We start from the raw sequence: 121,175 nt of genomic DNA on the forward strand, positions 1-121,175 counted from the left end.
ACAGTTCTATACATTAACATACCACAGGCGAACTCAGTTTCTTTTCTTCCCACAGCCATGGACGTAGCAGAGTCTACCCCCAATGAGCCCCTGCTCACAGGCAAAAGTGGGCAAGATCTCCAGGAGATGCTGAGAGAAGTAGGATTGGAAGTTGAGTATTGGTTGCCCAAGCTGCAGGAACACCTGGGTGTGACCTCTGCCCACGCCTTAAAATATCTAGGAAAAAAAGACCTCCAGAAGCTGAAATCCCAGGCACAACATCCCTGGGAGAAACGAGCCCTGAAGAACCTGCTTAACCTGTCACACTCAAACACTCTTTCAAAGCTACAGGAGTCTCCAGTGGAAACAATGAAGAAAAGGCAGAAGCAGGCAGGACAGTCACTGCAGGAACTAAGAAAGATGCTGTCAGAAGGGAGGCAGCGACAGGAAGAGGCAGTGAGGGAAAAGGAAGCAGAGCTGAGGCAGGCAATGGAGATCCCCAAAGAGTTCTGGCCACCTCCCAAAAAGTCCCTGAGAGAAGTCATGGAAAACATGCAGAGACAGCTCAACCTCATGGAGGGGACTCTGTCTCACAAGACAAACCTCCCAGATAGAGAGCTACTGAGACATGCATCTGGAGGACTAGCCCTACAGGGAATTTATAAAACCAGTAACTGTAGCGGTCTGATAGAGAAGAAAGAGGAGCTACTCAGTGTCCCCAAGGAGTTCTCACTCTGTGGCCCTGAGCAGGGTACACGAATGGAAACAAAGCAATTTACATCTTCTCAAGAAGAATCCATATTCACCCAGACAGTAGAGAAGCTGGGCTTCAGTGTATCTGCCTCAGCAATGGGTAGAGGTTGGGGAGTTAGCCTGGAAGCTGCTATGAATCAGAGCAAGCATTTAGAATCCAAGGAATCCCAAGAGTCACGTTCTAAGCATTCTTAATTCTGTACAACCAAGTTCAGCTACGTCCCACTGGCCTCCTGCCACTTTCCCATTGACCAGCTCCAGCTCTCCAAGGCTGCTGTCCAGGAATTGAAATGCATTGAAGACCTTTTGGGTCAGCCAGAAGACCCTAACAAATGTCCCTTGCTGAGGCGTAGGGCTGAAGCCTTCTTCAACAGGTTTGGCTCTCATGCTAACCAGGGTCCTCTGCACCTGGGAGGAATCTACTGGTGGAAAGCTATTTCAGAGGGTTTCCAAAGTGAGCAGCTGGCAGAAGTGAAACAGCAGTCAGCAGAGGCCCTGGATATTTACATAAGGGGCAGCTACAGTGGCTTTGTAGTGCAAGTTGCTGCAGGTGTGGATGTGTCAGCCGCTCATTCAGAAATAGCCTCAGAGAACAACCTTCCAAAATTGCCAAACCAAAGTCCAATTATCTGTGGCCCAGACAGGTGGCCCACCAGAAGCAAATGACTTTTCACAGTGGAAAGCTGGCCTAGTTGCCAGTAATCAAACCTGGTGTGTCATTGACCGAGGACTTCAGCTGGTGCCTATTTGGGACATCATCCTCTCCAGCCACAGAAGTGATTTTAAGGATCCTTGTTGGGTAGCTCAGTGCCTGAAAGAGAGTTTTACTGCTCTGACTGGACTCACTGCCCAGATCCAGGAGGGAGAAGAATGACTGACTGTTGAGAAGGAGGCTAGGATTTTCCTAGAGATGTGAAATCCTGGGAGGTATCTGATCCTGAAGAGCAGCTTCAAAAGCTGAGAAATTTCATGCAAAGATTGAGTCAAAAAACTGAAAGTTATAACACCTGGACTAATATATGCCTCAAAGATTGGGGTCTGCAGAATTTCCTGGTAAACACTGTCAACTTTTGCAAAAAGTCTTCCATTTATGAAACTAAATTTATTAAATCTCAGTTGTGCTTCCTTTTGGATCCTCACATCTACGAAGTAACAAACTTTCCTCAAGCTCATTCCATTAAGCAGTGGATATTTCAGTCAGAACAACAGGAAGGAGATGTAAATATCACCCAGTTTTCTGAATTAATTAAAATCTTTAAAAAAGCCAAGAATGACCTTATGGAAGAGACGGGCATATCTGAGTCCCCAGAGTCTGTGGAAGAAACTCAAAGTAAGGCCACTAATGAGGTCAGCTTCTCTCTTGGCTGCTTCCTGAAATACCTCCAAGAAACAGGGCAACCCGACACATATGTCTTGCTACTTTCCATTGCAGCTGGTGCAGGATATCATGTGGTAAAGCATACATTTCAATACCTCCTGGGGTGTGATGAGTTAGATTTCCTTCTGGATAAAATGCAAACTGCCCAAGATAAATACCAAGAGCTCAAAAATATTTGTGACTACAGGGCTCAGGCATTCCTGGTGCTCACAGGTCTGACAGCTACAGTTGGCATCAAAGCTGTTTCTCCAGAAGAGAAAACAGAACGCTTGGCATTAATAAGACATCACATGGGACAATCTTTATCTAAAGAAGTTGTACATGTCCTCACCAAAGTGGGAGCAGATCATGATTGGGAAAACCTAAAAAAGACTTGAGATTGCTCATTGATGGGGATTATGAGGCCACCATCTCTTCATTGCAAATGGAGGAGGTGACAAACAATTGAAAAGTCTTTTCCATGGGAAGAAAGAACCCCATGAAGCACATGATAATGAAAATATCAACTGGGAGGTGATAGAAAATGGAGCCTTCCTAGAATTACGCCAGCGTCTAGGCCTGGAACATTACTACCCAAAGAAGACGAGCAGAGCTAACTTCCATCTGATCTACAAGACGTCTGTGTACAACACCCAGCCCTGCTCTGAAAGAGAGCTTCCCTTCTATTTCCTGCAGAAGCTACTGATGCTGGATTATGGGCTGAGATACCTGATCATCAAAGATAATGAAAACACAGAGAAGCAAGTCTATCCAAGCTCCTCAAATCAAGAAAAAGAGGTTTCTGATCCATATGAAGATCTATTTGAAGACAGTAATAGCCCCACTAGTCCTTCAGCAGCCACTAATGCCAGGCCCTACATTCACCCTATGGATATTCAGATGGCAATTCTTCACTGTGCAGATGATTTTGCCAGGCAATATATTTTGGCCAAACTTGCCATTTGTCAGTTTGCCCTCCCCCTTCTCATACCTAATCCTTGCAATGCTCAGATTGAATTCTCTCTCTGGTCTCTCAGACAAATTAGAAGGAGCTGGCAGCAAGCTGGAAAATCAGCAAAAGAGGAGAAGGACAATTACAAGAATCAGCAGATGTGTCGTGTCTCTACACCCATTGTGTCCTTTATCAGAGTTGGAAATGGCTTCTCTGCCTCCAAATCTCAGATCATGAACTCTCTTCTCAGTAACCGGAAACACAATGTCTTTTTTCACCGACATTGCAAAGGGAGCAGCAGAGACTGTCTCTTGATGGGAGGAATGGTGGAAGTCTCCTGGTTCTGTCCTGTGGGGGAAGATGAGGACAGACTTGACAACTGTTTGACCTTCACCAACCTTCATGGAGATGCCAGGGAACATGAGAAGCAACTCGCATTTTTGCAGGAGGTCTCTTCCCTCATTGTGGACCTCATGTCAACTTCTGATGACAATAAACAAAACCCCAAAATTGTCCGTGACCTGTGGCAGTCATCAAAACCTTTGATCTGTTTGCTTGATGATAAAGAAAAAACCATGACCAGGAATTCTGGCCCAAAGGTGAGAATTGGGATCAGCAACAGAAATGAGGCAGAATTAATAGAGGAGCTCACAACTGTAATCAGACGTTTGCTACAGCTCTCTGACACTGCGCTCAGCTTGGAGAACTGTGCCCAAGTTGCTTGTAAGCAAGGATTGCTTATTGATGAAGACCAGAGAGATTGCAAGGAAGCCAAAGAAAAGGCAGAGATTCTAATGGTCCTACTGCGAGAAATGAAAATATCTCAGATAAAGGAAAAGTTACTACCCCTTCAGGGAAAACTGTGGCAACATTGGTGTAAAAAGGACAAAGAACTCTATCATCTGAGAGAAAAAGGGAATCGGAGCATTGAGCAACACAAGAGTGAGACTGAGACAGAGAAACAAATAATACGATGTCAACAGTTGAGAAAAGCCTTTCCTCTCAATGATTTAATGCGTTCTGTCCTTGAAATTCTCCAAAATCCCTCAGAAACTCACACCAAACTTTACTTCTTGCAATGGCTGAGTGTGTTTTTAGATGACCTGACTGCAGGACACTTGGAAAAACTAAATGAGGAGAAAAAGGCATTGTGGGCACTAGTCCACAAAGAAAAGCAAGAGGCACCAAAGAGCAGCTCCCTGAAAGGCTGGCAAAATGAGATAGAAGCTGTCTCCAGAGAGATTAGCAACTGTACCTTGGGAATTGAGCAACCTCTCAGAGAAGCTGGCCAGATCTATGAAGCTCTCGAAGAAGCTTCCTCCATGCAAGATACCCTATATCTCTCCTTTCCCCACACTGCTGCAGAGTTGATGCTATCTGGAGTTCCCATTGAGCTAATGGATGGGGATGCTTCATATGTGCCCCTGAGGTGGGTGGCAGCTGTTTTTGACAAGGTTGCTGAGAAACTTGGAAACAAAAGGCTCTTTGTTCTCTCTGTCCTTGGCCTGCAGAGCTCAGGGAAGTCCACCCTGCTGAATGCCCTTTTTGGGCTGCAGTTCACTGTCAGTGCTGGGAGGTGTACCTGGGGGGCCTACATGCAGCTTCTGAAAGTGGACGAGACATTCACAGAGGAACTTGGCTTTGACTTTGTGCTTGTTGTGGACACAGAAAGACTACGGGCCCCAAAACTCAGCAACAAGTCCCAGATTCATGACAATGAGTTGGCAACCTTTGTCATCGGACTTGGAAACTTGACTCTGATCAATATTTTTGGGGAAAATCCATCAGAAATGCAAGATATTCTACAAATCGTTGTCCAAGCTTTTCTGAGGATGAAGCACGTAAAAATTTCACCTAGTTGCCTCTTTGTCCATCAGAATGTGGGGGAAGTTACAGTGAAAGACCAAACCATGGAAGGAAGACGGCGGCTAGAGCAGAGACTGGATGAAATGGCAGCAACAGCAGCTGAAGAAGAGCAGTGCTCAGATATAACTCGCTTTAGCGATGTTATTAACTTTGATGTCAATACCCACGTCTACTATTTTGCTCACCTCTGGGATGGCAATCCTCCAATGGCCCCTCCCAATCCTCGCTACAGCCACAATGTCCAGGAGCTGAAAAGCAGAATTCTTGTGACTGCCCAACAGGAATCTAGGGGAAGCATCATGAAGATATCAGATGTAAAATTCCGAGTTCAAGATTTGTGGAGAGCCCTACTGAATGAAAACTTTATTTTCAGTTTCAGGAACACCCGCGAGGTCATGGCCATGAGCAAGCTGGAAACCATGTATAACTACTGGACATGGGAGCTGAGGAGTCATGTGCTGAGCTTACAGGACCAGCTGATGAACCAGATTCAGAATGGAAAAATCCAGATACTCAAAACAAACACACTTGAGGCTCCAGTTACAGAGAAATATGAAGCCATCAGGCAAGAACTCAAAAGATATTTTAACGAAGACCCAGATAGTGATGTGCTGGTACAGTGGAAAGGAAATTTTGAAAATAAGCTAAGAATCCTTAAAGAGGCACTAATGTTAGACAGCCAAAGAAAAGCCAAAGAACTTATTTGTTTTAAAATAAATCAAGAAAAACTGGATAACAAAAAATCAGATCATGAAAAGGAATTACTGGAAAAATGTCAAAAATTAGCTTTAACTATGAAGGGCACAGAATTGAGTGAGGAGGAGCTACATGAGAAATTCAACCCACTTTGGGAAAAATGGGTCTATGACGTGTCCTCAACTCACCCTCCAGCCTCAGGGCCGGAAATTGAAGTAGATTCTGAAAACATCCTTTTGGATTATTTCAAACAGGACAGAAAGATGGTGGACAAATTGAAGAAAGATTGGGGAGGTGAATTTGACATCAAATATGACAAACATGTCCAAATGAAAACAAAATACTTGAACTGTATTACAATGACATTAGAGGTCCAGGATAAAGAGTCCATAAATATGACTACTGACCACATTATTTCAAAATTTACTGAAACTGTTAACAACATTTGTAGGCAAAACTGTGATTACAATCCAAGTTATTTCTATGAAATCCTGAGAATAATAGATGAGGAGGTGAAATCTGCACCCACTCAGCAAAGGTACTCATTTACAAGAGAATATGAAAGAGACTTTGTTTTTATTCCAAAGAGCATCAGTGAATTTCAAGGAGATGCACAAGGCATTCAAGAGAGCCAATGATCCTGTAAACTATCTGGAAAGCAAGAAAGATGACTTCTTCATGAGTTTTAAGATCGCTTGTCAAGGAGCAACTGCAATCAAAACATTTGTTGATTTTCTGTGGCACAAACTCTCCCCTGCTGTCTCTACCACCATAAGGAAAAACCTGGCCCCCAAAATTGCTGGGGACATGAGAGCCACCTACCTAGCATTCAATAGAAACAGGGCTAACCTGGAGAAACACATCCTCATCTCTCTGGCAGAAGAGGAAAATTTTGATAATTACTGGCAGTACCTTCATCATTCAGAATCATTTTTTAAGAATTACATTGAAAACCATATTAAAAGATATTGTTCTGACATAGGAAGTGAAAAAATGAGGACTTTTTTCAAAATGAGTTTAGATGACATCAAGAATGCCATCCTCTCAGCTATTCGTGCATCCACAGAAATAGCTAAAGATAAAAGCAGCACTGTGTCTGAGTGGTTGGATTTGTTCTGTGATCACCTGGGGAATAACTTGATATTTCCACGCAGAGATCTGATGAGCACTGAACACCAGGAGATCAAAGATATTGAGTTTCTCAAAGAAGCCATGAACAAAGCATTGGATCCTGAAATGGAGAGAATAGAAGAGAACTGTTTGCATATGCTTGTAGAAGAAATGGTTCCTGAAATCCAGAAAATGCTCTATGAACATCTCTGTGGCTGCTGGAAACAGTGTCCCTTCTGTAGAGCAATTTGTACAAACACAATCCCTACCCATGATGGAGACCACAGTGTTCCCTTCCACTGTCCAGAGGCTGTCGGTGGAATGTTGTGGTACCAAACAGACCACTTTGTCATTAATTACTGTACCAGTTTGGTAGCAAGTGATTATTGCTTTGTTTTGGAAGATGGCAGGAAAATCCCATATAAGAACTATTGACAGGCAGGAGGGGAATGTGCCACGTGGAGTATCACTCCAGACACATCTGCACAGCCATACTGGAAATGGTTTGTGTGTCACTTCAGATCAAAGCTGGAAGAAAAATATCACAAAAAATTTATACGTAAAGGTGAAATTCCTCATGCATGGAACAAAATCACAAAGCAGGATGTGCTTGATGACTTGGAAAAAAATTAATAGTCAATAACCACCAAAGAGCCCCAGTATCTGAACTAAAGAGGCACATTAACTGAACTTGACTAAAATACCACCTCCTCACAATGAAACTTTCATTGTATCAATTTTTCAAGTGAAACATCTAAAACTAAATCAATCAATAGTAAGAGCTGAGATTTGCTCTGAAAGGGTTTCATTTTCTTTGTCTCAATTCCTTCTGGTTTAAAAACAAATTACTAAAATATATAAACACAGGATAATATCAAATACAATCCATTTAAAATACCTACTTCATATTTTAAAGTATCATGAGACTTTTTTTTGGGGGGGGGGGGGGGACACCAAGTTCAATCATCTGTTTTTATACACATATCCCCGTATTCCCTCCCTTCCTTGACTCATGAGACTTTTTTATTTTTAAATGTATAATGTTATATAAAATATCAAGAAAGTCATTTTTATAGAGGGAAGTTAACATTACAGACTGGGCTTCCTAGGTGACACAGTGGTTAAGAATCCACCTGCCAATGCAGGGGACATGCGTTAGATCCCTGCTCCAGGAAGATCCCACATGCTGCGGAGCAACTAAGCCCGTGTGCCACAGCTGTTGAGCCTGCGCTTTAGAGCCCGTGAGCCACAACTATTGAGCCCATGTGCTGCAACTACTGAAGCCCATGTGCCTAGAGCCTGTGCTCCACAACAAGAGAAGCCACGGCAATGAGGAGCCCACACACCACAACGAAGAGTAGCCCACACACCACAACGAAGAGTAGCCCCCACTCACCGCAACCAAAAGAAAGCCCGCGCACAGCAAAAAAGACCCAACACAGCCAATTAAATAAATAAATAAATAAATAAATAAATAAATTTATTAAGAAAAAAAATTATAGGTTGCCTTAAATTCTATAGAATAACTATATGAATATTTCAACCAATATACAGTTCTGGACTGGAAGCTACTAATGGTCTTCATTTCTAAGTGTCTTTTTTTTCACCCTCTGAAATCGGGTAGAAGAGTTATTAATGCTTGAATGCAAAAACATCCATGGAAAGTTCAAGATTCCCAATTCCCAAATACAGTTGATATTTAGGCATATTCTGTTCTAGGAAAGGAAAAACAGAAACTTGATCAGAAAAGAGCCTGCCCGTATCAGTTCAGGAAACATCAAGCAAATATAGGAAATAGAAATCAAATAACAGTTTTTCTCATCTAACCATAACTCTCTTCTCCCCTGGCACCCTGACATTTCCTTGCCTGTGCTTTTTTAAAAAGGAAAGAAGAGAAAACAAAAGAAATATTCACAAAAGCTTAGGTATTCAAAGCCTCAGGCTATGCACAAGTCTGGAAAGGATTGGCTTGTGGAATAAGATTTAGGACCAGGTAAAAAGGTCCTTTTAATCAAGGTTGTGGACAAATTCAAATTTGATTAAGCCATTAATTATTATAAAAACTATTTCTTCAAGATTAAAATATCAAAAAATATATAGTTTTTACATGGTGATATTTCAATGAGAAATGCTTTTTATGTATTGAAGTGTAAGAAAATGCTTATCTCCAAATCAGGCACCCATGTGACTTTTCACACTATTTGAACCATAGGGTCATGATCAGAAATAAAAATGAAAAACATGCTGAAGCCAACCAAGGGCCTGAGAGAGGAAAGAAATCACCGTTCTGCAAACCTATACCTTATGCTAGGTTCTCAAAGCTGGTGATCTAAAAAATCCTGACAAAGAAGAAAATCTCTTTATACCTAACATAAGGACATCCATTGGCTTTCACTTAGGGTACACTCTCTACCCCTCCATAGCCAGTCAAAATAGACAGTCCAGGGAACAACAGTCAATGGACTTGGATATTCAGTACTGGAAAACAGAAGTGCCAACTTTGCTGTCTTTGTACCATCAAGGACTTTGAGCCTATTCTCAGTTTCAGGTCAAATGACCATGTATCCAGAAAAAATCCTGCAACAGAAAATAAGAGAAACAGATGTTCTTGAACAGTAGGGTTTTCTTTTTGATCTATAAAAAACAGTATCAGTGAGAGTTGGAAGCATCTCCTAAGAGGATAAAATTGAAGTAGTGATGTAAACAGAACTCACCATAACATAGCACCCGTCTCTGACATCACGGCATCCTTGAAAACTGTGCAATGTTAACACTGCTGAATGCTTTTCATATGTGTTTAATGAATCCATAAAAACCTTTAACTAAGAATATTATATATATCAAGTTTGATTTTCAAGCCAAAATTACTGTGTATAAATAACAGTATTTTGGATAAATTCCTCAGACATTTAAGCAGTGATTATTAAATGAAATTCAGAGGCTGCGGTCAAGAATTTCCCCACCAAAAAAAAAAAAAATGGCAAGAACTAAGTTGGGATACAGAGAAGATGGCTGTGTAGAAATGGGGTTTTCTGTGATAGCAGTGGAGAAAGTAAAGCTGCCATCAACATGGGCTCAAGATTAAGGGAATACAGGGTCAGCGGGTTGGAATCACTGAGGGAGATCTCAGGAACAGTGTAGTGGGGGGAATGGAGTCAGTAGGGATGAGAATCATATGATTATCAAGAGTAGGAGAAACTAGGGGGGAGGTAAGACATCAAGATGGTGGAGTAGATGGATGCAGAACTCACCTCTCCACCACAAACACATCAGAAAAACATCTACATATAGGGCAATTCTCATTGAAAGCTAACTGGAGGCTTGGAAGAAGGACTCTTGTTCAACCAAGGCTATAAGAAAGATCCACATGCAATCAAGTAGGAAGGGAAGAGAAGCAATCAGGTCAGGACCTCTGCCCTGGGAGAACACTCAGGAGAGGAGGGGTATTACAGACCCACACTGAAAGCCTGCACCAGCTCCTCCTGCTCCAGTACTGCTTCCCTCTGGGATAGGGTGCTGGTGCTGAGACAGGGAAGAGCACACTCTTAAAGGGAATGGAGCCAGCTAGGACCTAACACTCAGGGCTTCTGTTCCAGAAATTTGGAACATGACCCTGCCCCCAACAGAGTAGTTCTGGCCACTGAGCAGAGGAGAAGCCACAGCTCACACCTGGATCTGGCCCTAGTCCCTCCATCTCCAGCCCCACCTACCACCAAGGTAATAGCTGCCAGCACAACCTGCAGAAAGACATGACTCATGCTCATGTCACATCCAGCTCTCCCACCAAATCCACTGGGCACAGGTAGACTGAATAGGGACACGCTCACACAAGGACAACACTTCAGGACCACAACAGGTAACTGTATTCACCTAATTTCATAAAGACAGTTACACAAAATGAGAAGACAGAGGAATTTGTTTCAATTGAAAGAACCTTGAAAAAAACAACTAGTAAAACAAATAATTTACCAGATAAAGGGATAAAACCATTAGTAATAAAAATGCTAACTGAATTCGTGAAAACAATAGATAAACACAGTGAGAATTTTAACAATAAATTAGAAAATAGAAAAAAGAACCAATCAGGGGACCTCCCTGGTGGTCCAGTGGTTAAGAATCTGCCTTCCAATGCAGGGGACATGGGTTCCATCCCTGGTAGGGGGAACTAAGATCCCACAAGGCGCGGGGCAACTAAGCCTATGCACTGCAGCTACTGAGCCCATGTGCTCTGGAGCCTGTGCACCACAACTAGAGAGCCCGCATGTCACAACTAGAGAGAAGCCCGCACACTGCAATGAAGAGCCTGCTCACTGCAATGAAGATCCCATGTGCCACAACTAAGACCCAACGCAAGCAAATAAATAAATAAATAAATATTAGAAAAAAAAAAAACAGAACTGAAGAATACAATAACTGAAATGAAAAACATACTGGAAGGAATCAGCAGCAGACTAAGTGATACAGAAAAACGCGTAAGTGATCTGGAAGATAGAATAATGGAAATCATCCAATCGGAAGAGCAAAAAGAAAAACAAACAAAAAATGAAAATAGTTTGAGGGATCTCTGGGACAAAATCAAGCGTACCAACTTTCACATTATAGGGGTCGCAGAAGAAGAGAGAGAGAAAAGGATCAAGAATATATTTGATGAAATTATGTCTGAAAATTTCCTGAACCTAAAGAAGGAAACAGATATCCAGATACAGGAAACACAGAGGGTCCCAAACAGGATGGACACAAACAGACCCACAGCAAGACATATCATAATTAAAACGGCAAAAGTTAAAGATAAAAAGGGATTTCTAAAGGTAGAAAGAGAAAAACAAAGAATCATATACAAGGGAACTGCCATAAGGCTATCTGTTGATTTTTCTGCAGAAACTTTGCAGGACAGAAGGGAGTGGCATGATAAATACAATGTGCTCAAAGGAAAAAACCTGCAACCTAGGAAACTCTACCCATCAAGAATATCATTTAGAATTGAGGGAGAGATAAAGAGCTTCTCAGACAAGCAAAAACTAAAAATTTTCATCAGCACTAAACTACTCCAAAAGAAATGTTAAAAAGTCTTCCCTAAGTAGAAAAAAAAAAAAAAAAGGCTATAACAAGAAGTAAGTGGGCTTCCTTGGTGGTACGGTGGTTAAGAATCCACCTGCCAATGCAGGGGACATGGGTTCAAGCCCAGGTCTGGGAAGATCCCACATGCCTCGGAGCAGCTAAGCCCGTGTGCCACAACTACTGAGCCTGCACTCTAGAGCCCACGAGCCACAACTACTAAGCCCATGCACCGCAACTACTGAAGCCTATGCACCTAGAGCCCGTGCTCCGCAACAAGAGAAGCCACCACAATAAGAAGCCCATGCACTACAACAAAGAGTAGCCCCCGCTCGCCACAACTAGAGAAAGCCTGCACACAGCAACGAAGACCCAACACAGCCAATAAATAAATAAATAAATAAATTTAAAAAAATAAAAAAGAAGTATCTATAGGAGAGAAAAAAATCCCACTAATAGCAGCATATATACAGGAAAGGCTGTGAATCAACCATTTAAATAAGCTAATAGGGATACAAAGATTAAAAGACAAAAATTGTAAAAACAACTATAACTACAACAATCAGTAAAGGGATAAACATGAAGATATAAAAAAGAACAACAAAAACACAAAATGTGGGATCAGAGAGTAAAAAATTAGATCCTTTAAAACAAATCTGAACTTAAAGGACTACCTGTTTAAAAACATGTAGATACAGTTATAAGTCAACATATATGAACCTCATGGTGACCACAAATGAAAAAAGTCTGCAATATATACACAAAAACGAGAGAGAAAGGAAAAAATGCATATTACTAAAGAAAATCATCAGGGACTTCCTTGGTGGTGCAGTGGTTAAGAATCCACCTGCCAATGCAGGGGACAGGGGGTCAAGCCCTGGTCTGGGAAGACCCCACATGCTGCAGAGCAACTAAGCCCGAGTGCCACAACTACTGAAGCCCCCGTGCCTAGAGTCCATGCTTCACAACAAGAGAAGCCACTGCACTGAGAAGCCTGTGCACCACAACGAGGAGTAGCCCCCACTCGCCACAACTAGAGAAAGCCCACACACAGCAACGAAGACCCAAAGCAGCCAAAAATTAAAAAAAAAAAAAAAAATCAAATTACAATGGAAGAAACTAAAAGAAGAAGAAAATAACAGAGAACTAAAAAAAAAAACAAAACAAAACAGAAAACAAGTAACAAAATGGCAATAAATACTTACCTATCAATAATTTTACTTTAAATGTCAATGGACTAAAAAGAATGGAAGACACTGGCCCCAGGTGTAGGTCACAGGATTAAATGTGGCCAGTGTTTGACCACATTAAATGTGATCAACAGAGGTAAGGTTCACATGCTTAGTGGGACATGACTCTCTCAGAGTCACTGAAAGTGGGGATCATGAAAACAGGGATTGGGGTCACCACATCAACAGACTCAGGGGATTTCTGGAGTAAGTTAAGCAAAAGAGGACAAGGCCTGTAAGGATAGGCCCAGGAGGGTGATGGATTCTAAGACAAGACCAAATAACATGAATAAGATGTGAGTTACTTAAATGAAGATGGAAATTTGCACAAAGAAGATTTTCACTTAGGTCTCTCTCCCTCTCTTTCTCTCAGAGAGAGGATATAAATATGGGAAAGTCAATTGAATGAGGTATGTTATGGATGAAATATTTCTGTCATTCCTAAATTCATATGTTGAAGCCCTAATTCCCAGTGTGATTTTAGAGGGGGCCTTGGGAGGTAATTAGAGTGAGATGGTTTCATGAGGGAAGGGTCCTCATGGCAGCATTAATGCCCTTATAAGAAGAGACACCAGATATCTCTCTCCCTACCACCCCCCTCTCTCTCTCCATGAGCATGAACCAAGGAAAGGCCTTGTGAGCACACTGCAAGAAGGCAAGCCAGGAAGAGAGCTCTCATCAGGAAGCAAATCAGCCAGCACCTTCATCTTATGTGCTCTAGAACTGAAAGAAATAAATCTCTGTTTTCTAAGACACCCAGTCTATGATGTTTTGTTATGGCAGCCCAAGTTGACTAAGGCAAGGTGTGTCTAAAAAATTGACACCCCCCAAGGTTTAGGATGCTTTTCCCTTGGACTATGGAAAAAGACATAATAAACATACATTTTTAAATTTGTTCCCCTTCCTCCAAAGTTGTAATTCCCTTTAATCATTCTAACCTTTTAGGAAGGTCTGAAAAAAGCCATTTAGCCCTTTATGGTAGTACTGTGGCACACAAGTGAACAAAATAGTAAAGCAAAATGTGAGCACTACCACTGATAGTATCATGATAATTACTAATGCTGATATATTTGCAGTAGTACTGCCTGTGAAATCTTGGGCATGTAAATTAAACTCTGTGCTCAACTGCCCTACCTGTAAAAGAGTACATTTCTCATGCTGTTGTTGGAAAGAATAAATGCTACATATAAAGCATTTAGGACAGAGCATATACAGAGTATGTACTTTATAAGTGTAAGTAAGGGCCCAAATTTAAAAAAAAAAATCAGTAATGAAGAAAAAGTTCAACCAACATCATAGATATACAAAGTATCATAAGAGATTACTACAAACAATTATGTGCCAACAAATTGGACAGCACAGAAAAATGGATACATTCCTAGAAATATAAAATCTCCCAAGACTGAATCAGGAAGAAATAGAAACTCTGAATAGACCAATTACTAGTAATGAAATTAAATCAGTGATCAAAAAACTCCCAACAAACAAAATTCCAGGACCAGACAAGCGAATTCTATCAAAAATTTAAAGAAGATTCAAACCTCTCCTTCTGAAGCTAGTCCAAAAAAACTGAAGAGCAAGGCATGCTCCCAAATCATTCTAGGAAGTCCACATCACCCTGATACCAAAACCAGACAAAGACACCATACAAAAAAGAAAAATTTTTTTCTTTCCAATATCACTAATGAACATACATGAAAAAACTCAACAAAATATTAGCAAACTGAACCCAACAATACATTAAAAGGATCATGCACAATTGTTAGGGAACCACTGATTGAAACCACCTGCCTTGGCCAGGCACTACAATAACTACTTACAAGAGTTGTCTCACAACAGGAGCTCCCAATAAGAAATATGGCACTGGATAGACCTAGAGTCTGTCATACAGAGTGAAGCAAGTCAGAAAGAGAAAGACAAATATTGTATGCTAACTCACATATACGGAATCTAAAAATGGTACTGATGAACTCAGTGACAAGAACAAGGATGCAGATGCAGAGAATGGACTGGAGAACTCGAGGTTTGGAAGGGGACGGGGGGTGAAGGGGAAGCTGAGACGAAGCAAGAGAGTAACACAGACATATATATAGTACCAACTGTAAAATAGCCAGTGGGAAGTTGTTGTATAACAAAGGGAGTTCAACTCGAGGATGGAAGACGCCTTAGAGGACTGGGATGGGGCGGGGGGGGGGACTCGAGGGAGGGTGGGGGGAGAATTGAGGGAGGGAGGGAATACGGGGATATGTGTATAAAAACAGATGATTGAACTTGGTGTATCCCCCAAAAAATAATAAATAAATAAAATTAATAAAAATTAAAAAAAAAGAAATATGGCACTGCTGTCAAAAACTAACCAGGAGAATTTGGGAGGGGCCTAAAAGAGGGAGGAGATGCCAAACCAACCTCCCAGAATCCTTCGCAATGGAATCCACCTTGGCTGACAGATACGTGCACCATCAGGAAGGACCCTGAGTCAGACCACATATGGGCCAAGCAAGATGACTGGTCACAGACAACCTGGTTACCCCATTACCATAAAACCTGAGACTGCAAGCCACGTGGCAGAGCAGTTCTCCAGGGCTCCCTTTCCCTGTTGCTCTCTTCCAAGGTACCCCTTCCCAATAAAGTCTTTTACTTTGTCAGTACGTGTCTCTCCTTGAACAATTCATTTCCGAGTGTTAGACAAGAGCCCAATCTCAGACCCTGGGAGGGGTCCGCCTTCCTGCAACGTCATAATCAAGTGAAATTTATACCAGGGATGCAAGGATGGTTGACTATCTGCAAATCAGTCAATGTGATACACCAATTAACAAAACAAAGGGGTCCATGAATTTGGATGAGAAAAAACATGCCTTTATTTTCACTGACCAATTACTGAAATGTCGCATTTTTTTCAATTTGTAGGTAGGCAGCAAACCCCAATAGTATTAGAAAACACAGATTTTTTCCATATCACATAACAGGTATTGTAAATACCTCAAAATATCATGTATGTTCATCATCGCCATGAAAAATTATAGTACTCATTAAACCCATAACTGGATCTTATTTAATGTATTAGTTTAAAAGCACATATTGAAACATCACCAATTTGGAGAGTTTTTAAAATATTTTGATGTGTTTCGATAAAATTGGTTCCTTTATAATACTTTTTAATTTATTTTACACATTTAAAAACATTATTTTCAGAAGAACAAGATTCATCAGTCTCAGTCAAAAGGCACAGAAAAGGTTAAGAACCCTTGGGTTGGATAATCAGAAAAGGCTCCTTTCAAATGGATCAACTGTATAGCTACTGCCTCCTCTGATGGGTCTACTGCCCAACTTTTGTCTGGTTCAAGGGTTTCTAAGGTAGTAGGTAGGGAATAAAAGAAAGATCCAGTTCCCAGTGATGAAGAAATATGTCAGCTAGGGTGAGAGACAGACCCAAAGCAAAAGCAATCAGATACATTGCAAATACTACAGTCAGTGATTTGCTAAGTTCAGGTTCACAGGAGGAAATGGGCTAGAGAAATCTTTTTAATAATTTAGACTCGGTAGCAAAAGGTCACAGAGAAAGGGATATACTGTGCAGAGGTACAATTAGTGAGATATTTGGTGTTGAGGTGTGATGAAAGGTAGCTAACAAGCAATGTACCTAGCCATATAGTAAATTCTCAACAAATATTTATCACATGAAAGAGAAAGGAGAAGACAAGCAATTGATCTAAGTAAAGGTGCAATCATCAAGGGACACAGACCAAAAAAGAAAAATTTCAGGTTCTCTTTTTTAAAAACTTGTATTGAAAGACTTTAGGGGGGAAAAAAGCACAGAACTAGGCTTGAGGTGGGGAGAGGGAGAAGAGATAGGATACATGAATCAGAGCCCTTCTTTGACCTTAAAGGACCTTATAATTTCAGCAGCAGGCAGTTCATCTCACAAATAATACAAGAAAACAAAGTAAAAAGGGGAAGAACACACATGAAGAGAGCAAGCCAAGTTGGAATTACCAATAGTTAGTCATCATTTCCAGAGGGAAATGTCACCACAGAGGGTTATGCTGATTTCTATCCAAACTCCATGTCCCTCTATAGCCCAGACCACCTTAACTTTAGTTGCATATAGATTAGTAACTTATTTTCCTAAATTCAACTGCTTACAAGGTTTCTTGTTTTCATTTAGGATGTGTTTGATTATTATCTTCAATATCCTAATGATTCAAATGTGGGAAACTCATTTTAACTGAGCCTAATATAACCACAATTCCATCTGATACCAGAGATGGGCTCTGTCTTTGTCCAATCCTTCCCAGGACACTGGATCAATCCAGAGAGGTGTTAAGATCCAGACCTGAGAGGGGGAAAAAAATCCAGAAGGAGATAGTCCCTATGATACTTCTCTACATTCAGGTTTCTAGGGACAGAAACAAAAGGTGGCTTGGGGTCCAATCGACAATTGCTTTTCACCATCATCACTAAATCCTTGATGGAACACTTGCTTGAGCTTTCTGTATAGGCTCCCAGGATATCACTTCATGAAGGCATCAGCAGAATAGGATGCAGTCATTCAGAGCAAAGGAAAAAGCTTGTTTTTCTATTTACAACATTTCTAACACCAAAGCAATTCTATTCCCCAAATCTCTCAAAGCCACTGGGTACCAAGGGTTGGGAGGTAGATGTAGCCTGGCCCAATGCAAGCATAAGGAGGTGAAATGTCTGTGATGAAGTTTAAAATAGTAATAAAACTAAATAAAAGTCAATCTGATTTTTATCACATTGCATGACTATGCTAAACAGTGTCAGTGATACAATAACCCTCAAAGAAAAAGCATTTGCTGGTCTAAGCTCTAAACAATTGATATGGCTACTGTTGTGTTAAAATAAAATACATGTAAGCTTCAAACTATCACTGTTTAAAACTAATCCACTAAAACATTTTATTCCACATGCAAGTTAATTTGGAAAACTATCAGTTACACAGATTCAGCCACATATCTTACTTTTCACTGTATTGATTAATTCATAAGAATTTGTGATCTTTCAAGCTCACTTCAGGCACATTTTGTGCCTCCAACCCTTGCAGTAGAACATAGCCCTGCTTCTAAAACTATAAATTTAAAATAAACAATCCTGGGACTTCCTAGGTGGTGCAGTGGTTAAGAATTTGCCTGCCAAAGCAGAGGACACTGGCAGTGGTTAAGAATCCCACTGCCAATGCAGAGGTCTCATCCCTGCTCCAGGAGGATCCCACATGCCATGGAGCAACTAAGCCTGTGTGCCACAACTATTGAGCCTGCGCTCCAGAGCCTGTGCTATTGAGCTAAATGTGCCACAACTATTGACCCCATGTGCCGCAACTACTGAAGCCCATGCGCCCAGAGCCCATGCTCCGCAATAAGAGAGGCCACCGTAATGAGAACCCCACGCACCACAATAAGGAGTAGCCCCCTTCTTGCTGCAACTAGAGAAAGCCTGCGTGCAGCAACAAAGACCCAACACAGCCAATAAATGAATAAATAAATAAATTTATTTAAAAAATAAAAATAATAAAATAAAATAAAATATCCTAGTTGTGTGAGATTTTTCCTGAGTTATTTTTTCTTTCAAGGTGAAGTTTCAGATGAGGTCAATCAGACACAAAAGTATCTGCAAACAGCCAGAATATGCCTTGAACAATATATAGTGAGACACCAAGGTTTAAAATTGTTCCTTGAACATCAATCCACAAAAAATTGTAGAGAAAGCCATTAACTATGCACCAACAAAATGTAAAGAAATTGACATAGACAAAAAGGATCAACGTTTGAATACTGCCAGGAGAACAAACAAGAGATGATGGTCTTGAGGCAGGAGACAGATGGGCCCCTGGGGCAAATGGTCAGAGTTTGATAATCCCAAGACAAAAATAACATGACAATTGAGAGAGAAGGCTGGGCCCTGCCAGACAGAAGATAAGAGACCACATATTTCTCATTCTTGAAGTCAGAAGACATCCCCTACTACACATGCGCAGAAGGGCTCCTTGGAGGCCAAAAGGGGAGTGATGCTAACTGAAACCAACTGATGCTCACTACCCATAGAGACCTTCGGTAGAATCCATCTTGGCTAAGAGATGCGTGCTGATACATGGGAAGATCCTGAGATACACTAATATGGACTCTGAACCAGGCAAATCAAAATGATTGGCCAAAGGAAACACAGAAGAAATGCCCCATATAAGTGATTCAAACTGCTGTGAGGGCACAATTCTCTCTCAGAGCCCACCTGTGTGTCTAGCCACACACACTGTACTTCTTTTTTTCCTAATAGATACTTCACTTGTTTCACTACTTTCTGCCTTTGTGGGAATTCTTTTTTTGCAAAGCCGTAGGGCCAGGGCCTTGTCACTGACCACTGGTCTAGTGGCCAGGATTCCACACTCTCACGGTCGCGACCCGACCTCAGTCACTGGCTGAAAACTGAAACGCTGCTTCAAGCCATGGCAGGGGAGGCCACCCGCGATCAGTCTCACACAACCAAAATAATAAATAAGGACAGTGCTTGATGCTGTACATTTTGACCAAGTGGACATTCCTTTTTTAAAGCAATGGATCAAATAACACCAGTGTCAATGTTCATTTTCTCTGACTTTTGCAAAGAAGAAAATCTTCCCAATTTTTACCAGTAGAAATTTATGATGAATTTTCTGATGATGATGTCACAGTGAAATGTGGAGATAACTGGAAGCTACAAGAATTGATCCCAAAGAAACAAGACACAGACAGTATTGTAATTTCTGGAATTTACTGTGAAATGTGGTTCATGTAAATGTCTGCCAACATATCCATATGTTTAAGACTTTTCCTATTTGCATGTATGTTGCTTCAGACAAAGGAAACTTCTCAAAATTAAAATTAACAAGAAGTGTTCTCTGGTCACCTAAGAGGAAGACCGAATGACAAACCTAAATATGCTTTCTAACAAACATGAATATGTGTCTAGGGCTTCTGTAACAAAGTGTCACAAACTGGGCAGAAATTTACTGTCTTATAGTTCTGAAGGCTAGAAGTCCAAAATCAACCCGTCAGCTAGGCCATGCACTCTCTGCAGGGTCTAGGGAAGAATCTGCTCCGTATCTTGCTCTTAGCGTCTAATGTTTGCCAGAAATCCTTGGCTTACAACTACATAACTCTGATCTCTGCCTTCCTAGTCACATGGCATTCTCCCTGTGTGTCTCTGTCCCCCCACAGGTGTTCTTTTTGTAAACACATCAGTCATTTTGGATTAGGCGCCCACCCTAGTCCAGTATGACCTCATCTTCACTAATTACATCTGCAAGGATCCTATTTCCAAATAAAGTCACATCCTGAGGTATTGGGTGAGGGATATGCAGGAGATGTAGGGGTGGGGTGGGACGCGGCATATCTTTTTTGTGGCGGGAACACATCTGAATCCACAACAAAGAGCAATTTTGACTAAGTCATTGCAAATCAGCAGGCACAAACGCTCAAAGCCAGAAACTATAATGTTACTGTTCATTACTTTAACACACAAATGCATAGGCATGTTTTCCCATTTAAAAAAAAAAAAACTGATGTAATTTAAAAGTATTAACCCATTACTTTTCCTTTGAGTGCTGTAATTTTTCTTGAACCGCGATGACTGTATGTACTTTGTGAACTAAAAATGCCACCTACCGTATCAGTAAACCAAGGATGTTGCAGCCATCAGCCACTACAGCCACCCTCCCCAAGGGTAACCCTGGAGAAATTCAGGACAGAAACATAATGCCCACCAGCAAATAATCAGACACTGCAGCCACCCCCCGCCCCCCAGGAAACTTGGGATGAGATAACACGGATAGGGCCCCAAATAGCTGAGGTGCATGTCAAAATAATGATTTCAGTAAGCCCAGACTCTTGCATCTTCTCATACATAGAAAAGCGCTAAATTCCTTAACTTGAGATATCTGGTTTTCTTTTATTCACAGTAATCTTTTGATTCTCCGACTAACTGGTCTTTGTTGCAAAAACTCCTACGTATCGTGATCCCCCACCCCCAACCTCACCTTCAGAGCAGCCTCTCAGAGTTATCTCAGCTGCTGTGTCCCAGGCTTCAGTCCTCAGTTTTGTCTGCCAAATAAGACATAAATCTCAATTTTTTTTTTTGCTTTTCTTCATTCAACACCTTAAAAGAAAATGTTCACCCTCTGCGTTTCTTCCCTACCATTGTTATTCCATGCATTTCACCATTACTACTGAAAATTGTCTTTTAAAAATGACACGCTCAGGGCGTCCGACGCGCCGCGCCTCAGGCAGGGCAGGGCGGCCAGCCTGAAGAACGGGGACCCCGCCAGGCACGTTCCCCTCAGGTACTCACTCTCCCAGCCGGCACCGAGCGGAGCTCCCCAGCCCGCAAGACGACTGACGCGGCACAGCGAACGCGCACGGCCTACTCACTCCACACCAGGGGGCGCACGGCTCCCGAGCCGACACGCAGCGGTCCCCAGGGCCAACCCCCGCCAGCCTCGCCTCCTCGGGAAGAGGTCAACGCCCCTTCCCCGCCCTCCCCCAGGCTGCCAGCGAGGCAGGCTCTGATACACATGCGCACGCACCTACGTAAGGGGCCTGCGTCCTCTAAGCTCCGCCTGGGTGTTTTCAGTTCCGGCCTCACAGGGGCGGGGAGAAGCGGGGAACATGCGGCTCTCGGTGGCCGCGGCCATCTCCCACGGCCGCGTATACCGCCGCCTGGGCCTTGGTCCCGAGTCCCGCATCCACCTGTTGCGGAACTTGCTTACGGGATTGGTGCGACACGAACGCATCGAGGCGTCGTGGGCACGCGTGGACGAGCTGAGGGGCTACGCGGAGAAGGTGAGCGGCGGAACCCTCTTGTCCCTCGCGCAGGTCTGGCCTGAGGAGGCGGGATCCGGCTGGAATTGGGGAAGAATTGGGGCCGCCCTGGTAAGCTGTGCCCGAAGTCTGACTCCCCCAATACCGTGAGCTGAACCTACTCCTCCGGCCGCTCAAATGGAAGACTGGTTAGGGCTGCGGAGTAAAGGTGGCCTGAAATAGTGAGATGCCTTGCTGGTGTAGGGAATAAATGGGTCGCAGTCCGACATTAGAGGAGTAAGATTGACGGCCTCCTTTCTTGCTCGGGTTGGGTCAGTGATGTTCTGTCCTCACAGCTCATCGACTATGGGAAGCTGGGAAACACCAACGAACGAGCCATGCGCATGGCTGATTTCTGGCTCACGGTGAGTGCATCCTGCCTCCCACATCTCATCCTTTGCTCCCTAAGGGGGAGAGGGTTGTTAGAGGAAAGGGAACTGGGCAGAATTAAGGCACGCTCTTACGGACAAATGGGAACTGAATTAGAGATATGTGCCCTAAATTGAATTCATTGTGAATCTCAATCTGCACAACTGTCTGTAACTGATCCACTCTGTGTAATTTTAACTCTACCACATCGGAAGATAAGGGAAGGGGGGGGTGTGTGTGTGTGTGTGTGTGTGTGTGTGTGTGTGTGTGTGTGTGTGTGTGTGTGTGTGTGTGTGTGTGTGTGTGTTTGGATCCTACCTTTGGAAGTGCTGAAAATTATATGTCTCCGCGGTGGTGCCTGACTCTGCTCTCTCTTGGATAACTCTCCCCCTCTAGGAGAAAGACTTGATCCCAAAGCTGTTTCAAGTACTGGCCCCTCGGTACCAAGGTCAGAATGGGGGCTACACGAGAATGCTGCAGATCCCAAATCGGAATATGCAGGATCGGGCCAAGATGGCAGTGATCGAGTATAAAGGGAACTGTCTCCCACCCCTGCCCCTTCCTCGCAGAGACAGCAGCCTTACGCTCCTAAACCAGCTGCTTCAGGGTCTGCGGCAGGACCAGGAAGCAAGCACCCACAGCTCCCACACAGCTCAAGCACCAGAGATTTAACTGGAGCCAAAGGGTATGTGGCCCTCGTCAGTGTCAATGATCCACAGACCTTGGGAGCTCTGTTAATCTCTAGGAAGAACTGGAGTTTGAGTTGTAATAATGGACTGTCTGATTGGAGCCCAGAACCTTCTGGGAGCCAGATAGCTCTCTCTTTGCACACAGATAAAATTCATTGTATGGATATATGTAAAGTGCTTTTTTTTTTTCCTCTCTCCTTGGGATTTCTGGAGAATAAGAACTATCCACATGCTCGGTCTGTGTGGGATAATAAATTCATGGTGTGTGTTTCTGGCTTTTAAATCTGGGTTGGGTGGAGTTAGCACAGTTTTGTTTGTTTTTAATGCCAGATTATATGGGGCATATATCCTGTAATTCCAAACTAGCCCCCAAAGGTGATTGAGTTTTGATATCTAATATAGAGACTGAGTCCCTGGAATTCCTTAGAGAAGGATTACTTTCTGACAGGGGTGAGAGGGTGAACATCTAGAAATGAACTTTACATAATAATCTGGTACTCTAGGAACCTTCAAGGTTCCATTCCTGTTTCTAGACAGGATCACATATTACTTAAGTGCTCCCCTCAAGCCTTGAACGGGCCTCAGAGGAGAGGACCTGAGAACTAACATGTACCCCCACCCTGGCCAAGGGAGTGGAAGTGTTCAGCGGAAGATGTTGGCTCCAGGGTAAACTCCTTCCTCTTGAGGTGGGAGTGGAGGGGTGAAGGAGAGGGTTGAAGTGGAAGGAAGATTAGGAAGTTAAACCTGTGGGAATTTCCTGGAAGTGTTCATTGTTGTCAAATCTGGGCCCCTCTGGGAACTCGGAAAAAGGAAATCCGGCTTCAGAGTGGTCAGGGCATGTGAGAAGTAGGAAGTTCCTTTATGTGCTCTAGTTACTGTGAAGCCAGACTTGGCCCAGCCAGGCTGCCCATCCCTCACACTCAGAGGCTTGACTAGGGTGATAGTCATGAGAAGACTTGGAGCTATCCTCCCTGCATGAGCATATGATAACAGGGCCTAGCAGATCCCATATATCTAGTACAGTGGAAGAAAGAGATTTTTATCTTAGGCCAGACCTACAGAGAGTGTTTGGCCCACCAAACCCATCCATTGTCTGAGATAATAAGGGTGTGGGTGGAGGGCTCACTGGTCTAGCAGATAGATATTAGCTTCAGTGACAGAGCTATTCTGGTGCTATTTCAGTACCGCTTCCCTAATCTAAAACTCATCTGCTCCCAACAGGGGTCTCATCTCTTTTACTCTATTCCAGATGGTCTTTCACACTATTGCCAGAAAGCTCTTTCTGACATATTTTGAGTGACATATAGTAGACACTCAAAACATTTATTGAATAAACCTAAAACTCTGAATGCTTCTCAAAAAAAATTTGCCCCCTTTCTGTCTTTTTGGTACGAACATTCACCTCAGCCAGATATCTTGGAGTCATCCTTGACTCCTAGAGAAAGCACTTTCCTAAAATTAAAACCACATCTTTAAGTATTGGTAACATGTGGATTATGGCTGAACTCATAGCTTTTCCTCATGGCCCCCAGAAATATACCTCCCTTTGGGGCTTTCAGTGGTTCTCTAAGTGCTTATTCAGCATCTGCTACTACCCAGCATCATTTTCGGCACTAGGGATATACTAGTTAACAAGTGTTAGCCATATGCCAGGCCCTGGGCTAGATATTAGGGGTGTAGAAATGAAAAGAAACAGCCTTTGCCATCAAGGAGCTCACAGTCTAATGGGCTACTTCCACTGCCACAATGGTCTCAAGAGACACTGAATCCCCTTTAATATTTTGGAATACATGAGTCCTAGAACATTTACTAAAGCCTCAGGGATAACACAAGGGAAAAACAACAATGTAGCAGTTTTAGTAATCTGGCCTGTAAATGGTAACTCTTCACCTAAATTGGTGGAATATGCCCCCAAGTCCATCCAGGCATCTCTTTAATGAATTCCAAACTCCCAAGAGAGGCCCAGACACACTGAAATTCCCTCTTACTTTTAGAGGTTCTCTGTTCGGGCTCCAATTCTTCACTACAAGGTTCACAATTATGCCCATTCCCCTCAAAAGGTAACAAATTTACTCTAGCCTCGATATCAGTGACATAGTGTAAGCCCAAGATCTAGAAGAGAGACAACTCTGAAAGTCAAATACTGTTTCCTTACACTCATCTTCTGCAGTCAGATTAGCACATCATGTGGATTTTATCAAATCTGCAGACATCTCTCCCTAGTCTGAAATCCAGGACATCCCTATCCTGGATTATTGCAACAGCCTCCTAACTTGCCTCCCTCCACACTGCAGCCATAGTGATGGGAATTGGCTATCTTAATTCTCTGCTTGATGATCTCTAGCGGCTCTTCTTTTCCTGTAGCGAAAGTCCAGATTTCTTACCATGACTCCCCTCGCTGGGCAGGCATCTGCTCGTTGCTCCAGCTTCTTCCCTTGCCTCTAATTTTATGCTCCAGAGGCTTGGAAGGCCTTATTTTGACTGTTTCCCTACGCGTGGCTCTCCTTAACAACTTTTGTTCATCTGCCACCCAGAAAACCCTCCCCGTTTTACCTACCTGCCTTGTACACAAACTTGGCATCTCCTGGGTGACTGCTCTGACTGTCTCCACATCTAAGTTCATTACTTTGTGACCCTAGGTGCCACTATTGTATTTCCATATACACTTATCACATTGCATTACAATTGCCTACAGCGGGTTGATTCCCAGACATTCAAGGCAGTCATGCTACTTCCATCCCCTAGCTATTGATGGATTCAGGGATGGACAGGCCTTAAATAATTTGAGGCAATGAGAATCCAGGCTCTACTCTGCTAGATAAGAGTAAGATTGCATGCTATTCTGATAAACACAGAGAACTGGCTCTAGGCTGAAGATGATACTGAGAGTGGCAGGTCGGAACAACTAAAACATACTATATAGTATGAATCTTTAGTGATCACTCCCATTTGTGCCTGAGTTTTCTGTTAATTGCTACCAAAAGTAATCTGATATATTATTTTGTACTACTGAATCTTTGGGCTAGTGTTTCCCCCAATTTTTTTTACTATGACCCACAGATCAAAAAACATTACATCAGAACATGATATTGACATGTGTATACATATACATATATATGTATAATTGAAACAAAAGCATCACAAAACAATATTTACTTGTGCAAATATCATGTGAACTGATGTTGTCTATTCGTTTCTAGTTTACTTTTTTAAAATGATGGTCCCAATTCACTAAGTTGATTTTACAACTCACTAATGTTTTACAACCTGCTCTGAGAAACACTGATGTAAACCAGCATTACAGTGATTCACCATTACCTTTTCTGGATAAAAGCCAGGCTTCTATCATGGCACAAAGGCCTTCTATGGCCTGGTCTCAGTCACCTCTCTGGCTCACCTCCTACCATTATGTGCTCCCACCCTTCACAGGAAATTAATTTGTTATTCTCCAAATATGTCATACCTTTCTGCATGATGGTGCCTCTACCGTAGTGCTTGCCCTGTTTCAAATTACCTCCTACATGTCATTCAAATCTCTACTCAAAGTCACTTCTTTGAGGCCTTCTGCAATCTCCACATCACCCTCCAAATGGGACTAGGTACATTCCTGGGTTCAGTAATAGCCCTTGGGTCACATGGCTGTTACACTCTACTACAGTTGTCTATCTGCTTGACTGACTGCTTCACTCAGGAACTGGGACTCATTCTTCTGGATAGCTTGATCCCTATCATTGGACCTGATTCAATAAATGTTTATTAAATAAGGAGGAGTAAGCTACATGTTGTCTGTGACACAGTCAACTCTCTGGCTTAGCTTTACAAAACCATAAATATGGTACTGTGTGCAGGGACAGTGCAAACCACACTGCTAAGCATACCAAGGCTGAAGAAATGGGCTTCTTGCTCTCCAGGGACTTAAGTGTTCATAATGACAGTCAAGAATGTAAGCATGGGTTTCCCTAGTGGCGCAGTGGTTAAGAATCCACCTGCCAATGCAGGGGACACAGGTTCGTGCCCTGGTCCAGGAAGATCCCACATGCCTCGGAGCCCATATGCCACAACTATTGAGCCCATGTGCTGCAACTACTGAAGCCCACGTGCCTGGAGCTCGTGCTTTGCAACAAGAGAAGCCATGGTGCTGAGAAGCCTGTGCACCACAGCAAAGAGTAGTCCCTGCTCACCACAACTAGGGAAAGCCCACATGCATCAATGAAGACCCAACGCAGCCAAAACTAAATTTTTTTTTTAAAAAAAGCAAGCATGTGTCTAACTCATTTCCCACACGTTTCATATTTCAATTTCCTAAAATTTTTCTAACCTACTTACAGACAGAAAACACCTATGCATTTTTCCAAGACATAGCCAGAAGCTGATCTGATACCTCTTCTGAGAAGTAGTCACTGAATTCTGCAAACTAAGTTAGGGACTTTTCCAGTGGTCCAGTTTCACACAGTACATCCTTCGTTGTAGCAATGGCACAATTACATTGTTCAACACCCATCACTAACTGATTTATTCCTAAAGGGTAGGGGATATACCTAATCAACTCTTGGGCTACCCACTAGAGAACATGGGACAAAATAGGCATCTATAAATGTCTATTAACTGAATCAATGCATTGTACTAAATTCTTCAGCCTAGCTCTGCATTTTAGGTTTACTAACTCCTCCCTTCCCCAGTTTCCTCTTACTTCATCTGAAAATGAACTTCCTGCAATGCTGATTCCCCATTGTTCACTACTGGGTAATGTCTGTACCCTTAAGGTTTTCCTCTCCGTGATCTTAAATGCGGGGGCATATTGTAGCTTTCTGACTCAGGGACATGAAATCAGTAGTTAAACTTGAGACGCCCTAATAATAAAAATAGTCTGTGTGCTTACATTTTGAGGAAAGGCATTTCAATCTTTCTGACATTTTGCACTCTGTTCCACAATATATCTGTTTAATATAAAAGTAACGTTTTTAGTTCTTACAAGTTAAATATTGTACATTGCACACATATACACACAATTCTATCAAAATTGATGCTCTAAGATGAGCCTTGTTTACACTGTGACTTCACATATGCCTTGGCACACCACCGTGTAGCCCAGCATGGGAAGCACAGCATGAAAGTTTTACTGCTATTCACTTCAAGGAGATGAAAATACCACAGCTGTACCTAGAGATGTCACTGAAAACTCAATACCATTGTCCTGACTTAATTTCTAACTGCTTTTCCTTAAAATGGTCTCTGAAGCTTTCCTATAATTATCTTTTCCTTTTATCCCAAAAAGGAACAAAAGAAAGGAAAAATAGTTCAGTTTTGTGTGTGCTGAGTTTGAGATGCCTGGGAGCATGTAGAGTTTAGGGAAGAGTTCTTCCCTGGGAAAAGAGATTTGGGAGTTCTTGGCAATTAAAGCTAAGGAAATGGATGAGATGACTCAGAGTGTATACGTAGAGGGAAAGGAGACTGAGGTCAGACATTAGGGGACAGACAGGATGCAGAATCTATGAAGGAGACTGAGAAATTGCCTTTCAGAGAGGAAAGAGAAGTTGCAGAATTCATCACAGTACCCAGTACAGTGTCTTCCTTGTGCACAGGAGACACAAAAAATAATTATCAAATGAATTTAGCAAGCATAGTCCTTTTTCATTCAAAGTACTGTGCCAGTGTAGAGAATATAGGGATGACTCCTCCTGGGCCCAACAGGCCAGTTGCAGAGACAGATCATGAGTAAGTACAAGATAGTAAGACAGATAGCTGAGAAAGTGGTGTGCACAAGGCATAGTGGAGTACCAAGAAAGGAGGATGTCAATGAGGAACTTTTCAGAGGAAACAATGTGAGGGCTGAATCTTGAAGAATGAGTGGGCGTTCATCAAGCGTTGGGTAGAGAGATCCTCTGGGAGGGCATTCCAGGCAGCAAGATCTGCAGGTAGAAGTGTGCTGAATTATGAAACAGAATGGAGTGGTTGAGAAATTCCAAGCAAGTAATTTGGTACAGCCAGGGTTTAGTTTTGAGGAAGAAGTGGAGGAAATGAAGCAGGAAAGCTAGGCAAGATCAGGTTACAAAAGGCCCTGTAAGACATGATATAGTGCTTGGATTTTATCCTGAGGACCAGGGGAAGCCACTGAAGGATTTTTAAATGGAGAGAAAAGGGATCCGATTTACAATTCAGAAAGATCATTCTTGTATTAGACCGGAAGACGGGTTGGGGACAAGACTAGAAACGAGGAAACCGAACAGGAGTCTAGTTAAGGAATCCAAGGGGAGTTGAGGGAAGGCTAGACTAGACTAGAAGCAGGGGGAATGGAGAGAAGCCAACAGATCAAACAGGTATACAGGAGATAGAATAGACTAGACATCATGCATGATTACATGAGGTAGAGGAAGAAGTTGAGTCAAGCAGGATACCAGGTTTCTACTTGGGCAGTTGGGTGAAGCAATTCCATTCACAGAGAATGAGAATAGCAGAGGGGAAGCAGATCTGAGATTCTGTGATGAGCTTTGTCGTAAACGTATACATGTTACAGAGCTGTCTTGTGAACATTGTTCTGGAGCTCAGAAGATATATGTACCCTAGCAATGCAGATGTGAGAATCACACACATAGGTGGAAATGGAAGCAACTGGACTAGATAAGATTTCCCAGACAAAAAAATATAGAGTAAAAGTAAAAGAAAAAGGATAGAGCCAACATTCAAAGGCCAGACAGAAAAAAAGAAGCCCTCCCAAGAGAGGGAAACGAAGGACTACAGCTAGAACACTGGTGTCTCAAAATCCAGGGGAAGCAGAGTCAAAAACATCTCCTTCAGATTCTGATATCCTAGGGACAGACACTAGATAATTTTTGTATTCTCAGAACCTAATGTTGGCCAGGCTCCAGAATAGTGGTTTAATGAGTATCTTTGGCCGCTGGACTTCAAAATTAGGGTGCTCACTGTTGACCTCTAATGGAGCAGTCTCTTGAGAGGGGCAAAAGCAGAAACCATACAGACAACTGGAGAAGTTTGGTGACAATGAAAAGGGAAGATACTGCATCAACTTGAGAGGAAAGGAGATTTAAAAAGTAAATTTTGAAAATCAATGTATTTATTTTTTGCTATGGTCTGAATGCTTGTTCCCCCCGCCCCCCCGCAAATTCATAGGTTGAAATCTTAACACCCAATTTGATGGTATTGGGAGGTGGGGGCCTTTGGAAAGTGCTTAGATCATGAGCGTGGAAGCCTCACGAATGGGAATATAGTTCTTATGAAGGAGAACCCACAGAGACCCCTTGCTCCTTCCACTGTGAGAGGACACAGTGAGAAGCTACTGGCTATGGACCTGGACGAGGGTCCTCACCAGAACTCAGCCATGCTGGTACCTCGATCTTGGACTTTCCATCCTCCAGAACTGTGAAAAATAAATTCCTATTGTTTACAAATTACCCAGTCTCTGGTATTTTGTAATAACAGCCCAAATAGACTAAGACAATTTTATAATGAGTACTTTTGCCAGGTCTTAGTTATGGAGATAGACACTTAAGGATTCATACAGGTTTGAAGGAAAAGTCCAAAACCTTGTGCTGAGGACAAAGGGGATGGAAGAGAGCTTTCTTATTCACCACTGTGGCTTCCATGGCTCCTCCACCTTTATGTAAAGCCTCTTTTGTTTGGGGACTCAGGACATTAGTTGTACCACCTCCCCCTGATTTTCTTGGCCTTAGCTGCTACAGGATGCCTAAAGCACCTGCTGGCCCCACATACAGGAAGTCAGCTGGCAGTCCTGCAGTTTGAATGTGTCTACCTTTGAGGAGAAAAACATGCACAGTATATAGCCCAGAACTAATCACAAAATGAATTGTTAAGTTCAATCAGTCTCAGACCTGACAGGATGGGCTAGACCATGGGTCCCCAACCCCTGGGCCAGTAGCAGTCCATCACCTGTTAGGAACCAGGCTGCACAGCAGCAGATGAGTGGCGGGTGAGTGAGCGAAGCTTCATTTGCTACTCTGCATCGCTCCCCATCACTCGCATTACCACCTGAACCAACCCCCCCGCCGCCGATCCGTGGAAAAATTGTCTTCCACATAACTGGTCCCTGGTACCAAAAAGTTGGGGAGTGCTGGGCTACAGCAGACAGACAAAATATCAGGAATTCCAAACATGACTGAGAAGTCAACATGGAGCTAGCAGAGACAGAAGAAAGCACAGGAAAGTCAAAACTCTGAAAGGGTTTTTTCTTTTTGTAATTTTTGATCTTTATTTTTGACTGCGTTGGGTCTTCGTTGCTGAGCACGCTTTCCCTCGTTGTGGTGAGCAGGGACTACCCTTTGCTGCGGTGCGCAGGCTTCTCAGTGCCATGGCTTCTCTTGTTGCAAAGCATGGGCTCTAGGCACGTGGGCTTCAGTAGTTGTGGTGCGCAGGCTTAGTTGCTCCTTGGCAAATGGAATCTTCCCAGACCAGGGATCGAACCTGTTTCCCCTGCATTGGCAGGTGGATTCTTAACCACTGCACTACCAGGGAAGTCCCTCTGAAAGGGTTTTGTAACACTAAGAACCACTCCCCTACATCCATCTATTTTATAACAGGCTGGGCTATTCATGTCAGGCTGATTGGGGGTAAAGGTGGGGGAAAACAAACTCACACATTCATTCAAGTCTTAAGCCCAGAGTCTTACTCACCATCCCAGTCGGGGATGCCCCATTCAAGACTCTGGCCCCATAGTTCTTTATCGTTGTCTCCTCCTGAAGCCCATCTATCTAGCCCACTCTGTTTACCAGGCCTTTGACCCTTTCATGACCAAATCTACTTTACCCCTGAAGATTTACCCTCTAGAATCTCACTCTCTAAACCCAGCTTCTTACCTCTGGGTCTCTCATTTCCTTTGCCCACATATCAAATTTTCAACCTCTTAGGAACTCTAGCCTTCTGAACTCTGCTTTCTCCCTGTGTGCACCAGGCCTTTCTTCCTTTTCAACCCAGCCCAGATATCATGATCCAACACTTCATCTGTTCTCACAGCAGCCCCTCCTCAACCCCATGTCTTTCTCTCCCACCCACTTATTCATTACCAGTTTTCTCTACTCCTGTGCCCTCATCACTAAGAGCTCCTAGAAACAAAAAATATTACACAACCACTGACACTGGGATCAACAGAACCAGGCCCTGCACACAACTCAACAAGCCTGGATTGCTCAATCCTACAATCTCTTTGATCCCTGCAAACTTTCTCCACTTTTCTTAAACTCTTTGTATCATCTTCATTTCTTATTATAAGCACTTAATCTCACCTCCTACTTCCCAGGGGGGAAAAGAAAAGGAGGCTGTAGGCATGGTCTTCTCAATTCCCTTCCCTCCTGATCTTTATATCCAGGAACCAGGCAATTAGTTGAAAACCTATTTACTGAAGACAGTTCACCCAATGACCAAGCTCCCAAAAGTTCAATTCATCAAATTTTCCAAAGTTATCAAGTTTAAAAATTGTTGGTTTTCAGCACCAAAATCTATTTGCTAAAGTTATCAGTTCATCAAAAATTTGCTTCTATCAATAATTTATAAAATTTATAGAAATTATGTTGCATGGAACAGTTTAACAACTTTGTGGATTCCTTTTTTTTTCTTTTTTTTTAGTTTTCAATTAATTTCAGCTTGACTACTTGACTTAGTTTAGTTTTAGTTTTACCAAAGTCTTCTTATTAGGTCTGTTGTGTACCAGATTTCAATCAAACTGTTGAATGTCACTTTTGTGTGTGACACTCATCTCAGAAACTTAGGATTCAGATGCCTAAAACACACAGATAATACTCATTTGACCAAGCTGATTAAAAAAACCTAGGAATTAAGAAAAGTTAAAAACAGCACTTTTTAACTCATTCTGTGAAGCCATTATTGTCATGATACTAAAACTAGAAAAAGACATCACAAGAAAAGATCAATATCCCTTATGAATATAGATGCAAAATTGCCCAACAAAATTAGCAAACTGTATCCAACAACATAAAAAAAGAATATACACTAGGACCAAGTGAGCTTTATGCCAGAAATATGAGGTTGGTTACCATTCTGAAATCAATAAGTATACAAAAATTAAATATATTTCTACACACTAGCAAGGAATAATCAAAAAATAAAGTAAGAAAACAATTCCATTTACAGTAACATCAAAAAGAATGAAATGTTTAGGAGTAAATTTAACAAAAGAAGTACAAGACTTACACACTGAAAACTATAAAAGATTATTGAGAGGAAATGTAAAATACCTAACTAATGTAAAGATAACACATGTTCATGGATTTGAAGACTTAATATTGTTAAGATGTAAATACTCCCCAAACTTATTTAGAGATTCAACATCATCCCTATCACAGTCATGCTGCCTTTTTGGGGTTTTTTTTGGCAGAAATACTAAAATTCATATGGAAATTCAAAAGACTCAGAATAGCCACACAAAATAATCTTGAAAAAGAACAAAGAGGGAGGACTCATACCTCCTCATTTTAAAACTCCTACAAAGTAATCAAAACTGTGTGGTACTGTCATAAGGATAGACATGTAGATCAAGGGAATAGAATTGAAAGGTCAGAAAAAAAAACCTTAGATTTATAGACATTTTTTTAACAAGGATGACAAGAAAATCAAATAAGACAAGTCTTTTTAACAAATAATGATAGAACTAGCTATCTACATGTAAAAAATTAAAGTTGGACTGCTACCTTACACATTAATTTTGAATTAATACAAAAATTAATTCAAATGGATCATAGACCTAAATGTAAGAGTTAAAACTATAAAACTGTTAAAAAAAAAACTAGCAGTAAATCTTGACCTTGGTTTAGATGATGATTTCTTAGATAGGATGCCAAAAACACAGGCCATAAAAGGAAAATAAGAGGGAGAAGGGGCAACATAGGGGTGGGGAAAAAAAAGGCTTATTTAATGTGATTATATGAAATCATGTGTGTGAAACTTTTGAAAATTGTAAAGCACTACAGAATTTAAAGAATCATTCAATTAAAAAAAGTTTTTAAACAAGGAAAATAAGATAATTATTTAAGGAACAGAATATCCAAGAACTGTAGGACAATAACAAAATATACATAATGGGAATACCAGAGGAGAAGAAAGAAAGAGAGAAACAGAAGAAATATTTGAAGTAATAATCACTCAGAATTTTCTGAAATTAATGACAGACACCAAACCACAGATCCAGAAAGCTCAGAAGACATCAAAATAGACACTGAAAAAAACTACACCTAGGTGTATGAAACTGCAGAATATTTAAACTACAGAAAATATTCAAACCACAGAAAATCAAAAACAGAGAAAATCTTGAAAGAAATCAGAGAAGAAAATATAAAATGGCCCATAAATATATAAAAAGAGGCTAAGGGACTTCCCTGGTGGCCCAGTGGTTAAGAATCTGCCTGCCAATGCAGGGGACATGGGTTCGATCCCTGGTCCAGGAAGATCCCACATGCCACGGAACAACAAAGCCTGTAGGCCACAACTACCAATCCCCTGCTCTAGAGCCCATGTGCTGCAACTACTGAAGCCTGTGTGTCTAGAGCCTGTGCTCTGCAACAAGAGAAGCCACCGCAACGAGAAGCCCACACACTGCAACAAAGGGTAGCCCCAGCTTGCCACAACTTGAGAAAGCCTGCGCACAGCAACAAAGACCCAATGCAGCCAAAAATAGATAGATAGATAGATAGATAGATAGATAGATAGATAGATAGATAGATAGATAAATAAAATAAAGAACCAGATAGTAAATATTTTTAAAAAATAAAATAAATACAATAAATAAAAGAAAAACAAATAAAAGCAAAAATAAAATAAAGATAAAAGAGGATGAACATCATTAGTCATTAAAGAAATGCAAATCAAAACCACAATGAGATACCACTTCATACCGATTAAGATGATTATAATAAAAAAGATAAACAATAACAAGTGTTGGCAAGGATGTAGAGAAATTGGAACCCTCATATATTCCTAGAGAGAAAGGTAAAATGGTGAAGTTGCTGTAGAAAAGTTTGGCCATATTTCCTCAAATACTTCCTCAAAGTGGTAAACATAGATTACAATACATAGTTACAATATGTGTCATACCAGCTATTCCAATCCTAGGTACATACCCAAGGAAATTGAAAAAGTATGTCTACACAAAAACTTGTATGCAAGTGTTCACAGCAGCATTATTCATGATAGCCAAAAAGGTCAAAAAATCTAAATGTCCACCAACGGATGAGTGAATAAACAGAACGTGACGTGTCCATAGAACAGAATATTATTCTGCTATAAAAAAGAATGAAATATTGATGTATGCTACAATATAAATGAACTTCTAAAATAGGCTAAGTGAAAGAAGCCAGACACAAAAGGCTACCTATTGTATGATTCCATTTACATGAAATATCCAAAGTAAGCAAATCCACAGAAACAGAAAGTAGATTATTAGTTCCCAGGGGCTGAAGGGAGAAAGAAGGAAAAGGGAAGTAACTGCTAGTGGGTATAGGGTTTCTTTTGGAACAGTGAAAACATCCTGCAATTTGACTGTGGTTGATGGATACACAACTCTGTGAATATACTAAAAACCACTGTGAACTATACCATTTAAAAGGATGAACTTTATGGTATATAAATCGTATTTCAATAAAACTGTTACTTAAACAAATAAAAAATAAAATCAAAGTAAAAACTTTATTTAGAAGTAGTAGCAACTACATAATCAAGGATAAGGATAAGCAGAAATATTCCTAAACTACAGTCTTCCTATTGTGACATGAATGGGACCGGCAGAAATTTTACAAATTTTTCTTCGATGTCACTATGGCATGAGGTCCATTCATCAATGGTCATCACGGGATCTTAGAACAATTATCTTGAACTAATGAATTTATATAATTAACCTTATCACTTAATTTTTTTATTAACTTATTTTATTTTTATTTACTTTTTTTTTGGCTGCATCTTCATTGCTGCATGTGGGCTTTCTCTAGTTGTGGTGAGTGGGGGCTGCTCTTCATTGCAGTGCAAGGGTTTCTCATTGCAGTGGCTTCTCTTGTTGCAGAGCACAGGCTCTAGGCATGAGGACTTCAGTAGTTGCAGCACGCAGACTCAGTAATTGTGGATCACAGGCTCTAGAGCACAGGCTCAGTAGTTGTGGCACACAGGCTTAGCTGCTCTGAGGCATGTGGGATATTCCCAGACCAGGGATCAAACCCATGTCCCCTGCATTGGCAGGCAGATTCTTAACCACTGTACCACCAGGGAAGTCCCGAATACTTGCTTAAGAGTTTTTTGTTTGTTTGTTTTGGTTTTGTTTTTGTTTTTTTACATTGTCTTGGCCGCACCATGCGGCATGTGGGATCTTAGTTCCCTGACCGGGGATCAAACCCACACCCCTTGGATTGGAAGTGTGGCATCTTAACCACTGGACCACCAGGGAAGTCCCTTAGTAACTGTTAATACCATTTACCAACCGCTATGGAAATACAGTATGGCCATATTTCAGCCCATATACAGTACAGCCACATTTCAGCCCATATCTATATACCTATTAAAATTACAAATGCACCAAAAAAAGTGTTTTTAAAAAGGCAAATTACTAGATTGAAAATGTTTTGAAAGAGAGACCCCCTTCCCCAAGATTGTTTATATTTGACATTTGAGTCATTGCACAACACTTGCAGAACAAAATACACAAGAAATTCTCATTCTCAAAAGTCATAGATTCAAAGTAAGGAAAATTTTAGACTACACTGAACTTTGGCCAGCCATGGCAAAATGACTTCAGTGGAACAGTTGCAAATAAATTAAATCTAAAACTGAGCTAAACTGCACTTCAAATTAGTCAACTGATAATCTGTAGAAATCTTAAAAAGTAGTTAAAATCCATACAACCATGCAAATTGTTGTAAACTTTACACAAAATTAAAAGAAACAAAACTTCGGTAAATTGACAAAATTGGTGAATTTCAGCAAACTGATCACTCTGTGAACTGAAATTCAGAGAACTGGCTCTCCTTACTTCCTACCCCAGAGGATAGGAGTCCTTCCTCTTCTCCACATTTAATCCCTCCACCTGTGTTCTAGATTCCATCTGCTTCTGCCTTCTCTGACTCCTGCTCTGTGGGATAGAATCGAGTCTCCTTTTTTCTTCCCTAGAGTTTCTACAGGGAATTGAAATCCTTCAGAGCCTGGAAAACATACTTGCCCAAGGAAGAACCCAACTCAAGCAGTGCTGGACTCCGGCCATTTTTTTAATACTCCTGCTCACTTTCTCCAGGGCTGGGCTCTACTGAAGAGCGCTAACGACTGTGGCCTCTCATCAGCATTTGAATGGGGACACAGTCTCAGAGCAGTCTGCAACCAAGCACTGATGCTACCCAGTGCCTCCTCCCACACGAGGAAGGAACAAATGAATAACAGAGCCAGGGAGAATTGTTAGTCTCCCATCCTGTCAGTCAGGATCCTCGTTTACAAGTCGGGCCCTTTGGGTCATCTTTCCTTTCCCATTTGGTCTTCCCCACACCCGCCTGTCCTTCCTTGCCCTGGTTAATTTGCCCTTCCACTGCTTCCCAGAGTTTAGCCCTTTCCATCGTGGACTCTCCTCCCAATCTTTCCTGTTCTGAAACCCCTAAATGCTCAGCCCCATTACACACCTCTGAGTCTCCACTTCCTCTGAGAGAGCTGGCTTTGTTTAAGTACATCATTTCTTCACGTTCTTCCACATGTCCAGGGAGGAGAGGGAAGTTGTCTCCACTCTCGGGGCTCCCTAAGGCCCCAACACACACAAGTACTTCTCTACACTCCCCCCCGCTGAGCCTTGGAGAATCATACCATCTTGTTATTCAAGCCTCTACCCTCCTCAGCGTTGTCCTGAAATGACCTCTCTTTTTCATCAAAGACTTTAGTGTAGCTGTGCCTGTATCCTTTGTTCTCTCACCAGCATCCTCAACTCCATGGTCCTTCAAGCCTACAAAGCCACCAGTCATCATTCCTCTTAACAGTGCCTCCACACCTTTAACACTTTCCTCAAAATCACTAACATACTGGCTCCCTCATGCCCCATTTTTTACAAACTCCAACTCCTCTCCAGAGAGAATGGGATCACCGGGTATGATGGCCTCAAATCCCCACCCTGTCCACCCTCTTCCTGCACTGCCATCATACCCTCATGCATGCACTTATTTGCATCCTCATTCATCTTCCCTTTCAGTCTTGAAAGAAGAGGTACCTCTCTAGGTTAAAAACCAATGCCTTTCTGTAGGCATGGTTAATTCCTCAGACCCTCCTCTCTCCTCTGGGACCTTGCTCCACTAGCCATTGCCTCTCCATCAGCTCTTTACCTGCGGTGTTAAATGTGGTCCTGCTGCTTACTTTCCAGCAGCTGTTCCTCAGTCCTTCCCTACCTCACCCTCCTCTCAGTCTCCTGTTACCTATCCTTTCTCTCTTTCCTTGCTGCACTCGCTGAGTAGTAGTTCTTCATCTTCCTATCTCATTAGCATCCTTTCTTTATTCTGGAAGGAATATTTATATTCTTATATTCAGCATAAATGAATATTATTTATTCATTTGTCCATCAATGGACACTTAGGTTGTTTCCATGTCTTGGCTGCTGTGAATAATGCTACAATGGACATGAGGTGCACTTATCTCTTTGAGACAGTGATTTCATTTCCTTTGGATATACCCAGAAGCAGAATTGCTAGATCATATGGTAGTTCTATTTTTAATTTCTTGAGGAACCTCCATAATGTTTGCCACAGTGGCTGTACCAGTTTACATAGCCACAAGCAGTGTCCAAGGGTTCACTGTTTCTCCACATCCTTGCCAGAATTTTTTGTCTTTTTTTATAAATTTATTTGTTTATTTATTATTATTTTTGGCTGCATTGGGTCTTTGTTGCCGCATGCAGGCTTTCTCTAGTCGTGGCGAGCGGGGGCTACTCTTCGCTGCAGTGTGTGGGCTTCTTATTGCAGTGGCTTCTCTTGTGGTGAAGCCTGGGCTCTAGGAGCACGGGCTTCAGTAGTTGTGGCACATAGGTGCAACAGTTGTGGCTCACAGGCTCTAGAACACAGGCTCAATGGTTGTGGCGCATGGGCTTAGTCCCACGGCATGTGGGATCTTCCCAGATCAGGGCTTGAACCCATGTCCCCTGCATTGGCAGGCAGATTCTTAACCACTGAGCCACCAGGGAAGTCCCTATGTCTTATTTTTTGATAACAGCAATCCTAACAGGTATAAGGTGATATCTCATTGTAGTTTTGATTTGCATTTTCCTGATGATTAGTGATGTTGAGCACCTTTTCATGTGCCTATTAGCCATTTGTATATTTTCTTTGGAAAAAGATCTATTAAGATCCTTTGCCTATTTTTAAATTGGGTTATTTGGTTTTTTTTTACTCTTGAGTTGTATGAGTTCCTTGTATATTTTGGATATTAACCCCTTAGCTGATATGTGGTTTGCAAATATTTTCTCCCCTTCCATGGGTTGCCTTTTTATTTTGTTGATGGTCTCCTTTGATATGCAGTAGATTCTCAGTTTGAAGCGACCCCACTTGTTAATTTTTGCTTTAGTTCCCTTTGCTTTTAGTGTCAAATCCAAAAAAGTCACTGCCAAGACCAATGCCAAGCAGCTTACCTGCTATGTTGAAATTCTTCTAGGAGTTTTATTGTTCCAGATCCTAATGTTCAAATCTAATCCACTTTGAGTTGATTTTTGAGTATGGTAGATAGATAAGGGTCTGACCAGATAAGGGTCTGGTTTCATTCTTTTGCCCATGGATATTCAGTTTTCCCAGCATCATTTATCTGACACTATTGGGGACTTCCCTGGTGGCACAGTGGTTAAGGATCCTCCTGCCAATGCCCACACACCTACAGCCCATACTCTGCAACAAGAGAAGCCACTGCAATGAGGAGCATGGGCACCACAACGAGGAGTAGCCCCCGCTCGCCACAACTAGAGAAAGACTGCGCAAGGCAACGAAGATCCAACGCAGCCAAAAATAAATAAATAAATAAATAAATCTTAAAAAAAAAAAGAATCCTTCCTATGCCCACAATCCCATGCTTTCCTCTATACTACCCAGTGCCAACGTGCAACTCTGTCTTCACAGCTTACGGTGAGCTCCTTAGTTATATCCTAACTATGTATCTTAAGTATAAAGCTGGCCATTTATATGTCTTTAATAAATAGAAGAAAGTAAGAAAATTTAGGTTCTCCTATTTGAAAAACTCTCTGGCCCTGTAAAACACCCGTCCCCTATCCCTGCTATAGATCTCTCTCCTTCCCTGTAGTCAAGCCTCCTTAAGAACAAGCTCTACTTCAGGTCTTCAGTTCCCCCTACCCTTACCCAACTTCTTTACTGAGTGCTGACTAGTTTCCAACCCTACCAGTCCACCAACCCCTTTGTCCTCAAGATCACCAATGGTGTCCCTCTGGTCAAATCCAATGGATAGTTTTCAGTCCTTGCCTCCCTGGCCTCCTGTGTCATTCAACCCTGATGAACACTCTCTGCCTCGTGGCTTCCCTTGGCTTCATTGGCAGTGCCTCCTGCCCTTCTCCTCCTTCTCTGGTCACTGCTTCTCACTCTCCTTTCAAGGCTGTGCCTCCGCTCCTCAACCTTTAAGTGCTGGAGTTTTTTAGGGTCTGTCATAGCCCCCTTCTCTTCCCAGTGTACATGCTGTCCCTGAGAAATCCTATTTACTTCCTTAGCTTCATTTGTCATTTATCACACTTCCCATATAAATCAACCCAAACCTAAGGTGATTCCTCATTTTCCCAATGAAAAAATCCAAAAAGCTTTTTGACCAACCTGAAAACGTATACCTTCAGGGATGAGGGTGAAACAACAAAGTCTACTTCTATCAGTTAACAGATTTATCATATACATATTTAAATTCATATATCATCATGAAATATAAATATTTATAAATAATATATTGATTTATAAATACTGGTTTTTTTCCATTCTCATAATTCAATAAACAATTTAATGTACACTTTTAACATGAATTCTTCAAAGCAGTGTCTTTCTCACTATTAGGGTCACTTTTTCAGCCATCTTACATGTTTTCCAGAACAGATAACCTTCTCTTCAGTCTAAGTGGAGAATTTGGGAGAGGACACAGCACAATTTGAATCCACGTGTGATGCAGTCATTGGAAACTTTATCCTCAGTCACAGGTCCCCATTCGCATCACACTAGGGCAGTTGGTGTTTGGCATGCATCCTGCAAGAATATATTCATGACCTCTAAAAATCACTTAATGTTTTGCCTTTTAAAAATAACTTTTAAGAGAGTAGCACAGATATATATATACTACCAACTGTAAAATAGTCAGTGGGAAGTTGTTGTATAACAAAGGGAGTCCAACTCGAGGATGGAAGATGCCTTAGAGGACTGGGGCAGGGAGGGTGGGGGGGACTCGAGGGGGGGGAGTCAAGGAAGGGAGGGAATACGGGGATATGTGTATAAAGACAGATGATTGAACCTGGTGTACCCCCCCAAAAAAAAATAAATATTAAAAAAAAAAAAAACTTTTAATTCTTAATTTTTTTACTGAAGTATAATATTCATACAGAAAATGGCCCAAGTTATGAGTGTTTGGTTCAATGAATTGTTGCAAAGTAAAACATCCATATAACATCACTCAGGTCAAGAAAGAGAACATTTCCAGCAGCCTAGAAGCCCCTCCCAAGTACTACAGTATTACTTTTAAAAGCACTTTTTATAAAGTATATTTAGAAACATCCAACACATGCAGTTGTGAGACTGTATTACCAGGAACAGCTATCAAAGCTGTGACTATGGATTCTGTGGCAAGTGACCTATACAGGCACCCAAAATAGCATTGTTGAGGACATTTCAGGTTAATGGGTCTTGCCCAAACAGTAAAAATAGTATTTATAGAGCATCGCCTGTGTGCCAGGTATGAATGCTTTATATATATTAAATAATTTAACCCTTAGCCCCACTTTATAGATGAGAAAACTGAGGCAGAGACAGGTTAAGTAACTTTCTAAAAGCCACACAGCTTATAAATGGCAGGGTCTGGACCCCAAGCCAGGCAGTCTGGCTCCAGAGTCCACAAGCTTAGTCACCATACCATACTGCCCTATCCAGTGGTTTGTTGTTCAAAATAAAGTAAATGAGAGCAAACCCTGTAATATGAGAGACTTTGTAAGGACTCAAATACAAGGTTACTCCCTCTTTCCTTGGGATGATTTTGGAAAAACAAAACAGCAAAAACCTCACCCTATATTCAAGCTTATACAGTATGTGCAGATGACTTCCAAATATTTATGTCCATTCCAGACCGCTCTTCTAAGCTGCAGACCTACCTACCCAACAAGCACTTCAAAGTCAGCAGCCCAAATCAAAACCCATCATCTTTCTAAATCAGCCTCCTGAAAGCTACTCCTGGTCCTTTTGTCTAACACAGTGAATGTCACCACCCTCCACCCAGCTGCCCAAGCCAGAAACCTGGATGCTATTAAGGATTCCAGCCTCTTCCTCACTCTTCTATTTCAAAATCACACTCCCTTCTGCTTTAACTAAAAGTGTGTCCTCTCTCCCCAGAAGTTCCTGATTTCTTTGTACCATTTGCACATCTCAAGTCAGGATACCTTTGAACCCACGGTCTATACTCACAAGGAAGGACAGAAGAGGAGGAATCAAAACTCTTCTAGTTCTTTAACACCGTCTGCCTGCATCTGTTTTACTTCTTCCCATTTCCTCTCCCAGTTGGCCCCTCAAGCCCTTTCCCACCTCCCTGCCCAGTTTCCATCTCACTTTCCTTTTCTGAGTATACCCTGAGTGGGAGCACCACTCCTAAATCTCCTTGTTCCAATACCCTCCATCTGGAGCCTCAACTTTGGGATGAAATAGGAAGTGAGAGAAGGAGAACTAGGCGATGAAGAAGGGAAAAGGAATAAAGAGCATGGGTTAAACAGAGGTGACTAGGAGGAGAGAATGGAGCGATTAAGATGGAAGAAGAGGATGGGGAAAGAGGGATGACAGAAGGAAACTGGGAGGGAAAGACATATGGGGAGGAGACAGGGAGAAAGGGAAAAGGAGAAGGGGTTGGGGGAAAAGAGGTGACGAGAAAAGGTGGGGAGACAAGGAAGGGAGAAGGGCAGGCAAAGGACATGGGGAGAACTGGTGTGGAGAAGAGGCTGAGGAGAAAGGATCGAGAAGGGATGGGGACAAGGGGCTGAAAAGGACAGGATGGGGAGATGGGGCGAGAAGAAGAGAGTAGGGAGAAGGGAGAGAGGAACGGAGAGAAAAGGGTTGGGAGGGAGAATAGGACAGTGAGGGAGAACAGAGGACGGCGGGGGAATGGGGAGTGGGAAAGAAGACGGAAGAGCAGGACGAGAAGGAGAAGAGGACTAGGAGAGACGATGTAGAGAACGGGATGGGAGGAGGAGACAGGGCGCTTGGACCGGGAAAAGGGAAAAGAACCGGGACGCGGGGACCGCGCGGCGCTGGGGCCGGATCCGGCCGGGGACTGCGGCCGGGAAGTCGAGGGGCGGAGGGACGACGGGCGGGCGCTGGGGGTGCAGCGGCGCGGAGCGCGGGTGGGGGTGGGGGCGGGGGCTCGCGGGCGGAGGGGCGGGGGCTCGGGTTACCGCGCGGAGGGCGGGGGAGGGGAGAGGAGGGGGCGCGGGGCCGTGGCGGCGAATCTCACATCCTCCGCGGGGCGGCTGTGGAGGAGGCGGCGCCCCGGCGGCGGCGGCGGCGGCGGCAGACGGACCGATCGACGGGCGGGGGCGCGCGGACCGACGGCCAGCCGCCCGGAGCTGCTCACGGGCCGGGAGACAGCGGTGGCGGAGGATGCGCGGCCCCAGGCCCCGCGCGGGCGGGCCCTGCCCGGGGGGCTGACGGCGCCGGACGGCGCCCCAGGACCGGGCGAGGGAGCCCGCGCCGCGCGGAGGTCAGTGCCCGCGGCCGCCCGGCCCCTCTGGTCGCGTCCGCCGGCCCTCCGGCCTCTCCTGGGCGGCGGTGGCGGCGACGGAGCCGGGGGCTTTGTTCTGTGCCGGAGACAATGGGGGAGGGGGGGCCTAGGCCTGCGGGACGAGGACGATCGTGAACGTGAGCGTGGGGGCAGGGCCTGGGGGTCTTTGTGTGCGTGTGTCATCGAGTCGGGTGTGTGGCGGCGCGAGTGTGCCGGGGGTGTGGGCAGGGTGTGTGTGTGCTCCTCCGAGTGTGAGTGTGAGTGTGAGTGTGAGCGCGAGTGCATCGCCTAGTGTGAGTCAGTGCGTGTCACTGGGAAGTTGTGTTTCTGTGTGTATGTCTGGCCCTGTGTATGTGGTGTCACTCCAGTGGTGTGTGGGTCATAGTGAGTGTGTGTCTGGTGAGCCAGTCCCTGTGAGGGAGTGTGTGTGTGTTTGTGTGTGTGTGTGTGTGTGTGTGTGTTGCCTGCCTCTATGGGAGCCATGTGTCAGAACGTGGAGGATGGGTGTGTGACAGAGACAAACTAAGACAGAGACAAAGAAACTGAGGAGGGAGAAATAAAGAGAAACAGGAGAGACAGGCAAAGCCTAAATTGGAGGTCTGTCACCCAGACTGGTGTTGAGTTTGTGTCCAGGATGCCTAGATCGGAATCCGGTGCAGGGCACAGAGGGAGGTCACTGCAGGCCTGGTCCCACGTGGAGGGGGTGGGGAAATGGAGGTCTAGAAGTACAATGAACTCAGTGTGGCGTGGGCTGGGCCCGCAGCCACGGGGTCATAGGCCAGAAAAATATTGTTGCTTATGTCAACTCCTCAAATACCCACAGGGGACAAAATCGCAGGCAGCACACATCTACAAGAGATGCCTTCACAGCCATCACACACCCCCTGGAAGCACTGTCACAGCCAACACACTTTTATAGAAGGTGCTCTCAGAACAGCACACACCCACGGCAGAAATGGTGCAGCCAACACATTCCCACAGGAGCAAAGCCAACACAAACCGTGGGAGACACTGTTGCTGCTAGCACCTTATCATAGACACTGCCACAGCAATACGCATCCACGGGTGACTCTGTCACAGCCAGCCTATCATCTAGGCTATGCTTCCTCAGGACTGCCTGTACACAGCAGGTGTCTCAGAGACCTGACACTAACAGGAGGCTGTGTTGCAGTCTCCCTTACCAACACCTGTCTGTACATCCCATAGGAAACGCACTTTTAGGTGTCATGCACACACCACAGACTGAGCTGTCCCAGCTGCTGAACAAACTCCCATTAACTTACAATGCTCACACTACAGCTTCTTCTCACCCATAGACCTCCCAGGCTTACCCTCTGGTTGCCTGAAAGCTTGGGGACCTAGATCAGTCTTCCCGTCACCCTACACCCTGCCATGGTTCTAAGTGTCCCTGCGAGTGTAGCCTCACAGTTTCTTGAACTCTTTAGCTCCTGTTACCTTCTCCCCTCCCAGGATCACTCTGCACAGCTGCTCCACCACTAAAATTCTGAACTCCTACATTTCACTCTGCCCACAGCCTTCTGTGTCCTTCCAGCTCCCAGATGCCCCCGCTCCCATTCCACTTACGCTTCAACCTTGTAATGACCCCTTGCCCTTGACCTCTTCGCTTTGTCCTAATCTGCCCCTTTCTGGCTTTGTGCTCTCCTTCCAGTTTATATGCCCAAGACGATCACCCCACCCACTCCCTGGCCACTCTTTGTTCCATTTTGTTGTTGTCGTTGAGACCACCCGTCCCATAAAGTCTCAACCCTAGCTGGAATGGTTTCTCAACCACACCAAGTGATGCGGCTATAAATTCATGCTGCTATAAATTGCACCCTCAACTGGACCCTCCATAAATAAATAAATAGATGAAATTTTTTCTATTTTTTTACATCGCTTAACCTTACATTCCTCATTGTTTTCAGCAGATTAATTCGTCAACTCGCTGGATCATTTATTCTGCAAACACCTATTAAGCACCTACTCTGTGCCAGACAGTGTGGTAGGTGCTGGCATTACAGGGGTGAACAAAATAGACATGGCCCTTGCCCTTATGGAGTTTACAGGCTGTGGGGTGAGCACTGTAACATGGTAGCACATAGCAGGGAGACCAGAAGAGGCTTTTGGAAGGAAGTGACATTTAAGCTTAAGCTTGATAGGTAAATAGGGAGTCTACCAAGCAAAGGAGAGGTGGAGTTGAGGTGGAGTGAGTGAAAAATATGCCAAGCCAAGAAAGCAGCAATGGAAAGCTCACATGTAAGGAAGTATTGTATGTCTGAGGGGAAAAGCAAGACATGAGGGCAGGTCAGAGGGTCTGGGAGAGGTGAGGAAGGGTTAGTTAGGTCGTGCAGTTCTTGTAGGTCATATGAGAGCTTACGGAACCCAAGAGTCATTGAAAGTCACCAAATCAAAGCTGTGGGGTGATATGATCGGATCTGTCTTATAAATACCACTCTGACAGCAGTGTGGTGACTGGAGGCAGGCGTCTGAAAAGAAGGGGATAGTTGGCTGTTGCAGGAACCCAGGAGGGGATAGTGCTGGTCTGAACTGGAGAAGTGGCAGTAGAGGACGAGGAAGTAGATACTTTCAAGAGTTCTTTACGCAGGGGTGTCAGAGGGGCTCAGTGACAGAATGGATGTGGAGGTTGAAGGAGAGGGAGGAAGGAAGAGTAGACGTGACAGACAGACCTGGTCTTTTGGCCACTCGGAAAATTGAGGCCAACCCGTTTGAATTCCCTCAGCTGTTGTAGATCCCATCCCATTCGGCCTCCGAGGGGACCTCACTCAACAACTGACTCTGAGTCTTACCCATGTGTCCAGTTTCTCCCTCTGCACCCACTCCTCCTGTGAACACATGAAGAGCCTCCAGGCTCTTCCACGTTCCTTAACCCTGTAATACCTGACTAGCTAAGAGGCTCTCTCCCTTTGCTTCACTGCCACATTTTGTGAAAGGGTCTTCCGCACAGAGCTGTTCCCACCCCGTCACTTCCCATCTAGTCCTGCCCATCCATTGTAACTGCTCTCCCCAAGAGAACATGACCTCTCACCTGCCAAATTTAGGGGCTCTTTTCAAAAGTCCTCAACTGCTTGACCTCTTGGCAGGGCCCAACATTGTTGACTACTTTTTTCTCTTTGAATCATTCTTGTCTTATACCTTCTGAGCCACCGTTTTATTCTATTAACGTTTAATGAGCTCCCTGCCAGGTGGTGGGAAGGCTATGATAGACGACACTGTTCCTACCCTCAGCAAGGGAGGTAGGCCAATAAGGATATGATAGAGTACACTGGGACCTGTGCATCTCTCTCTCAGAGAACCTCCTGGCTGTTCCTTCTCAGGCTGCTTTGGGGGCTCCTTTGGGTGACCCCTAAATGTCACTGTTTATTAGGGTTCTGGCTTGGACCTTCTTATCGCCTCACTGTAATCATCCCTCTGACTGATCAATCTCATTCATTCCCAGGGCTTTAATGATTATCTGTATAAGCTGATGACTCCCAAACATCTACCTCTTCCAGACCTCTCTTCCGACCCCCAGACCCGCAGGTCTGCTTCCTTCCTGATCTTTACTATAGAGTCCATAAGCCCGTTAACATGTCCAGACCTGATCTCATCATTCCTTCCTCCCCCAAACCACCATCCCCATTCAGTTATCAAGCTACAAGCCCAGAAATTAACGGTAGCCATTCCCTTCTCCACATGCCCTATAACCCAGAAAGTCTTTGAGACATGTTGGTTCTACTTCCTTTCCAGCTGTCTCTGATATCCCACCCGCTTTTATCCATGGCCTTAGCTACTGCCTTCACCTCACCGTCTTTTCACATGAATTACTGCAAGAGCCTCCTAACTTGTCTCCCTAGACACCTGCTCTTCCCTCTTCCAATCCAGTCTTCTCATTATGGTACAAGGGATTTCCCTGAAGTACGAATCCAGCCATGGCATCTGTGCTCAGCATTCTTTAGTGTCCTTCCACTGTCTTGGGTGAGATCTCTACTTTAAGGAGGTTTAGGAGATCTGTCATAATCTGATTCCCCCCAGCCTCCCCGGCCTCATAGCCTGTCCCATTCCCATAGGTCCCTCACATTGCGAGTTCCAGCTATATTGAATTCCTTGTAGTTCCCCAAAGACACTGCATTCTTCCATGCTTCTGGCCCTTTGCACATACCGCTCTCTGCCTGAAACGCCCTTTATTCCCTTTGTCTCCTAACTAACCCCTTCCCATCCTCAGCTCTAGTCTCAAATCCTGCCTCTCTTGACCACCAGGCAAGCTTAGCATCCTCTTGTGTCACTGTTGTCATTGCCTTTTCCCTTTCTGTCTCTCTGCCCAGGCTGGGACATCCTTAATGGCAAGATTGCATATTATTCATCTTCATGTCCCCCAGATGCTTGGGATGAACAGGTGAATGAATGAATGAGGCACCTCACAGCACCTCCCTCACCCTCATTCACTCTTCAGAAGACTGACCCTTGGTCTCAGCTGCCCACACAATAGAGACATTTGCACACATGCCCATTTACCCACTGGAGACATTTCCACTCCCCTCTGCAACAAGTTGTCCTTCCTCCCTCCTCTTCTCTCCCATTCACCTGGGCTTCTCTTTTCCTGAATCCTCTTCCTCTCCCCTATCTATACTTGATTTCCCTTTCATTCAGCTATCAAATATTTAACAAACACCAGAAATTTGCGGATCCAAATCTATTGGGCCACGTGCGTATTGAGGTTCTTGGAGGAAGTGGAAGACGAGGAAGCTGTGACATGCCATCAGGCCACAGGGCTACAGTGCCTCTCCGTCTGCGCTATTCTGCCAGGCCCGCTTCCCTTGCCACAGGCTGCTCCTTCCTCTAACGCTCCCGCCCTCACATACACCACTCTGAGCCCCCCCACTCCTGGTACTCAGGCCCCTGCTTCTCCCCATATCAGGTTCCCAGATACTTGTGCCCTCTTTCTGATCCTTCTGCCTGTCAGTGGTAACAGAAGCAAGACCTGTAAGCAAAGCTCCTCCCACAGGTTCATGCTATCGGATCCCATCTTTTTCCTGGTTTCCTGCTGCCTGCCCCTTCCTTCAGCTCCTGTGTGTGTGTTTCCAAGTAATCCTCTGACTTCTGGGCATTTCAACCTCTGACACTTAGGAGGGGCTTCTCAGTTCCTGTGTCCCCTGGTAAAAGGGCATCTCCTCCTAGTGGTCCACCTAGAACCCCCAGGCCTGAGTCAGGATGCCCCTCTGTGTTCGCTTAGCACAGTAGAGTGCCCTGTTGTTTACATTTTTCTGTCTAAGATGTTTCCTCTCAGAGCTGAGAACACACTCTCATGTGCTTGGTGAGGAAGGGTGGCTACACCTCACACCTTCGAGCCACACCATTTACCCCTGGGATCACCTTAGCTTCTCTGGCTTCACTTTCCTCACTTGAATATGGAGGTGATGGCAAGAGAGTTGTTTTAAGGATTGAGAAATTAAACAACTATTAAGTGCTCAACTCAACTTAGTTCATTTTACTTCCAAGATCTCAGTCCCTCTACTACTCTCTCCTCCTTCATCTCTTGCTTCCCCGAACTAGTTCTTCCCTCTATGTCTCCAACGTCTCTGCTAGCTCCAGCCTCACTGGCCTCCTCTGACGTCTGGACTCTACTTGTGACAGTCAGATCTTCAGACCAGGTCCTTGCTGCTCACCCCACCACTCATGGCTCCTTCACCCTGCCCTGCCCATCCCTGCCCAGGCATCCCTACCTGTGAGCATCATGAAGGCAGGGATGCGATCTGTCCAGGTCACTGCTATGTCTCCCCTGCCTAGTATGGTGTTTGGCACATGGTACATCTTCAGTGGCTTCTTACTGAATAAATCTATTGATGAATCATTTCACACGCGTGCCCTGGGCCCACCTCTCCTGTTTTTCCCTTTGTCTCCTGGAGACCTCCAAGCATCTCCTGGTCCCTTCCTCTCTCTCCACCTGACCCCATGCCCACCTGACCTGGACTCACAACTGCCTCACCACTGATCTCCTCCTCTGACCCACCTTGTGTACACTGCTGGAGTTACTCTCCTATGCAGAGCTCTGCTCAGGCTCCTTCCCTGTTCGGTTGCCTGGCCACTTACATGACCCTTTATCAGGCCTTTCGAAGCTTTCCAGCAGAGAAGCAATATTGTGGAAGAGAAAGCACTAGCTTTGGAGTCTGTCAGAGCTGTGTTCCAGATGCTTCTCTGCTCCCTGCTCTGAGCCTCAGTCTCCTTGTCTGTGGAATAGCACTTCTCCCAGCCTTCTGGTGAGTGTCTGGCACACAACAGCAGCCAGCATTTACTGAGCCTTCACTGTGTGGCAGCCACTGTGCTGAGCTTTTTGTCATTCTTTCATTTAGCTCTCATATCAACCATATAAAGTAGGCACTTTAATCCCCATTTTACAAAAGAGGAAACTTAGGCCTAGAAAGATTAAACAATTTTTCCAGGATTACTCTGTAAGTGGCAGAGTCAGAATTTGAACTTGAGTCTGTCAGACAGAGCCCATCTTCTTAACCACTATAATAATATAGCTCATGTTTGTGTACTTATAAAATGCTTACTGGGTGCAATACACTAGTCTAACTGCAAATACACTGTAGTATTTTTATTGTCCCTACTTTTTTTTAAAGATTTTTTTTTTTGATGTGGACCATTTTTTTTAAAGTCTTCTTTGAATTTGTTGCAATATGGCTTATGTTTTATGTTTTTTGGGTTTTTGCCTGCGAGACATGTGGGATCCTAGCTCCCTGACCAGGGATCGAACTCACATCCACGGCACTGGAAGGCGAAGTCGTAACCACTGGACCGCCAGGGAAGTCCCTGTCCTTATTTTATAAATGAGGAAGTGGAAGCACTGAGCATTTCAGTGGCTCACCCAAGATTACACAACTAGCAAGTGAGAAGCTGGGAAGAAATCCCAGAGTTGGTTTGGCCCCAGAGTCCATGTCTTCAGCACTGTCCTGTCCTACCTCACCATGATACATTACCTCCCTTTTCTAGGAGTGCGGTAAACATGTGTTGACAAATGAACCTATACTGACATTTCCTCTGTGGCTAGTTGTTAGTTGATTCGTTCTTTTATCGTTTCCCATTGCAGGAGGCTTGCTCCCTTAGGGCTCTCCTGAAACAATTCTCCCCAAGATCACTGTGACCTCCTAACTGGTAAAACCAATAGCCACTTCTCAGTCTTCATCTTACTTGACCTCTCAGCAGCATTGGACACTATCAACCTCTCCATCCTTGTTGAAACGCTCCGTCCTTTAACTTCTGATAACGGCCTCCTTCTCTTTCTCCTCCAAGAAGAATAACGCTCTCCTTAGTCTGCCCCTTGAACGTGACTGTTCCCCCAGGGTTCTGTCCCAGACAATCTTTTCTCTCTACACATCCTAGCTGATGGTCTCCACACCCATGAGTCTCCGTTACTCCTTGATGGGTCCAAATCCATCTCTCCAACCCAGACCTCTCACCTGAGCTCCAGACCTGCAAATCCAGCTGTGTTTGGGACATCTCCATGGGAGGCCCCAGCACGCACCCCAAAAATGGCTTCTCCTCTGTGGTGTCCTCATGGCACTGCATTAGTAATCAGGCCAGAGCCCTGGAGTCAGTCCAGAGCCCTCGCATTCCCTCACCCTTCCTGAGGGGTCGGTGGCCAAATCCTATCAACTTCCCTTCCTCACCTCTTTCTCCTCTGCGTCCTCTCTGTCCTGCTGCTGCGGACCTGGGCTACGAACACCTGGTCCTTGGTGTCCCCCCACCATAGATTCTCTTCCCCAGGCCTCCATTGTCTTGCTAGGTCTCTCCCCTCGGCTCTCCTGTAATTTCTTCCTCTCACCTCTGTGAATCTCAGGCAGCGTGGAGCTCATAGTCCTGCGATCCAATCAAGGCTGTGTTAACTCAGGACATTTGTTTGCCTCCGAGCCCCAGTTTCCTCAGTGGAAGATGGGACGCCTTCCTCATGCGGTTGTTACAAATGATTAAAGAAGGTACCACCTACGAATTGCCAGCACACTCACAGCTCAGAAAAGAAACTTCCCCTCTGCCTTCCCTGCTCACATCCATCACTGGCCTCTCCCTGAGGTGCCTAATGGGAGCCAGTCCTCGGGAGGGACAGAGTCAGGCCCAGGCACTGCCCTGGCCACGCATCCATGAGGTCGTCCCGGGGACATCCAGGGAAGCCAGCCTGTCCGCCTTCTCCTCCCTCCTCCCTTCCTCACACCTCCCCTCCTCTTTCCCCTGCTTCCACCCGCTCCCCAGCCCTAGTTCCCGCCTTTATTTACGCCCCCCCACACCTCTGCAGTCCAGCTGTTCCTGTCTCTGGCTTACCTCCCTTTTCTGGATGACCTCCACTCACTCTTTCCTTTGCTGACACACACTCACTCTCCCTCAGCCTTGCTCCCAGTCATACCCCATGAGAACTCTCACTTCTCGTCCTCTCTCCCTTACGCCTGGCCCTGTATCTCCACCTCCCTTTGCTCACCAAGGCTACCCTCTTCTTCCTCCACTTCGGAGCCAATCTGCCTTTTGCAGCCCCCTCCTCACCCTGTTGTCTTTCTGGTCCCTGCCCCTCCCTGGCCCTGGGACAGGAAGTTGAGGGAGGAGGCTTACGAGGTGCCAGTTCCCCCAGCCCGTTTCCCCTCTGCACCTCGGGCCACTCCTCTGCTTCCTTCTGGAGCACCCCTTCCCTTATGGTCCCCCTACTACTCCCCCACAGCCCACCTCTTTCCTCTCCCATGTGCCCCCTGCTCCCAGGTCCTGTAGACACACAGGCTGCGGGGAGGTGGGAGTTGACATCACATTGCAGGCCCCAATGAACAGTCTCGCCCCTCCCCCTCCTAATGAGAACCAGCTGTGGTTCCAGAGGCCCAGATGTGGGGCTAGAGGGGGAGAGCAGGATGGAGTCAGAGGACAGAGTAACAGGACCGGGACAGGGTGAGGGCATGTAGCAAGGCAGAACTGGGCGGGGAAAGAGATGTGACCAGTCTGGGGGGAGAAAGAAGACAGAGCTGGGTAGGAGGCAGGACAGATTGGGGAAAAAGACAAGATAGATGGTTTTGGCCAGATCTGGGGGAAGCGGTGGAACAAACCTAGAGAGGGAGAGAGCCACGCACAGGGAGGAGGAGCAAGTCTTGGGGAAGAAGCAGTGAGAAACACTGGACAGATGGGGAGATGGTGTTGAGAAGAGAGTTGGAGAGAGGATGAGACAGTCTCAGGAGAGAGTCTGGAGTTCGAGTTTGGAACTGGAAGCCCTGGAGCAGGAAGTGATGAGGCACAGTCCAGACAGGCCCCAGGGACCTTGAGGTCACAGCTGCAGCCGCAGAGCTGACCATGAGTGCCCCGGCAGCGTGTGAGAGCGTGCCGGCGTGTGGGTGGGTCTGCAAGTGTGTGCACGAGCCTGCCTGCGTGAGTCTGTGCAGGGGTGACAGTGGTCTCTCTGTGTCCGTGAGAGGGAGGGGCACGTGCGAGTGTGCCTGTGTGTGTGCATGAGCGTGTGCCTGTCTGTGTGAGGCCCGCGCGAAGGTGTCTTTCTGTGTGTGTGTGTCTGTGTGGACGACAGCATGCCTGTGTGTGTCTGTGTGCGTGCCTGCATGTGTATGGGGGTGGGGGAGGTTCCCTATGAATGAACACGCCCATCTGTGTGAGTGATAACGTGTTTCTCTGCGTGTGTGAGGAGGGGTGTCGCTGCATATGTTAAAGTAACCTCTGTCTATGTGAGTGTGAGTGTGTGTTGTGTGCCTATCTGTATGTGAGTCTGTGCATCCGTGTGCCTGGCTGTGTGTGGGTCTGTCACGTTGTGAGTAGGCACCTTTGTGCGTTCCCTTGAGGGTGTATGGGAGAGTTTGCGTTGAACAGGGACCCAGGATGGGCACCAGGAGGGCACCAGGGTCTACACGGGGTGGGAGAAGGGGCACCTGCTGAGGCCCGAATCCCTCCTCCTCAAGGCTGATCGTTCAGCTGAGTTTACCCCATACCATTCATACATCCTTTCATTCAGAAAATGTATTGGTCTTGTGCTATATGCCATGCTTTGTGCTACACACAAAGGTGAGTAAGATACGTCCTGGCCCTCAAACAGCTGACATTCTGTCTCTGGGTGGGGGACAGAGAATTCTAATACGGAATGTAAGAAGTACACTGACCTCACTCTCCATTGGCTTCTCTCCCCCCTCTGCTTTCTCTCCACTGACAGATTAAATTAATAGGACCAGTTCCTAACCCTTGACCCCAACCCAGTCTCTATCCCTGACCCTGACCACGGCATCATCTCTGTACGTGCAGACTCTCCCCTCTCTGAGTCAGGCCTCGTGTCACTCTGACCTTCTGATCTGTTATTCCATGTGGCAGCTCCACAGGCTTCACAGACTTGAGCCTTGGGGAGAGGGGTCTTAGTGAATCCTAGAATTCTGAAGCCAGGGATGGTGTTGGGAACCAAGGAGAGGGCATCTACCAAATGCCCAACCCTGAGCTCCTTGTTTCCATTACCTGTAATTCTCACACAACCCTACAAAGTAGGCATTAACATGGCCATTGTATAGACTAAGAAAATAACACTGAGACTGGACTCAAACCCAGCTCAGACTCCACAGTCCCAGCTCTTTTCATTGCCTCACACAGGTGGGAGAGATGGAGGTTGGAAGTGTAAGTAGAGGGTCAGAAACTCTCATCCCTTAGGAGCACAGTAAGTCCTAGAACAAAGCAAATCTAGAAAGACCAAAGGACACACTGCTGTAGCCACTTCTGTGGCCACACTCCTGACCGTGGTGCCTCAGGGGCAACGGGCTCACACGTGTTTGTATGTGTTGTCTGAGCTGGCGTGTCCAGGGACGTGTCTCCCTGTGTCAGTAGGTGAGGGTGGTGGTGTGCAGTTACGAGGTTCTGATCATTCGTTCAGCACTGACTGGCTGCTCTCACAATACCTCTACGAAATGCTGGAGAACCAGAGACTAACTAAGACCCTCAAGCTGCTGTCCTCAAGGAGCTTTCAATTCAGCGTAGGGGGAGGGGTGTGATGGACAGACACATGAACAAATCGGGGCTACTGTACAATTTATTGTCAGTGTGCATCAAAAGCAGTGAGAGAAGGGAGGGAATACGGGGATATGTGTATAAAAACAGATGATTGAACTTGGTGTACCCCCCCAAAAAAAAAAAAAAGCAGTGAGAGCACCGTAGGGGATACCGTAGGCACTGCAGGGAGGTCAGAGAGGTATCACAGACGATTCCACAGAAGACAGGATATTTGAACGGGATCTTGACGTTTGAGCAGGAGATGGCCAATTAGACGAGAATTTTAAAGGCTATCTCAGGACAAGAGTATAGTGTATGCAAGGCAAGGAGTTGGGAAGGAGCAGGTGATGGGTTTAGTGTTGGAATGCAGGATACGGCGGGGGGACGTGAATGTGGGGCACCGTGGAGAGGCTGACAGGGCTCAGGCCAGGAAGATACATGAAGGAGGTTGGGCTTTGTCTTGTGAATGGAAGTTCTATACTTAGTGTCCATGACGCCTTGAAACTGCAGACACAGTTTGGGTGTGTGTGTATCTGTGTTTTTTTGTCTGTAACGAGCAGCAGTCTTCTGTCATCAGTAATGGCAAACCCGTGGAAGCCTTTTGTCGGGAGTGGTTTGGGGAGAGCTGTGAGGATAGCTCGGGCCAGGTGGACCTGGGTCGGAGGGTCCAATCCGAGAGGCACAGGCACCCGTAAAGGGCTGTGGCAGGAACGAAGGGAGGAATGGCAGTGCTTGGACTGGGACAGCAGCAGTGTGAAAACAGAGGAAAGGGCAGACTTGAGACAGGTCTAGTTGAGATCGTCAGGTTTTGAAGACTAATTGGAAATAAGGACTGAAGAGAAGGAAAGCAAGGAGAGTTTCTGAGTGGTGATATTGCTCACAGGAGGGAATGGAGGAAGAAAATCAGTCTGAGACGAAGGTTGGAAATACGGTGTAAGGCAGTCCGTTGTGTGCTTGGACATGTGTCTCCCGTGCTCTCCAGAGCTGGAGATCGCAAAGTCACCAGCGAATAGACGGTACATAAAATGATTGATACATTTGAATGGAAGGCATGGGAGTGGATAAGATCACCCAGGCAGGGTGGAAAGTGGGAAAACATGAGACCCTGGACGGAGTCCTGAGGAGCACCAGTTTTTAAGGGCAGAGGAAGAACTTGCCCAGGAGACTGAAGAGTGGACATAGAAGTACAATGGAAGCAAGAGGTGGGGTATCACCATGTGAAGCCAAGAGGGGTAGGCTTCAAAAGCCAGTGGTCAGTGATTCAGTGTTCCAGAATGATCCAGCAAGAAGATAAAGTGTTCACTGGATGGAGAGCAGAGCAATGATTGGAAGCTTCCTGAAGGCAGTGTCACAGGAGAGGAAGCCTCTCTGCGTAGATGGAGGAGGGTGTGAGAAGTGAGAAACTGGGGGAAGTGAACAAACCTTTCAGAGAGGGCACTGTCTCCGCTGACTCTGATCTCACTCAGTCGTTGAAGGCTGTCATGGGGCTTTAGGCCTTCTCCTTCTTAAACAGCAGCAGCATTTGAAGCCCTGGCTCCCTTAGCCTCAGAGGCACCGCCCTTCCCTGGATTTCTTTCTATCTCTCTCCCTGACCAGGTAAGGATGCCTTTGTCCAGTTGATGGTTCCGGCCGGAAATGTGTCCATCATCCTTGATTCCTCCCACTCCCTCACCCCCTGGCTCAAGCCATCCCCAAGCCCTGCCTGTTCTATCTGCAAAACTTCCTGCGGAGCTATCCGCTTCTCCCCATTTTCCTTGCTAACACTCATCCAATTTACCATCAAAGCCATACCCTTGCCTGAACTCCCACAAGTGTGTTATAAGGGCTGTCCTAACATAACTTTCCCATCTGTGTGATCCTTGATTACGAAGGGGCAGCAGCAGTGATCCTCACAAGATGTAGGTCATACTGCAGCACCCACTCTTAAAATGCTTTCATGGCATCCATTTGCCCTCAGCATAAAGTCAGAATCATCAGTATAGCCTATGAGCCCCTGGCCCATTTCATACCCTCTGCCCCAGCACTCCACACCTCACACATGTGGTGCCCTACCCACCCCCAGACACTCTCAGCCCTTTCCTGACTGTAGACTCTAAGCCTCCCATTCTGTTCCCTCTTCTGAATGTTCTTCTCTCGTTTCTGTCTCCCCCTCCTCTGCCCACCGATGTCTAGCTAACACCTACATTAAGTGGATCCTGACTTGCATGCTGCTTCCTCAGAGAGGCACTCCCCGACTCCCTGACTGTGGTCCTATGTCTATGCCCTCACAGCTCCCTGCACTTCTCCCTCGCAGCCCTTATCACACTACTCACTACTTGTCCAATTCCTGGACTGTTTCCTTTATTCTCTGATGTGTGTCCAGTGCGTCCACATAGGAGGTGCTCAGTCTCTCCTTGAATAGAGAGGGAAGTAGGAATAGAGAGGGAAGAAGGGCTATATATGTGAGAGAGAGAGAGGGAGGGACTTCCGCATATTTAAATGTTGATAGAAGGTTCTGACAGAGAGGAAAATGCTGAGATTCAGGTGAGGTTGCCAAGCCTGTGGTTACTGAGGTATTAGTCCTGGATGAGAAGGAAAATGAGAAAGAACTGGCCACATGTTTAAGTCTAGAGGTGGAAGGAAGAGAGTCTGAAGGCACTGAGGCCTGAACAATAGGAAAAAAGCAATCTGCTGGAGGGTTGGGGGGAGGGCGGGAAGCAGAGTGGGATGGGACCTGCCAGGTAAAGACGGGAGTGGGTCCTGAGGGGCTTCCTGGGCCCCAGACGGTGTGAGGCAGCACAAGCGCCTTGCGGGGCGCCAAGCACGGTCATAGTCATAGTGTGGTCATAGTTCTGGTGTGGCCTGGACCCCAGCCTCCCTGCACTCTTGATCCCTCCCCCAGCATGACCTTTTTGCTTCCGGTTTTCTCCCAGGTCAGGGATCGTGAGCTGGAGCCGGGGTCCAAGTTGGACCTGATCCAAAGCCTGAGATCAAGCTGGGCCCGGAGCCTGACCTGGAGCTGGAGCCCAAGCCACAGCTGGACTGCCCCTGCCATGCAGAAGGAGCGGGGCATTGCACCTTCCTGCCCAGGCATGCAGCGCCCCAGGCCCCTCCCCCGGCTCTCATTGCTGCTGCTGCTGCTCCTGGGTGTGGGGGTGCCAGGCGCCTGGGGTCAGGCTGGGAGCTTGGACCTGCAGATTGATGAGGAGCAGCCAGCGGGGACGCTGATCGGGGACATCAGCGCAGGGCTTCCGGCAGGCACGGCAGCACCTCCCATGTACTTCATCTCTGCCCAGGAGGGCAGCGGTGTGGGCACAGACCTGGCCATCGACGAACACAGTGGGGTGGTCCGTACAGCCCGAGTCTTGGACCGAGAGCGGCGGGATCGCTACCGCTTCACTGCAGTCACTCCTGATGGCGCCACTGTGGAAGTTACCGTGCGAGTGGCTGACATCAATGACCATGCCCCAGCCTTCCCACAGGCTCGAGCTGTCCTACAGATACCCGAGCATACAGCTCTTGGCACCCGCTACCCGCTGGAGCCTGCTCGCGATGCAGATGCTGGCCGCCTGGGAACCCAGGGCTACGCGCTGTCTGGTGATGGGGCTGGAGAGACCTTCCGGCTGGAAACACGCCCTGGTCCTGATGGGGCCCCGGTGCCTGAGCTGGTAGTTACCGGGGAGCTGGACCGAGAGAACCGCTCACACTACATGTTGCAACTGGAGGCCTATGACGGTGGTTCACCCCCCCGGAGGGCCCAGGCCCTGCTGGACGTGACACTGCTGGACATCAATGACCATGCCCCAGCTTTCAATCAGAGCCGCTACCATGCTGTGGTGTCTGAGAGCCTGGCCGCCGGCAGTCCTGTCTTGCAGGTGTATGCCTCTGATGCCGACGCCGGTGCCAATGGGGCTGTAACTTACGAGATCAACCGGCGGCAGAGCGAGGGTGATGGACCCTTCTCCATCGACGCACACACGGGGCTGCTGCGGCTGGAGCGGCCACTGGACTTTGAGCAACGGCGGGTCCATGAACTGGTGGTACAGGCACGGGATGGAGGGGCTCACCCTGAGCTGGGCTCGGCCTTCGTGACCGTGCACGTGCGAGATGCCAACGACAATCAGCCCTCCATGACGGTCATCTTCCTGAGTGCGGATGGCTCCCCCCGAGTGTCCGAGGCTGCCCCCCCTGGCCAGCTTGTTGCTCGGATCTCTGTGTCAGACCCAGATGATGGTGACTTTGCCCATGTCAACGTGTCCCTGGAGGGTGGAGAGGGCCACTTTGCGCTCAGCACCCAGGACAGCGTCATCTACCTGGTGTGCGTGGCTCGGCAGCTGGATCGGGAGGAACGTGATGCCTATAACTTGCGAGTTACCGCCACAGACTCAGGCTCACCCCCGCTGCGGGCCGAGGCCGCCTTTGTGCTGCATGTCACTGACGTCAATGACAACGCGCCGGCCTTTGACCGCCAGCTCTACCGACCCGAGCCCCTGCCTGAGGTTGCACTGCCTGGCAGCTTCGTGGTGCGGGTGATGGCCCGGGATCCTGATCAGGGCACCAACGGTCAGGTCACCTATAGCCTGGCCCCAGGCGCCCACACCCGCTGGTTCGCCATCGACCCCACCTTGGGCATCATCACCACAGCTGCTTCACTGGACTATGAGTTGGAACCTCAGCCACAGCTAATTGTGGTGGCCACGGATGGGGGCTTGCCCCCTCTCGCCTCCTCTGCCACTGTGAGCGTGGCCTTGCAAGATGTGAATGATAACGAGCCGCAGTTCCAGAGGACTTTCTACAACGCCTCCCTGCCTGAGGGCACCCAGCCTGGAACCTGCTTCCTGCAGGTGGGTAAGCCCCTGCACACAGTGGGGTGATGCTGTGGGCAGGAGTGGGTCAGAGGGTCACAGGGGACCTCAGAACAGGAGCCAAGCCTTGCAGGTGCCATCTATCGATGGTGACGTATGCCAGAAGGTTTGGTCCTACTCGGGGAGCTCCACAGTCTGCGCAGAGGCTGAGGATTAATGAGAAGATGAGAAAGCAGGGTGCGAGAGCTGGGCCAGGTAATCTTGGCAGTTGAGAGAATTAAGATTCGATGTAGAGAAAATGTGTCTTGTGGTGTCAGGAAGTGAGAGAGGACTCTTTAACAGAGATGGAGATTCTGCACACCCATGTGGTTCCTGTTCCCCAAGGGAGATGCCAACATTTACAGAGCTCTCCAACCCTAGTCCAGTGCTGAGCTGTCCTGGAAGACACCCCCATCCCTGCCCTTGGACCTGAGCCTTGATGGGACACTTGGGCTCAGGCATGAGGATGAGAGATAATAAGACGTATCCAGTAAAATCCTGATGTCCAGAGCAGGAAGACCTCTCAGAGGAAGAGGCAGGAGCCCTGGATAGGCTGTGCAAGCCACAGACTTCCTGCAAGTCAGACCAGGAGGAGATGGGGGGGAGCATGAAACTGGAGAGGCAGGCTGAGGCCAAATTGCAGAACTCCTTGGACACCAAGCTGTGAAGGGTTAGGACTTTACTTGGAAGGCAAAGGAGGTTGCTGAACTTCTTTGAGGTGGAAAAGGCACGATCAGATTGTTTTGTTTTTGTTTTTAAGACTGTATGTTTTGGGGGCAGTTTTAGATTCATAGCAGTATTGAGTGGAAGGTACAGATTTCTCATCTACCCCCTGCCATCACTCATGCATTGCCTCACACGTTATCAACATCCCACATCAGAGTGGTCCATTTGTTATAACAGATGAAACTACATTGACACATCCTTATCACCCAAGTCCATAGTTTGCATTAGGGTTCACTCTTGGTGTTGTACATTCTGTGGGTTTGGACAAAAGTATAATGTATATTTGTAACAGACATATATAATGGCATACAGTATAGTATTATAGAGAGTAGTTTCATTGCCCTAAAAATCCTCTGTTCTCTACCTATTCATCCCTCCCTCCTCACTACAGATTGTTTGTTTTTGGTTTGTTTTTGTTGTTGTTGTTGTTTTATAAATTTATTTATTTATTTATTTTATTGGCTGTGTTGGGTCTTTGTTGCTGCACACGGGCTTTCTCTAGTTGCGGCGTGCAGGAGCTACTCTTCATTGTGGTGTGAGGGCTTCTCACTGCTGTGGCCACTCTTGTGGGCTTCAGTAGTTGTGGCACATCGGCTCAATAGTTGTGGCTCATGGGCTTAGTTGCTCCGTGGCATGTGGGATCTTCCTGGGGCAGGGATCGAACCTGTGTCCCCTGCATTGGCAGGCGGATTCTTACCCACTGCACCACCTAGGAGGTCCTGTTGTTGTTGTTTTTTTGGCTATGCCATGTGGCATGTGGGATCTTAGTTCCCTGACCAGGAATCAAACTTGCATCCCCTACAGTGGAATCGTGGAGTCTTAACTACTGTACTGCCAGGGAAGTCCCTTTTTTTTTTTACTTTCTGGACGCTAACTTGCTTTAAGGGTGAAAGAGAGATTAGATAAATGGTAATTGATACATTCAAAAATTAACTTACCCACTGTAAACCTGGCACTCTGCTGGGCCCTGGAGAGCAAAGAACGGAAACAGTCTTATTCCCAGGCCGGTCCCGGTCTAGGCAAGGAGACACACCAGTAACTAAAGATGCATCAGGTGGCATATGAGGCATTCTGGAAGCCTAGAGGCAGACCTTTGCAAAGCAGTGAGACTTTGCCAAGTGGATAACATGGGGTATGTAGACAGGGACTCCAAGTCCACAGAAAGAGCTGCAGAACATCATGATGTTCATGGGAATGCATTGTTCAAGTTGGCCTCGACTGTGCTGATGAGAAAGAGTTATGGGGAGATGAGACGAGTGAACAAGGACCAGATTACAAGCTTTGACTTTATTTTAAAAATCATAGGGGGCCATTGAGGGGCTCTGGGCAAATCTGATATGTCTTTTCGAAAGATTGCTTTGGCTGCCCCACAGAGTATGCATGCAGGAGAGGAGACTGAGGCAGGGAGGTCTCTTAGGAGATTCGTGCTTGAAGTCTTTATGTCTCAGAAGTCCACCAAATCCCTGAACATCTGCTAGGAGCTGCCTGGCCTAGACTTTCAGACCAGTGCCTGGGCCTGGCTGACCTTCCCTCTGGCCAGACTCTGGGTACTTGCCTGCCTACTGCTGTTCAGCTCCCACCCACTCTCCCGTGTGTTTACTCTCCCTCTTGGCCCAGGACCAGTGTGCTGTGGCTTCCAAACATCTTCCCTCCTCACTAGTGCCTGAAGCAAGAGGGCATCTCTCCAGGTGGTTTCCTGGAGTTCTTACTAGCAGTAATCATAGGGAAGCAGGGGTAAAAATGACCATTGGGTGTTCACAGCTGTTACAAGAAGTCTTAATATTTGATTCATTCAGTATTCATTTATCAAGTATCTGCCATGTGCCAGTCATTGTGTTGGGGCCACAGAATACGGTCATGACTGAGTAACCCCTACCTAATTCATGGAGTTCATAGTCTAGAGGGGAGATTCATGTGCAAAGAAACGTTTTATTCTGATAATAAAAACCTCTATATGGGGATATACATGAGGTACAGATAGCAGTTCGAATGTTTTCTCAAAGGAAAGGACCTTTGAGCTGAGACTTAAAAGATGAGCAGGAGCTGATGAGGGGATGAGATAAGGGAAGAGTTCCAAGCTGAGGTGACATGCAGAGGGAAGTGGAAGAGCTTGACTTGTCTGACTCGTTCAAGGGCCTACAAGTGGCTCAGTATCTCTGGAGTTTAAGGTGTGAGATGGAAGAGTGGGAGATGAGACTGTGGGAGACCAGACAGTGAAGGGTCAAGCCAAGCCAAAGAGTCTGAGCATTTTTCTTTAGGGGACATTGAATATTTTTGAGTAGAGGAATAATATGATCATATTTGTTTTCTCAAAACACGCTTTTATTAGTTAGTGCACAGAAGTGGTTTGCAATGGCTGGTGATTTTGCCCCCTGGAGGGGACATTTGGCCATGTTTAGAGACATTTCTGGTTGTCAAAACTGGTGGGATCTATTGGTATCCAATGGATAGAGATGCTGCCAAACATTCTATAATGCACATGACAGCACCACAACAAAGAATTATCTGGTGCAAAATGTCGGTCGTGCTGAGGTTGAGAAGTCCTGGTGTGGCGTGCAGATTGCAGGGTCAGACACCTGTGAGAAGGGAACTACAGTAGTCCAGGGGAGAGCTGACTTAGGTCCACGTCAAGACGGTGATAATGGTGATGGAGAGGAATAGACAAATAGGGGGGTTAATGAGGATTTACTTAGTCCCTGGTTGATTGATATGCCGAGGGAGGAAAAGGGAAGAACAGATTTCTGGCTCGAGTAACTGCATGGATGGAAGAATCATTAGAGAGGGGTTGGAATGATCACGCGTTTAGTTTAGGACAGGTTGGATGTAAGATGCCTGTGGGACATCCAAGTGGAGATGTTGAGCAGGCAGCTGGATGTAGAAGTTTGGAGCACAGAGGAGTGGTCTGGGTCAAAGTACAGATGATGGTCAAAGCCACAGCAGTGGAAGAGAAGGCCCTGAGAGTGTGTAGAATGAGAAGAGGCCAAGGAAAGATTCCAGAGAACAACAGTGTATAACAGACAGAGTAAGGGGAGGCGGAGGAAGGCTGGGGAGTGGGAAAGCAGTGGGAGGAGAAGCAGAGAGCGCAGTGTCAAAGTGTCAAAGCAGGAGAGACATCTGGGAAGGAGTTCAGCATGGGGCAGATGCAGTAAGTTTGTGGTCTGGTAGGAATTTCAGAGACTTCACAGATGAGGGCCTTTATTTTCTCCTTGCACTAGTGCATTTGATGAGAGCTGGGAGTAGGGTGGGGACAAGAGGAGAGAGATGAGGTTCGTTACAGCTTTCAGGCAGAGCTGGAAGAGGGAGCTGACCAAGGTTGGACTGTGAAGTGAGGCTGAGAGCCTGCTGAAACTGGAGTCTGCATCTGCAGTGGCACCTCTGAGTAGGGGCTGCACAGGCCAGAAAATTCACTTCTGCCTTGGTCATTTCCAGTCGACGGCCCCTGTGCCTTTTGGGGTCACTTCTTGACAACTTCTCTTGACCACTATTTATTGCTTTCTTCCTGCAGCGAGTCAAAGGGCAGAGGTCTTTAACAGCTTCTGGAGAGAGTGCCGCAGCTGTGCTGCAGCCCGCCAGATTGATGCAGGGGGAAGTTTGTCTCCTGGGATATCCGGGCCCACGGCCACAGTAAAGAGTTGGAACAGGAGCTGTTTCCAGGGTTCAGCATGGCAAGGTCTTAGTGTGTCTCAGGAGGGTAAACAGTGGCACAAATCACTTCTGTCAAAGGCCTGAGCAACAATCAGAAGTCCTTGGCGAGGCTTCTCTCTGAGCAACATTTTCTGGCTAAGAAAGAGGAACTCTCCAGCTTCCTTTCACAGCATATCATGACCCTGAGGCCCATGTAACCACAGAGAGTACTTTATCACAAGCTACAGCAGTCTGCAGCAGCTAACCCACTATTGAGGGCATAATGTGCACCCAATTTATAAAACTTAGTTTGAAAGAAGTTTTTGTTGAAGGCAGGGCAATCTGAATGTCTGTTCACTCAAGGAACAAATACACATAGTGTACCTACAGTGTGCCTGTCCCTGTCCTAGACTCAGAAGCTTTCGGAATGACATCTTCTGCTGATCTGGCTCTGAAATGTTCAGAGGCTCCTGACATGGGCATCCAATCATAAACTCTTCCTGAGCCAGTCTGGGAGATGCCTGAGAAGTCACCAGGAAAGCCTTCCCGTTTTTCTTCATTTTGGGGAGCCCCTGGAACTTAATGACCTCAGTGGCGTCCTATAGACCTGCAGTTCTCCCTTTATCATTTCCAATGAGGTTGGCTTGAGAGACGAAGGGATGCTAAAGGTGCATGAGCCGCCTCCCATAAATTCATAGAGCATATCCTGGTCACTCCAGTTGTCAGATCCGAGCATCAGTCAGATCCCACTTTATGACCAGACTCAATGAACAGGGGGCCTATAGCATCAGTCTCAATAACTCTATTGGTTAGTCAATTCTCTGATTGGAGTGATTGAGACTTGGTGAAGGTTATAAACTCTCTGTCACAGCCTGGAATTTGCTGTCACAGCCTGGAATTTGCTGTCACAGCCCTTAGCACTCTCCTTTTAAGTACAGTTGGTCCTGATCATGTGCAGATTCTGTATTTGTGAATTCACCAACTCTCTGAAATTTATTTGTAACCCTTGAATCAATACTCATGGAGCTTTTGCAGTCATTTCTTGACATGTGCAGAAGGATGAAAAATTCAGGTCTCTCAGGGAGCACATTCCCGGCTGAGGTCGGACAAGGCAGTGCTCTGCCTTCATGTTTCAGCTCTTTTATTGTAAACAAGGGTGCTTTTTGCGGTCTATTTAGTGCCATGTTTTTTGCATTTTTTTGCTTTTTGTTTGGTGATTTTGCTGTTTAAAATGGTCCCCAACTGTAATGCAAAAGTGCTGCCTGTGCTCCTAAACACAAGAAGGCTGTGCTGTGCCTTATGGAGAAAATACGTGTTAGACGAGTTTCATTAGATACGAGTTGTGCCATTGGCCATGAGTTCAGTGTTAGTGAACCAACGATATATATTAAATAAGGTGCCTTTAAACAGAAACGCACATAAAACTTACATATTGACCAGTTGACAAAAATGTTGTGATCAGAGGCTCATAGGAACCTCACGCAAGTGGTGAGGTCTGAGCTGGGTTTGGATTTTGGTCCGTGTCCTACTAGTCCCTTCTGTGTGTCCACCATCCAAAGACTCTGGGCACCAACTGGCCCAGGGTCTGCTCCTTCTAATTTCCACTTAGCTATGGCTTTTCTGGCCCAAAAGATGGGGCATTACTCACCCCAGCCTCTCCCCAGGTGACAGCCACAGATGCAGACAGTGGTCCATTTGGCCTCCTCTCCTATTCCTTGGGTGCCGGACTTGGGGCCTCGGGGTCTCCCCCGTTCCGCATCGATGCCCACAGTGGTGACGTGTGCACGACTCGGACCCTGGACCGCGATCAGGGGCCCTCAAGCTTCGACTTCACAGTGACAGCTGTGGATGGGGTAAGTGGGCAGACTGTGGGCAGGCTGGGGTAGGGCATTCACCAGGGCCGCTCAAGGCCCACCTGACTTAATGGCTGCATGTCTCACCAGGGAGGCCTCAAGTCTCTGGTATACGTGAAGGTGTTTGTGTCAGACGAGAACGACAACCCACCTCAGTTTTATCCACGGGAGTATGCTGCCAGTCTGAGCGCCCAGAGTCCACCAGGCACAGCTGTGCTGAGGGTGCGCGCCCATGACCCTGACCAGGGGCCCCATGGGCGACTCTCCTACCACATCCTGGCTGGCAATAGCCCCCCACTCTTTGCCTTGGATGAGCACTCAGGTGAGAATACTCCCATTCCCAGGGCTTGCCTCCCCACCTGCCTAAATGAAGTACTGCTTCCACCCCAACCCTTCCAGCTCTATTCTGTTTCCTTATACATCTCCACTTCTGTCCCTCCTCCCAGGGCTGTTGACAGTAGCCTGGCCCTTGGCCAGACGGGCCAATTCGGTGGTGCAGCTGGAGATCGGGGCTCAGGATGGAGGTGGCCTGCAGGCAGAGCCCAGTGCCCGAGTCAACATCAGCATTGTGCTTGGAACTCCCACACCACCAGTATTTGAACAACTACAGTATGTCTTTTCTGTGCCAGAGGATGTGGCACCAGGCACCAGCGTGGGAGTAGTCCAGGCACACAATCCACCAGGTATCACTTATCATTATATCCGCTTGGTGTCATACCCAGACACCCCAACGTAACCCTCGAGTATCACACCACAGGTAGCCCCAATACAAAACACTCTGGTTCCAATCCCCACCACCTCCTTGGGCATAGTGCAGGCACTCTGCTTCATCCCCAGATACATTAATATCAGCCTAGTGCCACCCAGCTTCTCTGCCAACACCTGCCTCTCCCCCTAATACTTTGAAAGGCCCAGTGTGGGCACTGCCTAGCCCTTTTGAGGATCAGAGTCTGGGTCCCAACTCAGTAGGTGCCCCCCATCTCTTTTCTGACCCCTCTTTCCTCTTCCCTAGGTCGCCTGGGGCCTGTGACTCTCGCCCTGTCAGGTGGGAATCCCCAAGGACTCTTCTCCCTAGATGGGGCCACAGGGTTGTTACAAACGCTTCGCCCTTTGGACCGGGAGCTGCTGGGACCAGTGCTGGAGCTGGAGGTGCGGGCAGGCAGTGGCGTGCCCCCGGCTTTTGCTGTAGCTCGGGTGCGTGTGCTGCTGGATGATGTGAATGACAACGCCCCTGCCTTCCCTGCACCTGAAGACACGGTGTTGCTGCCACCAAGCACTGCCCCGGGGACCCCCATCTATACACTGCGGGCTCTGGACCCTGACTCGGGTGTTAACAGTCGAGTCACCTTTACCCTGCTTGCTGGGGGTGGTGGGATCTTCACTGTGGACCCCACCACAGGCCACATACGGCTTATGGGACCTCTGGGGCCTCCAGGGGGGCCAGCCCATGAACTGGAGCTGGAAGCCCGGGATGGGGGCTCCCCGCCCCGCACCAGCCACTTTCGACTGCGGGTGGTGGTACAGGACTTGGGGACCCGTGGGCTGGCTCCCCACTTCGACAGCCCCACCTACCGTGTGGACCTGCCCTCAGGCACCACCCCTGGGACTCAAGTCCTGCAAGTGCAGGCTCGAGCTCCGGATGGGGGCCCTGTCACCTACCACCTTGCAGCAGATGGGCCAAGTAGCCCCTTTGGCCTGGAACCACAGAGTGGGTGGCTATGGGTGCGAGCAGCACTGGACCGTGAGGCCCAGGAGTTGTACACGCTGAAAGTAATGGCAGTGTCTGGGTCCAAAGCTGAATTGGGGCAGCAGACAGCCACAGCCACCGTGAGGGTCAGCATCCTCAACCAGAATGACCACAGTCCCCGCTTGTCTGAGGAGCCCACCTTCCTGGCTGTGGCTGAGAACCAGCCCCCGGGGACCAGTGTGGGCCGGGTCCTTGCCACCGACCGAGACTCAGGACCCAATGGACGTCTGACCTACAGCCTGCGACAGCTGTCAGAAGACAGCAAGGCCTTCCGCATCCACCACCAGACTGGTGAGCACTGGGACCCAAAATCTGAGACCCTATAGCCTCGTCCTCAGACTGGTGAACACCCAGACACGATCCCCAGAGCCTGGCCACGAGGACCAGGACTGAGCCTGGAGTTTTACCCTGGCATTCCCTTCCACACTCTCCAAACCCCAGCCTCTCACGGACCTCAGGCTCCGCATCCCTAGCTACCCCATACATGATCTCTATCTATCCTGCACTCCCAGGAGAGGTGACCACACTCCAAACTCTGGACCGTGAGCGGCAAAGCAGCTACCAGCTCCTGGTGCAGGTGCAGGATGGGGGGAACCCACCCCGCAGTACCACAGGCACCATACACATTGCAGTGCTTGACCTCAATGACAACAGCCCCACCTTCTTGCAGGCCTCAGGGGCTGCTGGTGGGGGCCTTCCCATACAGGTATGTGAAGCTGCAGGACTCTGCCCTGAAGAAGTGAGAGGGTATTTGGGTCTCTGCTTAGAGGTGTAGGTGTAAGTAAGAAGGGTCTTGGAACAGGTGTGAGAGAAAAGAAAGGGCTCTGCCTGCACATAGGTGATGGGAACTCCATCCTGAGTTGTCTCAAGAAGAGGAAGGAGACAACTGTAGATGAGTTGTGTTCCCACAGGTACCAGATGGTGTGCCTCCAGGAACACTGGTGACAACTCTGCAGGCCAAGGATCCGGATGAGGGGGAGAATGGAACCATCCTGTACATGCTAACTGGTATGGGGTGTGGAGAGAAGGGAGTTGGTGGGTGATGGCAGGCCCTCATGACATGTCCAGCTCTGGAACCCAAGCTCTAACCCTTCCTCTGCCTGTCCCCAGGTCCTGGCTCGGAGCTCTTCTCTCTGCACCCTCACTCAGGGGAGCTGCTCACTGCAGCACCCCTGATCCGAGCGGAGCGGCCTCACTATGTGCTGACACTGAGCGCTCACGACCAAGGCAGCCCCCCTCGGAGCTCCAGCCTCCAGCTGCTGGTGCAGGTATGGCTGCCCTTCCTCCAATCTGTCCACATCTCCTTGGCCACAAATGTGGGCATCCCCCTCCAAGAGCGCCATCTTCCTAAGTCCTTGTGCCCTCTCCTCTAGTCAGGCTACTCTGACCACCCTTCTGCTACTCAGCAGGCCAGCCCAGATTCCCTTTTACGTGGGTCCCCCTGATTCCGTCCTCCCTCCTGGGTCCACAACAGGTGCTTCCCTCAGCTCGCTCGGCTGAGCCTCCTCCGGAACCCGCAGAGCCGGACCCGGCGGCGCCTGTGCCTGTCGTGCTGACCGTGACAGCAGCCGAGGGGCTCCAGCCGGGCTCTCTGTTGGGCTCGGTGGCGCCGCCAGAGCCGGCGGGGTTGGGCGCACTCGTTTACACACTGGTGGGCGGCGCCGACCCGGAGGGCACCTTCGCGCTGGACGCGGCATCGGGGCGTCTGTACCTGGCGCGACCCCTGGACTTCGAGGCGGGCCCGGCGTGGCGCGCGCTCACAGTGCGCGCCGAGGGGCCGGGAGGCGCGGGCGCGCGGCTGCTGCGCGTGCAGGTGCGCGTGCAGGACGAGAACGAGCATGCGCCGGCCTTCGCGCGGGACCCGTTGGCGCTGGCGCTGCCGGAGAACCCCGAACCTGGCGCGGCGCTGTACACTTTCCGCGCGTCCGACGCCGACGGCCCGGGCCCCAACAGCGACGTGCGCTACCGCCTGCTGCGCCAGGAGCCGCCCGTGCCCGCGCTTCGCCTGGACGCACGCACCGGGGCGCTCAGCGCGCCGCGGGGCCTGGACCGGGAGACCACTCCCGCTCTGCTGCTGCTCGTGGAAGCCACCGACCGGCCCGCCAACGCCAGCCGCCGCCGTGCAGCACGCGTTTCTGCGCGCGTCTTTGTCACGGATGAGAATGACAACGCTCCGGCCTTTGCTTCGCCCTCACGTGTGCGCCTCCCTGAGGATCAGCCTCCAGGGCCCGCGGCGCTGCACGTGGTAGCCCGGGACCCGGACCTGGGCGAGGCTGCGCGCGTGTCCTATCGCCTGGCAGCTGGCGGGGACGGCTACTTCCGGCTACACCCCAGTACCGGTGAGTTGGGGGAGGGGGGTGAGGCTAGGAGGGTGCTGATGTGGAGCTCGTGTTGAGGTTTCGTTCCAACCCACCTTACCGCTCACCTAGGAGCGCTGTCCGTGGTGCGGTCCCTGGACCGTGAACAGCGAGCTGAGTTCGTGCTGACCGTAGTGGCCTCCGACCACGGCTCCCCGCCGCGCTCAGCCACGCAGCTCCTGACTGTCAGTGTCGCCGACGTCAACGACGAGGCACCCGCTTTCCAACAGCAGGAGTACAGCGTCCTCTTGCGTGAGAACAGCCCTCCTGGCACATCTTTGCTCACTCTGCGGGCTACTGACCCGGACCTGGGTAAGGCCGGGGGGGGCGGGGAGAATGAGTTGGAAGAGGGGTGGACTGGGGCGAGAAAGGGTATATTCACCCTCTGATCTTCCCCCACGCTGCTGCTCTTCAGGGGCCAATGGGCAAGTGACTTATGGAGGCATCTCTGGCGACAGCTTCTCCCTGGACCCAAACACTGGAGTTCTTACAACTCTCAGGGCCCTGGATCGGGAGGAGCAGGAGGAGATCAACCTGACAGGTATACATTGACAGGATCCCCAAAGCCTGAGGTGTTGTAAACACCAGAGTTACATGGGCAGGTCCCCAAAAGTACCTTCTAGAAGCTTCCACCTCTTACAGCACAGATTCTATTTCTATTATATTTTTAATCCTTTGGGGGAGTCAAGAGTTTGGCAGAGTACAAGGTGCACTGCCTTCTAAGCTGTCACTGCTGTGATCACACTAACTCTCAGATGCATCATGTCACAGCTGTGCCCTCTAGGATTCCCTCAGGTTACACTGTAGCCATTTAACAGAGGAGCTTGTGGATACTGAGTACCAGAGGGATTAAGTGACTTGCTCAGGCTAACAGCTTGGAAGTGGCAGAGCGGGGACTTGAACTCAGATCTGTTGTTACCTCATTTAGTGCTTTTTCTGTCACACCACCGCATATATGTATGCGTGCCTGTGTGCTTGTGGGGTGTGGACAGATGGACATATTCTGATTTTTGTGTGTACCTGGTGAACACGTGAACAGTACGTGGTATGGATTCCTCCATGGGTTGGGAGCAGGCTAGATTGCATTGATTTTGCTTTCCGACAGTGTATGCCCGGGACGGGGGCTCACCGCCACTGTTGACCCATGTCACAGTGCGAGTGGCTGTGGAGGATGAGAATGACCATGCCCCAAGCTTTGGGAGTGCCCATCTCTCCCTGGAGGTGCCTGAGGGCCAGGACCCACAGACCCTTACCATGCTGCGGGCCTCCGACCCAGATGTGGGAGCCAACGGGCAGCTGCAGTACCGCATCCTGGGTGAGAACCTTCCCACACCCACTTGCCCAGGTCTACTGCTTGTTGGCCTGTGTCAGACCCAGTGTGTCTGGGTGTCCTTTTCCTTCTTTTTATGTTTCTGTGTCTCCAAACATCTCTGTCTATGCTCCTCCAGTTTTTGATCTCCTTGTCTCTTTTTATCTTCCTGTTTCTTTTCTTTCTTTTTCTTTCTTATCTCTCCCTGTAGAGCAGTTGTTCTCAAACTTTTTCATCTCAGGAACCCTTAACATTCTTAAGTTTTGAGAACTGTATAGAACTTTGGCTCAGACTTCCTAGGTGGCGCAGTGGTTAAGAATCTGCCTGCCAATGCAGGGAACACAGGTTCGATCCCTGCTCCAGGAAGATTCCACATGCCATGGAGCTACTAAGCCCGTGTGCCAAAAAAAAAAAAAAAAGAACTTTGGCTTATACGATATCAGCATTTATTGATATAATAAAATGTGATATAATAATAAATATATAAAATATATAATAAACATACCAATATTTATGATATTTGATATTAAAACTGAGAAAAATTTTAAATATCATTGCAGAACAAGCCAATGAAGTGTACCACTTGCCATACTTCTGCACAGGGTTTCAACTAACAATTCGTTGGACAGTAATGAGGTTACAAAGATTATAGCAGGTATATAACTGAAGGAAGGCCAGCAAAAACTGAGTGAATCTCTAAAAACAACACATATTTATGCTGTAAACTTTCTACCTAGAATATTCTGGAAAACACAAGACTACATAAGTACACATTCCATTAACCATCCAAGTCATGTCATCACATGTCATGTAGTATCTGGACTCCACTCTGTGTTTGTGAGTTGATGAGAATGAAAAAGTCATATAATGTCTTAGTATTGCTATGAAAATAGTTTTGACCTTGTATACTCCCCAAAAGGGTCTCAGGGGAATCCCTGGAAACCCTGGGGTCCCCAGAGCACACTCTGAGAAAAACTACTTTACAGTATCTTTCTTTACCTTCTGTGTTTCTCTGCCTTCTCTTTGTTACTCAGACCCTGAGACTCCATCCTGGGTCCGTCCATCCACTTTCCCTTTTTCTTTTCTCTCTCTCTCTCTCCCCTTCTCTTTCTTTGCCAGGTTGCCTGTAAATCACCCCTGCTCCCATGGGCTGACACATGTATGTTTATATGTGCATGCACTTCTCTGCAGATGGGGACCCATCGGGAGCCTTTGTCCTGGACCTAGCTTCTGGGGAGTTTGGCACCATGAGGCCACTAGACCGGGAGGTGGAGCCAGCATTCCAGCTGCGGATAGAAGCCCGGGATGGAGGCCAGCCAGCTCTCAGTGCTACTCTGCTTGTGACAGTGACAGTGCTGGATGCTAATGACCATGCCCCAGCCTTCCCTGTGCCTGCCTACTCTGTGGAGGTGCCTGAGGATGCACCTGCAGGGACCCTGCTGCTGCAGCTCCAGGCTCATGATCCTGATGCTGGGGCCAATGGCCGCGTGACCTACTACCTGGGAGCAGGTGCAGCAGGAGCCTTCCTGCTGGAGCCCAGCTCTGGGGAATTGCGCACAGCCGCAACCCTGGACAGAGAGCAGTGTTCCAGCTATGCCTTTACCGTGAATGCAGTGGATGGTGCAGCTGCTGGGCCCCTGAGCACCACAGTGCCTGTCACCGTCGTGGTGCGCGATGTCAATGACCACACACCCACCTTCCCCACCAGTCCCCTGAGGCTGCGCCTGCCCCGCCCAGGCCCTAGCTTCGGCACCCCAACCCTGCCTCTGGCCACTCTGCGAGCCGAAGACCGTGATGCTGGTGCCAATGCCTCCATCCTGTACCGGCTGGCAGGCACACCACCTCCTCGCACCACCGTGGACTCTTACACTGGTGAAATCCGTATGGCCCGCTCCCCTGTATCCCTCGGTCCCCGAGATCGTATTCTCTTCATTGTGGCAACCGACCTTGGCCGTCCAGCTCGCTCTGCCACTGGTGTGGTCATTGTTGGGCTGCAGGGGGAGTCTGAACGTGGACCCCGCTTTCCCCGGGCTAGTAGCGAAGCCACGCTCCGTGAGAATGCGCCCCCAGGTGGGTCCCTAACCATGTCTCCCAGCTTTGTGTCCCTGGGTAGGCTGGGGTTACTCACTAAAAATGGTCCCTAAACTTCTTCAGTCTAGAGCTTACCTTTCAACCAATACCATCCTCTCTGCAGGGACTCCCATTGTCTCTCCCAAGGCTATCCATGCAGGGGGCTCAAGTGGACCCATCACATACAGCATCCTCAGTGGGAATGAGAAAGGGACATTCTCCATCCAGCCTAGTACAGGTAAGGGACAGGAACAGGGGGCTCTGTGAGGGGACAAGCTCCTGGTGGGGGGGGCTCCTCTTTGGGCCTGAGGAGACTGGCTGTGGAGAGGCTGCCCTTGAGTAGCAGGCCTCAGAGAGGGAGGCTTTAGGGCAAGCAAGAGGTCTGTCAGTGATGCATCCTGCCTCCCTCCAGGAGCCATTACAGTTCGCTCAGCAGAGGGGCTGGACTTTGAGGCAAGCCCCCGCCTGCGACTGGTGCTGCAGGCGGAGAGTGGAGGAGCCTTTGCCTTTTCTGTGCTGACCCTAATCCTGCAAGATGCCAACGACAATGCTCCCCGCTTCCTGCAGCCCCACTACGTGGCCTTCCTGCCTGAGTCCAGGCCCTTGGAGGGACCCCTGCTGCAGGTGTGGGGTGTGATGGGAAGATGAGGGGCAGGGCTGGGCAGACTTTGTGTGTGGCCAGCCCAGTGCCAGCAGCCTCATACTCTCATCAGGTGGAAGCAGATGACCTGGATCAAGGCCCCAGTGGACAGATCTCCTACAGTCTGGCCGCATCCCAGCCAGCCCGCGGATTGTTCCACATAGACCCAGCCACAGGCACTGTCACTACCACAGCTATCCTGGACCGTGAGATCTGGGCTGAAGCACGGTGAGGCTTGGCTCTGTAGACCCTGAGACTCCATCCTGGGTCCATCCAGTTTCGAGCGCTGCACTGAATCTCCTTCAATCCCTCGGCCATATCCTGAGTTCCCCGTCCCCCCCACCCCGGCCTGTCCTGAGGCTTCCTGTCCCTGCCCAGGGTTCTCCCTGTCCCCAGGCCCCGCCCCATGATTGTCCTCTGTGTTCAGGCTCGTGCTGATGGCCACAGACAGAGGAAGCCCAGCCCTGGTGGGCTCAGCTACCCTGACGGTGATGGTCATTGACACCAATGACAATCGTCCCACCATCCCCCAGCCCTGGGAGCTCCGAGTGTCAGAAGGTGAGGACCGGGTAAAGTGAGAGGTTCAAAGGGCGGTAGGGAAGCACTGTTCCCCACCCTGGGGCTCCGGGGGTGTCTGGGACTATGCCAAACACCCTCATCCTATGTATTGCAGATGCACTGTTGGGCTCAGAGATTGCACAGGTAACAGGGAATGACGTGGACTCAGGACCGGTGCTGTGGTATGTGCTGAGCCCTTCTGGGCCCCAGGATCCCTTCAGTGTAGGCCGCTATGGAGGTCGCCTCTCCCTCACGGGCCCCTTGGATTTCGAGCAGCGTGACCGCTACCACCTACAGCTCCTGGCACATGATGGGCCTCACGAGGGCCGTGCCAACCTCACAGTGCTCGTGGAGGATGTCAATGACAATGCACCTGCCTTCTCACAGACCCTCTACCAGGTACTGGTGCCCCCACCTCTGGGCCCTGGGTTGTTCACAATGGAGGGAAGTGACAAGGCTTTAGAAGGGCCTGGGGTGGGCTGGACGTTGGAACTGACTTGGGGATGGAGCTTTGGGGATATAAGAGTCCCATCTCAAACGAGCCTTCTAAATCCTGGGAACTGTGTCCAAGTCCTTCATCCAGTGCCCAGAAATGGGGGAGGGTGGACAATCCAAGTACTATGGGGAACGTGGGCTCCAAGCTGGAACAGATGCCGAGCAGAGCTCATAGGACGAAGCTGCAGGACACAGGCTGAGTGAGCAGCTGGGAATCTTGGCCATAAACCCTTGTGCTCACACCTCAGGTGAAGCTGCTTGAGCACACACCCCCAGGCCGTGCCATTCTGTCCGTCTCTGCCACGGACCGGGACTCAGGTGCCAATGGTCACGTCTCCTATCACCTGGCTTCCCCTGCTGAGGGCTTCAGTGTTGACCCCAACAACGGTGCGTCCTTCCTGGGATCTACCCCTTATCCTTGACTGTGTTGGGCCATATTTGACCTCATTCCTAGAATTTCTTGCCTGAACTCTTAACGCCTAGATCTCTGACCCAGGGAGGACATTCCCTGCCCCACCCCCGTCCCCTGTCTCTACTTTAAGCACTGTCCTTACTGCATGTCTAGAAGCCATTCCCTGAATCCTGGATGCCATTCCGTAATCTCCCAGCACACAGGCCACTCCCTGGAGTCTGACTTCCAAGGCCATTTCCCAGTCCCCAAAGGGTCACCACCGCCTCTGCTGATTCCATGTTCCTCTTCATTCCCTTCTCATCTCAGGGACCTTGTTCACGACGGTGGGGACAGCGGCCTTGGGTCATGAAGGGCCAGGAGTGATGGATGTGGTGCTGGAAGCACGCGATCATGGGGTGCCGGCTCGGGCAGCCCGCGCCACAGTGCACGTGCAGCTGCAGGACCAGAACGACCACGCCCCGAGCTTCACGTTGCCCCACTACCGTGTGGCGGTGACTGAGGATCTGCCCCCTGGTTCCACCCTGCTCACCCTGGAGGCCACAGACGCCGACGGAAGCCGCACCCACGCCACCGTGGACTACAGCATTGTCAGTGGCAACCGGGGTCGCGTCTTTCAGCTGGAACCTCGGCTGGCTGAGGCTGGGGAGGGCGACGGACTAGGCCCCCAGGCCCTGGGCTGCCTGGTGTTGCTTGAGCCTCTAGACTTTGAAAGCCTAACCCAGTACAACCTAACTGTGGCTGCAGCTGACCGGGGGCAGCCACCTCGAAGCTCGGCTGTGCCGGTCACCGTCACCGTGCTGGATGTCAACGACAACCCGCCTGTCTTCACCCGAGCATCCTACCGTGTGGCGGTACCCGAGGACACGCCTGTTGGAGCTGAGCTGCTGCGTGTGGCGGCCTCCGATGCTGACCCAGGCCCTCACGGCCTTGTGCACTTCACCGTCAGCTCAGGCGACCCTCTGGGGCTCTTTGAGCTGGATGAGACCTCAGGCGACTTGCGACTTGCGCGCCCCTTGGACTGTGAGACCCAGGCCCGCCATCAGCTTGTAGTGCAGGCTGCCGACCCTGCTGGGGCACACTTTGCTCTGGCACCAGTGAGCATCGAGGTCCAGGATGTGAATGACCACGGCCCAGCCTTCCCTCTGAGCTTGCTCAGCACCAGCCTGGCAGAGAACCAGCCTCCAGGCACTCTTGTGACCACTCTGCATGCGATTGATGGGGATGCTGGGGCTTTCGGAAGGCTCCACTACAGCCTGCTGGAGGCTGGGCCAGGGCCTGAGGGCCGCGAGGCATTTGCACTGAACAGCTCAACCGGGGAGTTGCGGGCACGAGTGTCCTTTGACTATGAGCACACAGGAAGCTTCCAGTTGCTGGTGGGTGCTACCGATGCTGGGAATCTGTCAGCCTCAGTCACCGTGTCAGTGCTGGTGACCGGCGAGGACGAGTATGACCCAGTATTCCTGGCTCCAGCTTTCCACTTCCAAGTGCCAGAAGGTGCCCGGCGTGGCCACAGCCTGGGTCACGTGCAGGCCACAGACGAGGATGGTGGTGCTGATGGCTTGGTGCTCTATTCCCTTGCCACCTCTTCCCCCTATTTTGCTATCAACCAGACTACAGGTGTCCTGTACCTGCGGGTGGACAGCCGGGCACCAGGAAGTAGAACAGGCACCTCTGGGGGTGGGGGCCGGACCCGACGTGAGGCGCCACGGGAGCTGAGGCTGGAGGTGGTGGCACGGGGGCCTCTGCCTGGTTCTCGGAGTGCCACAGTGCCTGTGACTGTGGACATCACCCACACTGCACTGGGCCTGGCACCTGACCTCAACCTGCTATTGGTGGGGGCTGTGGCGGCCTCCCTGGGAGTCGTGGTGGTGCTTGCACTGGCAGCCCTGGTCTTAGGGCTGGTGCGGGCCCGGAGCCGCAAGGCCGAGGCGGCACCTGGCCCGATGTCACAGGCAGCACCCCTGGCCAGCGGCTCTCTACAGAAGCTGGGCCGAGAGCCACCCAGCCCACCGCCCTCAGAGCACCTGTATCACCAGACTCTCCCCAGCTATGGGGGACCCGGAGCTGGAGGACCCTACCCCCGTGGTGGCTCCTTGGACCCTTCACACTCGAGTGGCCGAGGTTCAGCGGAGGCTGCAGAGGATGACGAGATCCGCATGATCAATGAGTTCCCCCGCGTGGCCAGTGTGGCTTCCTCCCTGGCTGCCCGTGGCCCTGACTCCGGCATCCAGCAGGATGCAGACGGACTGAGTGATACATCCTGCGAGCCACCTGCTCCCGACACCTGGTATAAGGGCCGCAAGGCAGGGCTGCTGCTGCCGGGTGCAGGAGCCACTCTGTACCGAGAAGAGGGGCCCCCAGCCACTGCCACAGCCTTCCTGGGGGGCTGTGGCCTAAGCCCTGCACCCACTGGGGACTATGGCTTTCCAGCAGATGGCAAGCCATGCGTGGCAGGAGCGCTGACAGCCATCGTGGCTGGTGAGGAGGAGCTCCGTGGCAGCTATAACTGGGACTACCTGCTGAGCTGGTGCCCTCAGTTCCAGCCGCTGGCCAGCGTCTTCACAGAGATCGCCCGGCTCAAGGATGAGGCTCGGCCATGTCCCCCGGCTCCCCGTATTGACCCACCGCCCCTCATCACGGCCGTGGCCCACCCTGGAGCCAAGTCTGTGCCCCCCAAGCCAGCCAGCACGGCTGCAACCCGGGCCATCTTCCCACCGGCCTCTCACCGCTCCCCCATCAGCCATGAAGGTTCCCTGTCCTCAGCTGCCATGTCCCCCAGCTTCTCACCCTCACTGTCTCCTCTGGCTGCTCGCTCACCCGTTGTCTCACCATTTGGGGTGGCCCAGGGCCCCTCAGCCTCAGCACTGAGTGCAGAGTCCGGCCTGGAGCCACCCGATGACACAGAGCTGCACATCTAGCTGGGGCCCAGGCTGGGCCCCGACCTGGGATGCGCACAGTGTCCCCAATGCAGGCCCCATCTGAGCCTGCCCTGGGCAGCCTCGGACCATGATTGGCCACGGGGGAGGCCAGCTCCCCACCCCAGAGTCCTCCAGTGGGGACAGGTCTCACGTTTACCCGGGGCCCTGTCAGAGCACCAGCACCACGAGGCCCTGTGGGGCACTGACCTGTGGCCAGGCCCAGTGTGGGGAGAAAGATGATGAAGGAGGCCGCAGCCCTGGGTTCTCCTCAATGAGGGCTTCTTGCCCTGTGCCAGCACCCTGAGATGGAGCTGAGACTTTATTTATTGGGGGGTAGGGGGGAAGGGGACAGTCCCTCCAACTTGTTTGGGCCCAGCTCCTTTGGGTTTCACTGACACCCCTGCCCCTGCCCAGAATCAAGTGCCAATTCTCACTCTGGAGCCTTAATAAACTGCAGTTTGTATCCAGTGTCCGGCTCTGTTCTGTGGGGGCCATAGGGATGGGGGGATGATGGGAAGGCACCTGGCACACTGTGGACACCTCAGGAGGCACATAGGGGCATCTAGGGTGAGGGTGGGTTGGGATGGCACAGGGAGCACGAGCGTAGCCTGAAGCTATCACATCTCTCTGCAGTCGACCTTTCCCTCTACCATGGGCAGGAGGCCAGGAGACAGCAGACAGCAGGGGCTTGCTTGTGGCAGTGACCTAGAGAGCGATTGGCTGGATGGGGAGAGATCTTGGAGAGGACCAGCTCTAGGCCTGAGGGTCTTCAAGGAGGTAGGGGTGGATACAAGAACAGCCAGTGGTTTATTTGTTTTTCATGGGGTCACTATATATTCACATGTAATAAGAGCTCACATTTGTTAGGCCTTTTGTGAGGCTCTCTGCTGAGGGATTTGCCTGCTTTATCTCTGTAAAATGCACTGCAACCCTCCAAGGCAGAGCACTTTTAACTTAACAGTCTTCATATTCTACATGAAGAAACCTAGGCTCCAAGAAGTTAAGTGACTTTCTGATATCATACAGCTAGTAAGAACCTGGGTGTGTGGGTCTGTGGGCCTCCAGAGCCCCTTTCTTAAGCACCCCTACACTGATGAGTCCTGGATTCTTGCAGCAGGTGGGGAGTCCCAGGCAGTCCACAGAAGGAGAATCCAAGTGGCAGCCTCCACAGCATTCAGGACCACCCATTCAAGGGAGGAGCCAGTACCGTCACTCGTTTCTAGGCAGAGACGGGTGGTGGTGGACGATAGGGCTCATGTGATCTGTCACATGACAGCGGATCTGCAGAAAGGCAGAATGAGACCCCGATCCTGGTGAGAAACTAGGGGGCCCTGGGAGAAGGGAATCACGTTGGAGAGAGTATATGTTGGAGGGTGGGAACACAATGACAGTCCAGCTCCTGCTGAAACCCATGTGCTGCCCCTGCAGCCTCCTAGGGCTCCTTGCCCTCTTTGTCGCCGGCAAATGCAGTTACAGCCCGGAGCCCGACCAGCAGCGGACGTGAGTTGACTTAGCACTGACTGCCCGCTCCTCAGGGCCTGTCCTGTACCCATTATCCTGGTTCTAGCCTCCCGCACCCCCTTACCGGCTCCCTGTACCCACTCCATAGCCTTATTCCCAGGTTCCCAGGCTCGGTCCCAGTCATCCACTTCCTGTGATCCATATCCGCTTCTGGAATCCTTCCCAAGGTCTAGATCTAATGCTGAACCTTCCCATCCCCCCTCTAACGAAGGCCACGTTCCTGATCCCTGACCCTGCAGGCTGCCCCCAGGCTGGGTGCCCCTTGGCCGTGCGGACCCTGAGGAAGAGCTGAGTCTCACGTTTGCCCTGAGGCAGCAGAACCTGGAGAGATTGTCAGAGCTGGTGCAGGCTGTGTCGGATCCCGGCTCTCCTCGCTATGGTGCCTGGCGGGACTGGGGGAGGGATGTGGGATGCAATGGAGGGACACAGGACTGGGCTGAGCACGCGACGGTGCAGGTCATGTCAGGGGCGTGCTCTGGGGGCCTATTGCGGGGTGGGGGGGGTGTCTAGGAATGACAGTGACCTTCACTAAAGAGTTTCTGAATAAAAAAGTGAATTGAAACTAGGCTGTCCAAAACTAACTCACATTCGTTCCTCCAAAACTTTCTACCTCCGTTCATCAGGCTAAAAAACTGAAGTGGGTATGGTTAAGAGCACAAGCTTGGTGATCAGATCTGGATTCAAATTCTGACTCTACTATTTACCAGCTACCAGACAAATGGGGAAGTAGTATCTAATACGCGTATAAGTGCTTATTACCTTAAATTTCACCCCCTCACCACTAAATTCACTCTTATTTACTCCTCCATTCAGACACTAAGGCCGCCAGTTCCAGCTCTGAAATAGTCCACCCTCTCACCGTTCCTTGTTGACACCAGCTCAGTTGATTACTCTCTCGCCTAGACTGCTGCCCAGCCCCCTCACTGGCCTGCAGTCTCTTCCCCTCCACTCCATCCCTACTCCACTCCCCACTCTGCTCCAAAAGTGTCCATGTTTTGTTCCAATGGTCAGGCTAGGTTGTGTGCATCCCCTGCTGGCAGCCCCTCGTGGTGGGGAAGGAAAGGTGAGGGTGTGAGGGAAGCAGTCTTAAGGTTCACCGAGGAGGTGTGTACATGATTCCCGGAGGACAGCAGTGACTCCCCATCATGTTAAGCTCCAGTGACTCCTGGTTAAGGTCCAAAAAGGGCAACTTGGAAAAGCAATGAATGAAGGCAAGAGTCTCTGTTGAATCCCTGCAGGAAAGTACCTGACCCTAGAGGAAGTGGCTGAACTGGTCCAGCCATCACCGCTGACCCGCCACACGGTCCAAAAATGGCTTTTGGCGGCTGGAGCCCGGAACTGCCACTCAGTGACCACGCAGGACTTTCTGACTTGCTGGCTTAGCGTCCGGTAAGAGGGAATAACTGCCTCATGGAGAGTACCAATCATCCCATCAGGGAGATTCGTCACTCCAGTAGGAGAGAGCTGAGAGCTTGCAAGGGGCTGTGGGTGAAAATGCGTGGGGAGACAATGACTAACTGCCCAGGGATGCTCAGGCAGCCTCCTCTGCTTTGTTCCGTGCTTTCTGACCTCTGTTCTCTGATCTCTGACTTCCAGACAAGCAGAGCTGCTGCTCTCTGGGGCTGAGTTTCATCGCTATATGGGGGGACCTGCAGACACCCATGTTGTAAGGTCCCCACGTCCCTACAGGCTCCCAAAGGCCTTGGCCTCCCATGTGGATTTTGGTAACACCCAGTGGGGTTGGTGGGGGTTGGGCTAGTTGGAGCCAGAGACTGGAGAAATTTAGATGCCATGGGGGTAGGTGTGGGGAGTGGGGTCCGTGGTAAAATGGGGGGTGGCGTCTAAGGGATGTCTTCCTCAAGCCTGACTCCTCCCCACAGTGGGGGGGCTGCACCGCTTTCCCCCCACATCAACCCTGAGGCAGCGCTCCAAGCCACAGGCGCCAGGGACGGTTGGCCTGCACCTGGGGGTGACCCCATCTGTGATCCGTGAGCGTTACAACTTGACGGCACAAGATGTGGGCTCTGGCACAACCAACAACAGTCAAGCCTGTGCCCAGGTGAGCCATGCAGAGAGCCTCAGGGTCCTCACAGCCTCCCCAAGGTGCCTGACCCGCCTGGGGCTGACTCTGACTCTAACCCCTGGGCTCTCATCCCCAATCCTGGGATCTGGGACAGTATCCCCTGACCTGACCCTTAGGGCTGTGTCCTCTGACCCATGATATCTGCTCTGACTCCCTCCATAGTTCCTGGAGCAGTATTTCCATGACTCAGACCTGGCTGAGTTCATGCATCTCTTCGGTGGGAACTTTGCACACCTGGCATCAGTAGCCCGTGTGGTTGGACAGCAGGGCCGGGGCCGGGCCGGGATCGAGGCCAGCCTAGATGTGGAGTACCTGATGAGTGCTGGTGCCAACATCTCCACCTGGGTCTACAGTAGCCCTGGTACTGCCAAGGGGACTGGCTGATGGGGATAGAGGTTGGGGTGAATGGTGATCTTTGCTCCCCCAAGGTAATCCCATGAGCTAGCGGGAGATCCTGACAACCTCCCAAATGACTGCTCTTGTGCCCTCTTCTCCAAAAAAATCCAGGCCGGCATGAATCACAGGAGCCCTTCCTGCAGTGGCTCCTGCTGCTCAGTAATGAGTCAGCCTTGCCACATGTGCACACTGTGAGCTACGGAGATGACGAGGACTCCCTCAGCAGCGCCTACATCCAGCGGGTCAACACTGAGCTCATGAAAGCTGCTGCTCGGGGTCTTACCCTGCTCTTTGCCTCAGGTGACCTCCTACTCTATACTTAGACCCCCTCCCCCACCCACTCGCACCCAACATGAGAACTTTAACACCACAGTGACTCCTGGACCTGATCTCTAACTCATAATCTGAACTCAACAGGGACCACTGACCTGACCTCAACCCTGACCTCTTGCATTAATGACTTAACACTTGAATTTCCTTTCTGACATCTGAACCCACATTCCAAGCTCTGACCAGTTAAACTGAGTGTAAAACTTGGTCTCTCTTCCAGGTGACAGTGGGGCGGGGTGTTGGTCTGTCTCAGGAAGACACCGGTTTCGTCCCAGCTTCCCTGCCTCCAGGTAAGCATCCCAGCCCACCTCTAACCCGTGACCACCAACCTTTCATTTGTGACCTCATGACCTGGAACCTTTGCCTTGATTGCACCAGGTGCTCCTGTGGCTCAACCCTCAGCTTTACCTGCTCTGATCCTTGCACCCCCTCTTCTTCCTGTAGGTCCCAGGCCCCAAGTTTCCTGAGTAGAACATAGCTCCCAGTGGTTTGCTTCCTCAGTCCCCAGCCATTTTAGTGGGAGATTTGGTGGGTGTTCTGCAGGAAAAAGTGTGCAGTCACCTCAGGCCACGCCTTGAGCCCAAAACCTCTCAGCCATCCCCATGTACATACTACACTAGAGTGATTTCTCAGCCCCTCCAGCAAGACCCAGGCCATACTCACCCATCCCCATGCGTTTTAGAGGTGCCTTTACGACCCCACAATCTGAGTGCTGTCTTCTACCCTCAGCCCCTATGTCACCACGGTGGGAGGCACATCTTTCCAGAATCCTTTCCGAGTCACAGATGAGGTTGTGGACTATATCAGTGGTGGTGGCTTTAGCAATGTGTTCCCACAGCCTTCATACCAGGTACGTGTGTGTTTGTGTGGATGGAGGGGGGATGGGTGGGATCCTCAGTTCAGCAGATGATACTCAACAATGCCTTTCACAAAAAAATAAATAAATAAAATAAAAATAAAAAACAATGCCTTTCAGGAGGAAGCAGTAGCCCGGTACTTGAGCTCCAGTCCCCACTTGCCACCGTCCAGTTACTTCAATGCCAGTGGCCGTGCCTACCCAGACGTGGCTGCACTCTCTGACGGCTACTGGGTGGTCAGCAACCACGTGCCCATTCCGTGGGTGTCCGGCACTTCGGTGAGAATCAGCCTGGCTCCAGACTCCCACCCAGGGAATACCCTCACCTTCCACCCCAAGAGCTTGCACCCATAAACCCTGACTTCTAGACCTCTGATCCATCCCTCCCCAAAAGTCCAATCACTCTGAACCTCTAACCTCTACCTGTACCCTCACCCTTGCAGGCCTCTACTCCAGTGTTTGGGGGACTCCTATCCCTGATAAATGAACACAGAATCCTCAGAGGCCTCTCTGTTCTTGGTTTTCTCAATCCACGGCTCTACCAGCAGCGTGGGGCAGGACTCTTTGATGTAAGTGGGAAAGGGAGGGAGTGTGGCCATTTTCATAAGAGTATGTCAAGTGCTAAGATGAGCTTGAGGGTGACTCTGATGGGGTGGGATAGCCTCTGGAATGTGAATACAGGGTGCGGTGCTGCAGTCTGTTAGCATCAGCAGACCCAGATCTGATGCCCACCTTCTCCCTAGGTAACCCGTGGCTGCCATGAGTCCTGTCTGAATGAAGAGGTGGAGGGTCAAGGTTTCTGCTCTGGCCCTGGCTGGGATCCTGTGACAGGCTGGGGAACACCCAACTTCCCAGCTCTGCTGAAGACACTAATTAACCCTTGACCCTTTCCTACTAGAAGAGCGGGCCCATCCCCTGTCCCCTGCCCCACAGCTGGTGGCTCAATCCCTGATTCTGCACTGCTGGAAGCCCTGCTGAACACTCAACTGTTGACTGCCGCAGACAGCTTCTCTCCCTAACCCAGAAATGCTGTGAGCTTGACTTGACTCCCAACCCTAGCTGCTCCACCATACTCAGGTCCCTCTACCCCTGCCCTGGTGTTCCTCCACAGATGCTATAACCAGCACTGTTTGGGAGCCTCCCCTGCACACCACCCCCTGCCCCCCATTTCTTCTTTTTCTTTTCACCCAGGCTTTTCCAAAGGGTTGTCTACACTGACTGTGCAGTACACTATTTCACTTCATCTTCACTCCTCAATTCATTGCCATGAGACTTCTGCTCTAACTTTTTCACTCTTTCCTCCCCTGAGAAACATTGAGAAATGAAGGCCTCCCTGCTGCTTCATCCGTGCACACTTCCCAATCTTTGTTTTGTGGGCTGTCACAGTAGCCTACTGCCTCTCCTTCCTTAGTTTCCAGGGCTTAACTTCTCCTTCTCTGACCACTCCCTCTTCCTCCTTCATTCCCTCTTTCCTCCTTCTCTTTCTCTGCTTCCTCATTGAATGTTGTTGTATTTCATTGCTCCACCCTTAGTCTTTTGCCCTTCTCACTCTACTTATTGTCCCCTGGAACAAATCAATCACTGCCTTCACAGCCATCACCATCTCACTAAATCACTTTCTATCCAACAGTGATTGATACCTCAAAAGCAAGATGCGTGATACTCAATTTTTCATCTCCCTTCTTCCCAATCCAAAACTGTTCTCCTTTGTGTCTTCTTTGTAAATGATACTGTACTTCTTTCAACCAGGCCAGAAATCTAAAGCATCATCCTTGACTCCCATTTCCCTCACCTCCTCCCGTCATCACCTTCAGTCAACAAGTGCTACTGACTTTACCTCTTAAATACATCTTTGTCAATCCACAAGTCCTGCCCATTATATTTCCTAAATACATTTAGAACGCATCTACTTCTCTCCAACTCTACTGCTACTGCATTCGCTTTGAGCCCTATTCCCTCTCCTCTGAACTGAGGAGGCCCTTGCGAGAAGTGTCCTTACTTCCCGCCCTTTCCTAAACCATTGACCAGAGGACGATGCAAATCCTGCGAGGTCATTTACTTGCTTAAGAAGCTTCAGTGATTACTGGATATAGTTCAGGCTTTTTAATCACGACTTAAACACCTAACTCCTTACTTGCCATTTGTTCCTGAGTAACAAAGTATTTATCCTTTCCTGCCCTCCCCCCACACACTTTCACTTTTGCTCAAGATAGTCTGTGTCCTAACATTACCTCTGGCTCCCTCTGCCTGGTTGATTTCCATAATTCTTTCAAGACTCAGCTCAGAAGTCACCTTCTCTTGTGAACCTTCTGGCTCCCTTAAGCTAGTTGATTTGGGTATGACAGAAAAATCCTAGATTCTTGAAAACAAACCTGTTTGATTCTTGGTTCTGATACAGACTAGGAGAGAGCCTTGGGCAAGTAAGTTCAACTCTCTGAGGCTTTTTCCTCATCTGTTAAGTGAGGATATTGATAGCTGCCTCTAATATTCAGGGAATCATTAAATGGAAGTTAATAGAATACCTGATGCAGATGTAGGCAGCAGCTGTTATTTCCCTTCCTCCCTCGCATTGCACATTCTGTGTCTACCTCCAGTATTTTAATCCCCATATATTGTTGAAATGGCCAGTTTAACTGTTTGCCTCGCTTTCCAAGACCATTAGTGCCTAGAGGACTAGAATCTTTTCCTACTTAACCTTGTATTCGCAGACCCTAGTTCAAGACTGGCAAATAGGAATTAAATAAATGTTTCATTGAAAACGTCACTCTTTCACTAGCTGTGATTTTGCATATGTTGTTTATTCAGGGTGAACGACAACCATCCCTCTGTATCCTCAGGTACCACATCCACAGATTCAACCAATCATGAATTGAAGATATTAAAAAAAAAATTCCAGAAGGTTATAAAAAGCAAAACTTGAATTTACCACCCATGAGCAACTATTTACATAGCATTTACACTGTATTAGATATCATAACTAATCTAGAAATGATTTAAAGTATACAGTTCAAATACTATGCAATTTCATATAAGGGACTTGAGCAACCACGAATTTTGGTATCCATGGGGGGTGGGGGGGGGGCGGTGCTGGAACCAGTCCTGCCCACCTCTTGCCGTCTAGACCAAGGGTGGACTGTACCTCTCTCCCGATCTGCAGCAGCACTGTGTGAGCTCTCCTGTTGCCCTCACTTCTTTGGGTAGCTGGCGGGGAGAGAGGCTATCCAACTCCACTACAAACCCTTAAAAGGCTGAATAAGGGGACTAGAAAGAATGCAGATTGGCAGGCAACCAATGGTCGAGAGGTGTCGGGGCGGTGAGCCCCAAAGAAGGTCTCTAGATGTCAGGCTGGTTGAGGTGCCCCAGACCCACAGAAGAGACTTCTTGACATTCAAGGGTTCTGACCCCAGCGAATCCGCTCGGGAGATCTGCGGGGTGTGAGGCGAAATGTCCGCGCTAGGCGGTTCTCCAAGACTTGATCTCCGCCCATCGGCCTTTGTCAACTAGCCGCCTGATGGGCGGAGAGAAGAGGAGGGCGGCCTAAGGGAGGAGCCAACGTGGCGTGGGCGGGGCGAGTCTCGAGGCGTGTGACGTCACCCCTGGAGTGCGCGTAACGTGAACGGAAGCGGAAGCGGCTCTGTTCGCCGCCTCTCCCACCGGCCTGATGAGCTGCAGCGGCTCCGGCGCGGACCCCGAGGCGGCGCCGGCCTCCGCCGCCTCGGCTCCGGGCCCGGCGCCCGCGGTCTCGGCCCCCGCCGCGCTGCCCGCCGGCACCGCTGCGGAGAACAAGGCCAGCCCCGCGGGGACAGCTGGGGGGCCTGGGACTGGAGCCGCGGCAGGGGGCACGGGAGCCGTGGCGGCGCGGGCCGGGGAGCCGGCCGAGCGGCGCGGGGCGGGTGAGGGCCGGGACGGGTGAGGGCGAGGGCCACGCCTCGGGCTGGGCCCAGCGGCGGGTGAGGGCAGAGGGTTAAGGCAGACCTCACTGGGCCCCCGCGCCTCCCACCACCATGTCTCAGTTTCCTGGTTCTCCTCCAGCTCCGGTGACGGCGGGCGGCGCAGCGCCCCCGGAGGGGGCCATGTCTAACGGGGTTTACGTGCTGCCGAGCGCAGCCAACGGAGACGTGAAGCCGGTGGTGTCCAGCACGCCTCTGGTGGACTTCCTGATGCAGCTGGAGGATTACACGCCTACGGTGGGCTTCCCGCCTGAACTGGTCCGCTGTCATGCCAGATTCTGCCACACCACCTGGATTTGCAGCGTCCTCTTTGTTTACCCCCCTACCAGCTCTTGTGATTTATCCCTTCTGCCCACCCAAACTGGGAGTTTCCTGATAGCCAGGCCTGCCCTCTATTTCCCTTACCCTCCCACTCAGCGCTGCAGTACGCAGGGCTAACACTGACAGTCGTCTAATTGATTTCTCAGATCCCCGATGCAGTGACTGGTTACTACCTGAACCGTGCTGGCTTTGAGGCCTCGGACCCACGCATGTGAGTAAACTCTGGGCAAGTTAGAGCCTTGGGTGCTTGTGTGGAGTTTGATGTCTGTCTCCTTCTCATACCATTTTTTTCTCTCTAGAATTCGGCTCATCTCCCTAGCTGCCCAGAAATTCATCTCAGATATTGCCAACGATGCCCTACAGCACTGCAAAATGAAGGGCACAGCCTCTGGCAGCTCCCGAAGCAAGAGCAAGGTGTGAGGGGAGGCTCATTGAATCAGTAATTACCTCCTACAGCAGCAGAGGCTTAAATTATCCTGAAATCTTTTTGAGGGAAACGGCCTTTAGGGGAGGTGAAAGACCTACTCAGGGTCACCCACCTGGGATTGAAATCTGGAATTCCTGTGTTCAGCTGGTGCTCTTCCCTCTTCCCTCAGGACCGCAAGTACACTCTAACCATGGAGGACTTGACCCCTGCCCTCAGCGAGTATGGCATCAATGTGAAGAAGCCGCACTACTTCACCTGAGCCACCCAGTCTAAATGTACTTGTCTGTCCCCTTGTCCCCACACCAGCCTGTTTTCATAATAAACTTTATTGTGACAGGCAGGGCTGATCCCTCCCATGCTGGGAGACACCATGTGGCAAGTGACAAAGCTTTGAGCCCATTCCCTTTTGGGGCCACAGTGTAGGGATGGGGGCAGGGGATGGGCCCCCTGGCTGGGGTAGTACCATGACTAGAGGCAGGGGAGGCAGCCAGAGGCCTGCTGCTTTGGGGAGGTGCACTCCCCTAACCGTGTCCTGACACCTCGAGTTTAGACAAGGACTGTCCAGCCCTACTTGTCCTGCATCTTCTCCAGGATAGGTACAATCATGTCAAACTTGGGCCGCTTAGCAGGGTCTTCATTCATGCAGATCTTCATGAGTTTACATACATGTGGGGAAATGCCTGGCGGGATGGTAGGCCGAAGGCCTTCCAGTGCCACCTACAAACACAAGGAAAAACACGGTGGGTCTCAGAATTCGAGTCTTACGTGGGGAGAGGCTTCTAGCTCTCAGGACAGGATATTTGAGCAAATGTGGGAAGAGCCCAGCCCCACTACAATTATTGTCACTACCACCACCACTCCTCCAACACAAGTATATTCAGTTATGCTCTCACCTTCATTCCGATTTCCATGTTGGAGAGGTCAGCAAAGGGTACCTCCCGTGTCACTAGTTCCCACAGAAGCACCGCAAAACTCCACATATCTGCTGAGCGTCTGTTTGTGTCTTCAGGCTTCTTTTGCAGAGCTGGAGGGACAGGACTTATCTTTCCAGCTGCCTATCCTGTCTCTGCTCCCTTCCATTACTACTGAGCTGCCCCTCCTCTGCCTCCCAACATAATACCCTCACTCACCTTCAGGGGCCACCCAGGCAGGTGCATACATGCGCCCAGGGCACTGGAAGGAGAACTTGACGTCGGCCATACTGATTCGAGCAGTCATGTCCTCATCAATCTGAGGAAGAAGACAGTTGTGTGGAAGGAGGTAAGTCTTATTCTAAACAAGGAAAGGGCTTCTGGGGTCTGGGCTAGGAGTGAAGTTGTAACCTCACCATTACACTACGACTGTTGAGTGCATGTCGTGGGATGAGAGGCTCTAGTGTGTGTAGGAAGGCCATGCCCCTTGCCATGTCTAATGCAAACTTCACAGCCTGGCTCTGGTCCACAACGAAATCTAGGAGGAGACGAGTTAAATAGTTTGGAGAGGCTCATGCGTCTCTCCCCTCCCCCCGCCACAATGAGATTTGGCATCCCCTACTCACTGGTGCCTTCGTGTAGCACGTTGTACAGGGATCCATATGGCATCCAGTGTGTGATGAGCGTGGGGTGAGGAGCAGGTGGAGACTGACAGGCACCTAGCACTGGGAGCACATTCGGGTGTGAGAAAATCCTGGAAGAGGAAGAGAATGTCCCTGGCTGAGACCTGGCATAAAAGATCTCCCTCTGGGTGCTGGGCAGCATTCCTTGGAACCAAGGCCTCTAGTTTAGGCTTTGCCCCACCTGAGCCGGGGACACTCCTCATTGAAGTCCCTACTCTTCCTTGTACTCCAGTCTCGAACCTTCAGCATCTTCACGACGATGTCATTCCCCTGCCAGCGGCCCTTCCATAGCTGAGGGACAGATAAGGGTTAGAAGGCTTTAACTAAGGGCACTGCTTTCTTGCCTACTAACTGGAGGAAAAACTTAAAACAGGTGCAGAGCAGGTAATAGGAACGGGGTGGGGGTGGGGGGACATGAAGGGCAGGGGTCACCTCTCCAGAGTGATTCTCGTTGAGCTTCGCCAGGAAGTTGAGCTGTTTGAAGTCAATGCCGGAGTGTTTGTTCAGAGTCCCGTTTCCTGAGAGTGTGGGCAGGTCAGGTACCCAGCTTCCCTCTAACCCAGGCCTAGGAGCCCAGGATTATCCTGTCACCACCCCTCCCCTCACAACTGACTCACGGGGCCGAGTGCGGGTAGTCCCCTTCCAGAATGTGTCCTTGTATGGAATACGGTTCAGATTCTGGCCCATCTTCTCTGCCCGTTCTAGGGAAGAAAGACAACAGTCTTGGCCTCAGCTGTTGCGTGGTGGGAGGAGATAGGCTGGGACAAGACAAGAACGGACGAACGGTGGGTGGGGACAGACCTCGGAGAAGTTCTCTCAGGGGTGCCTTGGCTTTGTCCACAGGCATCTCTCCATACTTGTTACAGATGCTAACAAGGGCCCCATTGGCCACGAGGTCCTGGAATTAAAAGGTGGCTGTGATAAGGCAGACACAATCAACTATGAATGCAGATGCAGTACAAACCCTGTGAATGTCACACACTGGGAGTACTCATAGGATGGGTTGAGGGTTCCAGAATCTCCCACTCAAGCTCAGACTTTGCTTCCCACCCATCCCAGTGCTCAGAGCCTGAGTACTCACCTCCGCCACCTGATCTTGGCCCCAAAAACAGGCATAGTGCAGGGGCACGTTCCCATGCTCATTCACTGCATTGATGTCAGCTTTGTACTGCAGCAGCTGGTCCCCATGTCCAAACAGAAAGAGGCAGAAGGTACAGTCAGTCCCAAATGAGAGGTGTGTGTTGAGGCATGCAAGGAGGGAGAAAAGTACGTGCACTTTCTACAGTATGTTGTAGTGTCTGTGACTGACTTCCAGGTATGTATGTCAAGTAAATGACAGAGGCAGAGGTTCATACATACCTTCTGTACAATATCACGGTGCCCATGACTGGCTGCCAGGTGCAGGGGGGTGTCATCCCCACGGTTCATCACGTTGATTCTTGCCCCCCGCATGATCAGCATCTCAACCACAGCAGATCGGCCTTCTCGGCAGGCCCAGTGCAAGGGGGAGAAGCCATGATCGTCCCTTTGAGGAAGGGATAATGGTCAGTGATCTGGAGCTGGGATGGGGGCAAAGGCTTTGATACAAGAAAATCTGATCACCACTCTGCATACTCTCCCTGGGAAGCCTTACCTCTAGGACTTTGATTCTCATTCATGCCAGCAACTCCCAAAGCTGTCCAATTGAGACCTTCCCCTGAGCTTCAAACCCAACCAACCACCACCTGAAATCCCAACAAATCCATATGATTCACTGTCTTCATCACCATCTCCCACTAGCCTTTCTTCCCTGGCATGCCCTATCTCATTAAATGCTGACATTCTTCATCTGGTTTCCTCTGCACCCCTTTTGCAACTTCTGTTGGTTCTTTCTGTTTTCCACCATGTCTTGTACATCCCCCTACTACCCTGGATTGTAAAAATCTGTTAGTGGGCTGCCTTGTCTATTAGACTGTAAGCTTGAGAGAAAGGACTGACAGCAGCTGTTCAGTGTATGTTAATGGGAAGGAGTGGTAGCTTTGAGATGGAAAGCTGCAGCTCATGGGAGAGGGAGCAAGCTTACTGATTGGTTCTGATACTGAAATTAAGATCTAAAAAGGGAATGGAATTAAAAGATGGTTTGGAAGGGTTTATAATGAAAAGGAGAAATGCTTTTGATAAGTCATTCATGTTGAGGCAGATACCAACACATAAGACAGGATTCCTCTACTCAAGCACTCCTGGGCACAGAGAAGAAAATGAGAATGGCTTCTTTAGAAAGAAAGCTGTACCTGACTTTTTCCTTTTCCCAGGAACTTGTATTTTATAAAGTAAAAGAAATGTACAAAAAACCAAAAACAAAAAAAATAATTGGGTGGAAGCTAGGCCTGTCTGACAGCCTGGGGCCATAAAAGGAAATTCCCTCCAGTCCCGGGCTGCAGATCCAAGGGGCGGAGCAGGGGGGTGGCCCGTGGTCTGGGCCGGCAGCCTCCGGATGCCTTAGTGCTGCGGTCACTTCCCGTGTGGGGGCTCTAGGCGGGGCCTGGAGTGGATCAGGGGTACGGCCACTGTAGGCCACCCAGATGTTTCCACAGCCAATGTGGGTGGTGGGCGTGGCCTTTAATTTACTTCCCTCCACAGCTGCCCTCATCTGCTCACAATGATAGGCAAAAGCTTTCCTGGGAGGTGGGTATTCCCCTCCCTCTTCCTAAAGCAATCACCACCCCCTGCTTATCAGTCAGTTTTGCATCCTGACTCTAATTTGTGCCCCAGCTTATCAGCCTCTGACAGTCTGTAGCCCCAGAGCAGGCCAGAGCCTGAGAGCAAAACTATGGGCACAAGGGTTCTGCCCACTGTCAGGCTGCCCACCTCAGAGCCTGAACTTTAATCCCTAAGAGGCCAGCAGGAAATTCACCCTCACTTTATATCCAGCATATAGCCAATTGGGCCCCCAAAGCGTATCCACTCAAACCAGCACCAATTTCACTAATGCCACCCCTTCACCTTTTGGCAGCTAAGTCTTCCTAGATGCCAGGATCACTGGACAACATCACCTAACCCTTTGTAACCCCACCAACAATATAGTAACTGTGCTCGCTGTCTTCATCAGAGCACCCTTTGAAGAATTATATGAAAAATGTTGAGTGACTGCGAATTATGGAGAAATAGTGTAGATCCTCGTGGGAACCCATAAAGCCTGGATGAAGGTGACAGATGATCCTTACCTCTCAAACCTAAAAACTAAATTTTCCCAACCTTAAAAAATAAAATTTTAAAATTAAAATCCACCATCCTGAGTCAACATCACTACTGCTTTTCTTGTCCTCCTGTCTCAGCCAACCTTAAAGAATTTGTCTACATTCACTTTCTCTACCTCCCATTCAACTTGCCACAAGGCCGGTGCCCTGAAGGCAAGCATTATGTCTGATTCTGGATCTCTAGCACCCAGCACAGGAGGTGTTCAGTATAGTCTGGTTTCTTCACCTGTTTTCCTCTGAAATAGCCCTCACCAAGATAATCACATATATAATTAATTGTAAAGTCAGTGGTTACTTTAAAGTGCTCAAGTTCTTTGATCTCTCAGCAGCCTACAGTACTGTTGACCACTCCCCTTTCGTTGAAAGATTCACTTCTCTAAGCCTTACTGGCATATTTTCCTGTTTCTGCTTCAATAGTTGCTCCTTTTTGGTCTTGTAGGTTTCTCATCCCCTCTGTTTCACACCCACCTCTTCAGGTGCCATGTACATGCTAATATCTCCCAAATACCTGTCTCCAAGTCAGATCTCTCTCCTGAAATCCAACAGCCTACTCAACGTTTCCACTTCACTGTATTGTCACTTTAACATGTCCAAAGTGGAACTCATCACCCTTTAGTCTTGTCCATCTCAATAAAGGGAACCACCATCTACCCAAGTGCCCAAGCCAGAACTCTGGTCATCATATTTGACCTTTCTCACTTCCACATGAAGTCTCACCAATTCTTTATTCTAAAGATTTCAGGAATTTGATCACCTTTTTTCTTTTTTACCTGCCCCAATTCTAGTCCAAGCCATCACCACTTCTGGGATGGACCAGGCAGTTGCCTCTCTTCATATCACCACCTGCTCTTCACAAAGCATCCAAGATGACACTTAACAAATGGGCAATCTCATCATATCATTACACACTTTAAATACTTGCTCTTGGAATACATTATTATAGCCTACATATTCTCGCATGATCTGGCTGACCCTTGCAGACCTTTCCAATCTTATCTCCTGTTGTTCTCCACTTGTACCCAGTGTTTCAGCTCACAGAAGCCCACAGAGGTGTTCTATCCTCTAGCCATATGTAACTCGGGACAGTTTTCAGGCACTCTGCTGGGTGTCTTGCCCCCCAGCTTTTGCCCATGCAGTTCACTGAGGCTAGACAAGGTCTCTGCAACCTCTGCCTGTGAAATTCTTATTCAGTCAAGATTCAGCTCAAACAACAGCTTCCTGTGTGAGGACCCTCTGCCCCTGACAGGCTGTACTTAGTCCTCATCACACGGGACGGGAAAGTCAGCAGCCCGCACCAGCTGTGAGCACCCCACATCGCAGAGAGGAGCATGTCTTTGCTCTTCCTCTCACCCACCAGCCCTCTCAGCTCACCCCTGGTTGAGGTCGTTCTCCGTGTTGTCCAGCCACAGGCGGACGGCAACCGCGTTGCCCTCCCGGCACTGAGTGAAAATGTCGTCCATGGCAGGGTCCCGGCACGGAGTCCCCTAGACTGGGGAAGCGTGGGGGCTGCAGAAAGATCCAGGGAAGGGGGGTGAGCCCCAAGCTTTGCCCCCTACAGGAGAGAAGTGTTTTTGTGTTGGGGTGGGCGTCTGGACGCTGCGCCCCCGGCTACTGGAGGTCTAGGAAGGAGTTAGGGGGGCAGCGGGATGATCCCGGACTGTGTCCCCCGGGCGCAAAGGAAAGGCGGGTCGGGTGAAGTAGAGGGTGATTAAGAGGTAGTATCTCCCAAAGGGATGTCAGAGAGCAAGCACGGAGACCCGACCCGCGAACAGAGCTGGGGGAGGGGGCAGTTTAGGCGCCCTATAACCTGGGGGAGGCGGTCGGAGGTCCTTCCCGGGGGTGGCCCTCGTTTCCGACTCGGAACGGAGTAGGCGGAGTGAGGGGTGACCGCCTGGTAGAACTCGAGCCTTGGGGAGGGGGCACGGGTGCTCCCACACTCACCGGGACTCGGCCTGGAGGCGCCTTCTCCGGGGAACTCCCGTCCGGCCGCGCCCGCCGCCCGGCCCCGCCCCTGGCCCTCTCCGGCCGGCGCGGGCCTCCTTCCCCCAGCCCTCCAGCCCGCCTTCCTTGCCCTTCTAGCCCAGCAGTGTCTAAACTCGATGGTTCTCGGCGCCGCTCCGGCTACTCTAGCCGCGTTAGCTTTTACTCTTTGGTTTCCGGCCCTGTGCTTGGCGGCTCCGGGTGCTCGGATTCCTGGAGACGCTCTCTGCACGTGGAGAGGCGTGTGGCCCCCAAGACCTCGCCCGCCCCAGCCACATGTTCGAGGAGCCGGAGTGGGCCGAGGAGGCCCCGGTAGTCGCGGACCTCGGGTCTGTAGCCTTACGGCCTCGGCCCACGCCAGCCTCGCAAATCAAGGTGAGTGGCCCCGCAGGGGCACTCGGAACGGACCCTACTGGATCCCAGCGCTGGGGTGCGCCGCGTGTGTATCAGCGGGAGGGGGGCGCCGGCGGCCACCTGAAGATCCCAGGACTCCCGAAAGAAAGTGACGTTGGAACTGAGAGAGAATTGGTGAATAGAAGTTAGTGAAGCAAAGAGGGCTTCTGGGAAGGAAAAGCAGTTGTAGACACTCTGGCGTAAGAGAGCATATCCTGCTAGGGTCACACACACGAAATAATATGTGTAGTTGGAACGTACAGGGTGAGAGGGGGTGCCGTAGAAACTGGAGAGCTAGATGAGAAGTTTTGCATACATTAAAGGTAGAGAGAAGCCAATGGAGTGTTTTAGCAGGGGAATGATTTCTTCAGATTTGCGTTTCCAAAAGGTCATTGGCTGCTGTGTGAAGATTGGAGAGCAAGAGTGAATGACAATGAAGGGCTGTCAGTAGTACCTTTCAAAGGGATGTGGTGCTGAGGCAGTGCTGAGAACCTCCAAGAAGTGCCTGGCCTAGGACCGCCCAGTAGGACTTCAACCCAGAATGGCCTCCCAGACAATAGACCTTCTTTAAGCCTTTGCCGCTGTGAGGGCTGCTGCACTTGCTCAGGCTCTTTCTACCCTTAAGTCAGCCTCCAACATGGAATCTGTGAGCTTTATTCCCTCCTCTTCAACCCCTCAACCAATTGTTGTAGTCCCTGCCACTGGCCTCTGTCTACAGCTTGTCTGTTTCAGTTTTTCTCTACACTTCAACTGGAAGCACTTTTAATACACACACATGTGACCTGTTACTCTTGTTTGCAGAAACCTTCCTACCTTTTATAAAAAGCTATTAGCTAGAGCTAGAAACCTGAGAATGAGGGTTGGAACTGCTGGTTGCTGGCCTTGGTCCTGTAGCTTGTGGCCTTATCACATTTTTCTGGGGAACCCCGTTGCCTTATCTGCACGATGAAGAGAGTGGGGTGGGTGATTTCTTTGCCCTCTAGCCTCCCAAAGGTTGGGATGGTGACTTGAAAGTTCTTCAAGGTCTGGCAGTTTTTGTGACAAGCTATTAAGTTGACTGGGAATAATCCAGATGTCTCTAACCGGCATCTGAATGAGGTCCCGGTCTCTTCCTTCTTATTCTCCAGGCCCCATTCATTCTCCTCGCCTTTGCTGTCATCCCTTGTTTTCCCCCAGGGCTCCAAGCATCACCAGCTCTTGGCTACATTACGAGCCCTGGAGGCAGCATCTCTTCCCCAGCAGCCCCCTAGTCTGCCTGGCAGCGACTCTGAGGAGGAGGAGGAGGTGGTGGAAAGGAAGAAGAAACGCCCAAAAAAGGCCTTGTTTGCCAGTGCTTCTACTGAAGTAGAGGAGAAAAGGAAGAAGAAATGTCCAAAACAGGGCCCACCTAGCAGTGACTCCAAGGAAGAGAAAGTGGAAAGGAAGAAGTACCACGAAGGAGCTCTTCTGGGCAGTGACTCTGCTGAAGAAGAGACAAGAAAGAGGAAATGCCAGAAACAGGCCCCTTCAAATCCTGCCCAGCCTCTGGGCAGTGTTGACCAAACAGGTATTAATGTATGTGGGACAGGGAGGGGGGATCAGCTGATCCTACAGGTGACAGGGGCTATCTGCCACCACTGGGTTTGGGGTTAGGAAATAAGAAGTACTTTCATCCAGGCCACTCTCTGTCTCAGACTTGCTAAGCCTCTGCATTCAGGGATCTTGCCCCAAATATGCCCTCCCATCTCTCTCCATGCAGGTTCCAAACCTTGGAATTCTAGTCCTACCAGGCCAAGCCCTGAGACCCCTTCCTCTAATCCTCCCCATACCCTGAGTCGCAAGCAGTGGCGGAACCGGCAGAAGAACAAGCGTAGACAGAAAAACAAGTTTCGGCCGCCTCAGCCACCAGCACAGGCCCCGGCCCCAGCCCCAGCTGCCACAGAGGAGTCAGAGGTGCCTCCTGCCCCCATTCCAGGCAGCCATGGAGCCCGGGCGGAGGCTCTGCGAGCCCGCATGGCCCAGCGCCTGGATGGTGCCCGGTTCCGCTACCTCAATGAACAGCTGTACTCAGGGCCGAGCAGTGCTGCACAGCGCCTCTTCCAGGAAGACCCTGAGGCCTTTCTTCTCTACCACCGTGGCTTCCAGAACCAAGTCAAGAAGTGGCCACTGCAGCCGGTGGACCGCATTGCCAGGGATCTTCGCCAGCAGTGAGTGGGCTTTGGGCACTGTTAGAAGCGAGGTGTGTCAGTCAAGGGCTCAGACCAGACCAGTGAGCTCTTCTTCCCTTACGCTCCCAGACCTGCATCCCTGGTGGTGGCTGACTTTGGCTGTGGGGACTGCCGCCTGGCTTCAAGCATCCGGAACCCTGTGTACTGCTTTGACTTGGCCTCTCTGGACCCCCGGGTCACTGTGTGTGACATGGCCCAGGTAAACCCCTCTTTCCTTCCAAGTATCTGGCCCGTGCTCTAGGCCCAAACTCCATGTGCTAATCTCTAGCACGCCCTCCCTGCCCCGCATCCTTGCGTCCATCCCTAGCATTCAGTGTCGGCTTTCTCCTCCCCATAATGTGTGCTTCATACAACACTCTCACTCTCCACAGGTGCCTTTAGAGGATGAATCTGTAGATGTGGCTGTGTTCTGCCTTTCACTGATGGGAACCAACATCAGAGACTTCCTAGAGGAGGCGAATCGAGTGCTGAAGCCAGGGTAGGAGCTCCAGGACACAGATGCATGTATATGTGTATATGTGTGTGTCTGTGCATTTAGCTGAAACTTTCCATCCTTTTCAGGGGTCTCCTGAAAGTGGCTGAGGTCAGCAGCCGCTTTGAAGATGTTCGGACCTTTCTGGGGTCTGTCACCAAACTGGGCTTCAAGGTCATCTCCAAGGTGAGGGCCCCAAGAAGTCTGTCCCTGTTTTTGTCACATGTGTGGTCCTTTGGGGGTAATGATGCTGTTCAGGAAGGAGGTCACAGTCAGACACAGACATTTGCTCCTTGAAGGCATGACTCATGGGAGAGCCCCGGGAAGCTTTCTGAGCAGGGGTGGGACGTAGACAGAGATGGTTTGAGAAGCTGGTGTGAGGATTTAGAGCTCACTGGGTCTTTTCTGCCCCTAGGACCTGACCAACAGCCACTTCTTCTTGTTTGACTTTCAAAAGACTGGGCCCCCTCGGGTAGGACCCAAGGCTCAACTCTCAGGCCTGAAGCTTCAACCTTGTCTCTACAAGCGCAGGTGACCTCTGGACCTCCCCTTGAAAGGGGAGGCAAGTCTTGAACTCAGGCTCAGTACTCTGAAGACTGTATCCAGCCAGGCTGTGACCCTTACTCCATCCCAGGAACAAAATGTAATGAAACCCCTGGTTCATCCCTGCTCTAATGAAGGCTTCTTGGTTCCAGGAAGCATAAAGTCTTTTGAGCAAGCTAGAGAATAAGGACTTTATTGTGAGAACACAGGAGTATCTGGGAATTATGGATCCCCTCAGCGTCATGGAAACCACATGGTTTGGAATTCAAGGCATCTCTGGGTTTGGCTCCTCTTTCCATCTCTCAGGAGCCACATGGGCGTTCTGTTCTAGCATCTCCACTCTTCTCTATCCTGATTTTCCTGTCTGCGCACCAGCTCCTTCTGTTCACCCATAGCTTCTGCAGCTTTGGTCTGCCCAGGCCATCAAGGCCTTAGGCAGGCATTGCTTCTTGGCTCTGAGGCAGCTGTAGCCCACCAACCTCCTGGCTGAGCATATCAGTCTGGGCTTCTAGGTCAGGATGTTTGATTGTTCCAGCACTGAACGCTTCTTTCCCCTGATCCTCATCTCCTTCTTTGGAGCTATATGGCCCAAACTACTCCTAGCATCTAAAAAATTTTCCCGTAGGGCCCTGTTGTGTGTCTAGCTGAGAGCACAGACTTTGGAATTGAGTAGGCCTGCCACTGATTACTGAGAGCCTTTTAATCTTTGAATGTCATATTACTCTTTTGGAAAATGGTAGGATTCCTGTCTCATGGGATTGTTGTGTGGGTTAATGAGGAAATCTGTAGCCAGAGCTGGGTGCATAGGAGGTACTCAATAAACTGTAGCTGTGGCTGTTGTGTGTTGTGTTATTGTTTTCTAAAGCCCTTCCTTAGGCAGGGTTAGGGGTTGAAGAGTAAAGAATGGATATATTGACTGAGGAAGACTTCGGGAGAGCTCAAGATAGGCTTTTCAACAGGCTTATTTTATAGGATTTTTAGAGATTCTTGACGGATTGTGAGCTATTCTTGGAGGAGGGGGGTTGCGGGAGCTGGGTCTCTTCACAAATCACAAAGGATTGATGCTATTTGGGCTGGGATTGGTCTGTTCATTGGCAGAAGGGTCTGTCGATTGTTTCTGCCTTGTCGTGGGCCCAGATCAGCACGTCCTAGGAAAGCTATGGGCAGGGAAGGCTAGTGCTGGGAGAAGATGAACTGGTATAATAGGTCCTTGGCCTCTTCTAGAAGGCATCTGCCATGGACCCAGGTATAAAGATACAGCCTGTTTGACCTATTTCAAAGAATAAGAACTGAGAGTGACCACTGGGACACAGGTTCTAGGGCTCTGAGCCAGTTGGGTGCCTCCATTAAGGTGGGTGTTTTGAGGCAGGCTGTGTAGGCCAGAGGGCATGTTTGGAGGCTGGGCTGTGAACCACCCACACATACTGCTCAGTACCTTTGCATGTGCTGCTCTCTGCTGAATACCCATCTGACTGGCAAAGTGTTACTCATCCTCCCAAATAGCCTAGTTGTTTCCTACTCCATTACTCCCAAAGCAGAACTAACTTCTTCATCTGCACTCTCAAAGCACTACTTGAAGTGTGCAGCTTCAGCATTTAAATACTGTGCAGCGATTGCTCTGTGCGTTAGGCCGCGGTCTTCTCAACCCATATTTATCTTTGTATTCCCAGAGCTGGTCACTTGAGAGCCATCTAAGGAGGTGATAAGGATGACAGCATCCCGCTGAGTGGGGCCAATGAGAAGCAGGGGTGTTGCAGGAACCCAGGTTCAGGCACACCTAGTGACTATGGAAGGAGTAGGCGGTCAGGAGGACTTCAGTCGGTAGAACTGGTGGGACATTGAGGCTTGGTGAGAGAAAGGAATCTGAAGCAAGTCTTGGGTTTCTGGCTTGAGCAACTGGGTTGGCTGGTGATGCCATTCAAAAGGTTGGGGTTTTGGTACCTAGGTGTCCATTTGGAAGGGGGACAGAAACTCAGCAGCCAGAGGAGGTCGTTCAAGTCATAGGAATGGATAAGATGTCCAGAGTAAGACAGTGAGGAGAGAAAATGGCTTGGAATAGAACTCTCAGGAGCATTTAATGGATGAGTAAGGGAAAATGAACCAGTAAAGGTGACAAGAAGAGAAGGTGGGGCCAGAGATGGAGGAGTAAAACCAGGAGAGTGGATGTCTTAATGTGGAAGGAATGGGGAGGTTGTCGGCTGTCAGATGCTGTTGAAAGGTCTATTAAGGTGAAAGAGAGGTCAGATGGCAGCAGGGAGAGGATTGCTACGTAATGTTGAGGGCCTGGGGTTTAAATTTATAGTGATATTATTCATAAATGTATAGTTATGTCAGTCAGCCCAGTGGTGTGGTTATCTCTGCCTACTCAGGAATCTAGGTGTAGCTGTGAGTGAGTACTAAGGGATCATCCAGAGTTGGAACCTTGCCACACTATTGAAATGAAATCGAGCAAAGGAATTTCAGACAGTTTGCAAGTAAGTGATTGCTATGCTGGACCATGGAATTTTGTAGAACAGGTGAGTGGAGTGAAGACAGGAGTAGGTTGTTGCATTGGGGGTAACTGAACAACTAACCTGGGAGAATGGGAGACTGTGCTCAGAAACTGGAATGCCTGAATAATTCATATTGGAAGCAGAGTGGTTCCAGGCAATTGCCAAGTTTAGAGTGTAGTTATAGGGGTGAGTGCCTGATAGGCATGCACGGGAGGTTGCCTGAAGATTGGTTAATGCATGGAGGGCTTAGATGTTGGGAGGGGTTCTACATAGACTTTGAAGTTCTCCAGTATTATGGTAGAAATTAGCATGGGACAGGGACTTCCCTCATGGTCCAGTGGTTAAGACTCTGCTCCCAGTGTAGGGGGCCTGGGTTTGATCCCTGGTCAGGGAAGTAGATCTTGCATGCCTCAACTAAGAGCCCGCATGCTGCAACTAAAAATCCTGCATGCTGTAGCTAAAGATCCTGCATGCTGCAACTAAGACCCAGCACAGCCAAATAAATAAATTAAAAAAAAAGAAAGAAAGAAATTAGCATGGAACAGGTGCCAACCCTTGGAAGGGGGCAGATCCAGCAGATCTGTAGACAAAGAGTAGGAGAGGCGGGAATTTCGAAAGGACAGAGGGTTCACATAGCCTACTAGAGAGACTTCCATTTTGGGGGTGATGTGAGGCTGGTGAGTGGAGCTGGCTGTTACGCAGCCAAGACAAAATAACCCTAAAAGTTCTCTCCAACTTGTTGGGGATTACTGGGGAGTAAACTGTTGCTGCAGTTCCATGGGATAGGAACCTCCTGGGATAACAGGGAGGCAAGTCATAAAGTCTAAGGGATGTTTTGGAGTAGCAGGGCATCTGTCTCACTGTAGGACACACATCACCTTTTCATAGCTCCATATCTCTGTTTCCCAAGTGTTATTTATATTCCTAGATCTTGATTAATTTTCCCTGTTTTGTTATGGTGCTCAGCAGGACAGCTGGGGTCTGCCTTCCTCGCTCTTTTACTTTCCTCCCTTACTTAAAATTTGGATTCTTTCTTTGCCTGTTCTGGCTCCAGCCATCTGAATAAACATCTTTCTGGGTTTCACTCAGGCCCCCGGCTCCCCCTAACTCAGCCCAGCCTCCACCTGTGTTTCTATCAGTTCTGAAAGCAGGACTTTCCTGAGTCTGGGTCCTTCCTGCTCCATCCTCAGCTTCAGGACAAGCTCTTGTTCAAGTCCATTCCTGGGCTTCAGTGTGTAATATTGAGAGCTTAGACTGAAAAGAGAACAATATTTCCTTAAGAAATAACAGCATGCCAGCTGCTTAAGGAACAATAAGATCAGTTTAAGGAACAATTTGAGAACAGAGTGAAGGAGTGGCAGTTGTAGCAAGAAGGAAACAGGAGTGGGAAATAGTCTAATTGGAGACTCCACTGGGAGCATTTGGGAGCTTGAAGTATTTATTCCTAAAGCCAAGAAATTGGTGAACTTGGAGTCTTAACTCCTGCCCTAGTAATTCAGAGGGCAGGCAGAGGCTCACTAACTGTTTCACTGGTGGAGCCAGGGGTGTGCCGCTGCTTTTGCAATGGCCTCTGTTCCCAGAATTTGCCATGGCAAGCCATGCATGAGTGTATCCTGTGCACCTTGCCGGAGAGGGAAGCGTCGGTTGGTTTTGAGTCCTGTCCGGACTTGAAGTAGGACCGGACTTGAAGAGGCAAGGAAACCTCAGCACAGAGAAGCTAGGAGTGTGCCATGTGGGCTGAGGAGGGATTCGCAGAAGACAGCCCAGAATAAAGCTGCACCCACCAGGGTCAAGGGGACTGCAGGAAAGGGACAGAAAGATGCCCCCTTTAAATATCTGCCAGGCCCACGGGACACAGAAACATCTTGCCTGTGTGTCAAGCAAGAACTTTTTTATCCTCTTCTTTCTCTGCAGTTGGGTCCAGAGCAGTCAGCCGCTATTAAGTGGAGAGGAGGTGAGAAGAGCAGAGAGCATACAGATCATTCTTCCCTTCCCCAGTGCAGGCTCCTTGACTTAAGTGGGGCAGAGCTGGGAGGTGAAAATACTGACAGTTAAAGCTACAAATAGGTGCAGATTATTTATTGTTACATAGGATTAGACTTTGTAATCACTTGAGATTGAGTTTGTATCTTAAAGTGACCCTAAGACGTCTATGAACAAAGAATGAGCTGAAAAGTCACAAGCTTGCTGCAGCTTCTCTCTAAATGAAAAAGGGTTAGAGGGGTGGTGGGAGACTAGAATAAAGTTGGGTTTGGATAGCAGTCTGTGCTCATGCTTCCTCAGCATCCCTTCTAGAGGTTTATTGCCCCTGCAGTCATTGGTGTGCTCCAGATTTTGTTCTTGTAACACAGTCCTAAGGGAACACAGTTCCCAAAGAAACATGATCTTGGCAGAGACACAGCTCAGCTCCAGTCACTCAGCCACTTACGTAATTGCACAAAGCCCTTTACAGATTTTCACAGAGACCTCTAATTAGGTCGTCCTGCATCCCCGGTGACTTCCCAGGCTGGCCACTCATTCTAGGATATTCAACTACTGCAGTAACCACCTTACTGGTCCAATTGCTTCCACTCCTTTCCCCAGAGCAATTAATTTTCCACAAAAAGTGAGCTTTTTAAGATGTAAATCAGATATGTCACTTCTCTGCTTAAAATCCTTCAATGGATTTGCACTGCTCTGAGAACAAAAGACAGATTCCTTCCCAGGCCCTATGTGATCTTGCCCAGGCCTCCCTCTCCAACTGCACCTTAACCTACTCCCACATGAAAACGCCAGCCGTGCAGGCTTTCTTTTCATTCCTCAAACGTTCCAAGCTGTTCCTACTTCTGGGTTGTTACATTTGCTATTCCATCTTCCCAGGATACTTTTCTCTGGTGAGTTCATTTTCATCTTCCAGATCTTCACATCAGCATCACCTTTTCTTCTGTGGAAACAACAGGCTAGATGCTCACCAAAATGTCCTTTCCCTGGACAGACAGTTAAATTACATTTCCCAGCTCCTTGCATCAAGGTGGGGCTGTGTGCATAGTCCTCCCCAGGGGAAAGTGCGTAGAAGTGATGTTTCCCTACCAGACCAGAGCAGTTAAAGAGTGGATGAGCCTTCTCCGTATTCTCCACCACCTCCTCTGCCTTCCAGGGTGACCTTGAAACACATGTTTTGAAGATGGAATCAGAGCATAGAAGAAGTGTGGATATTTGAGTCCCTGCTTAGAGGAGAATTGCTTGACCAAGAACATCCACATTGGCTTTGACCAAAGAATAACCTCTATTGCATTAATTTAGTGAGTTTGGGTAATGTTACAGCAGTTAGCATTAAATACCCTGGCTAATGTATCTTCTCTGGACATCCTGTCCACCTTATTCTTGATCACAAAACCCTTTTTGTTTCCTTCGGGTTGCTTCAGACATTTAACTGTCTTACCAGATGCCAGTCAACACTTCCCCCCTGTTCTATGAGTGTACTCCTAACTGGGGAAAAAATACTCACATGAGGAAGTTGAGGTACTGATTTTATCAGTGTAGCAGTTACATTTTGATTTTGACCAAGGAAGGAAGGAAGGGAGAAAAGAAAGAAAGAAAGAAGGAAAGAAATAAAGAGAGAGAGAGAAAGAAAAGAAAGAGAGAGAGAAAGAAAGAAAAGAAAGAAAATCCTCCTTAAATAAATTAGATGTTTCTTCTCATTAAACTGCAAACCTGATGGTTGTTGGCATTGATTCAGGAATTCAAGGACGTGAGCAGTTAGGTCTGTGTGATTCTCTTGATTCTCATGGTCACGAGGCGGAGACACCCTACTTACTATCACCCTTCGCAGGAGTCTTGCAGGTTGCCACAGCCCCTATCTTTTTGGCCTTACTTCAAGGGTCCGTCTACGTTGTTAATACCCTGGTGTAAATATGTTCCATTATTTCCTATAACATGGCTGAGGCCAATCTGAAATATTAACATTTTACATATGTTTGTCTCCCCTGCCCCTTCCCATATCTCAGTGGCCTATCAGCAGCTCATCCAGTTCAAAGCTGTTCTCCCTCCAGCTCAGTGGGGTGGGGAACCCTTCACAGTCTGTTTCTTCACTCATTCTTTACCTCCTCTGTCACTTTGAGGATTGGGATGAGGGAGGGCATATTAGAGGCAAAAAGGCTATACTTTGGTTTAGTTTAGCTTCATCAGTGTGTTCTACTAAGACAGGCATTTAAATGTTGGCTCAGGGTGTGAGGTATTGGGGTTCTTTGGGGGCACCCCATGAGGACCTGTGCATTAACTGGCTTTGGTTCCCTCCTTATGGTACTCAGCCCACACTCCCCCTCAGCTCCTCAGCTCCTGACCCTGACAGCGTATCCACAGCCTCCTAGTGCTAAAGGCCCTCACCCTGGTGGGCAGCCCTCCTGGGAGAGGTCCCAACAAACACCTGAAGAGTGGTTACCTTTCTGAGAGCTCCCAGGAAGCTCATGCATGTTTGTCCTGCCACACAGCAGAAGTGCAGACCAGCCAGCAGCTGACTCCTTGCCCCTTGCCCTGCGCCAGCGAGCCTGACTCTGACCTCTCCATGTCTCCCTCTGTGTGGCTCCAAACCCTCTCAAGTGATTCAGGTTACTTTCTCCCAAGAAGCCTCTGCCCCAGGCTCCACCCCAGTGACCACATGGAGCTGGGTCTATAAGTTTCTAAGTGAAGCAAGCCTCTCGCTAGAGCATGTAACGCCAAATGAATATAAGGTCTCTCCCTCTCATGGGAACACGGAATGACTATAAGCAGTTCTGTTGGAGCCCTCCTCACTTAATTTAGGATGGCAGGAACAGCACTGCTTCTTTGCCTTTCAGGGAGAAGTTCTCTCTGTTCCTAAAAATTCCCATCAATGAAGCTTGCATTTCTAACTTCATGTACAATAGGGATGTTGGTGGGCTCTGAGTAAGCTTTATTATCTTGGAGGAAATCCTATGTAGATATAGCTAGCACCTTTATTTAGCATCCTCTTACTTGTGCAAGTATTCTTGTAAAATGTGGATTATTCTTGTGTGTGTGCTGTATTATAGAGTATTGTCAGCAAATCTTGTCTTATTTCTTACTTTTTTTCCTTCACTCAGCTGTGTTTTTATATCCGTTGATGTATCAATCAGGGCCCAGGCAGGAAAACAGAAACCACACTAAGTGTTTCAAATAGAGGGCATTTAATGCAGAGAATTGATTACAAGTGATAGAGGCTGAGTCAAAAGAAGGTGCTTGATGTAATTAAAAATTAAGAACTGGAGAAATCAGATAATGCCCCAAGGCCCGGGAAAACAAAAGGGAAGAAGGGATGTGATTACCAGAAACAAGGAGCTCAGAGAGGGGGCCCCTTTGACTGGTCAGTACTCAGACCTTTGTCGGGGAGGCTCCATCCACATATCTGGTGCTTGGACTTCTGAGGAAGGAGATGGCCTTGAGGGTGGGGGAGCAAGGCCTGACTGTTCTCTGAGTGCCAAGCGGGGAGCTGACCTGCTGCTCATGTCGCAGAAGTGTAGCAAGGCTGCTGCTGAGTGCACAAGAAGCTAGTAGCCAGAGCCAACTGTGCAGCTGAAGTAATGTGACAGCAACTGGGAAACAGCAATGGAGACCCTCCCCCATGTTTCACTTTCAGTTTCCCTTTATGGCATTCCCTTGGCAGAACCTAAGGGAACCACCTAGCAGTGGATTCTGGGAAATACACTTTGCAGAGTCACAGCTGCAGCAGTACGACTCCAGATTTTGTGTGTATGTGGGGCTTGAGAGGGAGGTGTGCTGCAGAGGGAGATACGGAGAGTGTAGGAGCCAAAAGAAAATAGGTAAATAACCAGTATATTCCATGTAGCTGCTCATACATCTAGATTGTTGCTTCTGTCAGCTGTGAAGTATTTCATAATATGCATCCACCATATTAAATGTTACCCATTGGCCTGGTTGCCTCAAATTCTTTGCCATTTGGAGAAATTCAAATCCTTGCAGCTAGGGTTCTGAGTACAAAATAAGTTCCCCCCATTAGATGCACTCATTTGAGATTTGGGAGGGAAGGCTGCTTGGCTGAAGGCAGGGTTAGCTGTTGGGCTTTCTGCAGCAGTGTTCCCCGTTGAAGCCGAGGACAAAATAAGGATGCCTACTGTAGTGGCTAAAGTTCAGCATATTCTGGAAGTTCAGTAGGTAAAACAGATCTCCTCTGCACAAATTTGGCCTTAATAAAATGGTTAAGGAGAAAAATTATTGGAACGATATCAATAAGTTTCTCAGAGAACTAATGGAAAGTCCAGAGAGTGAGGCTTACAGAACAGACAGGAACCAAGGGAGGATGAACAACTGCGAAAACTAAGGTCAACTTCGAGTCTGGTTAGGATGGCACTGCTGGCACCATTGCTACTTGACTTTTCTCTCGCTCTTGTTGGTACATAGATTGATGCTGAGAATTGTGTTAATCCTCCTCTAAGTTCATGGCACTGTGTTAGGATTGGTTCATGAAAGGCCCCTCTCCTGTTCTTTGTTATTTTGTTTGTTTTCTTTATTCCTGATCCATACTTCTGTTCCTCTTATACCCCCACCATGTGTTTGTTGTGTGCTCCTGGACACCTGTGTATGTTTGGCAAAATAGATGGTGGCTTTGATATATGTATGCTGTGGCAGAGACTTGCCAGCTCTTCCTAGCACCCATTTTCTTCTTCCTGGGAAATTAGCTGGACTCTTTCCCAGCTTCCCTTATTCTTTTTTTTTTCCCCCATGTCTTTATTGGAGTATAATTGCTTTACACTGTTGTGCCAGTTTCTGCTGTACAACAAAGTGAATCAGCTGTATTTATACATATATCCCCATATCCCCTCCCTCTTGAACCTCTCTCCCACCCTCCCTTGCCCACCCCTCTAGGTCATCACCAAGCATAGAGTTGATCTCCCTGTGCTCTGCAGCAGCTTCCCACTAGCCATCTGTTTTACATTGGGTAGTGTATAGATGTCAATGCTACTCTCCCACTACGTTTCATCCTCTACTTCCCCCCACCCCGTGTCCTCAAGTCCACTCTCTGCGTCTTTATTCTTGCCCTGCCACTGGGTTCATCAGTACCATTTTTTAGATTCCATATATATGCGTTAGCATACGGTGTTTGTTTTTCTCTTTCTGGGTCCCTTATTCTCAAGCGTGGCCATGTGATTGAATCTGGCAAGTTGGATGGTAGTGGAACTGAGGTGTGCTGCTTCTATGACTTGGGTCCTTAAATTTTCCTATGCACAGTCCCCCATGTTATTTCCACCTTGGCCTTTGAGCATACGACCTTGAAAGCTACACATTGAAGATGATGGAGCCAAACGATGGAAGGAGCCTGAACATCACTTAGAGGAGAGCCACCCATCAATTAGGAACATCTGTTTTGGATTTCACGTGAGTCAGAAATAAATCTCCGTCTATTTGAGCCATTATACACTTGGTTGGTTGTTACAGTGACTAGTAATCTTTTTTTAAATCCCTTTTGATTGAACACATCAGAAAAGTAAACAGAAATGTTAAGCCTAATGCTTTATCACAAGGCCAATACCCTAGACTAAGAAACAGAATGCCATCAACACCCAAAAACCTCTTTTATGTCACCTCCCAACTTTCTTTTCTCGATTTCACAGTTACCATCGTCCTGACTTTCATGACATTGATTTCCTTGCTTTTCTTTTTAGTCTTACCAGTTGAGCCTCCATACCTAAATTGTATATACAGTCGTGTATAATTGTATATATTTCCATGTGTCTGGCTTCTTTCACTCAACATTAGGTTTATGGGATTCATCCATGTGTTGAGTGCAGCTGGATTTCATTCATTTTTATTTCTGCAGAAATATCCCATTCTATGAAGAAACCACAGTTTATTGATTGATCCAGCTGTTGGTGTACATTTGAGTTATATATCAATCAGAATGGGCTGGATCATGCTGCAGGAAATAAGAACCCAAAATATTAATGGTTTAACCCCACCAAAGATAATTCTTTACTATTGCTGTAGGTTGGCAGGGATGCTGTTGCTAGTCACCAGGGTACTCAAGCTAGTGAAACTCCATTGCAATACATGCTTCCATAATCACTAGGCGAGAAAAGGAAACGAAACAGGTCACCCCCTGGCACCAAAAGGTTCAGCCCAGAAGCAACACATGTCCTTTTTGCCCCTGTTTAATTGGCCAAAACAAGTCTCATTGCCCTATATAGCTCCATAGATGGTAAGAAGGTACAAGCCTACCGTGTACCCAGAAGGAAGAGGAACAGAATGTGAACTGCCTAGTGACTGGTTTGTGGTTCCTACAAACAATGTTGCTGTGAGCCATCTTGCAAATGCCTCTTGTGCATGTGCACATGTTTCTGTTGGAAATATAACTAGAAGTAAAACTGGTCATGAAATATGTATATCCTCAACTGTAATAGTTAATGCTAGACTGTTTACAAATTTTTCAGTTTATACTCCCTTCACCAGGTAAATGAGTGTTCACTTAATCAATATGAGAATTCACTTTATTCCATATCTTTGCTATCTGGCATCGTCCCCCTGTTCCAGTGTATGTGTTGTGTTATGTCCTTTGGTTTAACTTTTCATTTCCCTGATTACTAATGGGATCGACCTTTTCGTGGGTCTACTGGCTGATTGAAAATCCTCTTCTATCAAGTGCCTGTTGAAGTCTCTTGCCCATTTTGTCTAATGGATTGTCTTTTCTGTGTTGATTTTTGTAGTTTCATATATGTGTGTGTGTTGGTTATATGCACTACATATATTTTCTCCCATTCTGTGGTTTACTTTTTCACTCTCTTAATAGGTGTTTATGGATGAACAGAAGTTTAATGTAACCTAGCTTATCAATTGTTCGTGGTTAATGCTGTGTGTGCCTATTTAAAGAATCATTTCTACCCCAAAATGATGAAATATCTTGCTAAATTATCTTCTGGAAGTGTTAGTGTGAAAAGTATTCTTTTTCATAGTTCTATAACCCGTGTGCAACTGATTTTTCTGTGTGGTTAGAATAGGAGCCAAGTTTAATTTCCATCTAGATATCCAATTAATACAAAACTGTTCATTGAAAAAAAATTTTTCCTGTTGCTGTCTACCTTTCTGTATTTTTCTACATATGTGCAAGTTTGTTTCTGGGCATCCTAACCTGTTCCTTCGTCTATACATCTATCTTCACAGCAGTCCTAACTGTTTTAACTACAATAGCTTTCTAATCAGTCTTAGTATGTGGTACGGCAAGTCCCACATGTTGTTCATCTCCAGGACTATTGTTGGACCTTTGCACCTCCATGATTGTCAAGTTCCCCAAACACCCTGATAGGATTTTCTTATTCTGGATCAGTTTGGGGTGAATTGATATAATACTGAGGCTTCCAAATCTGTGGTCTGTGTGCGCCATTTCATTAATTGCTGTCAATAATATTTTATAGATTTATGTGCAAAGTTCTTCTTGCACATCTTTTGTTAGATTTATTCCGAGGCATTTACTGTTTCTTTTTTAAGTGTCTTGCAGATGGGATCTTTAGAAATTTCATTTTCTGCTTGCTTGTATATAGAAATACAACCAATTTTTGTGTGTTGACCATGGAGCAGCACCCTTGCTAAATGTAAATAACCTTACTAACTCTAATAATTTATCTGTATTCTTTCATTTTCTAAATATATTATACTCATATCATCTCTGAACATCATATCAGTTTATTTCATCCTTTTTTTGGTCACTTTTTAAAAAAAATAAATTTATTTATTTATTTATTTATTCATTGACTCCATTGGCTCTCTGTTGCTGTGTGTGGGCTTTCTCTAGTTGCGGCGAGTCGGGGCTACTCTTCATTGCAGTGCTCAGGCTTCTCATTTTGGTGGCTTCTCTTGTTGTGAGCTCGGGCTCTAGGCACGTCAGCTTCAGTAGTTGTGGCATGAGGGCTCAATAGTTGTGGCTCACAAGCTCTAGAGCACAGGCTCAGTAGTTGTGGCACATGGGCTCAGTTGCTCTGTGGGATGTGGGATCTTCCCAGCCCAGGGATTGAACCCGTGTCCCCTGTATCGGCATTCTTAACCACTGTGCCACCAGGGAAGCCCTATTTCATCCTTTCTAATTCTATCATTTATTCTTATCCCTCCTGTGCTCCACTGGTCGGGAGATCCATCACTATGTTCAAGAAAAGTGATGTTGGTGGAAGTCTGATTCATTCTCAGACCTGAAGGAAAAGCTTTCAGTATTTCATTGAGTGTATATTTGAAATGAGATTCTGATTAATGGTTGTCAGATCAATAATGTGCTCCACTTGCTATTACTTGTGTCATGAATTGGGTTTTGAATTTTGTCAAATGCTCCTTCTGAATTGAGATGATCATATATTTTTAAAAATTCTGTCAGTGTAGCAGGTAAAAGATATGTTTTGATATGTGAAATCAACCTTGAGTTTTTGGAATAAAATCAGCTTAGTTGATTATATCCTTTTTTATATTGATGAAATCAGTTTAACAACATTTTGTATAGGACTTTTTAATCTGTGCTTATGAGTGAATGTTAAGTGATATCTTCCTATAAATCTTTCTTTCCCACTCAACACAGTGCTTTTAAGTTTTCTTCACATTGTTATATGTACCTATAACTCGCTTTAACCTTTTCAGATGCTCTAAGGGCTTCCCATCTCACTCATAATATAGCCCAGAGTTCTTAGTATAACTGAAAAAGCCCTTGTATTATCTGGATTCTAGTTATCTCCTAACACTCACCCCCTTTATGCACACCTTTCCAGCCATACTGTCCACTTTTCTATTTGTTGAATATTCTAGGCATGCCCCTGCCTCACGGCCATTGTACTATTTCATCTACCTGGAATATTATTTTCACAGATGTCTTTATAGCCTACTTCCACTCTGTATTCGGGTCTCTGTTCAAATGTCAATGTATCAGATAATCCATCTCTCTAGCCAATACTTTAAAAAAAATTTTTTTTTTTAAGTCAATACTTTCTACTGCCTTACCACGTTTAGTGTTTCTTCAAGGAACTTATCACCAGCTTTTAAATTACATATTTATTTGTTTATATAGTTATTGTGTATTTCCCCATACTAGAATGTAAATTCCAAGAGAGTGGGGACTTAGCTGTTTTATTTAATACTGTATCTCTGAGATCTAGTACATACTTGCATCTGACATCTGTTTAGTGTTCCAACACGTATTTGTTTAGAACATTTAACATAGCCATTCATCTAAAGACATTTAGATTATCCAAGTCCTTGTGACTACAAAAAATTATCCAGGATTATCCAAGTCTCTGTGACTACAGAGAAATAAATATTCTCTTATAAATGTATACAGTGTATATATGAGTCTTGGTTCCAGATTTCAAGTTAATTTGTCAAGCCAGTTATCTCACAATTAACAACTATAAAATCTGAACAAAATACAAACATAAAACAACTATTTGAAGGCCCTGGAAAGAGAACAAAAGCAGGTAGAAGGCAGAGGAGAATTTACCCATGAAAGACTTTAGCTGCAATGGGTAAGAATTGTGATTTTTGTGGTCTTTCTCTCTGAAGGTTGTCCTTCCCCACCCCACTTTCCAGCCCCACCCAATCCTGCAGAAAACTACAGCCTTACTCACTCAAAACAGCAGAGGACAGAGTTCAAGGCTGGTAAAAATGCTGGAAATTTAAGAGCAGAAATCCTGGAAGAGAGAGAGTGGTATAAAGGGTGAAATCAAAATATGGACAAACTCAGGCCAAATCTTTGGATGAATACTAAATTACACACGCACAGGGGAGACTCATGGGAACCTAGCAAAAATAACTGGCAGAATCCAGTGAGGAGTCTAACTTTGAATGACAGAAATATGCTGGGGTAAGATGTGCAAATTTGCTGCTTTTTTGTCTGAGTACATCCCTCTATTCATGTCCAGCTTGGGTGGCAGCTGAAGTGTCAGAAGACAGGGTTTGGCAATGGAGAACTGCTGGAAATTTAAAACGAAAATCCCAGAAGCAAAAGAGGAGATGAGCCCCAAAAATCTGTCCAAATCTTTGGCCAGTGACTAACCTATGTAAATGCATGTGAGATGCTCTGAGGCTAGGCTAAAAAAGCAGCTGCTGGAAGCCAAAAGAACTAAGCAGGTATATCAACTGTTGCATGCACAGCACATGACATTTTGAGGCCCCCCAAATCACAAAATTCTTCTGTAACAACACCAACAACAAATCTTCAGAACATGACAGAATGAAAGTTTCTATTTGGTTCTTTCTTGTAATTTCTATGTTTCTACAACATATTATTCACAATATCCAGTTTTCAACCAAAATTATGAGACATGCAAATAAATAGGAAATTATAGCCCTATTATAATTATAAAAATATGAAATTATAAATAGTAATTTATACTCAAGGTAAAAGACACTCAGAAACTGACTCTAGTGGGCTAAGGTATTGGATTTAGTTGTCACATAGTAGCGTCAAAGTAGCTGTTATTAATGTGTCCAAATAATGAAATGAAAATATGTATATAAGAAATTCAAGGAAAATATGGCCTCAATGAATATACAGATGGGGAACCTTGCCAGAAACAGAAACTACAAGAAGAACCAAATGAAAATTCTAGAACTGAAAAAATATAAATAACTAAAAGGGGGGTGGGGTGGGGAGGATAATACAAAGTACTTGATTTGTACAACAGAGAAAATAGACTGAAAGAAATTGATGGGACCTGTGGGACTATAACAAAACATCTGACATTGTGTCATTGAAGTCCCAGAAGATGATGAGGAAGAGGATGTAGCTGAGAAAGCACTTGATGAAAAAATACCCCAAAACTTCTCAAATTTGGTAAGAAATCCATATGGATTCAAGAAGCAAGTGAACCCCAAACAGAATAAACATGAAGAAATCCATTTAAAACTATCATAATTAAACTTATGAAAACTAAATAAAAAGAAAAAATTTGAAACAACTAAAGAAAAATGACCCCTTACCTAAAAGGGAAAAATGACTTGAATGACAACAGAGTTCTTATCAGAAACCATGGAAGCTATAGGGAAGTGGCACAATTTTTCTCAGATTTTGAAATAAAAGAACTGTTAACCCAGAATCTTATACCCAGTGAAAATATCCGTAAGAAGTGAAGGGGAAATTTGGATATTCTCAGATGAAGGGAAACTAGGAGAATTTGTCAGCAGCAGACCTACCCTAAAAGAATGGCTAGAAGAAGTTCTCAAAATAGAAAGGGAATGATGAAAGAAGAAGTCTTAGAACATCAGGAAGGATGAAAGAGCACAAAAATCTGTGTAAACAAAAATATGTCCTTCTCTTGAGTTCTCTGAATTGTGTTTGATGATTGAAGCAAAGTTTATAACATTGTCAGATGTGGTTCCAAATGTATTAAGACAATTACATTATAAACAAGGAAGGATAAAGGAAAGTAAGGTTTTGAAACTTCACTTGAACTGCTGAGATGACAACACCAGTAAACCATGATAAGTAATGTATATATAATGTAATACATAAAGCAACTACTAAAAAGCTATATAAAGATATAAACTCAAAAACACTACAGATAACTCAAAATGGAATTCTAAAAAATATCCAGTTAACTTATAGAAGGCAGAAAAAAGAAAACAGACAAAAATAAGAAAGTAAACAGAAAAACAAACAAAAAAGGCAGATTTACTATCTAGCAGATCAGTAATTATATGTTAATGAACTGAATACACCAATTAAACAAGAGAGATGGGCAGAGTGATTTGAAAAAAAAAATGACCCAAATATATGTTGTCTACAATAAACTCACTTTACATATAAAATATAGGCAAATTGAAAGTAAGAGGATGAAAAAGATATTATCATGCAAACATTAATTAAAAGAAAGCTGGAGTGGCTATATTGATATCAGGTAAAGTAGACTTCAGAGGAAAAGATTTTGACAGAGAGAGGGAGGGACATTATATAATAATAAATGGGTCAATGCAGCAAGAAAACATAATCCTAAACGTGTACACACCAAGCAACAGTGTACAAAGTACATGAAGTAGAACTGATATAACTGAAAGGAGAAATATACAAATCCACACTTGCAGTTGGAAACTATCAACAATTGTTAAAACAACTAGACATAAAATCAACAAGTACATAGAACTCAACAACACCTTCAACCAATAGGATCTAACTGACATTTATAGACTGCTCCACCAACAAAATACACATCATTTTCAAGTATCCATATAACATATCTTTAAGATAGGCCATATCTTGGGCTATAAAATAAATTTCAACAAATTTTAAGATTTGAAATCATATAGAGTATGTTCTCTGATCACAAAAAAAAAAAAAAAATCAAGCTAGAAATTAGTAACAGGAAAATTTTCAAACATTCAGAAGCTAAATGATACACTTCCAAATAATCTATAGGTCAAAGAGGAAGTCACAAGGGAAATATAAAAATACATCAAATGTAATGAAAATGAAAATACAGCATATCCAAATTTGTGAGGAATAGCTAAAGCAATGCCTAGAGGAAAATGTATAGCACGAAATGTATACATTGGAAAAAAGATAGTCTTAAGTGAATAAGCAAAGCTCCCACCTCAGTCTAGGGGAAAAAGGGAGGGGGAATAAATCCAAAGCAAACGGAAAGAAATAATAAAGATAAGAGCAGAAATTCATTAAATTGAAAGTAAAAAACCAGATAGAACAAATCAATGAAACAAAGGGCTGTTTCTTTGAAAAGATCAATAAAATTACAAACTTCCAGCAAGACTAAAAGAAAAAAGACACAAATTATCAATATCAGGAATGCAACAACAAATATCAGTACAGACTGTGCAGGCAAATACAGAAAGATAATAAAGGAATACTGCAAACAACTCTAGACATATATTTGACAACTTAGTTGAGATGGAACAATTTCTCCCCAAAAAAGACACCAAAATATTACAATTCTTGGAATATGAAATAAATAAATAACCTTGTAACTATTAAGGAAACTAAACTTGTATTTTTAAAACTCCCAAGGAAAAAACATCTCCAGGCCTTGATTGTCTCATTGGGGAATTCTACCAAATGTTTCAAGAGGAAATAACACTGATTCTTCACAGTCTTTTTTCAAAAAATGGAAGGGAACACTTCCCAGTTCATTTTAAGAAGCTATTACTCAGATACCAAAACCAGAAAGAGGATGTAAACAAAGAAGACTATAAACCAATATCCCTGACTAATATAAATGCAAAAAATCCTTAACAAAATATTAGCAGATAGAATCCAGCAACATACAAAAAAGAATTACATACCACAGCCCAGCAGAATTTATTTCAGGATTGCAAAGGCTGGCTCAGTAGTAGAAAGTCAATCAACGTAATCCACCATATTTAAAAGCTGAAGAAAAATCACAGGATTACATCAATTGGTGATGAACAAGCATTTGACATAATTCAGCAACCACTCATGCTCTCAGAAAACTAGGAATAGAGGGGAACTTCTTCAATTTCATAAAGAGCATCTTTTTTTTTTTTTTTAATCTGCTGGAACTTCCCTGGAAGTCCAGTGGTTAAGACTCCAAACTTCCACTGCAGGGGGTGCGAGTTCAATCCCTAGTCGGAAAACTAAGATACCACAGGCTGCTTGGCATGGAAAATAAAAATCAGAGGACAGCTAAAAATCTACTGCTAACATACTTAATGATAAAAAAACAAAAACTTAATGTTTCCCCCCTAAAATTGAAAAAAATTCAAGGATATCAACTCTTACCATTCTTATTCAACATAGTGCTAGAAGTTCTAGCTAATGCAATAAGGCAATGAAAGGAAATAAAAGCATGCAGATCAGAAAGGAAAAGCAAACTGTCACTATTTACAGATGACATGTTTGTCTACATAGAAAATCCCAAGGAATCTACAAAAAACTCCTAGAATAAGTAAGTTGAGCAACATTACAAGATACAAGATAAACCACAAAAATTAATTGTATTTCTATACACTAGAAATGAACATGTAGACACTAAAATTTAAAATACTATTTACACTTGCTCAAAAGCAAATTAAGTGCTTATCTATAAACAATACATTTATAGGACTCCTATGCCAAAAACTACAACGCTGATGAAAGAAATCAAAGATCTGAAATGGAGAGACATACTATGTTCTTGGATTGCAAAACATAGTAAAGACTTCAGTTGTGTACCCACGTGGGTACACAGGTTTAAACACAGTTCCTATCAAAATCCCAGCATGACTTTTTGTTGACACAGATTACAGTAAGTCCCCTACATATGAACCTTCAAGTTGCAAACTTTCAAAGATTCGAACATGCATTCACATGTCCAATCACACGTTAGCTCACACATCTGGCGTAGGTTGTCACAGGCAGCTTACCCTCCGTCTCCTATAGCTGATGATCCTTCAGCTCTACCATCTCCCACCTCATCTCCCTCCTCCAGTCAGTAACTCTTCTTGCCTGTTCACTCGATGACACCCCCTGGATGCTAGTTGTTGTACTGTATTACTTTACCTTCCAAGGTACTGTACTGTAAGATTAAAAATGTTTTCTTTTTTGTGTGTGTCTGTTTTTTTGTATTACTTGTGAAAAGTATTATGAACCTATTACAGTACAGTACTATATAGCAGTACTGTATTGTGTTATATAACAGTACTGTATTGTGTTAGCTGGGTACCTAGGCTAACTTTGTTGGGCTTACGAACAAATTGGACTTATGAATGTGCTCTGGGAACAGAACGTGTTTGTATGTAGGGGACGTGCTGTATTCTAAAATTTGTATGGAAAGGCGAAGGAACTAGAATAGGTAGACAGTTCTGAGAAAGAAGACTAAAGTAAGAGGAATGAGTTTACCCAATTTCTAGACTTCCTACATAGCTACAGTTACCTAGACTGTGTGGTATTTGTGGAGGGGAGGATAGATGCATAAATCAATAGAACAGAGAACCCAGAAACAGACCCATGCAACCATGCCCAACTGATTTTTGACAAAGGTGCAGACACAGTTAAATGGGGGAAAGGTAGCCTTTTCAACAAATGGAGCTGGAGAACTTGGACGTCCACAGGCAAAAATAAATACATTAAAAAGTATATAAATTTTAATCTGTCTGTCTTGACCTAGTCTCACACCTTGCACAAAAATTACCTCAACGTGGATCATGGACTTAAGTGTAAAATATAAAACAATAAAACCCTTAGAAAAGAAACACAGGAGAAAATCTTATTATCTAAGATGAGGCAAAGTTTTAAACTTGACATCAAAAGCATGATTCATAAAAGAAAAAACTGATACATTGAGACTTCAAAATGTAAAACCCTTGCTCTGTGAAAGACCCTATTAAGATAAGAAGCTACAGACTGGGAGAAAATATTTGCAAAACACATATTTGACAAAAGATTAGTATCTAGATTATATAAATAACTCTGAAAACTCAAGGGTAAAAAACCTGATAGCCTTATATCTACTAGAAAAATTGAATTTGTTATTAAAAACTTCCTCAGAAAAACAAAACAAAAAAAGTGGCTTTACTGGAAAATTACATCAACCGTTTAAATAATATCATTCTGACACAAGTTCTTTTAGAAAGCAGAGTAGGACAGAACACTTCCTAACTCATTTTGTGTGTGACTCTAAGACATAAACCCAGGAGTGAAATTGCTAGGACATATTGTATTTAATTAATTTCACTAAGTGCTGCCAGATTGCTCCCCAGAATACACCAGTATACTCATCTACAGCAGTGCGTGGGGATTCATGTTTTCCACTGTCTGCCCAATATTTGTTACATTAGAGGTAATAGAATGCCGTAGTGAGAATGGATTCTGGAGACAAATGCCTGGATTCAAAAATTGGCTTTGAATATTTTATAATGACTATATATGGAGTATAACCTCTAAAAACTGTGAACCACTATTGTACACCTGTAACTTAATATTGTACATCAGCTATATTTCAGTTTTTAAAAGTGCAGATAAAGGGGGGGTGGGGAGTGGTGTTGACAAGACTCACAGGATTGTTAAAAGGATTAAATGAGAGGAAATATTTGAAAGTGACTCCTCTAGTACCGGGCATGTGGTGCGTAGGATCTGCTCCCTAGGATGGGTTACTCTGTTCAGTCTAAAAAGACTAAACACTCAAAAGGCCCACATCTCTACCTTCATTGCTGGCACCAACCAGTCTTCCAGCAGACCCATACCACCTGGTCGTTCATCCAAAAAGAGGGTCTTCCTTTCCCAGGCTCATATACACCTAGAGAAAGCTGTATTCAGTGGGGTGCACGCGAATCTCCTTTCTAATCGGTGGCTTAGATCCTCAGGGCTGGTGACGACTGTACTAGATGCTTCCTCTATTCTTTCATGCAGAAAAAAGTTCAGTATAAAGTAGTGCTGTCTGAGGTCCCATCCAAGAGCATTTGTCATCCTGAAGTTTTTAAAAGTACTCATTAAAAATGCCATTCCTTGCATGGCTCTCAGGCATACACTCATAGTCAGACGGTCTAAATCATGTCCAATTTTCTCTCACAAAGTGAGAAAAGTACAAGTAGGGTAGGAACTTGAAACCTCAGTAAGAGTACACTGCCTAAAATAAGACCCAGATATTATTTTGTTGTGATAACTACAGACTAAATTTCTTTTACAAAAAGAAATATAGACAGTAAAGGTAAAAAACAAACTGGCTCTGACTTTGTGACCTTGAATAACTGAATTTGTATCTCAGTTTCCTGATCTGTAGTACAGAATAAAATAATAGTACCTGTCTTATAGCTACCAGGGCTTCTTAGGCATTAGTGGGTGAACTGGCACTTTTTTTTTTCTATTTCAGACATTGCTCCTATATATCCTATTTCTGAATGAGGATTTCAAATTAGATTGAAAAGTTGAAAAAATAGAAATGAATTTCAGGTGAGCTGCAGAGCACTAGTCAATGAAATTTTTGATCTTTAGTGCATATAGTATACAGAGCAGAATCACAAATTTCCTCACAAATTTGAATATGCAAATAAAAATTTAGCTCCTTTCTCAATTACTGATCTGATTTTCCTCACAAGTCTCACTCCTATTCTCCACTCCACTGCATAATAGAAGAGGCTAGAAATAAATTTGGTTCAGTCTCTTTAGGTTTCATTTATTCTCTTTGAAATACATGCTCAGAATTTCTGAACATTTCTAAAATTCTGAGAATTCTACCTTTGCTCCTCTCCAAAGTGGCATCTGGGTGTAGAGAAAAGGGCTTATGTGGCATTTTGATGTCAGAAGGAAGGGGTGCTGGCCTAATACTAGTCCTTGGGTGTGCACAAGCTGGAATTCTCTGGGTATGGTTGGCCCAGTTCCACCCCTGGGCATCCTGCCAGAATTTGCTTCTAAAGCTGATGAATTCGTGGTCTTGTCTTTTTCAGCTGTCAGGGCCTTTTGCCCCCTCCCTGCCAATTTGGCCTCCTCTCAACAGCTCTGTTTGGTGTTGCAGACCCCCGTGATTCTCTGCCTCATAGTCCCTCAAGCCTAACAGGTCTCTGTTCAGTTTCCACACCAGGTAGGGATCAAGGGACACTTCTTCCTGTCCATGCCACTCTGCCTTCTTAATGCTCTTGGGGCCACAGTAGGTCCGTGCTGCAGAGCAGTTCCCTTCTAAAGTCCCAGTTAGGGAAAAGGGCAAAAGCCTCTTTGCCCTCAGTACCTTAGTTTACTGCTAAAGTCCCAGAGCAGGTTGATTTTGTCATATTCCTCTCTCCCTTGACTCTACTCCTTCATCCCCCGCCCCTCCTTGGCCGCCCCCCCCATCTGTCAGGACAGGATGGGATATATTTCTCCCCTTTGTCATGTGTCTTGCTTCTTCCTTCCTTTCATTGTTTGAGACTTTACTTCCCTAATGAGATTTTTTTGTTTGTTTTTTGTTTTTTTTTTGGCCGCACCTCATGGATCTTAGTTCACTGACCAGGGGTCAAACCCAGGCCCTGGCAGTGAAAGCACCAAGTCCTATCCACTGGACAGCCAGGTAATTCCCCCTAATGAGATTTTTAACTTATCTGGTAGACAATTTCAACAGTGAAATTGTCAAATCTGGAAC

At 47.3% G+C, this 121,175-nt stretch overlaps 6 protein-coding genes and 1 pseudogene across 12 annotated transcripts; 6 read left to right on the plus strand and 1 right to left on the minus strand.

Moving 5' to 3' along the window:
- Window positions 1-57: 57 nt before the first annotated feature.
- On the plus strand, window positions 58-7,346 carry LOC130829284 (interferon-induced very large GTPase 1-like; annotated as a pseudogene).
- Window positions 7,347-21,614: 14,268 nt separating this feature from the next.
- Window positions 21,615-23,187, plus strand: MRPL17 (mitochondrial ribosomal protein L17). Of its 2 annotated transcripts, XM_057695433.1 has the most exons (3): window positions 21,615-21,828; window positions 22,143-22,211; window positions 22,612-23,187. In XM_057695433.1, exons 1-3 carry the CDS (start codon window positions 21,655-21,657, stop codon window positions 22,885-22,887), a joined length of 519 nt encoding a protein of 172 aa, XP_057551416.1. In that variant the 5' UTR covers window positions 21,615-21,654; the 3' UTR covers window positions 22,888-23,187. The 2 variants fall into 2 exon arrangements, with proteins under 2 accessions (XP_057551416.1, XP_057551417.1); XM_057695434.1 differs by lacking the exon at window positions 22,143-22,211 and having other exon boundaries at window positions 21,623-21,828.
- Window positions 23,188-43,623: 20,436 nt separating this feature from the next.
- DCHS1 (dachsous cadherin-related 1) lies at window positions 43,624-78,825 on the plus strand. The gene is made up of 21 exons (XM_057695496.1): window positions 43,624-43,814; window positions 57,743-59,653; window positions 65,668-65,856; window positions 65,947-66,178; window positions 66,303-66,539; window positions 66,869-67,894; window positions 68,116-68,309; window positions 68,515-68,611; window positions 68,714-68,871; window positions 69,078-69,942; window positions 70,033-70,272; window positions 70,376-70,501; window positions 71,066-71,275; window positions 72,461-73,339; window positions 73,464-73,577; window positions 73,752-73,963; window positions 74,053-74,207; window positions 74,407-74,537; window positions 74,653-74,936; window positions 75,281-75,419; window positions 75,751-78,825. The coding sequence occupies exons 2-21, from the start codon at window positions 57,863-57,865 to the stop codon at window positions 78,360-78,362; spliced, it is 9,891 nt and encodes a 3,296-aa protein (XP_057551479.1). The 5' UTR covers window positions 43,624-43,814; window positions 57,743-57,862; the 3' UTR covers window positions 78,363-78,825.
- A 787-nt stretch (window positions 78,826-79,612) lies between these two features.
- TPP1 (tripeptidyl peptidase 1) lies at window positions 79,613-86,312 on the plus strand. 2 transcript variants are annotated; one of them, XM_057750933.1, is made up of 13 exons: window positions 79,613-79,675; window positions 79,791-79,862; window positions 80,123-80,262; window positions 81,122-81,272; window positions 81,480-81,607; window positions 81,764-81,942; window positions 82,129-82,327; window positions 82,474-82,662; window positions 82,913-82,982; window positions 83,422-83,542; window positions 83,669-83,827; window positions 83,992-84,117; window positions 84,292-86,312. In XM_057750933.1, exons 1-13 carry the CDS (start codon window positions 79,632-79,634, stop codon window positions 84,430-84,432), a joined length of 1,719 nt encoding a protein of 572 aa, XP_057606916.1. In that variant the 5' UTR covers window positions 79,613-79,631; the 3' UTR covers window positions 84,433-86,312. The 2 variants fall into 2 exon arrangements, with proteins under 2 accessions (XP_057606916.1, XP_057606915.1); XM_057750932.1 differs by lacking the exon at window positions 79,613-79,675 and having other exon boundaries at window positions 79,683-79,862.
- An 863-nt stretch (window positions 86,313-87,175) lies between these two features.
- TAF10 (TATA-box binding protein associated factor 10) lies at window positions 87,176-88,586 on the plus strand. The gene is made up of 5 exons (XM_057748585.1): window positions 87,176-87,441; window positions 87,581-87,735; window positions 87,966-88,030; window positions 88,119-88,233; window positions 88,416-88,586. The coding sequence occupies exons 1-5, from the start codon at window positions 87,210-87,212 to the stop codon at window positions 88,503-88,505; spliced, it is 657 nt and encodes a 218-aa protein (XP_057604568.1). The 5' UTR covers window positions 87,176-87,209; the 3' UTR covers window positions 88,506-88,586.
- Window positions 88,555-95,138, minus strand: ILK (integrin linked kinase). Of its 3 annotated transcripts, none has more exons than XM_057748583.1 (13): window positions 95,018-95,138; window positions 94,448-94,628; window positions 91,200-91,365; window positions 90,922-91,017; window positions 90,642-90,738; window positions 90,458-90,541; window positions 90,273-90,358; window positions 90,022-90,131; window positions 89,784-89,911; window positions 89,574-89,695; window positions 89,377-89,476; window positions 89,140-89,270; window positions 88,555-88,963 (listed from the first exon to the last, which is right to left on the minus strand). In XM_057748583.1, exons 2-13 carry the CDS (start codon window positions 94,534-94,536, stop codon window positions 88,814-88,816), a joined length of 1,359 nt encoding a protein of 452 aa, XP_057604566.1. In that variant the 5' UTR covers window positions 94,537-94,628; window positions 95,018-95,138; the 3' UTR covers window positions 88,555-88,813. The 3 variants fall into 3 exon arrangements, with proteins under 3 accessions (XP_057604566.1, XP_057604565.1, XP_057604567.1); XM_057748582.1 differs by having other exon boundaries at window positions 94,448-94,582; window positions 95,018-95,132; XM_057748584.1 differs by having other exon boundaries at window positions 94,448-94,582; window positions 94,884-95,021.
- A 2-nt stretch (window positions 95,139-95,140) lies between these two features.
- On the plus strand, window positions 95,141-112,396 carry RRP8 (ribosomal RNA processing 8). 3 transcript variants are annotated; one of them, XM_057748580.1, is made up of 7 exons: window positions 95,141-95,431; window positions 96,626-96,995; window positions 97,188-97,635; window positions 97,726-97,855; window positions 98,028-98,134; window positions 98,218-98,314; window positions 108,385-112,396. In XM_057748580.1, the coding sequence occupies exons 1-7, from the start codon at window positions 95,333-95,335 to the stop codon at window positions 108,427-108,429; spliced, it is 1,296 nt and encodes a 431-aa protein (XP_057604563.1). In that variant the 5' UTR covers window positions 95,141-95,332; the 3' UTR covers window positions 108,430-112,396. The 3 variants fall into 3 exon arrangements, with proteins under 3 accessions (XP_057604563.1, XP_057604564.1, XP_057604561.1); XM_057748581.1 differs by having other exon boundaries at window positions 95,142-95,431; window positions 97,404-97,635; window positions 98,544-112,396; XM_057748578.1 differs by having other exon boundaries at window positions 95,215-95,431; window positions 98,544-112,396.
- Window positions 112,397-121,175: the final 8,779 nt, after the last annotated feature.

This window comes from Hippopotamus amphibius, chromosome 9 (assembly GCF_030028045.1).
Source record: "Hippopotamus amphibius kiboko isolate mHipAmp2 chromosome 9, mHipAmp2.hap2, whole genome shotgun sequence".
Lineage (NCBI taxonomy): Eukaryota > Metazoa > Chordata > Mammalia > Artiodactyla > Hippopotamidae > Hippopotamus > Hippopotamus amphibius.

What these genes read in the sequence shown, in the direction of transcription:
- MRPL17 (XM_057695433.1), top strand. Translation starts at nt 21,655, where the DNA reads ATGCGGCTCTCGGTGGCCGCGGCCATCTCCCACGGCCGCGTATACCGC. An exon ending in TGAGGGGCTACGCGGAGAAG is followed by an intron (nt 21,829 to 22,142) that starts GTGAGCGGCGGA and finishes CTGTCCTCACAG; the next exon opens with CTCATCGACTATGGGAAGCT. An exon ending in TGGCTGATTTCTGGCTCACG is followed by an intron (nt 22,212 to 22,611) that starts GTGAGTGCATCC and finishes CTCCCCCTCTAG; the next exon opens with GAGAAAGACTTGATCCCAAA.
- DCHS1 (XM_057695496.1), top strand. Translation starts at nt 57,863, where the DNA reads ATGCAGAAGGAGCGGGGCATTGCACCTTCCTGCCCAGGCATGCAGCGC. An exon ending in TGGAGGGACCCCTGCTGCAG is followed by an intron (nt 73,964 to 74,052) that starts GTGTGGGGTGTG and finishes TACTCTCATCAG; the next exon opens with GTGGAAGCAGATGACCTGGA. An exon ending in GGAGCTCCGAGTGTCAGAAG is followed by an intron (nt 74,538 to 74,652) that starts GTGAGGACCGGG and finishes TATGTATTGCAG; the next exon opens with ATGCACTGTTGGGCTCAGAG.
- TPP1 (XM_057750932.1), top strand. Translation starts at nt 79,726, where the DNA reads ATGTTGGAGGGTGGGAACACAATGACAGTCCAGCTCCTGCTGAAACCC. An exon ending in GAGCCCGACCAGCAGCGGAC is followed by an intron (nt 79,863 to 80,122) that starts GTGAGTTGACTT and finishes CTGACCCTGCAG; the next exon opens with GCTGCCCCCAGGCTGGGTGC. An exon ending in TACCCTGCTCTTTGCCTCAG is followed by an intron (nt 82,663 to 82,912) that starts GTGACCTCCTAC and finishes TCTCTCTTCCAG; the next exon opens with GTGACAGTGGGGCGGGGTGT.
- TAF10 (XM_057748585.1), top strand. Translation starts at nt 87,210, where the DNA reads ATGAGCTGCAGCGGCTCCGGCGCGGACCCCGAGGCGGCGCCGGCCTCC. An exon ending in GAGGCCTCGGACCCACGCAT is followed by an intron (nt 88,031 to 88,118) that starts GTGAGTAAACTC and finishes TTTTCTCTCTAG; the next exon opens with AATTCGGCTCATCTCCCTAG. An exon ending in GCTCCCGAAGCAAGAGCAAG is followed by an intron (nt 88,234 to 88,415) that starts GTGTGAGGGGAG and finishes CTCTTCCCTCAG; the next exon opens with GACCGCAAGTACACTCTAAC.
- ILK (XM_057748583.1), bottom strand. Translation starts at nt 94,536, where the DNA reads ATGGACGACATTTTCACTCAGTGCCGGGAGGGCAACGCGGTTGCCGTC. An exon ending in TCAACAGTCGTAGTGTAATG is followed by an intron (nt 89,477 to 89,573) that starts GTGAGGTTACAA and finishes CTTCTTCCTCAG; the next exon opens with ATTGATGAGGACATGACTGC. An exon ending in TGCCTGGGTGGCCCCTGAAG is followed by an intron (nt 89,271 to 89,376) that starts GTGAGTGAGGGT and finishes CTGTCCCTCCAG; the next exon opens with CTCTGCAAAAGAAGCCTGAA.
- RRP8 (XM_057748578.1), top strand. Translation starts at nt 95,333, where the DNA reads ATGTTCGAGGAGCCGGAGTGGGCCGAGGAGGCCCCGGTAGTCGCGGAC. An exon ending in CTGTGTGTGACATGGCCCAG is followed by an intron (nt 97,856 to 98,027) that starts GTAAACCCCTCT and finishes CACTCTCCACAG; the next exon opens with GTGCCTTTAGAGGATGAATC. An exon ending in AATCGAGTGCTGAAGCCAGG is followed by an intron (nt 98,135 to 98,217) that starts GTAGGAGCTCCA and finishes CATCCTTTTCAG; the next exon opens with GGGTCTCCTGAAAGTGGCTG.